A 106,332-nucleotide genomic window follows, 5' to 3' on the forward strand; every position below is an offset into this window, starting at 1 on the left:
ATATTCATTATTACATTAAGACAGCCAGCTTTTAATCACTAAATCTATTAAAGGGGCCTTTTCACAGATTTTGGCATTTTTTTAACTTATTCATTAAATGCTTTATATTGATAAATGTAAACATTGGATCATAAAAGCTCCAGTAAAAAATCAAGAAAAAAATTAAAAAAAGGAAAAGAACATTGCCCGGAGCAGGTTTCGAACCAGTGACCCCTGGAGTCCTGCCAGAGTCCTGAAGTAAAAACGCTTTAGCCTACTGAGCTATTCCGCCGAGTACACATTCTTGACGTATTTTATACCATATATAAGCAATCTTCGTAGTTTCACAAAATTTAACGACAAAAACAGAACTCTCCAAATTATTCAATCGTTTCGCGTTGCAACGCTTTATAATTTTTAGGTTTTAAAATCGACAAAAGATACATATAATGGCTATATTAGAGCATGGTTAATGTTCAGTATTACTGTTTCCTCACAAATATCATAACTAAAACGAAAACTTACGAATCTGAAACAACTTTTTTCAATTTTGTCAATTTACCAAAGCGTGAAAAGATCCCTTTAACACATAGACAATTACAAGTACACATGCATAACTACAGTATTAACAGAAAAAAATCCAAATACCATCTAAACATTAATATAAACATTTATTCAATTTATATTTAATAAATGTTACTTGGTTTTTAATCTCAGAAGCTAGCAGGGTTTCAGTGCAAAAATTTACTAAAAATGTAATAAAACTTATTAAAGTAATATTTACCCTAGTTCCTATAAATATATTCCTATATTATCCAAATATCTGCCCCTTGGGCACCTTTTCCAGAGCGTCCAAACTGCTCGCAATTAACGACGGCACTGAGTTGATTTGAAATTTCTGGGAACATTGGGTGTAAAATAAACGATTCACTGATCTGTTGTTTATCAACTGAGCATGCCTTTGCTATAAAATACCAGAGTTCAAGATTAGTTTGCATCCCAGAGCCCTATCATTTTGATAACCCAGGCCACATCGAGAACAAGCACAGATTAGGTTTGAAGTAGGGGAATTTTACATTGCACATGTTTAAAGCATGAATCTAGAATCTTGACAGTGTTGTTTTTCAAGAGTGGGGCAAGAGATGAAACTTCACTAACCCCGTCTTGGAAACGAACTTAGGGCGTGTCTTAGTAAGCCGTCGGCTTTTCATGCAATCGGACTAAAAGAAATAGGTATATAAGGACAGTATAATTTGACAAGGATTTAGTGGTAAAAAGGGCGTAACAAACCGTTGACCCATTTCGGCGTGGGTATAGGGACTGCAATGACACGGCTGGGGTCTGTTAAGGAGCGTACTGATAGTAAAACTTGTACTTATCGTACAAATAGCATATTAATATACTAGTAAATGGCTTAATAGACTTCGTATGTGTATCTTCTATGCTGTTTTGAATCACATTTACATGAATTACTTATTGTTCTCACAAAAAGTTGCGTAGAAATAAATGCCAGATCACCATTTAAGTTTGAAGAATGAGAAATTTGCAACAATGATCATTTAAACTTTAAATTATTACCGGTATTTTAGAATATATACAAAAGGAGTCAGATCATAACTAATGTGTAACGTTAACTTTCTTATTAAATTCTTACATCCATCTGAAAACAAATGCGACAAATGTAAAGGGTATGTTGTTCGGCGTGTAATTGAAGTCAAAAGCCCTGTCATAAATATATTTCTGGATAATATATTGTAGGGATTTGGTTACAGCAGAAGAGATTTCATTCCCTTCCATTTTTATGCCACATCAGTTGCAAATATGTTACCCCCGTCCCTTCCATTGTTATATGTTCCGCCTTTTTAAAATATGTGGCATTCATTTTGTCCCTTTGAAATTCGCCAATGTTCTCGTAAATACAGACACAACCAACATAATGTTTTGGCTGTTTACTATTTTAAAGAGTAATATACAGTATCAGGTGATATTAACATCAAATGATTTTAACAAGGAACAGACCTCGTGGAATTAAGTTAAATTGAGTATTGAAGATAAGTACTTAGATGGAAATAAAACAACAAGCGTAACTCACAAACAATGAACAGAAGATTTTTTTACGATAGAGGACTTCCAGATATCAGCATATTAACAAAGCATTTATTTATTTAACTGCATCCAAAACTTGCTTAAAAGGTTTGTTTTTTCCAGTCATACTAAATCGCATTGTTATCTGATATATGATCTAACATTCATTCGAAACACAACACTTCAGCATAAAACGACCCCTAAATCTGATCATCAAGTCAAATGTTTATCTCACAATAATAAGTATTAATATTATTATTATCATGATTACCGGTATTATTATCATCATTTTTATTATTATCTACTCATATTATATCTGATATAGTAACGAGCGGCTGATATATGAGCAATTACCAAGTTTAATTGCATGCATTTTTATTTTCAGAGGCTAAAGTCTCCCATCACAGGTTGTTACTGTTCGGCGATGTTTCGTCTCCGCCTGACTCATACACACGTAGCGTGGCGGGAAATCCAAACCAAATTTTTACTTAATGACATTGTCTTATCCCGGATTGCACTAGGCTTTGGAGAAAAAAAAACACCAATCCCTCGGTACAAACAATGCTGATCGTTTATCATGGTTTACATGTTAATGTGATTATACAATGAGTGTACATTGGTCAGATTTATTTGGTTCAGATAAGTGGGTTTTTCCAAAAGCTGCCTCATTCTTGATAACATCAAGTGTCATATGAGAGGATACTTAAATGAACATATTTACAATTTGCCAAAATAAAAATTTACACAATAATAATTGTCATGATTAAAAAAGAATGTATGCATAATATTTCAACATATGTTCTGTCATTCGTTATCATAAATCGAAATAGTAAAAATGTTAAGCGAGTATAACGTTTTTATTTATACATGAACAGAGCCGTGTATTAATTACATAGCTTGAACTACGTAACAGCTTCAAAAGCCTGCTCGATGCAGTGAAATGGAGGAAGCATTTGATTAACAGTTTTGTAAATTAATTTAATGATATTTTTCACAGTTCGTTAATCTGTGAACGAGTTCCTTTAAAAAGATGGCACTATATGGTGGGTAATTACCCGTTTGGGAAATTTGTTGATGTGGTTCAGCATAAGTGTTCGTTGGAAAACGCGTTTTAAGTGACAACATATTGTTACATAAAATAAACAGAACACTGTATAATTATTTCTTTCAAATGTTTGTGAAATAGTTGTACTCTGTCTAATTTTGTAGCACAATATTAGGTCCTTTGTCCCATCTGTACAAGTAATTAAAAAAGAAACTAAACAAAAGTGCATTACAAGTTTATATCTGCCACTGAACATTCCATGTGTATATGTCATTTTCTTTATACTTAAAACATTCAAACACCACCCGCCTCCAAAATTATTGTCATCTACTTTCTAGCGGGATTATTAATAGTCATGATAATTGAACAAGACACGTACAAAAAACAGCTGATTGATGTAATAATTTAACAACAAAACATTTGCAAATATATAACGTTGTTTTAAGTCCCATGAAGTGTCAAGGTAATGTTAAATTGTTGATATACTTCTTTAAAGCTACAGGAATGGGCAACTTGACCACCAGAGTAGATCGCCACTTACAAGAAGCCAAAATCTGCAGTCGACACAACTTTTTTAGTCCGTCCACACACAACGAGCGCTTTGACATTTCGTCCCTGCACATCTTGTACAACTTCCGCTGAATGGCGTTAGAAGGTTTGCCATCAATCTGGTATTTCGATGATCTAGAAATCGACCTCTGTGACATGCTATCCAATACCGTCGCCAGAACCTCAGATACATACTCTGTAGCTGCAACCTCGTCGTGTTTAGAAAGTTTATCAAATTTGTCACAGTTCACTAGTATTTCTTCAACAAATGTATTCAGCGGGAATATACCGTTCGTTTCAACGTTAGGGTCGGAGCCATTCTGAATAAGAAGTCGGAAAGTCGTTATACTGCGTTCATCCAATCCGAGGGAAATGCACATTTTCATAAATGCGTGTAAAGCGTTTTCGTGTAAACGCGTGTCTTCTATGGGACCAATGACATTTGGCTCCGCTCCGTGTCTAAGCAAAGTTTCGGTCGCCTTGGTAACAAAACGTCTAACGGACGTAGTCTCTTCGTCAAAGTGACGTATCAAATTGCGGACATTTCCATACAGACAGTGCAGTGAGGAAGGGAATGCCGATCTACCAAAGGCTGTTTGAATGTTGAATGCTTCGTATTTAGTTTCGTACTCGACTTCGTTAAAGTTGGGATCCACTCGAGCGTTTAGGAGAACGACCATACACGCGGTCATATATGTCGAAGATTGGCCGAAGTTGGAGGCGGGTACATGACTTATAAGACTATAGAGGGGGTATGTTCTGAACGGAATAGTTTACAGCGGGTTTTGGCGATGTTTCAGTAACACGGATGTAACAGTCAGTAGCGACTCGTACCATTATTTCTTAAATGACATGCTATATGAGTAAAGCACGTGATACAGATTCATGCCACTAAACAGAGTGGATAGATTGGGCCGGCAGCTGAGTAGCATGTCCAAACACTCGGCATTGGCTAGTTTCAAGGCCGTACCGACGGCGTCCTTAACTTCATCGGTTGCCGGATTCTGCTTTAGAAGTAGCCTCAGGGCGCTTGGGGGAATTGCACGAACACGCACCTGAAAGGTAATTATTAGCGTCCAATTCAAAGCGTGTTTTCACGGAAGAGAAGTCCAGTATGGTCTTAACGCACCCTACGTGACCACACTCAGCCGCCACATCTAATGACGTCACGCTACTCGTTCCATGGACGCACACAAACGGCACTTCAGTCGGAGGTTTAAGCCATTTGAATTTCATCTTTTTTGTCGAAAAATCGCCGGGTCGTTCTTGCAAAAGCATCGCAGTTATCGACCTGTTCCCCAGATTCGCTGCAACGTGGAGGTAGGAATAAAGCTTTGGTTCGTGCGGGGCTTTGAAAAGACCGAGTGCGAACAACATGCCCTCCGCTTCGACATTGTTTGCGAGAATGGTGTGGTGAAGCATGTCGTATCCATTGTCATCCACCCACGACAACAGAGCGGCGCGTTCACATTTCTCGAGGCATTGTCGCAAAGCCGATACGTCCTCCGTGCTCGTTATCTTTTTGTAGATTGCATCTTTTAACAATTGGATTTTTGAATTCGAAGACATGATTTATTACAAAAAATTTTCACTAGGTTCTACCGCAACATTTATATTTGTAAGGCCCTCAGTGACACGTTGAGGAAATGTTTACATTCCCGTGTAGATCTAAATATTTATTTCCTCTTTACATATTAAATGAGCGTTGTCAATCGAACACGTATCAAAGAAATTGATCTCAGTTCTACTGATCTTTCCAGCTCACAGTTCTGTACGCAACCACAACGCATCAAAGGTACATGTACCGAGATATTAGTGTATGCTGTCCTTCGCGGTCAAAGCGTCGTTAGCAGCAGTCGACCTTTCTTGCATATTTTTTATTAGTTAAATGATTTAAAGTACACCATGTGCGGATTGTTATATTTATCACTCAGTATTATAAGCTAGTAGTATCTTATCCTGCAATATTAACAACGTATCCGCACGATACAGATTATTTAAATCCAAACAAAATGGGTTGTTTACAATATTCAGTTTACAGTCTGTGTTAAACAGGCGATTGGATTTTAAGTATTCCTTAATGAGCGTTCGATATTGAAAAGCTTAGAATAGTGTTGTTTACACCTATGTTTTTAAATGGGTATTTCGTCGGAGATTCCCAAGTATTTGATCGCATATTATTATTACAACCCTAAAAGTGCAAAAATATATTTCGAAATCGTTAAGGAAAATATATAACCTTCAATAACGTGTATTTTCAAACGCATTACTCGTTTTAGTAAATAGTGCGTCTTTCACACAAACAGTTCCCAATCAACTGGTAAAATTAATTTCAATAAAACAATTCCAAACACAAACAAAAAAAACAACCAACGATCTATCAATGATATTTTCATTGATAGATCTTTGCATTAACCAAATAAAACAGAATACAACGGTGGTACTGGTAAGCCCTGGTTTCCCGTACACTGGTCACATACGTAGCTACTCCGTCTTCTGTACGACACGAGTTGATACCACAGCGCCATTCGACGGGCTAAGAAATGGGACCTCATAGAAAACTCTTGGTTGCTCATGTACATATACTGTTGCGAGTCGATGTCAAACTGGGACCAATCTTCCTGAGACGGCATGAAGTTAGCGGCCGATGCCGGCGTGTTTGGATTGCTAAAAAGAAATTACACTCATTATTGTTTTTGTTAATTTTGTAGTAGCAGTGGAAGAAGAAGAAGCAACAGCCGCAGCAACAACCACGGCAGAAGCAGCGGCAGCAATAGTAGAAGAAGCAGCAGCAGCAGTAGTAGTACTAAGTAATAGTAGTAATAGTAGTAGTAGTAGTAGTAGTAGTAGTAGTAGTAGTAGTAGTAGTAGTAGTAGTAGTAGTAGTAGTAGTAGTAGTAGTAGTAGTAGTAGTAATAGTACAAGTAGTGGTGGTAGTAGTGGTAGTAGTGGTAGTAGTGGTAGTAGTAGTAGTAGTAGTAGTAGTAGTAGTAGTAGTAGTAGTAGTAGTAGTAGTAGTAGTAGTTGTAGTAGTAGTAGTAGTAGTAGTAGTAGTAGTAGTAGTAGTAGTAGTAGTAGTAGTAGTAGTAGTAGTAGTAGTAGTAGTAGTAGTAGTAGTAGTAGTAGTAGTAGTAGTAGTAGTAGTAGTAGTAGTAGCAGTAGTAACAGTAGAAGTAGTAGTAGTAGTATAAGTAGAAGCAGTAGCAGTAGTAGTAATAGTAGTAATAGTAGTAGTAATAGTAGTAGTCGTAGTAGTAGTAATATTAGTATTAGGAGTAGTAGTAGTAGAAGTGGTAGTAGTAGTAGTAGTAGTAGTAGTAGTAGTAGTAGTAGTAGTAGAAGTAGTAGTAGAAGTAGTAGTAGTAGTAGTAGTAGTAGTAGTAGTAGTAGTAGTAGTAGTAGTAGTAGTAGTAGTAACAGTAGAAGTAGTAGTAGTAGTGTCTACTTGAATTGAATAAATAAGTATAGCGTTGCGTTTTACGTTTTAATGTCGTCCTTTCTCAATCATAACTATATATAAACTGAAACAACAATAACAAGATGACGTGCATGTATATGACGTTATTCGGCGGCGTCACACAACGGCGCGCCAACGGCGGCGTCACACGACGGCGCGCTAAATTCCCAACATTCTCCGGGCCGCGAAATGTTAATATACACTTACAAAATATGCTTATTTAAATAAAATAATTAAATCTACTGATGTTTTTAAAACTTCAAATGTCCAAAACATCAGAAAAGAGTTCAACACTTGATTGCACACAATTAAAGTCAGTTGTCGTCACAGTGAACTTCTAGCGGGTATAGTTTGACGATAGGTCTGGTGGTGATTCCACCTGATGTACGGAGGCGCGCGGCCCTCGTCAACCCATCATTTCCGGTGAGAAGCTCGTCTACCATAGCCAGGGTCCACTGAAGTCGCGGTTTGAAGTCGTCCTGCACGATAACAACGTCGCCCAAACGTATCATCTGATGGTTGTTGCCGCCTTTCGTCTTATGGTGCTCGCGTAGTGACGTCAAGTATTCACGTTTCCAGCACGCCCAGTATTGGTCGATGACTCGTCTGTGTTGGTCAAGACGCCGTGTTGCGTTCTCTCTGGTATGATTGCGCCAAATGATATCGTCTACGTCGGGAGTGTCGTATGTAGGCAGTGACGTCATCCGCTTGCCGTACAACAGATGAGCGGGTGTTAACGGCTCTGGATTTTCACGTGATGTTGAAACGAATGTGAGCGGTCTGTCATTGATATTTGCCTCTACTTCAGTGACGACGGTCTGCAGTGTATGTAAGTCTACTGAAGCATTACCAAGTACTTTCTTTATGGTCTTCTTCGTGATGCCTATTAGCCGTTCCCACCAACCACCATACCAAGGTGCGCGTTGCGGTATGAACTTCCATTCTGTGCCCCGTGCTGCAAGACACGCCTGAGTATTGTGTGTCATTCGGTGAATGTGACTCGCCGCAGCTCGGAAGGTGGTCGCATTGTCTGACATCATAATCTTCGGTACGGAGCGTCGGCTGACAAACCGTCTAAATGCCAGCATGAAGGTTTCTTCTGATAAGTCGAGAACAACTTCAAGGTGCACGGCTCGGGTACTGGCGCAGGTAAATAGGCAAATGTACACCTTATGTATACCTGTTTTCTCTCTGACGTGAAGGGCGCCCGTAAAGTCTACGCCGGTAACTGTGAACGGTGCCTCGTCAGAAACTCTGTCTTTCGGAAGTGGAGGGGAGGTAGGCGCTCTGTAGGGTCTGCTGTTGATCTTCAAGCACGTAGTACATTTCCTTAAAAAAAACCTGACTCGCTGGCGAATTGAAGGTATCCAGTATTTTTGCCGTATGTGAGTTACTGTCTGCAAAACGCCGGCATGTAACTGGCTGCAATGAGCGTCTCTTATGATCAATGTCGTAAAATGGCTGCGTGTAGGCAGGAGATACGGGAATCTTGTATCTGCAGGTATTCGTGCGTTGTGAATCCTCCCGCCACAGCAAATGCATCCATCATCGTAAATGTAGAGACGTAATTGCTTAATGATCGACTGTCGTATGTTGTTATTTTTAAGCTCTGTCACTACGTCAGTGTAGCTCAGGTTTTGGACACTTCGTATCAATGCTTTCTCAGCAAAGTTCATCTCATTCACAGAAATACAACCGAGTTGTCGAGTTTCAGGTGTTGACCGGCAATTTCTTACGAATCTGTATACGAAAACTGTAGTACGAATTAATTTCCGGTAACTGCTAAATCTTTCGCAATCGACAATGATGTGAGAATCAGTTGCTGACATCAGGTTGGAGGTCTGTACGCAAACGATTTCATCATTATCATCATCTTCTTTTTCTTTTTTCTCTTCTGTTTCTAACAACACTGTCGTGATTGCTGCTGTATTCCACGACGGCCATTTACTTTTGTCATTCAGCCATTGGGGACCTTCTCTCCAAAGAATGCTTTTCTTAAGTTGAGACGCAAAGATGCCGCGTGTCTGGAGATCCGTCGGATTGTCGACTGTCGGACAATACCGCCATTCCGCGTCTGGGATGAGCTTCCGGATCTCTTCTACTCTGTTCTTCTCAAAACGTTTTAATTGTTTTGTAGAATGTATCCAATGCAGCGTGATCTGACTGTCAGACCAGCAGACTACTCTCTTGCATAGAACAGCTTTCATCACGTGCTGGGCGACACGTGCGCCAATGAGCGCCGCCATTAATTCCAACCTCGGTAGATATAATTCATTTACTGGAGCCACTCGGTTCTTGGCAAAGACGAACGCTGAATTCGACGATGTGTTCAGGTATGCGACTGCGCCGTACGCACATGTACTGGCGTCAACAAACACGTGTAACACGTAATCTTCATCGACCATGTTCGGTGGGTTGTCCGGAAAATACTGTCTCGGGAATGATGGCGTCATAGCTTCATTTAAGTCTTCTGCGATGTGTAGCCAGGTGTTTTGTTCACGTTCCGGAATTGGTGTGTTCCACGCATACTTCCGCTTCCATAGGTCCTGAATCAGCAACTTTGCACGAATGGTGACTGGGGCTAACATGCCAAGCGGGTCATAAATCGTCGACGTCTGCTGTAAAATTCGACGCTTAGTAGCCTTTTCCTTGGAATTTATGGAGCGCATGACAAATGACATCTGGTCTATTTCCGGTTCCCATAGCAAACCTAACACCTTTATCACAGCATCCCTGTCTACGACACCTTCAGCTTCAGCCATAGTCCTCAGTTCGCTTGAATTTGACGTCCATGATCTCAGGTTAAAGCCGCCATATGCCATCAACTCACGTGCCTGGCGGAAGTACTTCAGTACATCAGTCTCTGATGTGAAACTTGAAACGACGTTGTCGACGTATAGGTCATTGCTGATTGTGCTCGCAGCTGTGTTGTCTTTGTTCAGGGTCAAGTGCTTCAAAATTGTTGCGCTTAGAATAAATGGGGAACACGTTGCTCCGAATAAAACAGCTCGGAAACGGTATGTCGTCAGTGAACTGCATGGGTCTGTAGGGTCCGAAAGCCAAAGGAATCTTGTGACATCACGATCATCTTCATGTAGCATAACGTTGAGGAATGCCTTCTCTATGTCAGAGACAACACCGTACTGTCCTATTCGAAACTTCATCAGAAGCAGTGTCAGATCATTGAGTTCCGGTGGCGTTGACATTAAACAATCATTGAGACTGGCACTTCCGGTTACTTGTCGACAACTACAATCGTAAACAATTCTCATTGGAGTTGTAGCAGAGTCCTTTTTAACCCCATGATGTGGAATATAGTGAATACGAGCCGATGTGCTATCGTTTTCGACCCGTTCAATAAATCCGCATCTCTCTTGGTCATTTATGATCTTGCTATAACAGGCAAGTGTTGCTGGGTCTTTACTAAGTCTTCTTATGCTAATTTCTGTTCTCTTCCTTGCTATTTCGTAATTTGTAGGTAGAGTAGCGTGTTCCTCTTTCCATGGCAATCTTGCTGTGTATTTACCGTCAGAAAATGTTAAACACGTATCTTGGAAGCTTTTCATAATGTCGACTGCGCATGCCTGTTCTGCGTCTTCCGGTTTGATGCCTAACGTCTCAATATCCCAGAAGCGTGATACATCTGTAGCTACACGTGCAGTGATAACATCCATAACGCTCTTTCCATGATTTGCGCTTTCCGGAAGTGGCCCTGACAGGAAATAGCCGATGCGAGAGCTGACGGCTGTAGGACCATCGCCTCGTACTACCTGGTCTCGCACGATCTGCCAGTAGAAATCTGCACCGACGAGTAGAGAGATTTCAAATGAATCCTCCATCGTCACCGGATGTGCGAGTTGCAGCCCTCGTAGATACTTCAAACTCTTGATAGACTGTCGACAGCGGTTCATTAATGGTTTCGCATATACAGGAACGATAAGTACCCGAATGGGAATCATATATCCATCTGTTGCCACGATATTGATGGTTGCTGTATGAAGACGCCTGACGCTGTGTGCGAGATCTCCAAAAGATGACAAGTTGATGACGTCAGTTCCGTCATGTTGCAACTGCAGCTTGTCGGCTAACTTCTGCGTAATGAATGATCTCTGCGCACCTTCGTCCATGAGTATATTGGCCTCAGCGTACCGTCCGCCGGCGCACACCGGTGAGACTGCTGTCTTCAACAGAACATCTAAGTGGGATGTCAATGACGACGAGTGTAATATGGCTACCCCCTCTCTGTTACTCCATGTATGACCATTGTGACTGCTAGAACGATTCTGTGAAGTTTCAGAGGTTTTATTTGTGACACAATGCGATGATTCCTGTGACGGTTCACATATGAATTAATGGTGTTTGCCTTTACATATGCGGCAGCGAAATCTTGATGGACAGTTTACAGCTTGATGCAATTTGCTCAGGCAATTAAAACAAAGTCCTTTTTTCTTTACGATGGAAATGCGCACTGAAATGTCACTTACTGTTTTGCATTCACCCTGATGGGTTCTTTCACAGAACACGCACATACGTTGCTCGATTTCCTTCCGACATTTCGGTGACTTCCGGTTGTAAATGGTCTTCTTCCGGGACCCAGTGTGAAACGCTGCAGTGGGTAGCAAGTCTGTTTGGTCGTTGTGTGTGTTCCCTGCGTCCATAATGTCGATCTCCCGATAAATGGCGCGTCAAGATCACTCAATTTCCAACTACCGGTCCCGTGATCTCTGGCTAAATTCCGTTTTGTGTCTGGCGGAAGTCTCTGCAGAATGACGGGAACGAGGAGAGTGCCGTAATTCTCTTGCGATTCTCCTAGCGATTCCAGACCCCGAATGTTCGTCTCCATTTGGTCATAACATCCACGTAGACTCTGCACAGTGGCGTTAGGGGACGGAAGCTGTAATAACGCATTCATATATGCCGTTATGATTTTATGTTTTTGTCCATACCTCTCAGTCAAAAGTGAGATTGCCTGGCCGTAGTTAGCGTTGGTAAGAGCAAACCCTTCAATTGTTCTGGACGCCTCGCCCTCCAGCATTGTCTTCAAATAATTAAATTTTTGGACACTGTCAAACTTCCGTTTTTATGTATGGCCGATTCATAACTGTCCCAAAACGATTGCCACGTTAAGATGTCGCCGTTAAATGCTATGAGGTTGAGCTTTGGAAGCTGGTGAAAATACATACTCTGCTGGGCTGGTTGCATTATGTTGGTGTCAGCGATGGCCGTAGCGACGGGGTTGATGAAAGGCCGTTGGCGACGACTGATTAACGTTTTCGGATGATGTCGGTAGGGTAGGTAACTGCAGAGGCGCGTGTGGTTCTTCCTCTACGCTTCGATAGCGTGTATTGGGTGGCTCGGTTGGCTGCAGAACGGACATCGACAGACTACTATCATGGACGGCTGTACTACTTGAAGATGGGTGATCACGCAGATTTTGACGGTATCTCCGAAGCTTCGCTTCCATGTCAAAAATGTACATCTGCGAGTCCAACAGCTCGTCTGGGGTCGATTCCGCGTCTGATAGTGCGATTATTTTCTCATTTAATCCTCGTATTATCTCCAACTGGTTCTCTATTGCAACGATGGTTGGTTCTAACTGCAATTTGTCATTTTCTTCCAATCTTTCGATTAATCGCTCGATTACTTTCTGATGTCCTAGTCTCTGCCCCTTTAACTTATCTGTATTTGTTGACGGCATACTTAGTTTTTTCGTCACGGCACCAACATGTCTACTTGAATTGAATAAATAAGTATAGCGTTGTGTTTTACGTTTTAATGTCGTCCTTTCTAAATCATAACTATATATAAACTGAAACAACAATAACAAGATGACGTGCATGTATATGACGTTATTCGGCGGCGTCAAACAACGGCGCGGCAACGGCGGCGTCACGTGACGGCGCGCTAAATTCTCAACAAGTAGTATAAGTAGAAGCAGTAGCAGTAACAGTAGTAGTAATAGTAGAAGTAATAGTAGTAGTAGTAGTAGTAGTAGTCGTAGTAGTAGTAGTAGTAGTAGTAGTAGTAGTAGTAGTAGTAGTAGTAGTTGCAGTAGTAGTAGTAGTAGTAGTAGTAGTAGTAGTAGTAATAGAAGTAGTAGTAGTAGTAGTAGTAGTAGTAGTAGTAGTAGTAGTAGTAGTAGTAGTAGTAGTAGTAGTAGTAGTAGTAGTAGTAGTAGTAGTAGTAGTAGTAGTAGTTGTTGTTGCTGATGTTGTAGATGATAATGATGACGACGATGATGATGTTGATGATGATTACCATCATCATCAGCAGCAGCATAATGATGTTGGTGGTGTCGTGGATGATGATGATATTGATAATGATGATGATGATGATGATGATGATGATGATGATGATGATGATGATGATGATGATGATGATGATGATGATGATGATGATGATGATGATGATGATGATGATGATGATGATGATGACGACGACGACGACGACGATGATGATGATGATGATGATGATGATGTTGTTTGTGGTGGTGGTTTTCAAGAGTGGTGCAAGAGATGAAACGTCACTAACCCCGTCTTGGCAAAGTTTGTCCACAGGGTCATGATTGCTTTGGAGATCATGACATCGTCGGCTGTAGTGTTATCCAGCCTGTAAGTGTCGTATACCGGAATGCCGAACACGTACCTCAATTCGTCGGCATGGTTCGGCCCTAGAGAAAAAACATAGATATTATGCATATCGATTACTAGATGTCAGTCATTATGACATCCTTATAGACATCATGGTCTCTGTTGATCATGATGACAAGACAGTTGTTGGGAGTGTTCATGGGTTTTACAGTTAAATGAACGCATATGAACGGCAATGCGATGCTCTGTGCCCGCCTAGCGACTAGGACGTCCCGCATTAGATCCCACTGTGGAAGCGTTCTTTAGCAAATACTGGTTCTATTCAGGAATCGAACTTGGGGCGTGTCTAAGCAAGCCGTCGGCTTTTCATGCAATCGGACTAAAAGAAATAGGTATATAAGGACAGTATAATTTGACAAGGATTTAGTGGTAAAAAAGGCGTAACAAACCGTTGACCCATGTCGGCGTGGGTATAGGGACTGCAATGACACGGCTGGGGTCTGTAAAGGAGCGTACTGATATTAAAACTTATACTTATCGTACAAATAGCATATTAATATACTAGTAAATGGCTTAATAGACTTCGTATGTGTATCTTCTATGCTGTTTTGAATCACAACAACATGAATTACTTATTGTTCTCACAAAAAGTTGCGTAGAAATAAATGCCAGATCACCATTTACGTTTGAAGAATGAGAAATTTGCAACAATGATCATTTAAACTTTAAATTATTACCGTTTTTTAGAATACATACAAAAGGATTCAGATCATAAGTAATGTGTAACGTTAACTTTCTAATTAACTTCTTACATCCATCTGAAAACAAATGCGACAAATGTAAAGGGTATGTTGTTCGGCGTGTAATTGAAGTCAAAAGCCCTTCAATTATCGTTTAATTATTTAATTTTAAAATTTGTTATACATAAGGACTACCATTGATCCATGTGGATTTCAGGAAAGAATGGCTGCTGAGAACGACGCCGAACTCGTACATGTACGTTGTTGCGCGCGCAGCTTTTATGTCCATGTGACCAACTTAAGACAAGATGGCCGGGTAGAAGAACGTAAAATCATTGGTAAAATCAATAAGTGCTTTAGTGTTGACTTCTAGATCACCATTATGTTCCGAATCAATATAAGCAAAGCTTAACAACTTCCTTAAAACGTCAACTGTTGCATTATTCTTGATTCCAAATAGGTTTTGCAATGCATAAGTGACAGCGGTCTTTGTAAAAGTCTCCCTTGATAAAGAGAAATTGTTGAAATCTGTGATATCCAAAATATTCGACCACACACCAAAGATGTAGGATGCTGCCTCGTAGCTATTTACTCCAGTCATGTTATCTAGAGACGCGAAGAAGTCACGCGACTCGCTAGATTTTGAGTCGTTCCCAAAGACGATATTGTGGGGAGCATCCGCAAGGAAATCGCCATCAACTACGGGATGTAATATTTTTGTAACGTCATTTGATGTTTTACTGATTTGCAGCTGTTTAGCTGGCAGTGCACGCAAACAGGAGTAGACGTTTATTGCGTTGCCATCACATCCGATCATTGAGATAAATTTTTGTATGTCAGTATCCTGTTCGGTATTAACCGACCAGTATGCTAACGCAGTGCCACTCTCTGCAATAACGCGTTTGAATAGGCCCCTGTTGCCGGGATACAATGCTTGAAGTGAAACCGAGGCTGCTCCGGCAGATTGTCCGAACAACGTCACAAGATGACGGTCTCCACCGAAAGCCTCGATATTGTCGTGAACCCATTTTATAGCCAAATGCTGGTCCCATAGACCAAGGTTTCCGAGAATTCGCCCATCGTGTGTTCGCATAAATCCTAAGGCACCGACACGGTAGTTGATCGTCACAACTATGACTTCACCAAACGTGCTAAGCCCTTCTGCGGGGTATGGAAGGCTACCTCATTCGAGAAAGCCGCATCCGTAGATCCACACCATCACCGGGAGCGATCGCGGTCTTTGACACGCTTGTGGAACATATACATTGAGCATCAGGCAGTCCTCTGAGAACACCAAACCCAGGTTCCTGTTCGCCTCCTCGCTCGCGCGAAGACCTTGAATACACCCAACAGGCGGCTGTGTTGCGTCAAACGTTTCGTTTAAGGGCGCCTTTGGGATGGGCTTCCGAAATCTGTTCGCACCGCCGGTAGATTCCCCGTACGGTATACCTAGAAATTTAGCAACTATAAATGAAGTGTTTTTTATTGTTACCGTCTCTTCTACGCCGGAAAAGTTCCCTACTTTTGTGTGAACCGTTAAACAACGGTCAAGGACACGACACACAATAAAATGTAGTTACACATTAGCATGCTGTGCTGTACGGTATGACACTAAAAACAAAAATGAATGGTGGTTCGAAGGTTATCAATTGTGTTCCATTTAATGAGTACCGGATAAGGCCTATTGGGAATTTTATCAAAATTTATGCGGTTAAAGACATCTGCTTAAATCGGCTTTTGCATAACATGGCTATGTTACTCTACACGTGAGTAGTGCAGCGGTAATACAATTGAACCGTATTCTTTGTTATTTCTGTTTTATTTGATTTGAGATGCAATAAGGTTAATTTGGATTTTTTCTATTTTGCGAATAAATTTAGGCCAAATGTAAGGTTCAATGGGCGCCTTAAACCAGTTTAGACTCTATCATTTACATTGACGGTTTAGAGTCGGTGACCTATATGCGGAGTGTTATTCCTTTTTGTGTATCGTGTTATTTGTCCTTAGTCATATGTAGGCATAATTTGGATCTAGTAGTGGCGATTGTATTTACCTGCTTCTGGTGCGACGGGAGCTTCACTTTATTTATGACAATTATGTATTGCTGACTACGAGACAGATAATGATGACAACAACCGCTATCAAAGATATTATAGCTGTGCCTGCCTTCCAGTCAGACTAATCAAATATTAGAGGAGAGTTGCTAGGATTACGAATTGTATTTTCATTAGCGAATCTCATAATTTAATATGCGTTATTATAACGTGTATGCGCCTTGTCAGACGTACACAGGGAGGGCAAGGCTGTGTTTACAGCCTCTTGTCCAACAAATCGGAAAGTGACCAACACGCTTATCCTATATGTACCATGTATATTTTTTTTAATAAATATGGCATACCGGTAAAAACACACAAAACATAGACACATGCGGATACGCTTCGTGGACCAATGGTATTTTTATTGATAAATATGGTATAACACACTCGTAAAAGAGACCAATGCGGATACACTAAATGGACCAATTATTTAAAAAAGCGAGATTATACGATTTTTATCTGTGTTAAAATTTAATATATTGATAAAAAATATGTTACAACAACACAAAATAGGCAAGTAAAAGTATACATTTAAGATGAATTTCATAAAATGCAGCAAAGACAAATTAGCGCCCCGAGCCTATTGTGACGAAGATATTTCGTACATATTTTCCTACAATAACCGAAGCATTCGTCTTTTTATTAGGATCAGAGTAGGTGTTCGTGTGTCGTATGAATATATATCGTTGCGAAAAAAAACGTTAAACTAAATTTAGATTCACATCGTACATGCATGATATACATGCTGGCGAATTCGACTGTATACAGACGTTTTCGATTTCAGAATTAAATATCTGGCTTATTTCGCATTTTTCGACACATGTTCTTCTTAACTTGTATTTAAATTTATATTGAAATATATGTATAATAAGTTTTTTTACACATTTTATATAAATTCATAAATATTTTACAAAATCGTATAATCTCCTTTAACTTTTTTATTGATAAATATTGTATAGAACGCTCATAACAATGACCAATTCGGATACAATATATATCGACCATTATAATTTTGGATTGATAAATCTGATATAAAACACTCTTATCACCCTTTGACCTGAGTATGTGAATGAAAATTTATTATAATGGCCTCATACATTACTTTTGCTCAAGCTTTGCCCCTGCACGTTAACTACCGGTATACACGAGTAATTTTAGTAAACGATATCATAACATTGGTCATCTTATACATGCATGGTTTATTAATTGCATAAAAAAAATATTTTTAGTGCTGTAATGTGACATTTATGTCAATAAATAAGCATTTATATTCAAACAATAGGACAGAAACACAGTCAACAACAAAAAGCGTCTTATATGCATTAAAAAAAAAGAATTACTTGTGATATTTCACAAAGGTTCTTCTCAAAGCATTTATAAATTGCAGGAAACATGTCGATCCACACTGTGTTTATTTAATAGACACAATAAGCACTATTTGTAATTTCTGCTAACGTGTCATGACTAGAAGATAAAGAAATCACTACTATACATTAAAACAATTAATTAATTTTGAGCGAGCCAAAAGGATCGTAACAAAATTAGAAAATGTAGATAAAAATTAACGTTTTCACAAATTGTTTTTTTATTAAACAAAACCTTTGTCAGCATTCATTAATTAATCCATTTAAAAAATATATTTTTATCAAAAATACACAACTTATTATTTACTCGCAAATAAACTTAGCATTAACTTAGATAGGGAAACAATTAACCAATGCACCTATGTCAAAATAAAACTATAAAATACATTTTTTATATGAAGAGTGTGTTTTTTTCTGAAAATATAACGATAAGTTTTCGAAACACCCACAATCACAGTTTCAATTTTAATTAAATTGACCATAAACAACAAAAAAATTAATGATACATTTATTAGAAAGTCAAATAGGATTAATATTAACATCTTTATTTTATGTGAACTAACAAAATGTAACCACATCACAGAGTCTTGTATGAGTTTTCACACGAGTATGTTTAGACTTTTTCATCTGTCTTTGAAGACTTAGCAAGTCATGCTGACTGACATTTAAGATGTATAATCAATCAAGTACAAACAACCTGTGGCAAAAATATTGTGTGATGTATCTAGCTTTTGCATGGTTTGTGCATATTATACATGTACGTCGACTAAACAGCTGATTTTACCTTCTCTACATTAATCAGCTACGCCACTATATATTTGTTTGTGTTTCATATAGCAAGTCAATTTAAATCTGTATACAAAAGTGTGTATGCAAACCTTAACTGTACCCTATGGCAAAAAATAATGAACAGCATTTCAAAACAGAACTAAGCTATTTAAAATGAATAGTGAATCAGTTATATATATATATATATATATATATATATATATTTATTTATATTTGTGCAAGAAATAAACTTGTTGAACAGTCTCCAATACAAAATTTATACGAAAGGTAACACTTACAATGTCAAACTTCTCTCCATATATATACTATCAATTCAATATGTTGCCACAGTTATCAAGGAATCAGAATCACTGCATACAGTGCACCAACAAGTCTGGAATAATATGGAATGAACAAAATTCATAAAATAATAACAACAAATAACAGTAAACATGATACCCATGAATAAAGCAACACAAATGGCCACCATGGTGTTTCCCTCCCGAACTGTCAGCGTTTTAATACATGTAATAGCTGCTAGCCGAAGACCTCTGCCCCGGACTTTTCAATGAGCGAGCTCCCTGATGAGCGTTGGAGGTCCCGACGGCTCATTACAACAGTCGAGAAGCTGAATTACTTTAGGGCGCGCTACAACTATAGTTGCATGGGCGTAGTCGTTCCACCTTGCCTAAAAGTATACTCAGTCCTTACTTGTGCCCGCTGAGGTAATGGTAGGTAGTTTGACCCTTTCGACTTTGGCTTCAGCACTGAATACATGGATCATTGAATGTGCTGATATAAGTGCTGACACTATGGAGGCCGCAGTGTGTCTTGCAGTATAGTCGCTTCCAGGGATCAGTCAGTGAACTGTGAGTATGGTGGTTGATGCTGTAGAACGGTGTTCATACAGCTACATCCAGTGATCCCTATATGCAGACACTCCTGTTAATGATTCAATCTGGAATCGCATAGTGTTTTGAAATATCGTCGTGTTTTTAGGTTTCATGCAAAGGATAACATCCGTATGCTGCCATTCATACGGTGTTCATGAATAAGAACGCGGTCTTTTTGAACGTGGTTTATTTTACGTCGACAATGAACACCGGTTGAAAATAAAAACGAACTACATTTAATAACCATATATTTTGTGTATATCAGTTCTCAAAATCAGGACCTCCCCCAAGACACTGCTCCATATAATTCCAAATAAACATGGGTCGGGTAACATAATCCTATAACTATCTCTATTAAATAATGTACAATTTAGGTTGGCAATAAAAGCTTTTTAACCCTTAGCCAATATCTGATTGATTAGGGTTTGAAGAAATTTATTTCAGCTTTCTACATTACAAAACTCATAAGTAACCTTATGTTATGACAGTTTGTACATGCAAATGGGGGAACCATGTCAGCAATCTTTTAACATGTACAATTTACCAATTACTGATGTAATTGGATTAGTGAAACACATCTGTCTCATAACTTTAAACATTTCTCGTAATTACCATCGCTGAACAATATGTCATTATTTGCAAGTGATATCTTTATCACTTCATTTGCCCTAAAAAGGTGGAGAATATACTCACACTAAACCTCTTTGAGAACAATTGTCTGTCACAAAAAAAGATAAAACTGTTTTCCATTAAAAAACGTAAAAGGCACGTTCAATCCCAGATGAGCTTACATCTCATGAGATCAATTTGTAATTCAAACACTTGACTTAATGTAACTTCATTTAAGCAATACAAACACAATTTTGATACCACTTTTTGTAAACAATTATAAAGTTTGGCCAATGTTTTCATCTTCCTTATGAAATTATAGAAGCAGTTACATTAACGATAGGGAAAGCTCTAGGATCACAAAAGGTATATGGGGGCTTTAAACAGAAGCTAGGTGGAGAGCTGGCCAAGTCATGTGACCTTCCAATAATTTAATAAATCTAGGGAACAGTGCCACGGCATAGACTTGTCTCCTTTATATTAAATTAATAAAATATTGCATGCAAATAGTATATGACTATCCTCAGTTGCAGTTTAAGAAAATGTTTGCTTGGACTCCAAAATGTCGATTTGAAAGCATATTGATATAAACAAAATGAAATTAAATTGCATTTTGAAAATAAATGCATCTATAGATAATATTAAAATCCTTACCATCAGAGTTGCCAGGCTTGTTTTATTATCGTTTGATGTTCACCAAGATTGCTGAAGAGTCTGTCTGTTAATTTAAGATCCACAGCCTCTTGCTGGTACTCCCTGGCCTGGCATAACATCAAAGAAAAACAATACATATTTGCATGAGCCTTGTATACTATCGCTAATAGTCATAGAAATAAGCAGTTCGACCAAGCCTAACGGAATTCTTATATAATATGAAAATGTAGAAAAAATGTTACAAGCCTGCACAATGAGAATCTGAGCAATCCCTAATACAAATTTACCAGAGCACAGACTGCCAATCTTAATCTCTGCCCTAGAACATATCAACATATTCTCTGATTGTACAATTTGCAACATAACTCATTCTGAGCACACATCTGCCTCAGGTCTTAATTAGACATATTAAAATATCAAGGGGCAACAATTTGTTGGTTTGGTTTCCTTTTTATTTTTCAAAAAAGTGTGATCACACAGTTATCCATACATATAATATGTTCCGCATCGTGCAGGATTGTCCTAGACATGCTCACTAGGGAGTAGTCTGCAAATAGACGTATGTTAGACTTTAAGCTTTCTGGCAGGTCATTGATATGGCAGAGAAACAGCAGGGGAGCTAACGCTGTGCCTTGAGGTACACTGGAGCCTACAGTAACATGGCGGGACTTCTCTCCTTCAACTAGCACACACATTTCTCAGTGGGTAAGGAAGTTTGATATATGTTTTAGTATTGGACCGCGGATGCCTTAGTTATTAAGCTTCAGCAGAAGGAATTGCTGTGGCACTGTGTCGAAGGCCTTACTAAAAGCTAGTATTATAGTGTTAATATTTTGATCTGGTCGTTGTATCCAAGCAAATATTATGGTTGGTTAATACTCTGTGCGTGTTCAAGTGGTTAAGGATATGGCGGCAGATTATATGTTCTGATAGTTCAGAGAGCATGCAGGTGAGTGACACTGGTTTGTAGTTTTCTAGGAAGTGGTGATCTCCATTCTCCATTTTGCAAATACTGGGACATTATTTGCTTCACTCCATTACTTTGGACGCTCGCCTGTGTTTACTGACCGCAGGAAGATGTCACTTATTGCTTGTGTTGTCATCACAGCACAAGCCTGCAGGACTCTGGGTGTCTAGACCAGCTGCTTTTCGGACGTTGATGATATTGAGCAGCATGAGCACGCCATCTTCCCCTCTATGTAGCGGCGGGCTGGTGTTGTTTGCGAGTTGCAAGGCTGGTCGATTTATGTTGTTTTTTGTGAAACCCAACCAGAACTGATTTATAAATAGTTTTGCCTTGCTCTTGCTGTCTGTGATGAGGTGTCCGTGCTCTCTTAATAGAGCAAGTCCAATATTGACTTCGTTCCGGGATTTTACGTACTTCCAAAATTGTTTTGAATGGTTGTTTTGAAGGCCTTTCTCTATAATTTTGTTGATATAGGTCCATTCAGATTTGCTTATCTCTGTCTTGGTTTCCTTCTGGCATTTTGGTAGTTATCCCAATCGTTGGATTTTCTTGCATTTGTAGAGGCTCGCCTTGCGTTTCAGTCGGCGTTTTATGTTTCTGGTGATAGATGAAGAGCAGTTATCGAAGGTCTTCATTTAAGATGGTATGTTTGACTGGACGGATGAGTAAAATTTGGATTTCAATGTGTCCTAGATATGGAGGGCGCTGGCGTTATTTTTGTTGAACTGTACCACCCGTTTGGATATGTATGTGACATCTTACGTGTATTTATACGCATTACAATTTTAAAGTTGATGATTTCGTACACATATATTTTTCATATAAGCTTGTTATACTTCAAAAATAATATTTTTTCACATGTTCATTACAATATGAAAAAAACGTGAGCTTATCCTTATCATAATACCTATCCTAATCGTAGCACCCAAATTTGTTCGAGCAGTTTGTAAAACAAATGGCTTAAACTTCGACAAATTGATCAAAATGGAGCGTCAAAGGTACACGCTCGACAGCTCGCTGTAAAGCACTCTTACATTGCTCTTTGGTTTATTAAATCCCTGAGGCCTAGTTCGACCAGATCTACATGTATTAGACCGATTCCACGTTTGGCCCGATTGGACCCGTGAAATCGCGGGAAGTTCCTGAAAGAAAGTTCTTCTTGAATAGGATTGACAAAGGTAAATAACATTAATATTTGGCAGTATAAATCATTCTTAAAGCTATTATCCCCATTATTATGTAAAAGTTGCGCATATTTGTATTACAAACTTTATGTTCAGGCAATAAAAACGTTCACATCCTGAAGTATTCATTGTTTTGGACAAACATTTTCGGATATCGAAGGGAGAGAAGTAAAACAAAAAGCCAATTTATGTTAGTTCTTTCTGTACAATGATAGGTGAAGCAACCAAAATTAATGCCAGCCACACAGTCTGTTTTAAGTTAGTTCTGGCTTTCATAAGGAAAAGAATAAATGAATAAAGACAAGTCCTTTGCACTACACAATTTAACACAAAAATCAATACACCCATGCTTTCCATGCCGATGATGTGACCTCGTTCCTATGCAGCATAATTTTTGTGGGCTTTTAGTGGTGTCTAAAGGATCAACATGAAATACATGAGCACTTTTTATTTAAATCTAGAATTTGACAGTGCTCCAGCTAGGCCTAAATCGAAGGGCGCCGCGCCCTGCCCTCCCGAACCTCCGCCCTGCCCCCCCGAACCTCCGCCCTGCCCCCCCCCCCCCCCCTCAAAAAAAAATAAAAAATTTTTTTTTATTTTTTATTTTTTTTTTACATATGATAATTCATAAATCTCTTATTACATTGTAATTAGTTTAATCCTCATTGTAGACATTATATTTGAATGGTTTTATAATAATGGGATTAATACAATTATTTATAACATATAAATGAACATGCAATAGAAAGCATTCCAGAAACACCCGCGCGCTCGAACGTGCCCTTTTCACAAAATAATGCGCGTCAAAAGTGCCCTTTTCACAAAATACTGCACGTTGAAAGTGCCCTTTTGACAAAAAAGCCCCCCCTGCCCTTTTCAAATCCTAGCTGGAGCACTGATTTGATAATATCGCATTAACATTAAAATTAAGAAGTTTGTTTCAGATTTCAAATTTAAATGTGCTCATTTCAGAAATCAACAAAATATATACAGTTGTTTAGTAATTAATTCTACGTTTAAAACACTTTGCATGTCTAAATAAATGTTTTGACAATAGTTTGCCTAAAATGCACTATTTCCATGGAGATTACACGATGTTGCAATCATTTGTTGTCTAACTAACGCTTGATTGGTCATTGTCAACTCGGGTACTACTTAAATGTACCCTGTGTACGGTAAATATACTAACACATACCTGGGAATTCTAATGCTAAATTGGTCCTTGTCGGTTAGTTTTTAAAATTATGTTCACATTTATGTCAATATTCTTTAAAATAACCTCTATATCTATATCATCGAAACTCCTGCTCAAAAAGAATGTCAAGAAAGGTTGTTTTTTTCAAAGAGAATTTGGTTTCGTATTCAGTAGCGCATTTTATCGAAATTTGAGCGGGAATAATACTTGGGTACAGTCTAAATTGGCTGGGTATGTGTTAGTATTTTTTCTGTACCCCAGGTACATTTACAGTACAGCCAACGCGGCACAAACATAATCCGCGGCTACGCCACGGCCAGATTATTAGTACGCGGCGGCTGAATCGTGTGTTCATGCAGCGTATCGCCGTGGCGCTCGGGCATCGATCCGCGCAACGACGCCGAGTCTGTATTAACTTCGCGTACTTTCGCGGAGTAAATCCGCCGCATACCTACGGGGCGGATCGAGTGAAAAGATATCCACCTACATGTACATACATGTATGTATAGCGTAGAAACCAAGATTTACGCTGGTTTCATAATTCTTATATTCACGTTTTAATAAGCGATATGACACGTAATGCGCTTTAACAAGTTATCGTTGAATTAATTACGCGCAACTGTTAATGTTTCGTTCGATTATCAAATTATCATTATTAAATTTGTAATCTGAAACACATTTTAAATTTTAATGCTAACGCGACCTTTGACAAATTCTAGCGTCAAAAAAACAGTGCTAAAATATCCTTTGTTTCATAAAAAGCGCGCGTAAACCGCGTGTTCAGTGGAAAAAACCCGCCCCGATTAGAAGTTATTTCATCATCTCTTTAAATAGTAACAAATGCCAAAATGTATTTGATACTTAAGGAAATATGGAGAATGTTTATGTATCGTAAATATTTACCAGCATTTGCTTTAAAACCGGAATATAAGGGATTATCGGGTAATTAGTAGCAATATTAACTGTATAATAAGAAAAAAATAAAACGTGTTTATATACGCATATTCAAACAATAGTTATAATAAGCTGATAATTAACAAAACAACAAATACGTCTTCACCGTCTTGACTATTGATGTTGCTTCAAACTGCTAATTTTCTCAACTTAAATATAATAGCAAAATCAACATGCAATGAATTTATAAATCCACCATATGCTGGAGCCTTGACCACTAGTATGTGCGAAAACATAATTACGTGACCTTGTTTATGTGTGAAATACATACACTACGGGCGGGAAACAAACTTAATTGGCCAGACACATTAACTATGCTTACATGTATATGCTAATGCAATCTGCGCACAATAAATTTATTATGATTTTAATTATTATTATTATTGTTCTTTCAAAATTTGTTAACTACATGTAACTAATAATTTTAAAAAGATTTTTTATTTCATGATGCGCATAGACTCGGCATCATTTCGCTGATTGCGGCATGCCTCGGCGGACAGATGCGAAGCTTCGCGGCAAAATGCGACTTGCCGCCGCATACTGACGCGGCTTCAACGACTGAAGCGGCATCGACTCGTTTTGCCTTGCCGCCGCGGATCGCGAAATACGTTTGTTCCGCGTTGGCTGTACTGTACACTACACAATGCGTGTTTTGCATACATCTCGCATCACCGGGATTGATGCAACGTGACAAAACGCGGTGATTCCCAGCGACAAGAAAATTAAGGTGATGTGTCGGCGATTTCACAGTGACCATCACGCAATGTATCTCGCTTTAAGGCAATCAGCGCTAATAACCGCGAACCGCCGTGATTCACCTTTTTTGCAATTTGCGTTGGAGGTTACACTTACATGTTACATATACACTAACATAATATATTGCAATAATAAAGCTTTTGTTGTTGTTGTATACAATGGGCGTAGGAGCTAAAATACTCCTTCCTTTCACGCATTGTTGTTGACTACCAAAAAGTAGAATTATGCTATAATTATTTATTTTCTGTTTCAGGCTCCAATGGGGATAACTTGTGTTACTCGCGTTACTTTCCGAGCGTTGTACATACATTCACAATACTTGATATGCCGGAATTAAATTACTGTTCTATTTTTATAGTAATCCAGATAATTTATTTACATGCTAACGCAGTGTAACTGTTAACAGATATTCACTTTCATTTTTAACCGTTATCAGAACATGACTGCGTATGATGCAATAAAACATTTTTTGTACATGATTGTATTGCATTCAATCCAAATTTAAATTTGGTTGTCCAATGAAAGCTGTGTTCCATAATCAGGGCCCTTGCTACACTTTGGGGATTTTGGCCGGGTTCTTAGAGGGGGGAATTCCGCGTCGTTTTGGGCGAAAATGGGAATTTTAGAAGATCTTTTTACCAACCATTCAACACCTAAAATTGCTATATTTTAATGTGATTTACATAAATATACATTTAATCAAAGGTTAGTAGCATGATACCAGCTTGCAACATAGGTATAAAAGTAAAAAAAACAATTACAAAGTATACTTTTTCATGGGGGAAGCCGCCAATATTAGGCGGTAAAGTGCAAAACGAGGGCCCTGACAACACATTTTACTCTTTTAACTTCTGAAAAATGGCTTAGGCATATGGTTGTGTTTATGAAATTCTTAAAAATATTTATAGTCATAGATGTGTAAGAATTTTTTTTCGTAAGTGATGTTGTAATTATATTGGATTATGGGATAAATAGTGTTTAATCTACTATTATCTAGAAGGGCAGAGGGGCATGGCGCATTACTTAAAAAAAGGGCATTTCACATGGGGATTCTCTTACAAACGGCACATTTGGTGTTTTCAACTTTTTGAAACTTTTAATCACAGTTTACAACTTGAATTTATACATTTTAAATGTAATTTTCGTAAAAATTCATGTGAACTGTTTTCTGTAAAAACGCAGCTGTTGTGTTGACATGTGCATTTATTATTATAATTTTTGGAAAATATTCAAATCGAATGCAAAAACATTAAAATGTCACTGATCATGGCAGCTCTAAACTGAAAGTAAACTTTCGGGATGTTTATGACAAGCGTGCATCGGATTTGCGCAATGACGTCACATTTATATTGAACGCTCTCATCATTTTCAAATGAAAAGGTTAAATGAACCAGGGACGTACACAAACACACGTGTTTCTATACCTAACTGAATGAACTAAATAACACGTGTTTTGTAATGCCTTTAATAAATGCCACTTTCTAACAATCTTGTCTGTATTCATTAATTATCCCCACGCTTTTTGAAAAGCATGGGGATATTGTGGTTATCTCTGCCGTCCGTCCTGGCCACTATCTCCTCCTACACTATTAGCACTAGAAACTTACACACATCAGTGATTTTTTTTCCCCCAAAATTACCGCCGATATTAGGCTGCTTCCCAATTGCAAAAAATGCTGTTTTTTCCCAAAAATCTGACCAAAATTTCCCAAAAATTACCAAATTTTCCCAATAAAGCCAATAAAATTACAATGTCATTTAGCTTTAATTTCGTACGAGTGCCAATCGAGCTTGTCGAGTCGTCACCAAACGACAACTGACTTACGTATTGTTCACGAATGTAGCCGAATACGATTTTATGTTGCTATCCACACATCTCTATATTGTGGAGGATACCGACGATAGTCTATGTATCCCGATTGTTAACGCCTGTTATTACACACGCTCAAGATCGTGGCAAGCAGACGAGAAATTTGCAATGAGCAGCAAAAATGATAAATAACATTCAAATTAACTACGGATATCATATGGTTATTAGGGAATAATTTCATGCGTGTGTCATTTGATGCAAAATACGATGTTTGAGATAAAAAACAACAAATATTTATTAGAAATCTTAACAGTGAATGTGCGAAAATCAGTGTTGGGAAATTGGAGTTAGTCTACTCACAAAGTTAAAGCATTTAAGATTAGTATCGTTCGAAAAGGAAAAGAGACAAACATGATTTGATTTATATGTTAGTGGATCAATGTATAATCAGATTCATATGCATATTCTGCTTTATTATGTTTTTCAAGCTGTACAGTTTCCTAAAATAGCATGGAACTGAGGATGTCAAGTGCCAGATATTAAAAGGTAAACAAATGAAATATATTGTTTTAACTCTATTTAATACATCATTTACACAGCAAGAACACTAAAGCGTGTTTATTAATATTTGCAAATGTTTTCACCTTTATATATAATATTGAATTTGAAAAAATGCTGAATTAAATTCATACTCTAAAACTTAAATAGGTTATGATTAAATGGTATATTTAAGAATTTATAGATTATTGCAGGTTTAATATGCATGTGGAAGCATATTAACTATCTTGTATTCATTGTAAGAAGACATTAAAGTAACACTTTATTTAAAATATAAAAATGCTGTCGAACATGAACTTACATGTAGCAACTTAAATTCTGTTCTTATAATCATATAATGTTTCCCAATATCATGGTTTATCGTGCTTTTTTCCCAATTTCATGGTTTATCGCGCTAATTTTCCCAATCCAAATGACACAAGCTGTAACAAAAAAAAGCAAAAAAATTACTGCACATGGTAGCTATGAGCATATGTGCGACCCTGCACCATTTAAAATTTTTAGCTGACCCCTGGGTCAAAAGTTATGGGGGTTGGGGTGGGGCCGGGTCAGAGATTTTCACTCATTTCTTTAGGTTATTTTACATTAACTTCTTTATTTCTACACCGATTTACTTCAAATTGATACTGAAATTCTCTTATGACAATACGGTCAATCTCAACTATGCATGGCCCCATTACCAACCCTGGGGCGCCCCGCCCACATAGACCACCCCCACCAAAAATTGCCTTTTACAATAATTCTTAATTTCTACACCAATTCACTTCTAATTGATACTGAACTTCTCTTTTGACAATACAGTCAATCTCAACTATGAATGGCCCCATTAACAACCCTGGGGCGCCCGGCCCACATAGACCACACCCACTCAAAATTGCCTTTTACTCTAACTTCTTCATTTCTCCACCGATTCATTTCTAATTGATACTGAACTTCTCTTATGACAATACGGTCAATCTCAACTATGCATGGCCCCATTACCAACCCTTGGGCACCCCGGGTCAAACATGCGGCGTGGGGTTACGCTTCGGCCTCTGCCGCGCCATTTCTAGTTAATGATACATTGAACAAAGAAAGTTTCAAACAGCGTTAAATATCTGCATGTTCCTTGTGACAATGAGAGTCAAACCAACGGCGGTACATGTTTATGCAGGTTTGCCTCTCATACCATGTAGTCATTAAATAAAAAAAAAAGTTATACATATACATGTAAATAAAAGTTCTTTACAATCGGCGAGGATTTGACTTGTAATAGACAGTTTTCAAAACTCGGCTAATCTTTAAGTAATAACAATCTATACCGTTACGGCCCTTGTGTCTTACAAATAATCTAGTATAAACAAAAAAATTCGGATCATTTGCAGAATTACAATACGTAACGTCGTTGATTATCCCCACGCTATTTGAAAAGCGTGGTGATATTGTGGTTATCTCCGCCGTCTGTCTGTCCGTCCGTCTTGGCCACTATCTCCTCCTACACTATTAGCACTAGAACCTTGAAACTTACACACGTGGTAGCCATGAGCATATGTGCGACCCTGCACTATTTGGAATTTTGATATCTCTGGGTCAAAAGTTATGGGGGGTTGGGTGGAAGGTCAGAGATTTTCACTCATTTTTTATACACCCGTTTTTAAAAACGGGACGTATTATAGTTTCACCTTTGGCGGGCGGGCGGCGGTGTCCTCAGCAGTGTCCGCTTTCTAATTCAAATAGTTTTCATCCAATCTTCACCAAACTTGGTCAGAAGTTGTGTCTAGACAATATCTAGGTCAAATTCGAATATGGGTCATGCCGGGTCAAAAACTAGGTAACAGGGTCACTTAGTGCATTTCAAGGATTTAGCATGGTGTCCGCTCTCTAATTGAAGTAGTTTTCACCCGATCTTCACCAAATGTGGTCAGAAGTTGTGTCTAGATGATATGTAGGTTAAGTTCGAATATGGGTCATGCCGGGTCAAAAACAAGGTCACATAGTGCATTTCAAGCATTTAGCATGGTGTCCGCTCTCTTATTAAAGTAGTTTTCATCTGATCTTCACCAAATTTAGTCATGTGTTACATCTAAATGATATCTAGGTCAAGTTCAAATATGGGTCATGCCGGGTCAATAACTAGGTCTCGAGGTCACTTAGTGCATTTCAAGCATTGAGCATGGTGTCCAAAACCTTCGAACGGGCGTATCTTGTGACAGTGTGGCACTCTTGTTTAGCTTATTTTACATTAACTTCTTCATTTCTACACCGATTGACTTTAAATTGATACTGAACCTCTCTTATTACAATACAGTCAATCTCAACTATGCATGGCCTCATTACCAACCCTGGGGCACCCCGCCCACATAGACCACACCCACCCAAAATTGCCTTTTACTATAATTTCTTCATTTCTACACCGATTCACTTCAAATTGATACTGAACCACTCTTATGACAATACGGTCAATCTCAACTATGCATGGCCCCATTTCCAACCCTGGGGCCCCCTGCCCACATAGACCACACCCACCCAAAATTGCCTTTTACTATAATTTCTTCATTTCTACACCGATTCACTTCAAATTTATACTGAACTTCTCTTATGACAATACAGTCAATCTCAACTATGCATGGCCCCATTACCAACCCTGGGGCGCCCTGGCCACATAGGCCACACCCACCCAAAATTGCCTTTTACTATAATTTCTTCATTTTTACACTGATTCACTTCTAATTGATACTGAACTTCTCTAATGACAATACGGTCAATCTCAATTATGCATCGTTCCATTACCAACCCTGTGGCCCCCTGCCCACATAGACCACACCCACCCAAAATTGTCTAATTGATACTGAACTTCTCTTATGACAATATGGTCAATCTCAACTATACATGGCCCCATTACCAACCCTAGGGTGCCCCTGGGTCAAACATGCGGCGTGGGGATATGCTTCGGCCTCTGCCGCGCCATTTCTAGTTTAGGTAATTTTTATGTCCCCCACCACTAAAGTGAGGGACATATTGTTTTTGCCCAGTCTGTTGGTTTGTGTGTTTGTTTGCCCAAACTTTAACATTTGCAATAACTTTTGCAATATTCAAGATAGCAACTTTATATTTGGCATGCATTTGTATCTCGTGGAGCTGCATATTTTGAGTGGTGAAAGGTCAAGGTCATCCTTCAAGGTCAAAGGTCAAATATATGGGTCAAAATCGCTCATTTAATGAATACTTTTGCAAGATTGAAGATAGCAAATTGATATTTGGCATGCATGTGTATCTCATGGAGCTGCACATTTTGAGTGGTGAAATGTCAAGGTCATCCTTCAAGGTCAAAGGTCAAATATATAGCTTCAAAGCGGCGCAAAAGGGGACATAGTGTTTCTGACAAACACATAGCTTGTTTTAATATGTACCTTATGTAAGTGAGCAAAAAAACCAGTTATATGTGAGGACTGAATAACAACTATTGCTGGTTTATTTCAGATAAATAGTCTGCACCAGAAGTTTAGGTCATCGTTGTTTGTCATTTAGAAACCTGACTATCATTAATTTGTTGACAAATAACGCATGCCGTTTTCTTAAGAACAAACTTCCTTTTCTGATTGGTTTCCATTGAAAATGCTGCTTAGCCAATCAAAATGATGTATGCATCACAAAAATGCCTTAGGCGAAGTTAACGTATTGTATTTGGAGGTTATACCAACTCGCGAAATTAACTGCTATAGGATTATTATTGATTTTTACAGCACTTTTTCGGGTAATAGGCCCTCTTTAATTGCGTCAAATGCAGTCATGCATTAATATGGGCGTCTTGGGGACACCGAGATAACACACGATTGCAAAAGCAGGTAAGACTTGATACATATGGATCTAGATAAAAGGGCATGTGGCGCTACTGGTTTTGAAAGGGGCAACATGGCGCTCCGACAAAAGGGGAATGGCGGGGCGCCGCACTGATTAGGCCTTGATTAAACACTACATTTAAAGGGGTAGTATACAGTTATCTGTACAATTCGGTTTATATGCATGAATTGGCAAATCACCGATATCCACTGGGATCACGGTGAATCACCACAAAATTGCGAGGAATCACCGCAAAGATTACCTTGCACTCCCGCGAGTGAAAGTTCAGTGCTTTTCCACTAAAAAATCAAACTGTCCACAGTGACTCCGCAAATAAGGCAAAAATCGCGGTTCGCGTAGTTTAAGTATACTTAAAGAGTACCCGCGGTACTTTTAAGTAGTTCCCGTGCCGACAATGAGCAATCAATATAAACAAGCCTAACTAATTGGCCACGGTTTTATCTGCGAGGAGTACAACGTATGGACCAATAAGTGTAGAAGGCATAAAAATGCCACAAAATCAGTGACATTATCCATTGATATTGACACAGGGTTATTCAAGCATAACAGATTCACAATTGTTCAGTGCCTTGGAATCACACTTTAAATCTATTTGTTAAGTAGTATATAAACACTTTCCATGAAATAACATCAACAGCCTAACCAATTACCGGCAATAATTATAACTCACACTTTTATTGCACTATTTGACCTTTTCTTAATTGAGGATCATGTATCAAATATTCAGTTTAGACTGCAGTTTCAACCAGCAATTTTTTTCCTTCTTTATAAAGTACCCGTAAAAGGAACTTTCCCAAATGAAGAAAAACTACAAAATTTCCAATTGCAGTCTAAAGAATTCCCAAAAGGAAGAACACTTTCATCAATTTTGTTCCAGTAGTGCATTATCTGCAAGTTAACAATTAAAATGAGCACTGAAACTGAGCACTGAAACTGAACATTTGAAGCCAAAATGAATGTAAATAAATATTTGAGTTTATTTGTGCTTTTGATACCAAGCAATTAAAAAGGCACATATAATTTCCAATTGGGTGATTTCACAACGCGAATTTTCCCAATTTCAGGTTCTTCACGCCAATTTTTCCCCAATTGTTATGGTACAGGTAAAGGTGCTTTTCCCAGTTGGGGAAGGTAAAACGCTGGTTAAAACAGTATTAAGTCTAATGGACTCGCCGTTAACTTCTTTTGCATGAATCACTTTCCACTTTGAAGTTAATATGCAACTTATTATTTGTACATGCTTTATGAAGTTTTCAGCATAATTAATTAATTTCCCAATTTGGATAAAAATTACTTGATTTTTCCCAATGTGTCCGGTAACGGTACCAGCCTCAAAGTGGTGAGGAAAACAAACACTGTGACAATAAATACAGACAATCGTGTGTATATTTGAAGCTAGATTTTTTTTAAAGTCACTTGAACAAAATTAATTGAAAATGTGTTTGGGATTACACTTGTATTATAATTATACATTTGAAATAACTTGTGTCAATTGTTTGTTTGTTAACCATTTTATGTACATGTAATAGTCATTGTTATGCAAATCATGAAATACTAAAAACTGAATCAAAGTTAAATTAAGGTGTACACTGATCTCAATTCCTCCAGCCATATACATAATTTTTGATTATACGGTAATTTTAAATGATGACATTCCTAAATATAGTATACCACAAATGAGTGGAATGGGCCAGCAGAGAGTGATTATCACAAAAAACTATTTTTGGTGTTGATTAACAATGGACTTGAAATGAAGCATTAACGATCCTTTTGTTTTAATTGGAATGGTTTTCATATATCTAAACAAATATGAGGATGGGCGTTTAATAGGCCAGGGGTTTTTCTGCCTATTTTGGGAAAAGGAGTCTGACCAAATTGGGAATTTTGTATCGACAAAATTGGCCATTTTGGGAATCTTTGCTTCGATGAAACGGCTCATTTGGGAAAAAATTGGGAATTTATCATGCTTAAATAACTCAGTGGTTTAACAAATAAATTTGTTTTTATTTGTTATTTTGTCTTCTTTATATAAACAGATGCAATATTGGGCATGTTCAACGTTTAATCTAGTACTGCAGTTTTGTTTTTCAGTTACAGTTACACTCTGAGATAAGAACTGTACAGTCAAAACCTTAAAGCAGATATTTTTTACCAAAAAAAACACTGGTTTGTCACACAAGTTAAAAGACACTTCACTCTTAAAAAAACAAAAAAACTTTTTTTTTTTTTTAGAAATTGGGATTTTTTTTATAATTTCGGTTTGGGATAGGGTCCGTTTGCTTTGGGAGTGCCTCCGTTTTCTGGAGGCGCAGACAGTGCTGAAAAACCCCTGTAGGCCGGGAATGTGCATCAAATGGTACAAATCTGGTATGATTTATTGGGTGCTAAGCATTCAAATTATAGTGATATATTAAATGTTTCAGGTACGGACTTTTGAGAAGATAACTTTGCCATGATCAACATATTTGGAAAACTGTACACATTGTTGAGTAAGTGCAGGACTCTGAATTCAGTGTTCTCAAGAGGCTAGTGTGTATTAAACAAGCCACTAAAATATTGATTTCAAATGATATTTATCAGCCTGATATAATTATTAATATCAGGTGAGGAGGCATTTATATCTGTCAATGTTTGGGGGTAAGACTGACAACTTATTACATGTACGCAGAATAAACTATGAAGTCTTCATTTTTGGAAGAAATGAATGACATTCCACAGGAAAAAGCGTTTGATACCAAGATGTAGTACATTTTATACACCTAAAAGAAACGGAAAACAAATGTTGTAGGGATTATATTTATTTGATGCTTTTCAAAATTGGGGCATAGTCCAAGACAGTGACACCTGTATAAAATAACAGAAAAACAGTTTATTGCCCTATTGTTTTGTACTAAACATGTATCAGGATTGGTACTATTTATTCTAAGCCTCACCTGATATATTACACAATGACAGGGCAGTAACTGGTTATTCTTAATTAAACATGGTATTCACTTAAATGAAACATTTAAATTACTTGTATTTATTTGAGTCAATCAAAGCAGTCATATGCAGATATTTTTTACATGTTTGAAGTTTCCAGTCATAAAGTCATGCATACAAATTGTTTGCATAATCATTCTTTTAAGTGTGTAAAGTATCATCCCAGATTAGCCTGTGCAATTTTCACAGGCTATTAAATCAGGGATAACACTTTCTGTTTTCATGCTCCCCGAAATAAAATTTCGGCGGAGCATATAGTTGCCAGTTTGTCTTTCCTTACTTACTTCCTTTCGTCATACTTTTGCTACAGTTTCTCATAGCGCCTTCAATACTTTACCAATCACTTTCATATTTGGCATGTATGTACCATGCATGGACCTCTACCTTTTGATGAGGTTTGAGGTCACTGGGGTCAAGGTCACCGAGGCTAATAATAGACTTCCTTCTGTCACACTTTTGCTACCGTTTCTCATAGCGCCTTAAATACTTTACCAATCGCTTTCATATTTGGCATGTAGGTACCTTGCATGGACCTCTACCTTTTGATGAGGTTTGAGGTCACTGGGGTCAAGGTCACCGAGGCTAAAAATAGATTTGTTTAGGTGTTTATTAACACATACATTGACAAAGCGCATCATCAGGGAGCATCCATCAGTTTCACTGATATTCTTGTTTATGCTTTTTTTAAAGGCTGTGTCTTCTGAAAAAAATCTTCTAAACAAAAATCTATTCTCGACTTTAAATGTTAAATGCATTCAAGTGTGTATTGTATCATTGCCATGACAACAAATGATGTTGTTGTTGACTAAAGGGCGACCACAGGCGGTTCCTGTGAATGCTACTGCAGCAAAAACACCAACAGAAAATACCCACTTGGACCCAACGAGGCAACACGACACATTGGAAGATGGTCCAGCTGATGGGGCATCTGGCGGGCTTGTCGAGGATTGTGCCCTGACTAAAACTGGCTCCGAGAGCGGTGTGCTTGACCCTACCATCTCTAAGCTAAGGACAGAGTCTACCACTAGTGCAGACTGGGAACACATTCAGCCTTCAGGTTATAACACATTCCAGTGTTTTTTTCCTTAAAATTTGGGTCCAGTATTCTGCCCCATTCCCAATGGGAAAAAGTATATATTTTTCCCAAATGGGACCTTAATATTCCGAACTGAAATTTCCCCAAAAAATAAAATCTCCCATCCAGCCTTATAAGTTCAACCAAAGTAATGCTGAAAACACTTTTATTATCAATTTATTTTTAAGAATTTTTTAGCAAAACAGCAACACCACTAATTTCGCAATTTAAGTCAAATTAGTCATTGGCTGTACTGCTCAAACTTTGATCAAATTGATAGTTAATACTTTGCTAAATGATGACTATAATATCATAATAATAACAAGCACAAAACAAGAGATGTAAATGTCCTTTATATAAACTCATGGATTTTAATACTTTTGAGAAAATATTTGATATTCATCATAATGGTGTAATATTTGTTTAAAGAAGGTTTGACACACATTTATCTCTATGGGAAATTTAATCCAGCACAGAAGTCATTTAATTCACTGTTGATGATTTTTCATCTATAATGTATTATTTATTGTCAGTGTAGCTAAAATAATTCATGTATATGCTCTTTTTATGCCCCCGAAGTGTGGCATATAGTATTTGAACTGTCTGTCAGTCTGTCTGTCTGTCAGTCCTAAAACTTTAACATTGGTCATAACTTTTGCAATATTGAAGATAGCAACTTGATATTTGGGATGCATGTGTATCTCATGCGGCTGCACATTTTGAATGGTGAAAGGTCAAGGTCATCCTTTAAGGTCAAAGGTCAAATATATGGATTCAAAGAGACGCAGAAGGGGGCATTGTGTTTCTGACAAACACATCTCTTGTTGTTTATTTTTATGTCCCCGGTAGGGTGGCATATAGCAGTTGAACTTTCTGTCAGTCTGTGCGTCCGTCCGAAAACTTTAACATTGGTCATAACTTTTGCAATATTGATGATAGCAACTTGATATTTGGCATGCATGTGTATCTCATGGAGCTGCACATTGTGAGTGGTGAAAGGACTAGGTCATCCTTCAAGGTCAAAGGTCAAGTATATGGCTTCAAAGCGGCGCAATAGGGGGCATTGTGTTTCTGACAAACACATCTCTTGTTGTTTTCATTTATGATTCTTTATTTTCCAGATGGCAAGATAAATGTCTCTACCAATATTGATATCAATGTCTCTGCCAATGTTGATGAGGGTTTTGACGTAATAACAGATTCAGATGTCAATCATGGAAAGGATGCTTACAAGACACAAATAGATGAAGACAAACACCAGAAGAAGAATGGAGTTGAGATGAAGTCCTCAGCAATCACAACAGAATCAGATGTTGGTAAGTTTAAAGTCTCGGACCATAATCAAACAAACAAAGATGAGCATGTTAAGCAGAATGAATCAGGGAATAAGAAAAAGGCTATTGATAAGAAGCAGAACAATGAGACCATTGATGAACAGCGAGTAAACAGTACAGATCATGATAAGGAACAGTCAGTCAGTGAGAAACAGATGAAGACAGATGGTGAGCCTGAGAGAAAAGAATCAATGGATCAAGCCACATGTGCACATAAGGAATCGGCATTAGAAGAAGGAAATTCTGAAGAAGTTGATGACAAGTCCTGCCCTGTTGTTGAAGATGATGCCAGTAGCCTGATTGAACAACCCGAGCATGTTGAAAAACACTCACAGAAGAGCGGAAATAAAGGTACCTTGTAACAAATTTTTGCTTGAATAAGTACGGTACAGGTTTCATTGTCAGATAATTTTTCAACCTTGTGTCTTTTTGATCAAAGAAAATTTAGTTTTTTATGCCCCCAGTTGGGTGACGTATGACAGCTGAACTGTCCGTCAGTGTGTCAGTATGTGTGTATGTCAGTCTGTCTGTCCGTCTGTCCGAAAACTTTAATGGCCATAAATTTTTCAATATTGAAGAAAGCAACTTGATATTTGGCATGCATCTGCATCTCACGGAGCTGCACATTTTGAGTGGTGCAAGGTCAAGGTCATCCTTCAAGGTCAAATGTCTAATATATGGCGTCTGTCCGTTTTTAAAAACTTTAACATTGGCCATAACTTTTTCAATATTGAAGATAGCAACTTGATATTTGGCATGCATGTGCATCTCACAGAGCTGCACATTTTGAGTGGTGAAAGGTGAAGGTCAAGGTCATCCTTCAAGGTCAAATGTCTAATATATGGGGTCTGTCCGTCCGTCCAAAAAATTTAACATTGGCCATAACTTTTGCACTATTGAAGATAGCAACTTGATATTTGGCATGCATGTGTATCTCATGGAGCTGACCATTTCGAGTGGTGAAAGGTGAAGGTCATGGTCATCCTTCAAGGTCAAATGTCAAATATATGGTGTCTCTCCGTCTGAAAACTTTAACATTGGCCATGACTTTTTAGCTCACCTGATTGCTCAGGTAAGCTTTTGTGACCGGTCTTTGTTTGTCCGTCCGTCCGTCCGTTAACATTTGCTCGTAAGCACTCTAGAGGCCACATTTCTTGTCCCATCTTCATGAAACTTTGTCAGAAGCTTTGTTCAATTGAAATCTCTGTCGAGTTCACAACTGGGTTGTGCCGGGTCAAAAACTAGGTCACTAGGTCAGAAAAAGAAAAACCTTGTAAACACTGTAGAAGTCACATTTCAGGCCCAATCTTCACGTAACTTAATGAAAATGTTTGTCTTAATGATATCTTGGTTGAGTTCAAAAGTGGTTCCGATCCGTTAAAAAACATGGCTGCCAGTGGGCGGGGCAGTTTTCCTTATTTGGCTATAGAGAAACCTTGTAAACACTCTAGAAGTCACAATTTTTGCCCAATCATCATGAAAGTTTGTCAAAACATTGGTTCAATTGATGTCTCGGATGAGTTCGAAAATTGTCGAGATCGGTGAAAAAACATGGCCGCCAGTGGGCGGGTCATTTTTCTCTATATGTATATAGTGGCAGTTTTCCCTATTTTGCTATAAAGAAACCCTGTAAACACTCTAGAAGGCACAATGTTTGCCCAATCATCATGAAAGTTGGTCAAAACATTGGTTTTATTGATATCTCGGACGAGTTTGAAAATGGTCGGGAACGGTGAACAAACATGGCCGCCAGTGGGCGGGGCATTTTTCTCTATATGTATATAGTGAAAACATGTAAACACAGTTGAAGTCACATTTTTGGCCCAATTTTCATGAAACTTGCTCAAAACATTTTCATGGCTGCTGGGAGGGGGGCAGTTTTCTCATTATGCCCCCCCCCCTTTCGAAGAAGAGGGGGTATATTGTTTTGCTGATGTCGGTCCGAGAGAGCGCATATGCCAAGGATCATGAAACTTCATAGGTACATTGATCATGACTCGCAGATGACTTCTATTGATTTTCAGGTCACTAGGTCAAAGGTCAAGGTCACGATGACCCGAAATAGTAAAATGGTTTCCGGATGATGACTCAAGAACACTTATGCCTAGGATCATGAAACTTCATAGATACATTGATCATGACTCGCAGATGACCCCTATTGATTTTCAGGTCACTAGGTCAAAGGTCAAGGTCACAATGATCCGAAATAGTAAAATGGTTTCCGGATGATAACTCAAGAACGCTTAGGCCTAGGATGATGAAACTTCATAGATGCATTGATCATATTCGCAGATAACCCCTATTGATTTCAGGTCACTAGGTCAAAGGTCAAGGCCTGATGACCCGAAATAGTAAAATGGTTTCCGGATGATAACTCAAGAACGCTTAGGCCTAGGATCATGAAACTTCATAGGTACATTGATCATAACTCGTAGCTGACCCCTATTGGTTTTCAGGTAACTAGGTCAAAGGTCATGGTCACAATGACCCGAAATAGTAAAATGGTTTCCGGATGATAACTCAAGAACGCTTAGGCCTAGGATGATGAAACTTCATAGGTACATTGATCATGACTCGTAGATGACCCCTATTGATTTTCAGGTCACTAGGTCAAAGGTCAAGGTCACGGTGACCCAATATAGTAAAATGGTTTCCAGATGATAACTCAAGAACGCTTATGCCTAGGATCATGAAACTTCATAGGTACATTGATCATGACTCGAAGATGACCCCTATTGATTTTCAGGTCACTAGGTCAAAGGTCAAGGTCACGGTGACCTGAAATAGTAAAATGGTTTCTGGATGATAACTCAAGAACGCTTATGCCTAGGATCATGAAACTTCATAGGTACAATGATCATGACTCGCAGATGACCACTATTGATTTTCAGGTCACTAGGTCAAAGGTCAAGATCACGGTGACCTGAAATAGTAAAATGGTTTCTAGATGATAACTCAAGAACGCTTATGCCTAGGTTCATGAAACTTCTTAGGTATATTGATCATGACTCACAGATGACCCCTATTGATTATCAGGTCACTAGGTCAAAGGTCAAGGTCACAGTACCAAAAAACGTATTCACACAATGGCTGTCAAGGTCACGGTGACTCAACTTAGAAAAATGGTTTCCGGATGATAGCTCAAGAATGCTTACGCCTAGGATCATGAAACTTCATAGGTACATTGATCATGACTCGCAGATAAAATAATTATGAAACTTGACCAGGATGTTTGTCTGGACAATATCTAGGTCAAGTTTGACATTTGGTAAAGATTGAATGAACCGACTCCTCTCAGGTGAGCAAACTAGGGCTATCTTGGCCCTCTTGTTGCTATATTGAAGAAAGCAATTTGATATTTTGCATGCATGTGTATCTTATGAAGCTGCACATTTTGAGTGGTGAAAGGTCAAGGTCATCCTTCAAGGTCAAAGGTAAAAAAATACAATCCAAGGGAAGTAATAAGCTTTAAAAGGGAGATAATTTCAAAACCTGCCAAATGATCTATTGAAATTTTATTTCAAAGTGGCGCAATAGGGGGCATTGTGCTTCTGACAAACACATCTCTTGTTTATTAGATGTAACTTTTCAGGGCTAAATCTCTGATACGTTGCAAGACTTCAACATGAAACTTCATGGTAGTATTGATATTAATGAGAAGTGCCATGCTTAAGAACCATGATAACCCTTTACTTTCTTAAATAAGAGTTATAGCCCTTTTGTTGTTTTTGTATGATGGCACATTTCAGGGCTGTATATCAGATACGATACAACATTTCAACATGAAAAGAGTTATTGCCCTTTATTATTTTGTATGGTGTAACTTTTCAAGGCTTTATCTCATATATGCTTCAAGATTACAACATGAAATGTCATGGGTGTATAGAGATCAATGAGAAGAATTTCAATGCATAAAAATAATAACCCTACACTGAATTATCCCCATGCTTTTTGAAAAGCGTCAGGATATTGTGGTTATCTCCACCGTCCTTCTGTCTGTCTGTCCATCCTGGCCACTATCTCCTCCTACACTATTAGCACTAGAACCTTGAAACTTACACACATGGTAGCTATGAGCATATGTGCGACCCTGCACTATTTGGAATTTTGATCTGACCCCTGGGTCAAAAGTTATGGGGGTTGGGGTGGGGCCAGGTCAGAGATTTTTACTAATTTTTTAAAGGTTATTTTACTATAATTTCTTTATTTCTACACCCATTGTCTTCAAATTGATACGGAACCTCTCTTATGACAATACGGTCAATCTCAACTATGCATGGCCCCATTACCAACCCTGGGGCACCCCGCCCACATAGACCACGCCCACCCAAAATTGCAGTTTTACTATAATTTCTTCATTTCTACACCGATTCACTTCAAATTGATACTGAACCTTTCTTATGACATACAGTCAATCTCAGCTATGCATGGCCCCATTACCAACCCTGGGGCGCCCTGCCCACATAGGTCACGCCCACCCAAAATTGCCTTTTACTATAATTTCTTCATTTCTACACCGATTCACTTCAAATTGATACTGAACCTCTCTTATGACAATACGGTCAATCTCAACTATGCATGGCCCCATAACCAACCTTGGGGCGCCCCGCCTACAAAGGCCACGCCCACCCAAAATGTCCTTTTACTATAATTTCTTCATTTCTACACCGATTCACTTCAAATTTATAATGAACCTCTTTTATGACAATACAGCCAATCTCAACTATGCATGGCCCCATTACCAACCCTGGGGCACCCCGCCCACATAGGCCACGCCCACCAAAAATTGCCTTTTACTATAATTTCTTCATTTCTACACCGATTTACTTCAAATTTATACTGAACCTCTCTTATGACAAATACGGTCAATCTCAACTATGTATGGCCCCATTAACAACCCTGGGGCACCCCGCCCATCCAAAATTGCCTTTTACTATAATTTCTTCATTTCCACACCAATTCCATTCTAATTGATACTGAACTGCTCTTATGACAATACAGTCAATCTCAACTATGCATGGCCCCATTACCAACCCTGGGGCACCCCTGGGTCAAACATGCGGTGTGGGGATACGCGTCGGCCTCTGCCGCGCCATTTCTAGTTATTTTTTATGATTATAGCATATATCAAGGGATTTTCACCCATCCATAAACAAAATTTATTTGGCGAGGGATATCAATTCAATGAATTTGCTTGTTTAGAATGAATGTTTATATTTGAAGGTTTCAACTTCATAATATTTTGCTTTGATTAATTGTAAAAAATATGTAAGCCTTGTTTCGTGGAAAACTGGGCTAAATGCATGTGTTTAAGTGTCATCCCAGATTGGCCTGTGCAGACTGCAAAGGCTAAACAGGGACAACACTTTCCACTTTTATGGAATTTTTCCTTTTAAGTTTAGACTGCAGAGGCTAATCTGAGATGACACTTTGTATATGCCTTAAAACCAGTTTTCTTACAACAAGGCTCATATTATAATTGATGATTACCGCTTTGCCATGGATTTGCAGGTAAACGTGATAGGAAGGTGTGCAAGTACTTCAAGAAAGGGCAGAAGTGCTGGAAAGACAAGAAATGCCCCTTTGCCCATGTCAACTCTGGATACACAGAAATGGGTACCCGTTCTGTGGCGCTTGAAATTTATATGAGCGTCTTTCTGGGAAAATTTGGCTTAATGCATCTGTGTAAAGTGTTGTCCCACATTGGCTTGTGCAGAATCAGGGACATCACTTTCACCTTAATTTGATTTTCATTTATTATAAGAAAATTTCTGTAAACCAAAAATTCCATAAAAGCGAAAATTATTCCCTGATTACCCTGTGAGGACTGCACAAGCTAATCTAGGATTGTTTACGCACATGCATTAAGCCCTGTTTTCCCAGATTGAGGCTCATATATTTGGGACTGAAAATTGTGGTCATTTCATCACAAACATTGTTTTTTATTCTGGGTCTATTAAGTTTTAAAGTAGATGGATGAATTTAAAAAAGTAGGTGGGGAATCTTAGTTTATTGTTATTAAAGCTTGAAAAAGTAGATTATTAAAAAAAAAGGCCTCCAGGGTCTTTATGAATGGCCCCTGATCTTTTTTGTAGGAGAAGATGCTGACAAAGAGAACGTGTCAGAGAAAGAGAAAGAGCAATCACAGAGGGTGAAGATTGTTGAGTCTGATTATGCAACATACTTGGACTATGCCCTCGCCATGACAGAGCATGGCAGACAGATTGCCGCCAAGGACTTGGTGTACAAGCTTGGTTACATGCGCAGCACGGACAGAGAGTCCATCAGCAATGCACTCATTGGTCAGTTTAAAATGGCCAAGAGCAGGGAGGTATGCAGGATTTCAATAAGAATTTGAATACTAGCTGTTTCTTAGTTAAGGGGGATTTACTAGATTCAACATGGACGTTAGTCTTACCGTAGAACAAAAATTCTTTCCTACACTTGTCAGGGTTAAGTTTGAATGTTTTATGATACGAAGTTGTGCATGTGCCATTTTTATCATCCTTTGTACACAATTACAAAAGTTTCCCTTTTTTCAACATTCACATCCAGAAACATCATGCTACTTATTAGGATATGTGTTGTACATTTGATTATCCTCTTATTTTATTAGCTCATCTATTTTTTGAAAAAAAATTATGAGCTATTGTCATCACCTTGGTGTTGGCGTCGGCGTTGGCGTCCGGTTAAGTTTTGCGTTTAGGTCCACTTTTCTCAGAAAGTATCAATGCCATTGCATTCAAACTTGGTACACTTACTTACTATCATGAGAGGACTGGGCAGGGAAAGTTAGATAACTCTGGCGTGCAATTTGACAGAATTATGTGCCCTTTTTATACTTAGAAAATTGAAAATTTTGGTTAAGTTTTGCGTTTAGGTCCACTTTTCTCAGAAAGTATCAATGCTATTGCATTAAAACTTGGTACACTTACTTACTATCATGAGGGGACTAGGCAGGCAAAGTAAGATAACTCTGGTGTGCATTTTGACAGAATTATGTGCCCTTTTTATACTTAGAAAATTGAAAATTTTGGTTAAGTTTTTCGTTTAGGTCCACTTTTCTCAGAAAGTATCAATGCTATTGCATTCAAACTTGGTACACTTACTAACTATCATGAGGGGACTGCGCAGGCAAAGTTAGATAACTCTGGCGTGCATTTTGACAGAATTATGTGCCCTTTTTATACTTAGAAAATTGAAATTTTTTGTTAAGTTTTGTGTTTAGGTCCATTTTATTCCTACAGTATCAAAGCTATTGCTTTCATACTTGCAACACTTATTAACTATCATAAGGGGACTGTGCAGGCAAAGTAATGTAACTCTGACTGGCATTCTGACAGAATTATGTGCCCTTTTTATACTTAGAAAATTGAAAATTTGTTAAAGTTTTGTGTTTAGGTCCACTTTATTCCTACAGTATCAAAGCTATTGCTTTCATACTTGCAACACTTATTAACTATCATAAGGGGACTGTGCAGGCAAAGTTATGTAATTCTGACTGGCATTTGGACGGAATTATGGGCCCTTTATACTTAGAAAATTGAAATATTTGGTTAAGTTTTGTGTTTTGGTCCACTTTACCCCTAAAGTATCATAGATATTGCTTTCATACTTGGAACACTTGCAAACTATCATAAGGGTACAGTAAAAGGACAAGTTGCATAACTCTGGTTGTCATTTTTACGGAATTATGGCCCTTTTTTGACTTAGTAACTTTGAATATATGGTTAAATTTTGTGTTTCGATCCACTTTACTTCTTAAGTATCAAGGCTATTGCTTTCAAACTTCAAATACTTTCATGCTATCATGAGGTTACTGTACCTGGCAAGTTGAATTTTACCTTGACCATACATACATGCCATAATTTTTCAGACCAATTCCGGGACATTGAGTTAAATTGTCCGGGACTTTTGCCGATTTTCCGGGACATGTATTAAATGTAGCGATATTTATAGACATATGCATTTTTGGTACGTTTTTTTTTTGTTTCGCATCGTTAATTGCAAAAGTACGAAAGCCTATCCGAAATACACTTGATCTAATAACATCAAATTAAACATTACTACTTCCGTTACTAGATACAAGCCACGTGTTTTAAGTGTAAGCGTTCTAAACGTAGATGGTGACGTCACTGCATTATTGTTATTAAGACCGGTGTGTAACGCGTAGTTGTTGATACGCCTTTATTCATTCATTCACCGGGGGTTTAGAACAAGACAATAATAAACCTAGTGAGGATGACGTTTTTATATGCTTACTTTTTTACTCAACTTTTTTTGTCGGTTAAACGTGCGAAACATAAACTGCTTTTAATTTTTTACTCAGCGATGTTGGACTTCAGATGTGTGAACAACTATCCTTTGCCCTTACGCAGCGGGAAATAATGACGTAGTAGATTAAAGTCAATTAACAACCACATTAAACAATGCCGCCTTTTCAGTTTGACCGCGAACGTGAGACAATCGATATGATAACAGGACCCCTGTTAATTGATCGATTTTGACACGTAGCGTAGTCTGCCTATTCGGGTAGGCATTGTCATGGAGACGCTGCAGATATACACAGATTCGAGGTGCAGTTAAGCCTAAGATAAGGTACATGTATATATGGATTTTGTAAATTCCGGGACATTTGACAGATTTCCGGGACAGCGGGACAAGTTCTTCATTTCCGGGACTGTCCCGGACAATCCGGGACGTATGGCATGTATGCCTTGACCTTTGAATGACCTTGACTCTCAAGGTCAAATTATTAAATTTTGCTAAAATTGCTATAACTTCTTTATTTATGATTAGATTTGATTGATACTTTGACAAAACTACTCTTACCTGACATACCACAATAGACTCCACCCAAACCATCCCCGTGCCCTCCCCCCCCTTCCCCCTCCCCCCCCCCCCCCCCCACCCCCACCCGAACCCCCCCCCCCCCCCTAATTTTTTTTTTTTTTTTTTAAATCATCTCACAAATGACCACCACACCCTCACACTATACCCCCCCACCCCACCCCCCCCCCCCCAATTATTTTTTTTGAACAGTTAAAAAACACAAATATTTTTTTTTTTATTTTATGTTTGAAATACCGTCCAACCATCGCACCCAATAATCCCCCCCACCCCCCCCCCTCCCCCCACTTGAATCCCCCCCTAATTTTTTTTTTTTAAGATCATCTCACAAATGACCACCACACCCTCACACTATACCCCCCCCCTCCCCCCCCCCCCGAATTTTATAAAAAAAATGGCATTTTTTAGGCATTTTTGGAAAATAATGTAATAAATGTCCACACCCTCACTCCACCCCTCCCTCCTTTGTGATTGAAAATGAGAGTCCCTTCACCTTTAAAAAAAAAAGAAAATAGATGAGCGGTATGCACCCGCAAGGCGGTGCTCTTGTTTGTTTTTACAATGGAAAGCTCTCTTTTGTCTGAAAAATTGTTCATGTCGCATTCAAGCTAGATTTAAATTTACTTATCGATTGGTCACTATAATAAGATAAGAACAGTGCCTCATTTGCGCACACCACCTTACCGATTGACTCCATGTTAAGTAGGAAATCATGGAAAGCTCTCTTGTCTGAAAATTGTTCATGTTGCATTCAAGCTAGATTTAAATTTACTTGTCGATTGGTCACTATAATAAGATAAGAACAGTGCCTCATTTGCGCACACCACCTTTCCGATTGACTCCATGTTCAGTAGGAAATCATATCCCATAGTTTAGTGTTGTATAAATGAATGACAAAATAATAAAGGGTCATGATGAAATGTCAATTGATAATTTTGTGCTGAAAATAATTGGCAACGTATGTTCTTTTGCTATATTTATGAGTTTGGATGTAGTGTCGACCAGGGATCGGGAGGTCATTGGTTCAATCCACACTGTTGTAGCGTTCTTTAGATCTCACCAGAAGACACCAAGTACTGGCTCTATCCAGGAAACACACTAGAGTTTTCAGATGTGTACATTGTGCTGTTCGTTAAGTCAACTATTGATTATTCAAAGATACACATTTAATATCAGTATATTCCTGCTGTTGTTTTGTTGCTGTTTTCTCAATGTAGAACCTGGGCTGGATGAAGGAGGCACGATACTTAGCAGAGATGTTCTACGACAATGGCTGGATAGATGAGTAATGCTATATTTTTGTTCAACATTTTCTTGGTGCAGATATATCTCAGGTTTTTTTTTGGCCCGATTCTCAATCGCAAAAAGTTAGTTTTTTTCCAAAACTTGCTCAAAAATTCCCAATTGGGAAAAAAAATCACAATTTATTTTCCCAATTTCAGTCCTTCCCAAAATTATAATTTATTGCCGGCCATGAGGTCCTATAATCATGCAGCCATTTCCGGCCCAGACTGATTATTTCAGGCCCAAAAAGTAAAAAATGACGACGAAAGACAAAGATGACATTTTTAACAACATTTTAATATTATCAGATTAATGTACAAATCATGCATTTAATCATTCAGAATTGCCAAGATTTCTTTAGCATTTGTCTACTCATCCTGGATATCTGAATCCTCGACTGAAGACACATCCTCTGACTAATCTTCTTTCGTTGGATACCCATCAGGCATAGCCTTGGGTGGGCGCTAATAATTAAGTCGACGAAGACCATCTCCCTGCATCATGAGCATACAATACTTAATCTTTTTGCTAAGCTGTTGTAGGCTAGCATACCTTATAATATTATACTTGTCTTAAAGTCAATCCCAATGCTTTTGAGTGAATTATTTGGATGATTTTTTTTAATTATGGTAGAAAACTTTGTTGGTCCTGTATGTAGGTGTGAGTATGTTACGTAAAAACCTCATTAAATATTTAATTTAACATAAAACCATCGAATTTTAACAGCCATTTGTCTACAGCTGCTGAAGGGTCATAAGCTGTAACATCTGCAGTGCTGAGTTTGATCATCATGAGAGTTTGGTTTGGCTCCTTCACCAAATTTTAATTGAAACATTTTAAGATATTACAAAATAAAATGAAAACAGTTATATATCTGGATACTCTGTTTTCATTCGAACTCCGGTGTAGATATTATCAGATCGCTACGAACTCCTGTGTAGGTGTTGACAGATCGTGGGAAGATCACAATGACCTGTGTTAATGCCCTGCTTGCTTACAAATTAATCGGATATAACGAGAACCAAAAGTATATGGTATCGATTCTCTCCCTTTGCGAATCTACTCATATAGTGATGACGTAGTGTGTAATTTGCATTGACGACGCAGCAAAAATCTTCGAATACTGTATATGCACATACGTCATTCAAGAAATGCAACCAATGAAAACATGTTTTACATGATTGAAGTATTCATAAATAACTCGGTAAATTCCCACTTTTGCCTTGAAACTTTTCTGGAAATAGCTTATGAAATTCCAAATTTCGCCATAATTTTATTACCGGACACGAGGTCCGGCAATATTAGAATCATTTCCGGATTTTCCAAATTATTATCGGAAAAATCCGAGGACCGACGATATTTCGGAAAGACTGCAATTTCTTGAAAATGCTGCTAAAATTTCCAATTTCAAAGCCATTGGCTATCTTCCCAAACAGCTGAAAAATAGCCCTGTATCTTTTGATTGATAGTTGATGCATAAACATCTTGTCATTGATTGTTGCTGCAAATACATCTATTGGTTTATTGTTGATGCAGATATATCTTTCATTGATTTTTAGCGAGGGTGTTTTCAGAGAAAACCCGAGCTATTGTCATAGCCAGCTCGTCCGCCGTCCACGTAGGCGTCGTGCTAAAACCTTAACATTGGCTCTAAAATCAAAGTGCTTCCACCTACAACTTTGTAACTTCATATGTAGATGCACCTTGATGAGTTCTACACGCCACATCCATTTTTGGGTCACTAGGTCAAAGGTCAAGGTCACTGTGACCTCTAATATCAAACTTTAACATAGGCTCTAAAATCAAAGTGCTTCCACCTACAACTTTGAAACTTCATGTGTAGATGCACCTTGATGAGTTCTACAGGCCACACCCATTTTGGGTCACTAGGTCAAAGGTCAAGGTCACTGTGACCTCTAAAAAAAACAAAAAAAAACATTCTGACAAGCTTTCCCAGCCGAGCATGGCACCCGTTATGCGGTGCTCTTGTTTATGCAGATATATTGATTCATTGATTGTTGGTGCAGATAATCTTTTAATTGATTGTTGATGCAGATACATCTTGTCATTGATTATTGATGCAGATATATCTTGTCAATGATTGTTGGTGTGATGCATCTATTCATTGATTGTTGGTGCAGATATATATTGTCATTGATTGTTGGTGCAGACATACCTTGACATTGATTGTTTGTCAGGATATATCTTGTCATTGGTCTTAAACTTTTCCTGCTTATACATGTAAGCAAAGTGATAATGGCATTATGAAAGGGGCATAAAACCTGAACAGCCTGCCAGTAACACTATTTAATCTCTGTTTGTTTTAAATTCCTATGCTCTGATACTGTGAATTGACATTATTTTTAGCAAGGCTGTTTTCGGAGAAAACCCGAGGTATTGTCATAGCCTGCTCGTCGTCCCCTGTCCGGGGTCGTGCTAAAACCTTTACATTGGCTCTAAAATCAAAGTGCTTCAAGCTACAACTTTGAAACTTCATATGTAGATGCACCTTGATGAGTTTTACACGCCACACCCATTTTGGGTCACTAGGTCAAAGGTCAAGGTCACTGTGACCTCTAAAAAAAAAATAAAATCTGAAAAGCTTTCGCAGCCGAGTGTGGCACCCGTTATGTGGTGCTCTTGTTGGTAATTAACAATGAAAATTCACCACTGACAATAACTTTTTATAAAGTAAAATGTATCCATTATTTTGTAAAAAATAAACTTGCTAACAGCTATGATGTGAGATTACATTCATGAGTTGTCTACTTTTATTAGTCCACGCCATTAGGAAACGATGTTGCTACTGATATTATTGAATATTTTGCTGTCAACCTGTTTCATCTATAATTCAGGAACATGCCTCTGAAAGAACCAAAGCATCGTGGCAAGAAGCAACCAAAATCCAAGAAAAGCAAGAATGATGCGTAAGAGAAAATAAAATAAAATATTTCAGTAATATATTTATTGCTCTGACACGCATGATAATACATAGATTCATAGATCATAAATGTACTGGTAATGAATATGGTGTCTGCTTAGCGATAGGGAAGTCACAGGTTCGATCTCTATTGTGGGTGCGTTCTTTAGAGTTCCCCCATAGACACCAAGTATTGGTTCTAGTCCCAGGAAACAGACTTAAACAGACAGCATTTCAAATAAGCCTTAGGCATTCTATGCCATCAAACTAAAATAAATAGAGGATATTTGTTGGTTTCGTTGAAATATAGATTTTAATTCAAGAGTGATTATAGAAAATAATATTTTTGCCATGAGTGAAAATACATGTTTTCTATGATCACGAGTGAATTAAAATCGATGTTCCATCGAAGCCAACAAATTTTCTTTTTATTGTTTGCTTTTCTCACTGTTTATTTACATTGTTAGATAGTTTAAATAGAGAATTTCGCTGGAATATTGATGTCATTTCACAGTAAAACAGTGAAAACTATCAATATTTTTCACTGTTATTTTTCACTGCTTGAAACAGTGAATTATCAGTTTTATTTCACTGATATTTCTATATAAAACCACTGGAAAGCAGAAAATATATAGGTATAAACTAAATGTACTGGTTGTGACTATACTGTTCTGGGGTGAATTCATACAAATTGTCTTTTTGAAGCATCGGAGGCTTGGCTAGGTTGAAATTATAAGTAAGCTTGTTTTTCAGGATTATCTTTTTAAAGGATTTTGTCAAACTTTAGTCTCTCTAAGGCCATTCTTTTTTGTTGTTTGGTAGATGAGAATTTTGGTTGGAGGCTGCAGTAGGAGGTAACAATAATGAAATGTTTAACTCCTCATTCATGCTTTCATCCAAGTTCAAACATACATGTATATATCAACATTGGATTTGTTGCCCTGAAAAAAAAAACCAGATGAATACTGAATTAATATGATGTGGAAATACATCCTATCTGATTGGTGACTGTTAAATTGTAAGAAATACTAATAGTTTATTGTGAAAATCACTTATTGATTTTGTATGACTGAGATTGCTTTTGTATGACATAAAATAAGAAACATTTCAGGACTTTCATAATTTGTAATCTTATTATAAAAGTATATGATCAATATCAATTCATATGTGAAAATAATAACTTTATCCCAACTTAAAAGCTTCTCTACAGTACTAGAAAAGCAATGTTGCAGCAATTGTGAAAATAGAGTCTTAAAAACAAATGTGGAGTACAATATAGATTGCACTTGTAATAGATAATTTTATTTTTGTAGGTATGATCCAAACCCTGGTGGTATTTGTAGAGATTTCCGCCTGAAATCAGATCCAAGCCTCCCTGTTATAGTAACCAATGCTGCTGGGGACGCCGTCACCAGTGGGGGTGGTGATATGGAACCCTTGTGTATGGGGGACAATGTCACCAGTGGAGGTGGGGATACGGAACCCCAGTGTACAGTGAAAGGGACTGGGGACGTAGCAGGGCCACAGAACACCTCATCTGATGGCCAACTGGTGGATGACTACACTGAGCAGGTAGTCTGGTTATCTTCTTGTGCTGTGTTTTGAATAGGCTTTTTCAACTTACCAGTATATTGTAATTTAATGTAAGAAGAATTTCTTTCAATGTTACAATTATTATTTTCGGCTAAGCCAATATTAGTGCTGCAACAATACGCCAAAAACCGTATTGCAATATATTGTCAGTTCAAAAACCCGTATTGCAATATATCGCAATATATTGCTAACTTGTACCAAAATTATAACTTGCCAATTACACAATAATCCCATAAATTCCAATTTTAAAGCAAATTCTGGTAAATATTTACTATAAATGTGCTCAAGAATAATAAGAAACACAAACATTTGCAAATTTTCTTAAGTATCAAATACATTTTTGCAATTGTTACTATTTAAAGATGTGATGAAATAACGTCCAACCGGGGCGTTTTTCCCACTGAACACGCGTAATTCAGCTGACGTGATGTTCCCGTTTTTATACAACACAAAATACACCCATACTTTCCATGCGACGTTCTACATGTCTGTATAATTTTCGCGCGCTTTTTATTGAGACAAAGGATAAAGCACTTTTTATTTGACGCTATAATTTTTTATTGTCGCGTTAGCATTCAAATTTGGAAGCGTATTTCCGAAATTCGGATTACAAATAATGCTCAAATCAGAATCGAACGAAACATTTACAGCTGTGCGCAATTAATTCAACGATAATCTGTTCAAAAGCATCGAATGAATGCTCCCATGTAACAACGCTACTCCGTATAATACACTTTTTAGAATGCTTTTTTTACGTAAAAAATAATTTACACTGCTTTGTTTTGTTTACCTTTTTATCATTATTTCGGATGGCTTTTCTGGACGAAATGTGAATGAATTTTTGTAAAATTTTCGTACCGGTATGATGAAAATCATATCGCAATACAATATGCGGATTGCGTATTGCGATATATACCGATATACCGGTATATTGTTGCAGCCCTAGCCAATATATTGTCCAATGTTAAATACTATAATACGACATTATTACAATTTAATTGCATGCAAACGGGGCTTAATGCATGTGCATAAAGTGTCGTCCAAGATTAGCCTGTGCAGTGTGCGCAGGCTAATCCTGGACAACACTTTTAGCCTAAACAGGTTGTTTTTTTTTAAAGAAAAATACTTTCTGTATGGAAATAAACCATAGAAGGGGACTGCACAGACTAATCTGGGACGACATGTTACGCAAATACATTAAGACTGGTTTTCCTAAAGTGAGGTTCATTTATTTATTTTCATAATTCTATAACCCTTTATATTAGTCATGTCCTGGGTTTTAGGCATAAACTTCAAATAACTGCCTATTCCTGTATTGCATTTTAGGTGATTCAGAAGGCTATGACCATGGCTATTAATGATGGTTTGTCCCAGTCCGCCATCATGGAAGTGATAGAAGACGTCACATCTATCACCAAGGTAACACCAAGGAAGCAGACACAGCCCACCACGGTTGACCTTACCCAGACACCACGGTCCCGGTTCAACCAGCTGGCCATCGGTTTTAACTACCACAGTGAGGTGGTTGCTAAGGAGTCCCGGAAGACGCCATTTGGAGAAATATACCAGCCTGTGCAGGCTTCGAAATCTCCAGAGGATCATCTGGCAGTGGGGTTCAGTTTCCACGCTAACCAGCTCTTGAAAGACGCTCGAAGGACGGAATGCGGTGAAGTCATAATACCTGGCGTTATTGTCACCCCAGGAAAACGCACACGTGATCAGTTGGCTGTTGGGTTCAGTTACCATGCCAACGAACTAGCCAAGGACATTTCAGTTGATGCTGGTAAAAATGAGGCGGAAGAAAATGAAAAATCCAGCAAAGAGGATGTTCCCCTTATTGAAACTTTGGAGAAGGATCTCCATGTTGATATTGAAGATATAAAGAAAGGCAGGAAATTGTTTCAGGACACGTATGCTATTGGGTTCAGCTACCACTCTGATCTTGCAATAAATAAACAGCTAGTGGAAATCAACGGTAACATGGACAGTGAATTTGCTTCAAGTTTGGTCCAGGATGCAGCGTTTGACGAGGATCGTAACCTGGCAGAGATTGAGTCAGAATTACCTCCCTTGGGTCGTCTGCCTGCAGGAAGTGTCTGGTAGAATAAATAAGATATAGCGTGTTTTCGAAAACTGTTCAAAATAGAATTCCTCAAAATGTTGCCAAGCAAAGTTGTGTGCTCGGTTATTAGTATGTACTAAAAATGTTTCTTAAAGTCCTCAGGAAAATAACAAAGATATTTGAATAACTAAAAAATTTCGTGTATGTGTGGCAAATTGATAAATTCCGATGTCTTTGTTACTTGTTACAATGTAATGTAGTGTACAGTGCAATTTTACTTGTCTCATTTGACTTGTTTGTATTTGATGTTGTTAATGTTAATCAGTATTAACGAAGTGGGTTTGATTTCTTTGTTTGTTTGATATTGTATACCTGTACAGTATTGTTTGTTAATAAAAAAAAATTCATAATGTGTTATTACCTTTTGTTTAAATCTGTCTTGTCTACCAATGCTTATTTGGACTGTAAATCTACATTGAAAAACTTCACAAGAAGTTAACTCAGATGATTATTCAGAAACTGGCATCTTAAGATAATGATGAGTGTTCACCAATTGTTAATCGTTTTACTGTGTACTGCTATTGCTGTTTATCTTCATGTTAATTATTAAAATATGTTGGTTACTGAAGTCATTGCATTTATCATTATGTAAATGATACTTCAATGTTGTTTATGTGTACAGCTCTCAACTATTTAAGCTGCTATATGGACTTTTATGGCCCTGGTAGAGTGGCATATAGCAATCGGACTGTCCCTCTGTCAGTCCAGCATTCCATTTCCGGATATTTTTTCCTAAACTCTTATTTAGATATTTATGTGAATTTTGGTGTGTTGCCTGCATGACTTTCCGATCAAGGCTGTTTTTAATGCAGTTATGAGACAGAAAGTGGAATGAGGGGGCATCATGATCTTGCCATTGGTATGTGCCATATCTGACAAAATTTGTTCAGATTGCTTTGATTAAAAATGTTCTGACAGAATATGTGAACATTCATGTGCATATTCCTACAGAAAGTTGAAGTAAGGCCAAAATATACTAACCCATGAAATTAAAATATATAGCACATTAGTGACTTTATTATCTAACAATATAGATAACTATAACGTTTGTGCAGTCTTTCATGTTTTTTTTCCGTTTTGACTGCTTGCATTCAGGACTTGTGTCTCAAATAGTATTGATTTTATAAATGCAGATGTTTGTTGCAGTTAACTCATGTCTTATGTTTACTAGGAATTTTCAGCAAGAGTATGTCTGAAGTGTCATGTAAATGCATGAAAAGGTTTGTATTTCTGTGTAATACTAATGGTATTAGAGAGTTATTGCCCTTATGTCAATTTTCTTGTGGAGCATTATGCCCTTAGCTATCACCGCCAAAGGCGGAGGGATATCATTTTGGCGATGTCTGTCACAAACTTTGTAGTTATTGTGGGGGATATCAATTCAACAACTTTGCTTGTTTTAAAGGTATTTAGATAAAAATTGGTACATTGATGGGGAACATGGAGAGGATGTAAAGAGTACACACAACCCTCCTAATGTTTCATTGCCTTTTAGCCCCTGAAGGAGGGCATATAGTGATAGCACAGTCCGTCTGTCTGTCACACTTTGCGTTTAGGTTTCGAAAAATGCTCATAACTTTTGTCGCTTCAGATGTGACATTCATATTTGGTATGCATGTGTATACGGACCAGGCCTTTCCATACGCTCACAAATTTTGACCCCTTTTACCTTGAACTTTGGGTCTGCGTTTAGGTTTTGAAAAATGCGTTTAGGTTTCGAAAAATGCTAATTATTTCTATCAAAGCGTTTATCAGGGGCATATGTCATCCTATGGAAACAGCACTTGTTTTTATATATTCCTGAAATGGGCTATAAAGTATTGAAGTGAATCAAATGACATTTCATAAACTTATAGAGGGATACAAGATTAACACAGAAATCGCAGTAAAGTCATTGTGCAGCAGATCTTAACTCCTTTTTTGAAGGTATTTAAATAAAGTGGAGTACATTGACAGAAGACATTGAGAAGTGGCGAGTTAAAGAACCAAAACTCTTATCAGTATTTTAGGAGTTATTGTCTTTGGGTAATTATCCCGGCTGGAAATTTTTTCAGAGGGGATAAAGTAATATTCTTCATCCGTCTGTCCGTCCGTCCGAAACATTGTCCAGAGCGTAACTCCAAATCTATTCAATGGATTTACTTTAAACTTAGAATATAAACAGGTGGCAACTAGGAGAAGTGCAGTGACCAAGAACCATAACTCTATCTACCTTAGTTTTTAGCTCACCTGTCACAAAGTGACATGGTGAGCTTATGTGATCATGTGATGTGCGTACGGGCGTGCGTCCGTCAACAATTTGTTTGTGTAGACAGTAGAGGTCACAGTTTTCATCCAATCTTTATGAAATTTCTTCAGAATGTTAATCTTGATATAATCTGGGTTGGGATTGTATTTGGGTCATCTGGGGTCAAAAAATAGGTCACTAGGTCAAATTATAGATAAACCTTGTCTAGACAATAGATGTCACAGTTTTCATCCAATCTTTATAAAATATGATCAGAATGTTTATCTTGATAAAATCTGGGTCAGGATTGTATTTGGGTCATCTGGGGTAAAAGCTAGGTCAAATAATAGAAAAACCTATAGACAATGTAGGTAACAGTTTTCATCCAATCTTAATGAAATTTGGTCAGAATGTTTATCTTGATGAAATCTAGGTTGGGATTGTATATGGGTCATCTAAGGTCAAAACAAGGTCACTAGGCATGCTGTGTGTTAGTTTTGGTATGCTGTGTGTTTGTTTTGGTATGCTGTGTGTTTGTTTTGGTGTGTTGTGTGTTAGTTTTGGTATGCTGTGTGTTAGTTTTTGTATGCTGTGTGTTAGTTTTGGTATGCTGTGTGTTTGTTTTGGAATGCTGTGTGTTAGTTATGGTGTGCTGTGTTTGTTTTGGTATGATGTGTGTTAGTTTTGGTATGCTGTGTGTTTGTTTTGGTATGCTGTGTGTTAGTTTTGGTATGCTGTGTTTGTTTTGGTATACTGTGTGTTTGTTATGGTATGCTGTGTGTTAGTTTTGATATGCTGTGCGTTAGTTTTGGTTTGATTTGTGTTTGTGATGATATGCAGTGTGTTTGCAATAGTCTGCTGTGTGTTTGTCATGGTGTGTTTGTAGTACTATCCTGTGGGTTTATCTAACATGATGTCATTAACCAGGTTTTCCGAAGGAAAAAACTGGTTATTAGATTGGCGAATGCGGGCGGGCTGGCTGGCTGGCGGGCTGGCTGGCTGGCGGGCTGGCTGGCGGGCTGGCGGGCTGGCGGAATAAGCTTGTCCGGGCCATAACTATGTCGTTCATTGTCAGATTTTAAAATCATTTGGCACATTTGTTCACCATCATTGGACGGTGTGTCGCGCGAAATAATTACGTCGATATCTCCAAGGTCAAGGTCACACTTTGAGTTCAAAGGTCAAAAATGGCCATAAATGAGCTTGTCCGAGCCATAACTATGTCGTTCATCGTCAGATTTTAAAATCATTTGGCACATTTGTTCACCATCATTGGACGGTGTGTCGCGCGAAATAATTACGTCGATATCTCCAAGGTCAAGGTCACACTTTGAGTTCAAAGGTCAAAAATGGCCATAAATGAGCTTGTCCTGGCCATAACTATGTCATTCATTGTGAGATTTTAAAATCATTTGGCACATTTGTTCACCATCATGGGACGGTGTGTCCCACGAAAGAATCACGTCAATATCTCCAATGTCAAGGTCGCCACGACTAAAAATAGATTTAAAAAAAAAAAAAAAACTTACAAAGGGGGTTAATTTTTTTTGGTCATTTCAAAAGTTCAGTTTGAGTTTTCTCCCTTTATCAGATTTTTTTTTCACAATGAAAACCTGGTTTTGTGACAATTTTGTCCCTTGTTTTATTTTCATTTGCCATATTAGTTGGCGTGATCAAATGGTTAAGTCACACAAAGAATGCAAGCTTAAAGTGTTAATTAATTGTGGCCCTGACATTTAATGTGGAACATGGGAGTTGTATGCAACACAGTATGGACAAATATGAGGCTGCACTACTTTGGGAAAGTCCTCAAAATAGACTAGGACTTCTTAGGAATGTGAGTGGGTAATTGTCAATTTGGCCTTTCATGCCAAAATTTCAATCAGATATTTAATGTAAGGGTATTATTATCTTTAATGATTTTAATTTAAAAAAATCAACAGTATTTTAGTCAAAGCACTGCTGTCAGATTACCAACTCACACTTTACCTGGGATAGCTGGATTACCAGTTCCAAGTGCACAGTAACCGAAAACTGCTCTACTCAGAATATGGGAAGAATTGACCTTAAAAGCATTTCATAAACAATGCCCACTCAAGTTATATAGTTTGGTCATAGATATACCCCCTGATCCTCGTATCCTCACATCTCCAAGGCATTTAAGTTAAAGAATGCACACACAGACATGCATCATAAAATAACTCCAGTTTTGTGTTTTAGTCATTTCTTTAATGACTTATTATTAACAAGATTGACCAGTTCATCCACTGAATAAGTTAAATTGCAAACAGCTCTAATAAGCTGGATTTAATGATAATTGAACAAACAACCTTTGAAGAGCATAACAAATCAATTAACAACTTATTTTGATGCACAAATGTTATTAGGAATATAATATATGCATATAATAAAATCACTTATAAACTGACTTGCCAATGCCTTGGATTCAAATGGTGTACACCCAGATGTTTTATCCAGATTGTTGGCTATTATTGTTTAGGGTACAGTTTTGCTTCATCAAATAGCCCTCAAAATCATGAGAAAAGCCCACATTAAAGCTTGTGATTTCTGCCATGTACTTTGCATTCCCATGTCTGCATTTAGATCACCATGGCCTAGTATCGTAAACATTATCAAATGTGAAGCTCAACTCAGATGAGTTTTGAGTGTCCATTCTGTTGAGCACAGAGAATCTCGGTCAGCTCACGAAATATCTCAAGTCTCATTTTTGTTTTAGAATTACATATTCTTGCTCACACTTAGAGCCTAGTCCAAAAAATAATATGTGCCATCACCAAGTCGAGCATGATGTTTAAAGGGACCTTTTCACATTTTGGTAAAATGACAAGTTTGAAAAAAAAAATCAGATTTGTTTCATCTTTTGATAATTTAAAAACCTAAAACAATTGAATAATTTGGTTAGTTCTGTTGTTATTGTTATATTTTGTGACATCAATGCTTATACAAAGCATGAAGTACTTGGCCATCATATGAGCACCAATGGCCGAGTGGTTTAAGTGCTTCACTTTTACTATAAGGGTCAGTGTTTCGAGCCCTATTGAGGATTTCTTGTTTTTCTTTAATTTTATTCTCGTTTTTACTGGAGCTATTTAGTTCTTATGTTTACATTTAACAATTTAAATAAGTTCATGACAAGCTTCAATACATGCCAAAATCTGTAAAAAGGTCCCTTTAAACTCGTTTTACAAAATTTGTAAAAACTCAAAATTGAGTTATAATATTGACTTAAGTATGTTCCTCTTATTTTGCAAATGAACAACATAAATAATGACCACATTTTGTCTTTTACTCCTCACAGGTTTCACAATACTTCCTTGTATCATTTTAACAAAACATCATCACACATGAACTATCAACTACTAACACCCCATGTGCTATACTTCATTGTAACGTTTCAATGAAAGGCGAGGCACAATGTTCATAGACAGAAGTTCCTGGAACAATAGTTTACATGCATAGGGCATCTTCAGTGTAGACACGTGCTTGGAGGACTTGCAGTACTGGCACCTGTAACACAGCACATGAAATAGGAATGAGCAGTGCTTTGGGGAAAAAAGGGTTTAATGCATGTGGGGAAAAGTGTCATCATAGATTAGCCTGTGCAGTTTACACAGGCTAATCGGGACCACCATTTTTGGGCACAAAATTATGTCCATGATAATCTGACACTATATGAAAATGCATTCAGCCTCATTTTCCAAGTTCAGAGCAATATAATCCACAATTGTGTATCTATTAAGACAATAATGAAAACTATTGTGTTTAAATTTGTGACATACATCATCTGTGATTATCATATAATCTTGACCATATGAACTGAAGTCCTAAGTTCATTAATTATTATGAAATATTTGCGGGACTTAATTATGATTTTCAAATTTAACATTTAACACTGCATTAAGCTTAAATTTATAGGATTGCTGTTCGTTGTGAGATGGATTTTGGCTGTAGCCCTAGTTGCAGATAAAGGGCAGTACATAACAAACAAGACTATCGCCAAGCAATATAAGTCCCCTACCGGTGAAAATCCACCATTTTCAGATTTTTAATTTTTATGTCCCCCACTATAATAGTGGGGGACATATTGTTTTTGCCCTGTCTGTCTGTCTGTTGGTCTGTTTGCGCCAACTTTAACATTTTGCAATAACTTTTGCTATATTGAAGATAGCAACTTCATATTTGGCATGCATGTGTATCTCATGAAGCTGCACATTTTGAGTGGTGAAAGGTCAAGGTCATCCTTCAAGGTCAGAGGTCAAATATATATGGCCAAAATCGCTCATTTTATGAATACTTTTGCAATATTGAAGATAGGAACTTGATATTTGGCATGCATGTGTATCTCATGGAGCTGCACATTTTGAGTGGTGAAAGGTCAAGGTCAAGGTCATCCTTCAAGGTCAGAGGTCAAATATATGTGGCCCAAAATCGCTTATTTTATAAATACTTTTGCAATATTGAAGATAGCAATTTGATATTTGGCATGCATGTGCATCTCATGGAGCTGCACATTTTGAGTGGTGAAAGGTCAAGGTCAAGGTCATCCTTCAAGGTCAGAGGTCAAATATATGTGGCCCAAATCGCTAATTTTATGAATACTTTTGCAATATTGAATATAGCAACTTGATATTTGGCATGCATGTGTATCTCATGGAGCTGCACATTTTGAGTGGTGAAAGGTCAAGGTCAAGGTCATCCTTCACAAGGTCAAGGTCATCCTTCAAAGTCAAACGTCATATAGGGGGATATTGTGTTTCACAAACGCATCTTGTTGTTTAATAAATATATTCGTTGCCATAGCAACCAGAGTAGGAACAAAATGCAATGACGTGCATATTGCCATCTATCCATGTTTCAAGTTTCATGAAAAAATATGAAGAACTTTTAAAGTTATTGCAGGATCCAGAAAAGTGTGACGGACTGACAGTCAGACTGACAAACAGAGCGCAAACCGTAAGTCCCCTCCGGTTTCACCAGTAGGGGACAAAAAGCCACACTCATGGAAAACCTGACTATATACTTGTGCGTTAAGGATCATCCAGGGGTGCACAGGCTAATCTGGATCTATGCTTTAAAACAAGACTGGGTTTTCCTTTAGAAGAGTCCTCCTTTACAACAAAAATCCATAAAAGCGGAAAGTGTTGTCCCTGATTAGCCTGTGCAGACTGTACAGGCTAATCTGGGGCAATAGTTGCTCAAATGTTGTTCAAGCCCCCAACATACCATCCAAGGTATCCCAGCAGGCCACACTGCTCACAGACGTCAACCTCGAAGGCATCACTGGAGATCATCAGACGCTCCAATAACAGCATGCTGTAGACAGAAAACATTCATCACAGTCATGTCTTGTACCAGTGATCTTCAGAGAATAGCTTTAATTAACCCTTAACCACTTAGATACATATTTTCAAGCATGTGTAGTTCATTAGAAAGTTATATTTAATTTAAGACCATTCTTACTAGATTTAAGTTTTTAAGGCTTCATCTCCAAACCTTTGATACTGATTAGCAGCAAACAGCATAAAACCTGAACAGTTTGCGAGTTACTCGCAGGCTGTTGTGGTTTTAAGCTGTTTGCACATAGCCTTTATTCACTTCGCTTCTACGTTGGAAAGGGTTAATTAAAATGGAATCTTGTAGTTGGTGGGTGTTACCAGGAAAAAGGAAAAGATTGTAATGATGTGAAAGATAAGCATTTCTGCGTCTTTGAAATTTTTTATCCTAATTGTAACATAATTATTTCATAATTAAAATATGCCCTACCATTATTTATAGGATGATATGTTGGATAACCTTTCAATCATGCATCATATTACTTTAAAATAATTTTTTGTAGGATGTTCTTTTTTGTTGATTTGGGGGTAAACCAATCCAAGTATTTAAACCTTTCCCCCAAAAGAAGCAAAGTGAAAATGGCTTTTGCAACCAGCAAAAAACCAGAACAGCCTGCGAGTAACTCGCAGTCTGTTCAGGTTTTATGCTGTTTGCTGCTCATCAGTATCTAAGGGTTGGAAATTAAGCCTTTAAAACTTGTATCTAGTAAAAGAAAAGTCTTAAATAAATTTAACTTTCTAAGTGACTACAAATGCGTCAAAATAGGTATCTAAGAGGTAAAGGGTTAAATAAGAATCTTAGTGGTAAAGGGTTAACTACGTATCTTAGTGGTAAAGGGTTAAATATGTATCTAAGTGGTAAATGGTTAAATACGTTTCTAAGTGGTAAAGGGTTAAATACGTATATAAGTGGTCAAGGGTTAAATACGTATCTAAGTGGTAAAGGGTTAAATACATATATAAGTGGTAAAGGGTTAACACAAACACATCATAAAATGACTGACAAAAATTCTAGTGTTTTTTCCAAAATCTGAAATCCACAAATCTACATTTCAATGGAAAGTCATAGTTTGAAAAACAATGAAATTTAATTCTGATGAATATTAATGATTTTACAGGAGAAGTCAGGTTAAACCTATTCATTTCAAACTTGTATAGTACAGGTAAGTGAAATAGAGTCAGAAACTGTTTTCCTGTCAGAGAGGTAATTTTTGTTTCAAACAAACTGAATATGGGAATTGCTAGGTTAGCTGCAATAAGTGTTGCATTGACTGTACCATATGCATGTACTGCCTGAAGCAATGAAGACCAGAAACTTCTTTACGGTATTAAAACATGGAAATTAAAACCTCGTTGAACAAGAGCTGTCAGAGGACAGCACGCTCTAATATTCGAGTGCTTGACAGTATAACGTAAGCCATCATGGAGAGGGGGGGGGGGGGGGGGGGGGGGTATAATGCGTGTGTGTGATCATTTAATAGATGATCTTTCAAAAATAAGAGAAAAAAAATATTTAATTTTTTTTTTGGGGGGGGGGGGGGGGGGGGAGAGGGGGTATAATGTGGGTGTGTGATCATTTAATAGATGATCTTTCATAAACAAGAAAAAAAAATTGGGGGGAGGGGGGGGGGGGGGGTTCTGGGGGATGGGGCATGGGGGATGGTTTGGGTGGAGTGCATTGTGGTATGTCAGGTAAGTGTTGTTTTGTCAAACTTTAACATAGATTTATCAATAATATGCATATTCTACGTATAAAAGGGGCCATAATTTTGTCAAAATGCTTGATACAGTTGTCTGCTCTTGTTTATAGGATAGCGTCATGTTGGTAAACAAGTATGCAAAATATGAAAGCAATATGTCAAGGGACACAGGAAATATTTGGGGTAGTACGCAAACTTTAACATAGATTTATCAATAATATGCATATTCCAAGTATAAAAGGGGCAATAATTCTGTCAAAATGCTTGATACAGTTGTCTGCTCTTGTTTATAGGTTGGGGTCATGATTGTTAACAAGTATGCAAAATATGAAAGCAATGTGTCAAAGGACATTGAAAATATTTGGGGTAGTACGCAAACTTTAACATTTGCACGCAAACGGACACGGCAAAGCCGACGCCGGGGTGAGTAGGATAGCTCCACTATATATATTCCATATAAATAGTCAAGCTAAAAACAGAAACAGGTATGATATGTATGATGTACATTACTAGTGTGGTGCTATCAAATTATTGGCGAACCCACAATCCTCCTTACACAAATAAAGATCATGGTCTTCACAAATGTCATCCAAATCATCATCACATCAATATAATAAAAAAATCTTTTATCAAGTCAAATTGCCTTAATCACATTACAATTGTTTAACAGATCATTCAACTTCATTCCTGTACAGAACACCAACCTGGCCCCGTATCCAATAAGACAGTCACGCTCCATTTCCCCAAGCCTGAGGCCTCCGTCACGAGATCTGCCCTCCGTTGGTTGCCGTGTCAATACAGCCCGGGGACCCTTGGCTCTGGCATGCATCTTGTCCAACACCATGTGCTTCAGCTTCTGGTAGTAGATTGGGCCATAGTACACATACACAGAGAGTGGCTCCCTAAAACAGAGGGGCAGTAGTATACATGCACAGAAAGGCTTAAAATAAAATAGAGGGAGGCATGACAATTGCCCTGACTTAGAGGATATCGTGTTTACTAAGTGACCAGGTCTCGGGTTTGATCCCCACTGTTAAAGCATTCTTAAGATCTTCTCAAGACACCAAGTACTGGTTCTACCCAAGAAACAGACTCAACAGTGTTCCAATAAGCCTTAAGCTTCCTCTGCAAAAAATATTAAACTAATTGGTTTCTACTAAGATAGCGGGGCAGTAATGGATTTAGGCGGAGAGTGGCTTCATAGCCTACACGCTTACATAAGTATATTACTATCAGACACCATAGACATGAACATGAAATGTTGGAAAGTAGGAAACATGAGATGTGTTTGTCAGAAACACCATGTACCCCTATTGCGCGACTTTGAAATAAAATTTAAATATATCATTTGGCAGGCTTAGAAATTATCTCCCTTTTAAAACTTATTACTTCCCTTGGATTGTATTGTTTTGACTTTTGACCTTGAAGGATGACCTTGACCTTTCACCACTCAAAATGTGCAGCTTCATGAGATACACATGCATGCCAAATATCAAGTTGCTATATTCAATATTGCAAAGGTTATGGCCAATGTTAAAGTTTTCGGACGGACACTTAGACAGACAGACAGACAAACGGACTGACAGTTCAACTGCTATATGCCATCCTACCAGGGGCATAAAAATGTAAACTTGGTTATGAAACAATGAGAACATGAGGCCCTGGCTAAAGGAGAGGACTTACAGAATATAGTTGTTTTTATTAATTGCAAAATGGTTACAAATGTGGAAAAACTAAAATGTACATTTATCCAATAAAATTGACTTGCACTATTACATACCTGAAAAACTCAATTGATACAAACTTTGTTTATAACATTTTCCAATCTTACCCAGTGATACCAGATGTGACATAATCCTTGCCTAGGTAGTTGAAACCATGACGAATCAGGTCTTCTGATAGATCCAATACCTTGTCACCACCAAACGCTGGAACACAACAAATGATATATCCAATACCTTGTTTCCACCAAACGCTGGAACACAACAAATGATATATCCAATACCTTGTCTCCACCAAACGCTGCAACACAACAAATGATATATCCATTACCTAGTCTCCACCAAACGCTGCCACACAACAAATATTTGTTATTCGGAACTCTCCAGTCTGGGTTTTTCCAATATTTGAGCACGCGCGGTAGGTACAAACAAAAGCTGACTAGCATATATTTAAAAGAGTATGAATCAATAATTTCTCTTATCGCTGAATAGTAAACACCACTTTTTCTTTCGTTATAGTTGATAAAAATACCATGATTTAATCATTTTTCTTTACATGAACTAATCTTGATCATGTTTAATTTGTAAGAAAACTATGTAACACAATATAATGCAAACAGCTTCGGTCACACAACTATGTAATTTCATTTACTGTGTGTAGGCTTGGGCATACAGTTTTAATGGAAGTTTGTCAACGAAACTACGAAGACCTTGACTCCATCGTATATATATATTATACTATTCAAATATATTTAAAATCATATAGACAAGTACCAAACAACAAAAACCTTACTATCCTCAGTCCATTTGTAGTACTAGAACTAATATATTGTTCCATATCAGTTGGACATTTATATGTCTATTGATACAGCTGATTCTTTTCTTTAATCTAATCTGAAAAGTAAGGACAATTATCCGCTAAAAACTAAGACCTTAAGATTAGAAGGCACGTCACTAACGAGCTTTACCATACATTACTTTTATTTGCTATATCTATAAAGCATGCCAAAAAAACAAGAACATGAATAATGTTTTGCAGAAGAAATATTGCATATATGCTATCAAGCTGTTTGCATAGGTTCCTTCATTACCATACAGCTGACAAAGTCTGTTTTTCATGTCTTTTAAGGATGTTAGCTACTGAACCCGGCTGTTCATCTGAACAGTGTATTTATACTTTAATCCCGTATTAAACGTCTGACATACATGTATATCAGTGTTAGATTTGTTATGTGTAATTATTAATATAGTTATAACAAAGAAAGACTTGAATTTTGACATTTCCTAAATAAACACTACTGTCTTTTAAATACATATTATTCACTACTGAATGGGAAGCAAATCAGATATCGACGTTACTGGTCATTACTGTATTAATTAATGACAATGTTTGTACCTCCCGCGCGCGCTCAGAAATCGAAAAAAAAAACAGCGCCGGAGTTCCGTATTAAATCTATTATAGATCCAATACCTTGTCACCACCAAACGCTGGAACAGAACAAATGCTTTCAAACAGCAAAAGGCACAGGAATCCATAATCAAGCAGTAGTGCATGATGCTGAGATAACACTGACAGGATATTACAGAAAATATATGTAGCATTCTATTTCATATAACTTCTTTTAGTTCTTATAAAAAACACATTTACTGTTATATCAACATAAAATACATAATTATGTCATATATACGCCATATACAATTATGTTATTATGGTTTCAACACCTTATTTTATTTTATGGATTCTTTAATGTTTTGTTTAAAAAAGAGAGAGAGAACTAAATAAAACAAGACTATTGCCATGCAATAAAAGTCCCCTACCGGTCAAACTCCACCATTTTCATCAATATTTCTAGTCTATTTGTTGCCATTACAGTTAGAATTATTAATGTATGAACAAAATGAAATGGCTTGCATAATTTCCATATTGCCATCTATATATGGTTCAAGTTTCATGAACAAATATGGAGAAATTTTAAAAGTTATCGCAGTATCCAGAATAGTGTGACAGACTGACAGAGCGCAAACCATAAGTCCCCTCTGGTAATAGAATTTTCCTACCTGTTCCATAATGGAATTTCCCGTCCAGTACCCCAGCCTTACTTCCTAGCAGCTCCATCAGTTTCCCAACAGTCATTCGTGAGGGGTAGCCATGAGGGTTCATGATCTGTCACAGACATACAGGCAGCGCTCTTATGAATCTGCACAGGCTAATCAGGGACAACACTTAACACTCGTGCATTAAGCACCATTTTCCCAGAGCAGGCTCATATTGCAATATGTAACCAATGTGTCATGTATTGTGTCACAATGACATTGATCAAATTTGGCTGTCATAGGATGTTACCTGAGGAAGTCTTTCGGCCCATAAAGTTGTGATCCCTAAAAAAGTTTGACTTCTTAATTAAATATTACTTTTATGTACTTAAACAGAATTTATATTAAGTATTTAGTAAGTTCTAATTCAAGTTCCTTTAATCAAGTGTTGATTCTTCAAACACAAAGACTTCAATTTTCCAGTGGGAACTTCATCTGCCTGAATTTTTTTTTTTTATTTAATGCCTATTTCATTCAAATGCCACAGTCCATGTAATTAAAGTAACAACTTAACAACAGCTGTTCCAAGACAGCGCGCTTTGGTTTCTTCCACTGTGATAGAGTAAAGTACATTTTCTGGCAGTACTCCAACTGTCACTGTCCTGTCAAAAATACCTCCACATACAACTTTGTCAGAGATCATTGCTTTAGTCTAAATACAGACTGACAGATTCCATGGTGATTCCAGTATACCCCCTTTACTTTCTATATGAGGAGGGGGGGTGTATTCACTGTAAAGACATATTTGATCATGAATAGCTGTAATAGTACATAGTTAGCTTTATGCAAAATGAAACCAGGAATTTGTATTACTAGAACAGACATGGCCATGAATATATTAAATAGATTTTCATCAATTTTAACCAATTGATTTGCGCCGTGCTCTGTGAAAAGGGGGTTTAATGCATGTACATAAAGTGTTGTCCCAGCTTAGCATTCCACACAGGCTAATCAGGGACGAAACTTTCTGCCTAAACTGGATTTTTGCTAAGAAGAGACTTTCTTTAAAAGTAAAATATCATAAATGTGGAAAGAGTGGTCCCTGATTAGCCTGTGCAGACTGCAAAGGCTAATCTGGGAAGGCATTTTAAGCACATGCATTATTATGGTGCATCAAAGGGATCGAAACTTTAACTTCTGCTGCAGCAGAAAAATCCTGCTAGACCAGCATTTATTTTAAGAATAAGCCCTTAACCCGTCAGCCAATCAAAGTTGAGCTTACAAACGGACGCAATAAGCTACACTTTGTACCTCTATGGAAACGAAATAGACCTGACAATAACTTAAGAAAAACTGCAACAAACTCATAATCTGTGTTAAATCAATTATTATTAAATTCTCATCCTTTTTTCGTAGTTGTTCATAAAATAATAATTTAGCTTTAAAATCTATAAGTCATGTAGGAACATGCAAATTTGGTTGATCAATTGCTTCAATGTTACATGATTTATGCCTATGTCTAATCTGATTCTGATTGGCTGATGCCATTATCTAACAAGAGCATCACCTTGGGGGTGCAGACCGCTCATCTATTTTTCTTTTTAAAGGTGTAGGGACCTATCTCAATTTCAATCACAAAGGAGGGAGGGTTGGAGTGGAGATGGGTGTATAGTGTGGGGGTGTGGGGGGATTCTTGGGTGGGATGGTTGGACGGTATTTCAAAAATAAATAATAAAAATAAATATTTGTGTTTTTTAACCATGTTTAAAAAAAAAGGGGATGTGTTTGTCAGAAACACAATGCCCCCTATCGCGCCGGTTTGAAATTATTTTTATTTTTTTTTACCTTTGACCTTGAAGGATGACCTTGACCTTGAACTTCCACCACTCAAAATGTGCAGCTTTATGAGAAGGTAGCTTTGAAATATTATTTGTTTACCTTTGACCTTGAAGGATGACCTTGACCTTGAAGGATGACCTTGACCTTGAACTTCCACCACTCAAAACGTGCAGCTTCATGATAATGCCGCTTTGAAATTATTTATTTTTTTACCTTTGACCTTGAAGGATGACCTTGACCTTGAAGAATGACCTTGACCTTAAACTTTCACCACTCAAAATGTGCAGCTTCATGAGAACGCTGCTTTGAATTTTATTATTATTTTTTTGACCATGACCTTGCAGGATGACCTTGACCTTGAATTTCCACCACTCAAAATGTGCAGCTTCATAAGAACGCCGCTTTGAATGTTTTTTATTTATTTTTTTACCTTGAAGGATGACCTTGATTTTCCACCACTCAATATGTGCAGCTTCCTGATAACGCCGCTTTGATTTTTTAAATTTTTTTTACCTTTGACCTTGAAGGATGACCTTGACCTTGAAGGATGACCTTGAACTTGAACCTACACCACTCAAAATGAGCAGCTTTATGATAACCCCGCTTAGAAATATTTTTGTTGACCTTTTACCTTGAAGGATGACCTTGACCTTGAAGAATGACCTTGAACTTCCACCACTCAAAATGTGCAGCTTCATGATAACGCCGCTTTGAAATTTTTTATTTGTTTTTTGACCTTTGACCTTGAAGGATGACCTTGACCTTGAAGGATGACCTTGAACTTCCACCGCTCAAAATGTGCAGCTTCATGAGAAAGCCGCTTTGAATTAAAAAAAAAAAAATTTACCTTGAAGAATGAGCTTGATCTTGAACTTCCACCACTCAAAATGTGCTGTGCAGCTTCATGAGATACACATGCATATCAAATATCAAGTTGCTATCTTCAATATTGAAAAAGTTATGGCCAATGTTAAAGTTTTCCGACGGACAGACACAATAAATTTGACATTTGACCTTGACGGATGACCTTGACCTTTCACCACTCAAAATGTGCAGCTCCATGAGATACACATGCATGCCAAATATCAAGTTGCTATCTTAAAAATGAAAAAGCCAATGATAACGTTTTTTCGCACGGACAGACAGACTGACTGACATACTGACGGACAGTACAACTGCTATATGCCACCCTACTGGTGGCATAAAAATTATTTTTTTGGGGTGGGGGGTGGGGGGGGGGTATAGTGTGAGGGTGTGGTGGTCATTTATTAGATGATCGGGGGTATTCGGGGTGGGGGGGGATTCGGGGGGGGGGGGTGGTTTGGACGGAGTATCAATCGAATCTAATCATAAATAAAGAAGTTATGGCAATTTTAGCAAAATTCAATAATTTGACCTTGAGAGTCAATGTCATTCAAAGGTCAAGGTAAAATTCAACTTGCCAGGTACAGTACCCTCACGATAGCATGAAAGTATTTAAAGTTATTTCGTAAAAATGACAACTAGAGTTATGCAACTTGTCCTTTACTGTCCCCTTATGATAGTTTGTGAGTGTTCCAAGTATGAAAGCAATACCTATGATACTTTAGGGGTAAAGTGGACCAAAACACAAAACATAACCAAATTTTCAAGTATAAAGGGCCCATAATTCTGTCAAAATGCCAGTCAGAGTTACATAACTTTGCCTGCAAAGTCCCCTTACGATAGTTAGTAAGTGTTGCAAGTATGAAAGCAATAGCTTTGATACCTTAGGAAAAAAGTGGACCTAAACACAAAACTTAACCAAATTTTCAATTTTCTAAGTATAAAAAGGGCACATAATTCCATCAAAATGCCAGTCTGAGTTACATAACTTTGCCTGCACAGTCCCCTTATGATAGTTAGTAAGTGTTGCAAGTATGAAAGCAATAGCTTTGATACTTAAGGAATAAAATGGACCTAAACACAAAACTTAACCAAAATTTTCAATTTTCTAAGTATAAAAAGGGCACATAATTCTGTCAAAATGCAAGCCTTTGGTGCACCATACATTATGCCCATTTTGGGCAGAGCATGGCCCATTTATTCTCAATTAAAAAAACTGCAAAGGCAAGCAAGGTCTGCATTATCCTACTGAGAGTCAGCTACTGATTATATATGTCAGCTACTGATTATATATGTCAGCTACTGATTATATATGTCAGTCACTGATTATATATGTCAGCTACTGATTATAAATGTCAGCTACTGATTATATATGTCAGCTACTGATTATATATGTCAGCTACTGATTATATATGTCAGCTCCTGATTATATATGTCAGCTACTGATTATATATGTCAGCTACTGATTATATATGTCAGCTACTGATTATATATGTCAGTTACTGATTATATATGTCAGCTACTGATTATATATGTCAGCTACTGATTATATATGTCAGCTACTGATTATATATGTCAGCTACTGATTATATATGTCAGCTACTGATTATACATGTCAGCTACTGATTATATATGTCAGTCACTGATTATATATGTCAGTCACTGATTATATATGTCAGTCACTGATTATATATGTCAGCTACTGATTATATATGTCAGCTACTGATTATATATGTCAGCTACTGATAATATATGTCAGCTACTGATTATATATGTCAGTCACTGATTATATATGTCAGTCACTGATTATATATGTCAGCTACTGATTATAAATGTCAGCTACTGATTATACATGTCAGCTACTGATTATATATGTCAGTCACTGATTATATATGTCAGTCACTGATTATATATGTCAGCTACTGATTATATATGTCAGCTACTGATTATATATGTCAGTCACTGATTATATATGTCAGTCACTGATTATATATGTCAGCTACTGATTATAAATGTCAGCTACTGATTATACATGTCAGCTACTGATTATATATGTCAGCTACTGATTATATATGTCAGTCACTGATTATATATGTCAGCTACTGATTATATATGTCAGCTACTGATTATATATGTCAGCTACTGATTATATATGTCAGCTACTGATTATATATGTCAGCTACTGATTATATATGTCAGTCACTGATTATATATGTCAGCTACTGATTATATATGTCAGTCACTGATTATATATGTCAGCTACTGATCATATATGTCAGCTACTGATTATATATGTAATTTACTGATTATATATGTCAGCTACTGATTATATATGTCAGTCACTGATTATATATGTCAGTCACTGAATATATATGTCAGCTACTGATTATATATGTCAGCTACTGATTATATATGTCAGCTACTGATTATATATGTCAGTCACTGATTATATATGTCAGCTACTGATTATAAATGTCAGCTACTGAGTATAAATGTCAGTCACTGATTATATATGTCAGTCACTGATTATATATGTCAGCTACTGATTATATATGTCAGCTACTGATTATATATGTCAGCTACTGATTATATATGTCAGTCACTGATTACATATATCAGCTACTGATTATATATGTCAGTCACTGATTATATATGTCAGTCACTGATTATATATGTCAGCTACTGATTATATATGTCAGCTACTGATTATATATGTCAGCTACTGATTACATATATCAGCTACTGATTATATATGTTAGCAACTGAGTATATATGTCAGATACTGATTATATATGTCAGTAAATGATTATATATGTCAGTTACCAATTATATATGTTAGTTACTGATTATATATGTCAGTTATTGATTATATATGTCAGTTACTGATTATACATGTCAGCTACTGATTATATATGTCAGTAACTGATTATATATGTCAGTTACTGATTATACATGTAAGCTACTGATTATATATGTCAGCTACTGATTATATATGTCAGTAACTGATTATATATGTTAGTTACTGATAATATATGTAAGTTACTTAATAAATATGTCTGTTACTGATTATATATGTCAGTTGTTGAATATATGTCAGTTACTGATTATATATATCAGTTACAGATTATTACGACATTTAAGTGAAGTTTTATTTCAATATCTGTAGTAGATATAAATATATAGATTATTTTGCATGCAAACATTAACCAGCATTTTCTAATTACAACAAGAGTGCCAAACTGTCACAAGATACGCCCGTTCGAAGGTTTTGGACACCATGCTCAATGCTTAAAATGCACTAAGTGACCTCGAGACCTAGTTATTGACCCAGTATGACCCATATTTGAACTTGACCTAGATATCATTTAGATGTAACTTCTGACCAAATTAGGTGAAGATCAGATGAAAACTACTTCAATTTGAGAGCGGACACCATTTCAAATGCTTGAAATGCACTAAGTAACCTCATGACCTAGTTTTTGACCCGGCATGGCCCATATTTGAACTTGACCTACATATCATCTAGACACAACTTCTGACCAAATTTGGTGAAGATCGGGTGAAAACTACTTCAATTAGAGAGCGGACAGCATGCTTAATCCTTGAAATGCACTAAGTGACCCCGTGACCTAGTTTTTAACCCGGCATGACCCATATTCGAACTTGACCTAGATATTGTCTAGACACAACTTCTGACCAAGTTTGGTGAAGATTGGATGAAAACTATTTGAATTAGAGAGCGGACACTGCTGTGGACGCCGCCCGCCCGCCGCCCACCAAGGGTGAAACTATAATACGTCCCGTTTTTAAAATAGGGCGTATAAAAAGGAAAAAAAAGTTCATTTTTATTTTGAGGGGGGGGGGGTTGAGAGGGGGTATAATGTGGGTTGTGGTCATTTATTAGACAATCTTTCAAAAATAAAACTAGATGCAACTGCTGACCAAGTTTGGTGAAGATCGGATGAATACAATTTGAATTAGAGTCCGGACAAAGTGATGCCTTCCGCCCGCCGCCCGCCGCCCGCCCGCCGCCCGCCCGCCCGCCCGCCAAGGGGTTTCACATAATACGTCCCGTATTTTATACGGGCGTATAAAAAGTGGGATAATTCCACTTAATTGCACATCAGGGTTATGGAACTTGATAAGTGACCTCACGCAAAGACCTAGAACACATATGTTAAGTTTCATTTGAATACCTGTAGTAAAATCAAAGGTATGGAGATTTTGCACATTCACCTTAACCAGAGCATTCGATAGATGCCATAGCCAACAAATGGATCTGTAGTATAACATGATAAATAGTCAAACTAAAAACTGAATATATGACCTGCCTACTGGACAAACTGGTCTTAATGCATAAGGCTTAATTGTCATCTCATATTAGCCACTGAAGTCCACACAGGCTAATCAGATTAGCCTGTGCAGTCAGCACAATCAGGGATGACACTTTATGCTGTTAATGGTATATTTCGTTTGAAGGAAGTATCTTTTTAGCAAAAATCCAGTTAAGGTGGAAAGTGTTGTCCCAGATTAGCCTAAGCAGACTGCGCAGGCTTATATGGGACAACACTTTACATATATATGAATTAAGAATAGTTTTCTGAAAGCAAGGGTCTAATGAAAAAATAAACTTACCACATCTGGACAGATTCCCTACAACACAAAAAGATTGAATTAGATAAACAATAGTTCCCAACTTACATTGTTCAAAGTGTAAACACAATATTTACAGCATGTATTTATGAACACTTTCTCAACTTTGTGATTTAGAAGCTTTAGCAAAGACAATATTATCTAAACAACAAGATGTGTTTGTGAATCGCTATGTCCCTCTCCCCATATATTTGACCTTTTACCTTGAAGGATAATCTTGACCTTTAACCACTCAAAATGTGCAGCTTCATGAGATACACATTCATGCCAAATATCAAGTTGCTATCTTCAATACAATTTATTGCAAAAGTTATGGCCAATGTTAAAGTTTGACACAAACAAACCAACAAGCAAACAGACAGGGCAAAAACAATATGTACCCCAGTATAGACTGGGGGACATAAAAACCAATGGGCTGATATGAGCATGGTTAAGTTTTAACCTTTTGCCATCCAGAAGCAAAGTGAAAATGGCTATGTGCAAACAGCATAAAACCAGAACAGCCTGCGAGTAACTTGCAGTTTGTTCAGGTTTTATGCTATTTGCTGCTCATCAGTATTGTAGGGTTGGAAATGAAGCCTTCAAAACTTGAATCTATTAAGAAAGGTCTATAACTAAATGTAACTTTCTAAGTGAATACAAATGCTACAAAATACATATCTGAGTGGTACGGGTTAAGTGTCTCACCAAATCTGAAAATGGCATGTCAGCTTGTGGAACTATCAGGCCTGTAACCCTGTAAAAAAGTAAAATACAGGTCAAATATAATGAAATTAATGTACCAGGATGGATATCTTTGGCTTGTTGAGCGCTGCCATTACTAAAGTAAAACAAAAATTGTAAACACAAATCTTTCGTAGATTTTGTTGGATTCACTCAATCACTATATCAAATGTCCAATAAAAATGCAGTCCAAAGTGTTACATCAGACATTATAAAAAATCAAGCAATTTATGATCCATCAAATATGTACAATTTACAAATCTACAAAATTTCATTGTATTTCAACAAAATTAAGTAAATTACTGAATCAGCAAAGATTGACAAACTGAACAACAAGAGCTGGCTCAATTTTTTTTACAGTTTCATAGTATAATTTTAATATCTTCTGTCAGAGACCTAATGTAATTAACACAAAGATATATTTAAAGTTGGATATCTGTAGAAGTTACATAGTACATATAAACTAAATCCTGGAGTGCAAAATAGATTTTCAACTTGTTACCAATTAAAAGAGGATCTAATTGGCTAATGACTTTACTAAATAATACATAATTTTGTGCACAATAAGCAAACACTTCTTGTTTTTGGCACATACTAAATTGTCTGATATGGACTTTTCATGTAGTAATGCTTATGTGTTTTCTCAGATCAGCACATGCTAATCAGGGAAAATACTTTTCGCCTTTTCAATTAGAAGAAACTTCCTTTAAACAAATATTTCAGTAACAGCATAAAGTGTTGTCCCATATTAGCCTGTGCCGACTGCGCAGGCTAATCTTGGACAACACTTTATGCATATGCAGTAAGCCCCGTTTTTCCAGAGCGCTGCTCGTATGTTGTTATGGATATCAAGTGTTCACCCCTTCTGGCCATGTCTGCTGCTGAACTTGTCACCAATCTCTGGTCGTCGCGTCTGCCGCAGGAGGATCTTCACGAGGAACGGTTCCTCCGAGTTGGAGGTGATCATCACCTTCTCAACATACGAGGGGACAGAACCCTTGTACCTGGCACAGGCATGCGATAGTCATGTGACATTGAAAAGAAGTTTGAACAAAAAGAGTTGGATTTTTGTTAAATAAATTTGAGATCAAGGTCATCGTTGAAACTATGCATAGTTCCAATAAACTTGACCCTTAACCACTCACATTGACTTGTTTGAAGTCCCTTAAAAAATACAATTATATTAAAGACTTTTCTTACTACATTGCAGTTGTAAAGTTCAAGTTGTAAACACATCATTTCTAGCCCTACGGTACTAATGAGCAGCAAACAGGACAAAATCTGAACAGACTGCTGTTCTGATTTTATGCTAGTTGCATATAGCCAGTTTTGCTTTGCTTTTTAACAGGAAAGGGTTAAAAGAAGTTGGATTAAAAAGGGGCAGAATAAATTATACACATTCAGGATCAAGGTAGGTGGTAAACATATGCACAGTCACAATTAACGTTACCTGACACTTAAGCTAAGATCCACTAAATCTCAAAATTTAAATCTTCTAAATTAAATGTGTTCAACCTTTTCAAACCTAGTTCTCACATTTGTATTTTATTTTACAACAAGTGATCTACATATTTTTGAAACAAATGTTCTGATATGTTCAAGAATAATTATGTAAAAAAATACTTTAAGAGTGATGACCCAGTTAGAAGCTTGCATGAAAAATCAGTCAATTTATATCATGACCAAGCAATAAATGAGCTGTCATCTTTGATTTCTATTAAGAGACATGCTATCAACTAGAATGAATAATATTACAAAATCAACTTTACAAGATGAACATAAAAGTCCCTTATGAACAGACAAAGCCAAGCACTTGTCTGCATGAATCGATTGTTAAATTGCAGATTGTTAAGGCAATGGTAGTGTTGTCTGTTACAAATCATTACATGTATGATATAAATATGAGTCATGTTCTGAGAAAACTGGGCATAATGCATGTGCGTAAAGTGTCGTCCCAGATTAGCCTGTGCAGTCCGCACAGGTTAATCAGGGACGACACTTTCCGCCTAAATTGGATTTTTGCTAAGAAGAAACTTCATTTAAACAAAAAATGTCATAAAAGCGGAAAGTACCGTCCCTGATTAGCCTGTGCACAGGCTAATCAGGGATGACACTTTACGCACAAGCATTATGCCCAGTTTTCTCAGAATGCGACTCATATATAAAAACGGCATGTCTTTTATACATATCAATATCATTAACATGTAGCAACAAAATGATTTTGTGTCGCACCACACTCAAATATTGATAATATAAAATGATGTTTTGTACTGCTGAGGTAAGATTCCATTTCACAGCAAATGTGATTATATGAATAATCACTTCGGTCAGATTAATATTTATACGAACGCGATTCAACTTTGTTTATGAGGCAAAAAATTATATATTTAGTGTGTGCAAAAGCTATTTCTCTAGTCGTAAAACAGAACTGTCCAATAAAGGCACCCATGTTTTCCAACATGCAAGGATTTTTTTATTTTATGAGACTTCTGGGAAAATGCAGTGTCATAACGCTTCTTTCTGTCTAGACTGGATATTCGTTTTAAAGAGACCTTTAAATGAACAAGAGATGTGTTTGTCAAAAACACTATGCCCTCTACAGCTCCGCTTTGAAGCCATATATGTGACCTTTGACCTTGAAGGATGACGTTGACCTTGCACCACTCAAAATGTGCAGTTCCATGCAATACACATGCATGCCAAATATCAAGTTGCTATCTTCAATATTGCAAAAGTTATCGCAAAACTTTAAAAAGGTTAAAGTTTTGGGACAGACTGACAGACAGACACAAAGACAGGCTTAACACAATATACCCCCGATCATTCAATCTGGGGGCATAAAAATTCCATTAAAGCAGAAAGTTTTGTCCCTGATAAGCCCATGTGCACTGCATGTGCACTGCACACGCCAATCTGGGACAACACTTTAAGCATATGCATTAAACCCAGTTTTCCCAGGACAATGCTGAAACGTGTGCGTACGTTATTGGTACTTCCCGATAGTCAGTCTGCTTCTCTGCATCAGCGGAAGACTGCAGGGGACTGTTGGTCATCGTAGGCATCCACTTGTTGATAAACACCTGCTTGTTCTCAATCATCTCACCTGAAAAAGATTAACACATAATTGTTCTCAATCATCTCACCTAAAAGTGATTAACACCTGCTTGTTCTCAACCATCTCACCTGTAAGTGATAAACACTTGCTTGTTCTCAATCATCTCACCTGCAAGAGATAAACACCTGCTTGTTTTCAATCATCTCACCTGTAAGTTATAAACACCTGCTTGTTTTCAATCATCTCACCTGTAAGTTATAAACACCTGCTTGTTTTCAATAATCTCACATGTAAATGATATAATTTTATGCTAATAAACATTTACTGAAAGTTATAGGATACAAATAAAAAAGGTTGAGCAAGAGAGTGGAAATCATAGCAAGTACAAGGGCAATAACCCTCAAGTATCCGTTGGGATTTTGCTGGTTCTTGTACTGGTAATTGGCCTTTATTTTATGCTTACAACCATTTTCAGAAAGCTTGGTGAAAATCAGAAGAAATCTATTTCAGTTCAAGAGCAAAAATCATCGAAAAGCAATAATTTGAGGAATCCAAGTACATCGTTCCAAACTGCCCAGTGAGCTTTGACTGCTTGTTTTATACTGTAAATAAACATTAACAGAAAGTTTGGTGAAGATAAGATGAAAACATGTTGAGTTTGAGAGTGGAAACCCAAAAGAACTAAGAGATTGAAGTGGCATAAAAAAAAGCCTGGCTCTGTGAAAATGGAGTTAAATGCATGTGGGTAAAGTTTAGTCCCAGATAAGTTTACGAAGTCTGCACTGGCAAAGTAGCGACGACACTTTCCTCATTAACTTGATTTTTGCTTAGGAAAGACTTCCTTTTAACCGACTGCACAGGCTGCTCAGGGACAACACTTGACCCACATGCATTAAGCCCCATTTTCCCAGACCAAGGCTCAAATAATGTCCTTAGTACCAGGAGCACAGATCCCATCCGAGTCTAGTGCAGAATGTCTCCAGACGGGTTTGCGTGTAGCTGCGTCCACCATTGGTCCCATCACCTTGTCGAAGGTCTGGTTGGCATAGCGACGCAGCGTGGCCTGCTGCTTCTTGTACACCAGACAACGGCCAAAACCTGCAGGAAAATAGAGACTTTCTCATGTCACATTTTGTGTAGATTTAAACTGCAGGGAACTAAACTACATAATGAGTTATTTTAGCCAATATTATTATGTTCAAAATGTTATATCATGCTATAACTAGAGCTTTGTCACAGACGTGACAAATACCCCCACATGCCGCATTGACACAGAATATTTTGCATGTTGTCTATAACAAAAATCAGCGGACACCATGCTCAATGTTTAAAACGCACTAAGTGACCCTGTGACCTGGTTTTTGACCCTGCATGGCCCATGTTCGAACTTGACCTACACATCATCTAGATACAACTTGGCTAAAGCTTGCCCTATTTTCTTTTTCTAAGCCTCACCAGATCAACTTTTTCCATCTCCGCACCAACCATGTATTATCTATTTATGCTGTTTGTACATAGCCATTTCAAGCTTCTGAGTGGGAAAGGGTTAAGTATAATACCTCTGTCTAATGATGCCTTATTGATGACCAATGCATCCTCTATATCATATCCACTGTATGACATCACGGCCACTGTGGCATTCTGGCCTGCAGGGAGCTTGTCAAAGTTGATCAACTCTATTGTCTGCAAACACAAATGTTTTTTATCCCATCATCAGACGTGCGTTGTCGAAATAACTGTGGTATATATTTTCCTTTATTTCGGCAATGCTGAAATATAGCTGTCACTCTCGGCGGACCCTTATGTCAGTCATGGTCATATTACTCGGAATCAACTAAAAAGTAATCATTTTTAGTAAAATCGAATCAGATTCAACAAAACAAACAATTTGATACCAAGATGTAATATTTTAAACACAAAATGCAACACAAATAGCAAAAACACTTTTTTTTACAAATATTAAGTGCGCGTACTCATGACGTCATTATTAATACGTCAAACGACCAGTCATATTCTTTCCCGCTAAAGCTGCATTATTTTAGTATATTTTTCATTATTTCTTTAAAATCGGGGACGTAGAGTTATGATAAACAGAAAAACAGGTTAGTGCCTGATCTTCTTGTAATGTAATAGACTCGAACAAATAAAATAAACGATGTTTGCTTTAAATAACTTTGGGATTTTTCGTGTAGTTCAATTTTCATATTCTATTTTTAAAGAAATCTTTGACGACTAAGAACATTGATGGTATAAATAGAATACTAGGTCGTGCCGAATAAAGCAAAGTTTATTTTGCTCGGCCCAAAAATCTGAACCACTGGCCAAGGCTCGTGGTTCGGATTTTCTAAGCCTCGCAAAATAAACTTCGCTTTATTCGTCACCGACCTAGTCTCCTCTATATATACTGGATAAGAGTGATGTCTTCTTATAACCAAATAACAGGTTTGATACTTACTCAGTTTGTTTATTCAAACCACTTATTTCAGTTATTTTTGGTCAGATATTCTGTATGGACCCTTTTAAGTCATGAGAAGAACACCTGCCTTTGTCTTGACTAGGGGTGCCTGGGGGTAGCACAGAAGGTACATCAAGGTGTCGATACGGTTCCTCTGGTTGTAGGCAATAGTGCCTGCAAATACAAGAGTGTCGAAGTACAGGGTCGTTGCATTGGTTCCGTGAGTATAACACAGTGTGACAGTACATAAGCAAGGCAATTAACAAATAGAAGCATGAAAAGCCATGTGATAAACATGTCACTGATAATTAAGCAACTTGACTTAACACAATAAAGATTATTTTATTGTTCATTATAAAAAAAATATATCATAACTAATCTAAGTTTTTGGACACTTAAATGTCCAAATATTTAGATTCAAACATTTTTTTTTAAATACAGGTGTCCGAATATTTAGAAAAAACAAGATATGTGTTTGTCAGGAACAATATGTCCCCTTTTGCGCCGCTTTGAAGCTATATATTTGACCTTTGACCTTGAAGGATGAACTTGACCTTTCACCACTCAAAATGTGTAGCTCCATGAGATACATATGCATGCCAAATATCAAGTTGCTATCTTCAATATTGCAAAAGTATTCATTAAATGAGCGATTTAGATCCATATATTTGACCTTTGACCTTGAAGGATGACCTTGACCTTTCACCACTCAAAATGTGCAGCTCTATGACATACACATGCATGCCAAATATCAAGTTGCTATCTTGAATATTGCAAAAGTTATTGCAAATGTTAAAGTTGGGGCAAACAAACAAACACACAAACCAACAGACAGGGCAAAAACAATATGTCCCCCACTATAGTGGTGGGGAACATAAAAACTACAGGTATTCCAAAGACACTAAAATAATATTGGATTGATGATCCGATACAGGTATGCAATCTGTAAAGTGTCAATTGTTTCCATGAAGAATAGCATGTGCTTGTAAAATACCACAGCGTATAGTATAAATTACTTTTAGATATGCTTTCCTTTAGCTGTTGGGTGAAACCATTTTATTCAATCAGTATACATCATTATTCACCCGATAACACAAATAAAATGGTCAATTGCTTAAAGGCATTTGTGTGCCAGGTTTTATGACCTTAATTTGGTTGTAAAAACGCATGATCAAAGTGTCAACAGATAAGAGCAACAGGGCTAAATTGTTGTAAATAGTGTTGTGAAATAAAATGTCAGAAAATTTACAGTCAAATATTGCAGGTCAGAAATGTGGAACTTCAAAGGTGACTTCACACCATGATACCAAACACGTGTGTGAAGTTTCAGTTGAATACCTGTAGTAAATACGGTGATTTTGAAATGTTGCATGTTTACATAAACCAATTTTCTTAGTACAAAAAGGGGCATAAATTTAATACTGCTTAATTGTAGGTCAGAGTTATGGAACTTGGACAATGACCTCACACAATGAAGAAGAACACATGCGTGAAGTTTTAATTGAATAACTGTGGTAGAAACACTGATAAGGAGATGTTGCATGTTTTGCCTTTACCAATTCTCTAAGTGTAAGAAGTAACATAATTCTGCTAAATTGCAGGTCAGAGTTATGGAACATGGTTTGTGATATAACACAATGATCCTGGGCACATATTTGAGGTTTTAATTTATTAACAGTAGTAGAAACAGTGATTTGCAGATGTTACATGTTTACATAAACCAATGTTCTCATTACAAAAAGGGGATATTTCTGCCAAACTGCAGTTCAGAGTTATGGAGGTGACCTCACACAATGACCCAGAAAACAAGTGTGAAACGTCAGTTGAATACCTGTAGCAGGAAAACATGTGTAGTGATTCGGAGATTTTATCCTAACCAAAACATTAAGCTCAAGCTATCATTAGTATGAGTAATATAGGTTGGACTCTTAAGTGAATAGTTGGGTTATTGTGCTATGAGAAATTAATTGGGCAATTTGCTCTGCAAAATAACCGTAAAGACTGCACACTCACCCATGGCTTGTTTGCCCATAGCACACTGGTATGTGTTGCGTGGGGACTGGTTGTGGTGGGGGTAGGGGATCAGGCCTGCACACACGCCCAGGATGGTGAATGGCTCAATCTCCAGGTGAGTTGTGGACCTGTGACAGGCAGTAGAGAGGGAAAATGAGAATTGTTCTGGGAAAGCTGGGCTCAATGCATGTGTGTAAAGTGTTGTCCCAGATTATTCTGTGCAATCGGCAAAGGCTAATCAGGGACAACAATTTCTGCATGCATGGAATCTTTTAAAGGAAGTCTATTATAAATATAAATCAAGTTTGAGCACAAACTTTCCTCACAGATGTTTGCAAAGGCATATCTGGGACAACACTTTATGCACATGGATAAAGCACAGTTTTCCTACAACGAGGCTAAAAATCTCAATGGGCCATAACTCTGCAAAGATCAAGGTAAAAATTTCGCTCTTTACAGTCACCTACACAACAAGGAAGCAAACCTGTTAAAGTTTGTAAAATACCTGGTAATATGTTAAATAGTTAACTCAACATTTTGAAGTATACATAATAGAAAAAATATAAAAGGGCAATTATTCTACACAAATTGGTTACTGCCTTAATTTCTGTCAATAAGTATGGCCTTAATTCTTTCCTTTTAAATAAACTACATGTTAAATTTGTTCAATGGTATATATTTAAGCAATACCTACTCAGACATTTAAAAAAAGTTGAGACCATAAAATCAAATAATATATATAAAATAGTACAAAAAGATATATAATTTTGTATTTAAATATAAAAATAGTTGAAAATATAAACAAGAGCACCATATAACGGGTGCCAACGCTCGGCTACGGGTGCAGTTTTGAAAAAATAAAACCTTGTTAGAATTTTTTAATTTTGTTTAGAGGTCACAGTTACCTTGACCTTTGACCTAGTGACCCACAAATGGATGTGGCATGTAGAACTCATCAAGGTGCATCTATATATGAAGTTTTAAAGTTGTAGGTGGAAAAAAACTTTGATTTTAGAGCCAATGTTAAGGTTTGCTTCGAAACAGCCAAGCTGAAAATCCAAAAGTCCACCCAGTTTCAGGACACATATGCATGCCACATGATCTCATTCTCATAGAAAGCTATGAGTCAGTCATTTTCGCATTTACCTTTAGATACTCCACCAGACCCTATAATTTTATATAAGCCGCTCTCTGGGAAAACCAGGCTTAATGCAGTTGTCTCCCATGTCTTCCCAGATTAGCCAGTGAAGTCCCCACAAACTAATCAGGGAGGACACTTTCTGCCTTAAGTAGATTTTCATTTAGAAGAGACTTCTTTTAAAAGAAAAATACCATAAAGCAGAAAGTGTCATCCCTGATTAGCCTGTGAAGACTGCACAGGCTAGTCTGGGAAACACTTTATCCTCATTCCACTCACGGTGTGATCTCCTTCTCATAGAGAGCAATGAGGCAGTCGTTCTCCTCATTGACGTCGAGATACTCCACGAGGCCCTCCTTGAGGAAATCTTCAAAGCAGCGGAAGCCCTGGTTGAGCTCCTGAATGTGCTGGTTGGTCACCAGGGGCTTGCACTTCGTCACAATGATGTATGGCCTGAAATGAACAGGAGTAACAAGAATATGAGTCTGACCATGTTTCCAATGAACCCATCTTCAGAAAATGCAAATTATTGGAAAGCATAGATCAGTTTTAATGATATGAGCATCATTCTGGGATAATGGGGTTTAATGCATGTCTGTAACGGAGATCCAGATTAGCCTGTGCAGTCTGCAAAAACTGGATAGCTGGACTTTTGCTAAGAAGGGACTTCATTAAAAGAAAAATACCATAACAGCAGAAAGTGTAGTCCCTGATAAGCTTGTGACATTTGCACAGGCAAAGTTGGGACAACACTTTTCACAAATGCATTAAGCCCCATTTTCCCACGGCGAGGCTCATATAAGTAAAAGTGATCTATGTATCCAACTTACCGGTATGTGCGATGTCTATAGATGAATTTATTGTAAACAGGGGAAAAAAACATGTGAATAAAACAATTACTAATAAAATAACAATTATACTGTGAGAGATCAATGGACAAGGACTACCTGACAATATGCACATGACTCTTTGATAAAAGAAGCTGCATCAAACATTTCATGTTAATTGGGGTACCCGTATAAGTTTCAAAGATCTACCCGGTATATTGACAATGGGAATGTTAAATCTGTAACAAAGAGACATAACTGCATAATTATAATCTGGGCCTGAGTACTTGAGTATTTATGCATGAATAATTCCAAAATACCCTATACAAAATTTATATTCTTGCACTTGGAGTATGCATGTATTTGGGATGTATGTTGTTTGCAGCTTTTTATTAAAAGGGAAATTGCGTAAGTATTGTCTCTTGATTGTCATGTTTAATTTGCATACTGTTTCCTAGTCTAATGTAACTCGCAGTCTGTTTAGGTTTTATCCTGTTTGCTGTTCATCAGTATCTTAGGGATAGAAATGAACCTTTATTGAGAAAGGTGTTCAATTTAATTTGATGTTCAAGGAATTACAAACATGGGACAGTGTGTATCTGAGTGTCAAAGTGGTTAATCCAACGCCGGTATATACATACCTACAGACTCTGCCAGCATCTGAGGATATGTACACACATCTGTGGGACATGTTTGGGCAGATGGAGACAAACTCATTGATGTAACCTGCACGTCTCATCAGTCTAAAGGTCCTCACCAGGCGCTTGTAGTTACGGATGACACCAAGAATATTACCTGCAAACAGTTTCTTTCAATTTCCCTGCGTGTTCAATAAGTTTTGAAAATCTGTTTGATACCCATATACCTTACTTAGGCAAATCCTTGTTCAGCTCAATAATGTTGTATCACATGGTATATACAATATTCTTTACACCACTCTGATTATACATTCATTTTGAATTTTTAAACAAACTACTTTCCAGTTAAACAACATTTCAGCAAGCATTTTTTTAAACAATTTCATGAAAACAGGACCCATTCTGAAAGTTGTGAAATAAAACCACTGCTTGATAATGAAAATACTCACCATTAAGGAACACAGTGAAGACGTATTTGCTGGTGATTTCAGCGCCACTCAGTAGCTGGATGTCTTCCACGCCGAGGTTGAACGCCAGGCGGATGATCGGACCCTCGTCATGGTCTGTGGTAATGTGGGTCATCAAGGCAAGGTTCTTTACAAGCCCACAAGCCTGAAACAAGGACTCGTGTGAGCCTCGTTATGGAAATCTGAGCCTTATGCACAAGTGTAAAGTGTCATCCCAGGGTAGCCTGCGCTCTCTGCACATGCTAATCAGGGAAAATGCTTTCCACCTTAACTGGATTTTTGTTTAAATGGGACTTCCTTTAAAATAAAAATTCCATAAAGGCAGAGCATGTTGTCCCTGATTAGCCTGTGCAGACTGCACAGGCTATACTGAGATGACACTTTAGACACATGCAAACATTGGGCTTGGCTCTATTTTAACTTTTGAACATAGATATTACTTTTAAAGTTTGTAGAGAACCACGATACAACCTTGTGGTTTCAGAGCAAAATATTCTACAAAAGTTTTGTTGCTTGATAATTCTATATAATAATTTGTTCCCAAATGTGTCTGCATTTATGACCAAAGGATAATTATTTGATGAAACTATGTAGTTGGCCAGTATATAATGTTACATACCAAATATAACACATTTGGATGTTCCAGTTTCTAAGATGTGAGTCAATAGCAGCAATAAGGTTTTGGAAATACTTAGCTGTAAAGGGGCATAACTTTTGTAATTTCTAATGCAGTGCGATACATAAATATCAAAATTCTTATCATAAGAAACAATCTCTTAAAGTTTTCAAGTTTAAATTTTGTACGTTGAAAAGTGCAGAAGAACTTCTGCTGACAAGTTTGTGTAAATTCTAGGTTGAAAAAACGGGGTATAACTTTTGTCATTTCTAATGAAAGAGGATAAAAATCACACATGCACAACCTTATATGCTAGAAAGTTTACCTATTCTGTAACTGGTAACATAAGCAGGTTTGTAAAACTAGACCAACTAGGTTGTGTGTATGTTACCTCCCCTTCTGGTGTGTCAGACGGGCACAGCATACCCCACTGTGAGGGCTGTAGGGACCTGGGTCCACTCACTTTACGCGTCTTTTCAAACTGTAACACATAACAATTCATTAATAACAATGTTGAAACATCTTCCAATAACTGGAAAAATAAAAGAAATCCGGGCACAAATCACTATATGCATTTTATGTAACATTATCACACAGCATTTACTACGACTGAATTCACTCAATGTATAAATACAAATCTTTACAATGACAAACATACTTTGGAGGCAGTATAATTTAACTTTCACTTATATGTACAAGTGTTTGTCATCAAAATATGCAGTTTCCTTCAATGACATTTACACAAATAAAGTTGCAAATTTTCTTTTTTTACCTCTGGAGTGTCTTTAATCACAAAACCAAGACAATAGTACTTGAAGAGATAATACACTTAACTCGCATTTTTTACATACCAGTTGCACAAAAATAACACCCTCTATGAAAATGGAGCTTAATGCGTGTGCAAAATGTGTTGTCCCATATTAGCCTGTGCATTTTGCACAGGCTAATCAGGCGTGACACTTTCCGATTTCATTGTATTTTCCCTTTAAATGAAGTATCTTCTTAGCAAAAATTCAGTTTAGGCGGAAAGTGTCGATCCTGATTAGCCTGTGTGGACTTCCAGGGTTTTCAAAGCGCGGCTGAATTTGTTGTTGCCGACATATTACCTGTGACGAGATCCTGGTCATCATGCCAAGTGCTGAGATGTAGGAGAGGCGTGTGAGGACCTGAGTGACACCTGCACGGTCCATCTTGAATCGCTTGATCGTCCAGTTACCCTGGGGAGAAGAATTAGCTATAGTGACCCACGCTCTGGGTAAACAGGGCTTAATGCATGTGCGTAGTGTTGTGCCAGAGTAGCCTGCGCAGTCCACAGTGCAGACTGCACATGCTAATTCTGGACGACACTTTACGCACATGCATTAAGGCCCATTTCCTAGAGCCTGGTTCATATGGTTTCATATTTTATTTTATACATTATCTCTTCTATATCACTTTAATGTGTGAAAAAGTGTATTTTGCATGGAAGGTACATACAATGTGTAGAGTCCATTTAGAAATTTTCAGAAAAATGTGCTATTTTATGTATTAAATTATCAAATATGGTATGGGAAACAACACTTGAGCATTTTTTCTGTAATGGTAAGTGGGAAAAAAATCTTTTTTGACAGTCTGCATCAAGAAAACATGTGTCCACAGAGAACAGATGTGGATACATTTCTTATTCTCAAACTTCCATATCACAAACAGACTGTTTATGACCCAATTTGACCTTTGTTGTCTAAGTATGACCTTGACCATTAAGGCAATCAGACATGCCATACTCTCTCGACTCATGTAGTCATTTGTGGTAAGTTATTTTTAAATTTCATGATGGATCACAAAGTTAAAGACCAGACAAGCTGTTTTATGACCAATTTGACAATTGACCTCTAGGAGCGACCTTGACCTTTGAGGTAGGGAGAAAAGTTTTACATGAGTCCTGTCTCCTTCTGATGGATTGCATTTTAGCCCATTTATTTTAAAGTCCATACACATATTGCAAAGTTATGGCTGAGACAGGAAACTTAGAACAGTCTTAAAGATGAGCTCCTGGACAGTGCAAATGCTGTTTGCTGTGAAGCTAATGTGCATAAATTAACAAACGTTTATTTGATAACATTTATTTTATGAATGCAAACATGATGAAATCAAGAATTAAAGCTCACTATTGCTCTCAGTTCTCAAGTCAAATATTAAGCCAGAAGGAAAAAGAAATCAAGAAGAAAATAGAGATATATTTCTCCTTTCTCACATACTGTAGATATTGCCTGTACAAGGCCGTTGGTAATCTGGTCCTGACGCATATGCTTCACGATGTCAAACTGGGCCGCTCTGGGTTTGGGAATCGTTACATCTGCTATCTTCTTCAGCTGTAAACACCATTTATAATATGAGCCCCTCACAAGGAAAACTGCACAGGTTTATAAGGGACGCCACTTTTGGCTCTTATGGAAATTGTTGTGAAATAAAGGAAGTCTCCTCTTATAAAAAATCCAGTTAAAGCAAAAGTTTTTTCAATGATAAGCCGGGACAACACTTAACACGCATGCATTTAGCCCAGTTTTCTATGGCCCATATAAAAACAACATAAATGTAAATGATAAACCATATAACCATTTCATTAATATTAACATATAACAGTAAACAGATTTGAAAACATCAAGAAAGGAAAATAAGAATTGTTATTACAGACACATAAATTTTATTACATATTATTTTCATTTGTTCCCAAAAAGATTGTTGATATTTGGGATGGCATACTGTACCAGAGTGTGATAATTTGTCAAGTATTAAACAGAGAATTCTGTGTAGGACGATCTCAATTATCCTAAAGTAACTTATAACTTACTAAATATTTTACTTGATGATTATCAAACACAATTCAACATATTTCTTTTGGATACAATTATACATTAAGGGAACTTAAAAAAAAGGTCAATACTTTACAAAGACAGGAAAAGAAAATCTAAATCTTTTTAGGTCATTTTTTTTTAATGTGTTAAATTTCTTAAACAAACATACACATATGTTAACAAATCTTGATATTTTACACAGACCATACAGACACGTAAATGACAACAAAACTATTTAAAACATTTTATTATGCAACTGTCATGACAACGACCCAATAACAACTGTCTGATACTTTGTGTGTTATGTAAGCATCTGATAACACAATTACAGACTCGCCCACATATGAAGTTAACATGCAGTGTTGACTGGTTCTTAAGTCAATCCCACTTGAAACTATTTTTTGTAAGAATTTAATTCAAAAGTACACAAAACAAGGATTAGGATCAGAGGTGTAAAAAGCGTTGATTAAAGAGGGACATGATGATTTCTGACAAAAAAATAAGCCAATAGTTCAAACAATTCACATCTTAAAAAAGTACCTGAATAAATTAAAAAATGTTTTGTTCAACAATTACAATCTGAACAATTTACTGTAAAAGATAGATCATGTGCATGTTTAAATGCATAATTTAAGTCTTACATTAAAATCCACACTCCACAATAATCCACTGTGATAATGTTTCAATCATTTTTAAACCATTATTTTCTCTGTGTTTGCGACAGTGTAACACATCTTTTGTACTACACATTTGAGTTTTTTATGTTGCTTGAAGCCATTAATTTCTCACAACTTTGAGTTTCGCAATATATCTACGTCATGAAACTGATGGGTATCTTAATTACTGCACAATACTATTTCTGGTTTTAAATGATCATTTATTTAATTTCTTGCATGTCCCCATAATTTAAATGCATACATACATCACAAACGTGGCAATTTTTTTTGACCTTTGACCTTGAAGGATGACCTTGACCTTAAAGGATGACCTTGACCTTGAACTTCCACCACTCAAAATGTGCAGCTCCATGATAACACCGCTTTGAAATATAAAAAAAAGACCTTTGACCTTGAAGGATGACCTTGACCTTGAAGGATGACCTTGACCTTCCACCACTCAAAATGTGCAGCTTCATGAGAACGCCGCTTTGAAATTTTTATTATTATTTTTTTGACCTTGAAGGATAACCTTGACCTTGAACTTCCACCACTCAAAATGTGCAGCTTCATGATAACGCCGCTTTCAATTATAAAATAAAAAAATTGACCTTTGACCTTGAAGGATGATCTTGACCTTGAACGATGACCTTGACCTTGAACTTCCACCACTCAAAATGTGCAGCTTCATGATAACGCCGCTTTGAAATTATTTATTTTTTACCTTTGACCTTGAAGGATGACCCTGACCTTGAAGAATGACCTTGAACTTCCACCACTCAGATGTGCAGCTTCATGAGAACGCCGCTTTGAAATTTTCAAAAAAAAATATTGACCTTTGACCTTGAAGGAAGACCTTGACCTTGAACTTCCACCACTCAAAATGTGCAGCTTCATGAGAACACCGCTTTGAATTTTTTTATTTTTTTTTTACCTTGAAGGATGACCTTGACCTTGAACTTCCACCACTCAAAATGTGCAGCTTCATGAGATACACATGCATGCCAAATATCAAGTTGCTATCTTCAATATTAAAAAAGTTATGGCCAATGTTAAAGTTTTCGGTTGGACAGACGCCATATATTTGACATTTGACCTTAAAGGATGACCTTGACCTTCACCTTTCACCACTCAAAATGTTCAGCTCCATGAGATACACATGCATGCCAAATATCAAGTTGCTATCTTCAATATTGAAAAAGTTATGGCCAATGTTTAAGTTTTCAGACGGACAGACACCCTAAATTTGACATTTGACCTTGAAGGATGACCTTGACCTTTCACCACTCAAAATGTGCAGCTCCGTGAGATACACATGCATGCCAAATATCAAGTTGCTATCTTCAAAAGTGAAAAGTTATGGCCAATGTTAAAGTTCTTTTCGGACGGACTAACAGACTGACTGACATACTGACGGACAGTTCAACTGCTATATGCCACCCTACCGGGGGCATAAAAATTATTTTTTGGGGGTAGGGGGTGGGGGGGTATAGTGTGAGGGTGTGGTGGTCATTTATTACATGATCTTTAATTAAAAAAAATTACATAATGGGGGGGGATTGAGGGGGGATTCGGGGGGAGGGGGGGCGTGGGGGATGGTTTGGGTGGAGTCTATTGTGGTATGTCAGGTAAGAGTTGTTTTGTCAAAGTATCAATCGAATCTAATCATAAATAAAGAAGTTATGGCCATTTTAGCAATATTTAACAATTTGACCTTGAGAGTCAAGGGCATTCAAAGTTCAAGGTAAAATTCAACTTGCCAGGTACAGTACCCTCATGATAGCATGAAAGTATATGAAGTTTAAAAGCTATAGCCTTGATACTTTAGAAGTAAAGTGGATCTAAACACAAAATGTAACCATATATTCAAAGTTACTAAGTAAAAAAAGGGCCATAATTCCGTCAAAATGACAACCAGAGTTATGCAACTTGTCCTTTACTGTCCCCTTATGATAGTTTGCGAGTGTTCCAAGTATGAAAGCAATATCTATGATACTTTAGGGGTAATGTGGACCAAAACACAAAACTTAACCAAATTTTCAAGTATAAGGGCCCATAATTCTGTCAAAATGCCAGTCAGAGTTACATAACTTTGCCTGCACAGTCCCCTTACGATAGTTAGTAAGTGTTGCAAGTATGAAAGCAATAGCTTTGATACTTTAGGAATAAAGTGGACCTAAACACAAAACTTAACCAAATTTTCAATTTTCTAAGTATAAAAAGGGCACATAATTCTGTCAAAATGCCAGTCAGAGTTACATAACTTTGCCTGCACAGTCCCCTTATGATAGTTAGTAAGTGTTGCAAGTATGAAAGCAATAGCTTTGATACTTAAGGAATAAAATGGACGTAAATACAAAACTTAACGAAAATTTTCAATTTTCTAAGTATAAAAAGGGCACATAATTCTGTCAAAATGCAAGCCAGAGTTATCTAACTTTGCCTGCCCAGTCCCCTCATGATAGTAAGTAAGTGTACCAAGTTTGAATGCAATAGCATTGATACTTTATGAGAAAAGTGGACCTAAACGCAAAACTTAATCGGACGCCGACGCCAAGGTGATGACAATAGCTCATAATTTAAAAAAAAAAAATAGATGAGCTAAAAATGCACTAATCATTTCCCCAAAAAGTTAAATCATCTGTATAAACATTCTAAATGTAAGGGCATTGCACGGGAATGAAAGACTCACTTGTGAAGTACTCAACTGGTTCTAATTTAAAATCTATATGATTCGATATTTTGTGCTTTTGTTTTGTGTTTACATTTAGAACATTTGAACCCAACTGAGCCCCGTTCTGAGAAAACTGGTCATAATGCATGTGCGTAAAGTGTTGTCCCAGATTAGCCTGAGCAGTCCGCACAGGCTAATCAGGGACGACCCATTCCATCTAAATTGGATTTTTGCTAAGAAGAGACTTCATTTAAACGAAAAATGTCATAAATGCAGAAAGTGTCGTCCCTGATTAGCCTGTGCGGACAACACAGGCTAATCGGGGACGACACTTTACGAATATGCATTATGCCCAGTTTTCTCAGAACAAGACTCAACTGTTCATGAAGACTGCAGACGTCTGTTTGTATGTGTTAACAGATAAAATGAAGTAACATTATTTTAATTATGCTTAATCTCACTTCAAGAACCACTTTCTAGCTGTAATTATTTTTTGTTTATTAATTAACTATGTGCTAAAATGTTATCATTAATGACTTAATCTAGAACTTTTTTGAATGTGTAATATATCAATACACATTGATCCACGTACACGTCATCAGGCGGTCTCATTTGCATATTGTGTAATACTGAAAAGTTTTCTAACAACAAAAATAATACATGGTTGCTGTCTTTAATAAAATATTGAAATCTGACTCAGATAATCTGGGCTGGAAAGCTTTGGCAAGCCTGTCCTTCCCTATGCCAATATCATCCTCATCAGGGATCAATCTGTTATGATAAAACAGTAACCATGACTTCTCTATTAATCTTCTCTGTGTTAAACTTCTCGGACTCGAGAGCCTATCAATAGGCCTGAGGCTTTCGATGCAATTAAGCTAAAATAAATAGGTTTAAAACTAAACTTCATGGTAATATGAGCCATGTTCTGGGAAAAAGAGCTTAAGACGAGTGCGTATAGTTTTGTCCCAGATTAGCCTGTGCAATCCACACTGACATCAAACCAGACTCCCTCACCTCAGTATTAAACTTCTTGAAGAGGTCTTCAAACAGCAGTGATATCAGTGACCCGGCTAGCTCAAGTCTCTTGTTGCCATAGTAATCCCTGTCGTCTCCCTTGACGAGGCCCTGCTGGGCCTGTATGACACGACGCACCATCAGGCCCAGATACACTGCCTTCATCTTGAAGTTCCACTCCACCACCTACAGCCGAAAATGACGTCATTTTTATTGTTGCAATGTTGGTAATTTTACTGCAGTATGTTCATGAATTTAAATGTTTAAGTAACCGGGCATTAACTATCTTTTATACCAAGCAAAATATACATAGGTAACCTAACCATATAAATAACTGCGGTAATCTAATTTATACAATTAGCTGCTTCAGTCACAAACAAGGCTGCAGTTTAATACAAGGCTGCAACTTTGCCACTTTAAAAAAGTTCGTTTAAATGGTATAAGTTAAGGCTATTAGCATAGAGCAAGAACAAGGTAGCCACTGTTTTGAAGTAAAATTCACAGATTTTCCACTTCATTTATTGTCAAGTGCACAGAGAAATCAAGCTTTTGGACGAGATACAAAATCCTGCAATACAATACAATAAATTTTGTCATAGACTGAAATTCACTTATGCTATGTGGTTCTTATTTTATCAGAGATTGAACTGTTGATACCATAAGTTGACCATTGGTAAAGATTTATGTTTTCTGTGAATGACAAATTTGAGCCTGGCTCTAGTAAATGAGGCTTCATGCATGTGAATAAGGTGTCGTCCCAGATTTGCTTCTACAGTCTGCACAGGCTTATCAGGGTAAAAACTTTTCCCCTTTAAGGAGTTTTTTGTTCAAAGGAAGAGTTGCCTTAACGTAAAAACGGTCTAAGGGGAAAGTGTCATCCGTGATTAGTGCAAACTGTACAAGCTTATCTGGGAAGACACTTTCCACATATGCATTAAGCCCAGTTTTCCAAAAGCGAGCCTTAATTACAATTAATGACCAATTCTCATACTGGCACATGAGATAGAAGGACCCCATGTAGCACGTCTCTCGCCTCGTCCACTTTTGTCTTCTTTGGACCGCCCCACATACGACGTTGACGGATACGGTTGCCAATGTACTTCAACGCCTGACAGAAACAAGTGCACAAACACATTGTGTTAAGATTTTCAAGGTATTTGAATACCTGTCAGATAACAATTATGACACATAAATTGCGAAGGTTTCCATCTCAATGTACTTGAATTCTTTCTGGAAATAATGATAACATATCTTTTTTAAGAGAGCATTTTTTACACAAAAATCATTTCCTGAACTTCCTTGTCATTATTGATTTTACAATTGGTTTAAAACCTTTTATTTTAGCTCTATTGAATAGAAAGCCTCAGACATGGGTTCGTATCCTGGGCCTCGGTGTCCTTGGGAGAGATCTTAAGAATGCTTCCTCAGTGGGATCGAACCCATGACCACCCGGTCGCAAGGCGGACACCATATCCACTACACCACAGTGACCTTTACAATTTGATTTTACAATTAGTATTACATGTGCTGTTGGTTTCATCAGATGGTTCATAGCTCTGAAAGTATTCAGACATAGCATAATTTTTTTTAATACACTAGCTAAATTTTTAATCATTTGAATTGCTCATTTAAATATCATATTACATGTACAGAATGATACTATCAGTGATCAATTCCAAGGCAGGCATTATAAAAAAAATAATGGTTAATATAAACAAGAATACCATAGAGTGTGTGTGTATGGATTATTACTTTAGAAAATAACAAGAGATGTGTTTGTCAGAAACACAATGCCCCCTACTGCGCCGCTTTGAAGCCATATATTTGACCTTTGACCTTGAAGGATGACCTTGATCTTTCACAACTTAAAATGTGCAGCTCCATGAGATTCACATGCATTCCAAATATCAAGTTGCTATCTTCAATATTGCAAAAGTTACCCGCAATGTTAAAGTTTTTGGATGGACGGACATACTGACGGCTTTGAAGCCATATGTTTGACCTTTGACCTTGAAGGATGACCTTGACCTTTCACCACTCAAAATGTGCAGCTCCATGAGATACACATGCATGCCAAATATCCAACGGCACTTAACGCACATGCATAAAGCGCCATTGATCACATACCTGTAGCTGAGTGAAAACGCCCGCCTTATGGCATTCCTCTAGACACGGGGCCACTGCCCCTAGCACCGACTCTTCACTGCCTATCATCTGAACAAACTCCTGCTCACACTCGAACCCCATACCTTTGAAGATAATCGCTATGGGAATGTCCTGTAAATTTAATTTGATTGGAATACATATTACATATAAATCAGTTTCTAACAAGACTATTGCCAAGCAATATAGTCCCCTACCGGCTCCACCATTGTCAGAATTTCCACCATTGTCAGATTATTATTTATTTTTTTTTTGCCATAGCAACCAGAATTTTTTACGTAGGAACAAAATGAAATGATGTGCATAATGTCCATATTGCCATCTATCCATGTTTCAAGTTTCATGAAAAAATATTAAGAACTTTTAAAGATATCTCAGGATCCAGAAAACCATCATTTTCAGCAGTATTTCTAGCCTATTTGTTGCCATAGCAACCAGAATTTTTGACGTAGGAACAAAATGAAATGACATGCATAATGTCCATATTGCCATCGATCCATATTTAAGTTTCATGTAAAAATATTAAGAACTTTTAAAGTTATCGCTGGATCCAGAAAAGTGTGACTGACTGACAGACTGACAGACAGACAGAGCACAAACCATAAGTCCCCTCCAGTGAAACCGGTAGGGGACAATAACCGTCTAATTAAGAACAACAAACTTTTGATCACTGATGTCTTGAGGAGGTTATTGCAATTAAGGATTATGGTATGGTTGCCATGTTCATTTAGATAAAATGTGTGGGGACAAATAATAAATAATCAGCGGAAACGTAAAATTTACAAAAAGTAAGAAAATTTCCTGATCTTCTATGCCTTACGTACACCCTGATATAAAAATGACAATACAATAATTTGCCATTAAAATAGTTGGTATATCCAAATTAACAAAGTTAAGATTTAAGCATCAATTTATAATGAATAAAATATCATAGAAATCAAAGCGATTTGAAGCAAATGTTTGTATCATAAGAATTGGGCATGCAAACATTTTCCATAAAGTAGTTAACTTATATTAATAAAGTACCTCTGAAAACGAGTTCTGCTTCATGTAGTACTTGTCATGCTTGACTATTACATCAGTCTTAGTCTTTCTCTCATGAGTTGAGCTGTAATTAAACACAAAGGCATCAATATGACTGCCAGCTGTATGACCCCCATAATAGAAGCACAGTGGCTTTAAATATGAGCCTTGCTATGGGAAAACAGGGCTTAATGCAGTTTGCACAGGCTAAGCTGGGGCGACACTTTCTGCATAAACTAAATTTTCCTGAGTGTTATAATAAGCATTTTTTAAGCAATAATACTGATATTTTTCCTTATGTTTTCTTTGTAAATTAAGATAGAAGGTACTGTGTTTGTCACATCTCAGCTACAGTAGCTATTAACGACCCAATTAAAATACATAATTGTCTATAATCTACCAAGTGGGAAACATTTAAATAAAAAAAGACATCTAGTAGATGATTAAAAATTCATATGTGCTAGGCACACAAATACTTATCATAAATTGCAGGTTGTTTTTTTGCGCTTGTTTTTGTTTATGGTACTTTTCAAATGTGGGGTTGACTTAAAAATAATTTCACTGATACCTCATCACAAATGAGATACAATATTTTTAACACAATTGTAATTTCGAAATGTTTCCATTGAATATGTACAATGTACAATGATATGAGTGTCTCTCTAGGAATACAGGATTTTAAACATGTATAAGAGTATCGTCCAACTTACCGCCTAAACTGGATTTTTGCTTAGAAGAGACCCCCATTAAACGAAAGCTACCATATAAGCCTAAAGTGTTGTCCCTGATTAGCATGTTCAGACAGCACATGCTAATCTTGGACAACACTTTACATTCATGCATTAAGCCCCATTTTCCCACTGCGTGGCTCACATTGATTTCCTACCTACCTAGTCACAGAGCACACGACACTCCCTTTCCTGCCGACGTCAGTGTCCACGATCATCCTGTTCTTAGAGAGCTGTTCCTGAATGAGTACCACCTTCTCTGTCCCCCTGACGATGAAGTAGCCCCCTGGGTCCATGGGGCACTCGTTGAGCTTGGCCATCTCTGCAGGACTCTTGGCATGCAGCACGCAGTTGGAACTCCTCAGCATGATGGGCATTCTGTGGGGAAAAGTTATTAACCCTTTACCCCATAAGAACCAAAGTGAACATGGCTATGTTCAAACAGCATAAAAACAGAACAGCCTGTGAGTAACTCGCCGTCTGTTCAGGTTTTATGCTGTTTGCTGCTCAGCAGTATCTAAGGGTTGGAAATAAAGCCTTTAAAACTTGAATTAAGTAATGAAGGTATTTAATTAAATATAACTTTCTATGGGACTACAAATGCGTCAAAATAAACATCTAAGTGGTAAAGGGTTAATGTTGCTATTTTATGCCATTTGTAAGCATGATCTTATGTTTTAACCCTTTACCACTCAGAAACGCACTTTGACGAGTTTGTAATCAGTTAGAAAATCAAATTAAATTAAAGACCTTTCCTACAAGATTCAAGTTCTCAAGGCTTCATTTCCAATCCTTAAGTAATGATAAGCAGCAAACAGAATAAAATCGGAACATAATTTAAGTTACTGTACTTGCTATACTGTTCTGGTTTTATACTGATAGCATATATAGCTATTTTCATTTTGATTCTGAGTGGAAAATGGTTAAGTCAAATGCTAAAGTAGGTCTTTTTTGCACAAAAGTACTTAAACCCAAGTACTTATTAGCTGTAATTGGCATTTTGTACATAAAACAGACCCAAATGAATCTAAAAAGTTGCAATTTTCTTTCAACACTTTCCCACTCAGCAAGTAAGTGTAAATGGCTATGTGCAAACAGCATAAAACCAGAACAGCCTGCGAGTAACTCACGCCATTCAGGTTCTATACTGTTTGCTGCTCATCAGTATCTAAGGTTTGGAAATGAAGCCTTTAAAACTTGAATCTAGTAAGAAAGGTCTTAAATTAAATTTAATTTCCTAAGGAACTACAAATGCGTAAAAATACGTATTTAAGTGTTAATAACATCCAAGGTACTCTAAACATCTTCCATATATCTTACCAATATTTTATGACCCATTTAATGTTCAATTTTCTTTACTGATGGCAGAGACAATGTTGTCCTAATCTATATTTATACAAAAAACTCCATATCCTTATACAGTGTCCCTACCTCCCTATGAGCAGGTTGTTACGCACAATTCGCTGATTGCCTCGCGTGTACTCGATATCCACTGTGATGGGTGCTGAGTAGGTCATGTCTCGTAGACGACACTAGCATTTTCAAAACAAATTAAAACAACATGACTATAATTATGAATTATTGAAAATAAGGACAAAGTTTTTCAACAGACTACATTACAGAATAGTTCTATAAAACACAAATGCAATATAAAGAGGAAAAAACTTTAAGAACATCAATTATTATTTATGATAATGAACGTCAATGATTAATTATTTATGATAAAGAACATCAATGATGAATGAATTATGATTATTTGTATCACTGCAACAGACAAACTACAAATTAAAATCATTACAGTTCCGATACAACAAAGGTCACGGGATTCACTGATTGACATTCATCTGGATCAAGATATAACTTATAATATGTATGTGTTAGCATAGCTTGGCAATCTCAAAACACGTTATTTACCTACCTTTTTTTGCATTTATATGTGTTATATCCATGTGTCATATATTGGTAAATCAAATAACATTATTCCATGTTCGTATTTTCAAATGGGTATAAATACATGTGTAATCCTATAAGCATTTTATATTCGTGCAAAGTTAACAAATTCTAGCCGCAAATAACCAGTTCTGATGTATTTCATGTAAATCCTTTGTCGTCATTAAAAGCATGCGAAAATCAGACTTCATTTATAACATGACTTCATATATCCTTGGGGAAAGTGTAGACTTTAATATTTGATTGATGAATAAAAACTTTGTAGTGCAGAAAACGTTGAAATCTTAAAAAAAAAATAGAGCTTTTTTAAAAAGTGGAAACCTGTCTTCGTTATTAAAAAAAGGCATTTACAGCTCTAAGGTCATTGAGATAGGTCAGTATTAATCTGATGAACAGTTGTTGTAGACATCTCTATTAGGGCAGAACGTATTCAGCTGCCTGAGCACTGATTGGCTTAAAAGACTACCGATATGAATTTGATTGACACCTTGTATCATGTCAGTTATAAGGTGACTGTGATGTACAATGAAGGCAAGAAATTTTCGACAAGACTACATTTAGTTATAAAAGTTAGATTGTGCAGGAAATTAAAGTGCGTGAAAAAAGGGGGTTCAGGCAACTCACGATATATTGGACATGGTGAAAAAACTGATTGTGATACAGTAGATCTGCAGTGTAAAAGATAAAAAGAAATATAATAATGAAACAGTGAATACAAAAATATGAAAATTACAGTAAAATGAAATCGTTCTTCTTGATTCCATACTTAATGTACACTGAATACCTCATGTGGAGAAATTGGTTTGGTGATGTTGAACCCCTCTTCTACATCTGGCATTCCAACATAAATGTTCAGATACCTACAGAAACAATCTCATATACAATTTCTTACAAAACAAATACAAGTACCTGTATGATTTGTAATGTCATTTATTTATTTATTTGAATCAGCATTGAATTAAGCAAATTATAATTATATTTTAAATTTGAGAGATACTTGTAAGACTTCACAACTTTAAGAATGATTCCATATGTAAGTCATTATTTTAACTTATATGACATAACATATAATTAGCTATTGTTTAACACATCATATGATGTTGTTTGGAAGAAAAAGTAAAATCAGGCTGAACTTTTTTAAGCCAAGTCCATATCACTTCTACTGAATTTTTAAAAGTTTATTTCATTCAATACTATGTCTTTTCATTAACAAGAGATGTGTTCGTCAGAAACACAATGCCCCCTATTGCACCTCTTTGAAATAAAACAAATTATTTAAAAAAATGTACCTTTGACCTTGAAGGATGACCTTGACCTTGAACTTACACCACTCAAAATGTGCAGCTTCATGAGAAAGCCGCTTTGAATTTAAAAAAAAAATTTTTACCTTTGACCTTGAAGGATGACCTTGACCTTGAACTTCCACCACTCAAATTGTGCAGCTTCATGAGAACGCCGCTTTGAATTATTATTTTTTTACCTTTGACCTTAAAGGATGACCTTGACCTTAAACTTCCACCACTCAAATGTGCAGCTTCATGAGATACAAATGCATGCCAAATATCAAGTTTCTATCTTCAATAATGCAAAAGTTATGGCCAACGTTAAAGTTTTTTTCGGACGGACAGACAGACTGACATACATGTACACACATACACACATACTGACTGACGGACAGTTCAACTGCTATATGCCACCCTACCAGGGGCATGAAAATGTGTTCAATAATGAATAATTTTTCAAAAACACTAGGTAACAAGAGTTGTGTTCGTCAGAAACACAATGCCCCCTATTGCGCCGCTTTGAAATTAATTATAAAAAAATTTGACCTTGAAGGATGACTTTTACCTTGAACTTCCACCACTCAAAATGTGCAGCTTCATGAGAACGCCGCTTTGAATTTTTTATTTTTTTTGACCTTTGACCTTGAAGGATGACCTTGACCTTGAACTTCCACCACTCAAAATGTGCAGCTTCATGAGAACGCCGCTTTGAAATTTTTATTATTTTTTTTTACCTTTGACCTTGAAAGATTACCTTGACCTTGAACTTCCACCACTCACAATGTGCAGCTTCATGAGAACGCCGCTTTGAAATTATTTTTTTATTATTTTTTTTACCTTTGACCTTGAAGGATGACCTTGACCTTGAACTTCCACCACTCAAAATGTGCAGCTTCATGAGATACACATGCATGCCAAATATCAAGTTGCTATCTTAAATATTGAAAAAGTTATGGCTAATGTTAAAGTTTTCGGACGGACAGACGCCATTTATTTGACATTTGACCCTGAAGGATGACCTTGACCTTTACCTTTCACCACTTAAAATGTTCAGCTCCATGAGATACAAATGCATGCCAAATATCAAGTTGCTATCTTCGATAGTGAAAAGCTATGGCCAATGTTAAAGTTTTTGGACAGACGGACATACGCCATATATTAGACATTTGACCTTGAAGGATGACCTTGACATTCACCTATCACCACTCAAAATGTACAGCTCCGTGAGATGCACATGCATGCCAAATATCAAGTTGCTATCTTCAATATTGAAAAAGTTATGGCCAATGTTAAAGTTTTCGGACGGACAGACAGACCGACATACACGCATACATACATACTGACATACTGACTGACGGACAGTTCAACTGCTATATGCCACCCTACCGGGGGCATAAAAACACAGAATACACACTACCAAACAATCAACTAGAAGAAAACAATGTAATTCTACCTCATATAGAAGTTAGGATAGGCATCAAATATTGAGGAAACAATAAACTAGAAGAAACGATGTAAACCTACTTCATATAGAAGTTAGGATCAGCGTCACTGGTGATCTTGTCATTGGCCTTCATTATCTCCTTGATCTGTAGAAAATTCATAACTAACATTATAAAAGATGGGGGTGGCAAAATCAAATTGTCCATGGCCCCAGTATCATCAACATTCTCATTTTTTTAGCTCAACTAAGAAGAAGCTATATGAGTTTTTCACCTGTTGGTCAGTGCATGTACAATCTCATATATTAGCTATTAGACATGAACATATTCCTCCTGAAACTCCTGGTTGAGTCAGATTCAAAACTCCAAAAAACTTCAGTGAACATCAACTCGAGAAGGATGATCAAAATCATTTTAAACAATTAAGTTATCAATTTATATAGAATTCAGAGTTAGTGATTAAGCTGTACACAACCAATTCTTTGACATCAAGTTAAGAAGAATAACAATGATTGCAGTATGGTATCAAAGTGCTTCAATTGTCATTAATACATAATAAGTAAGAAAGGAGTAGTGAAAGTTAATACAAAGTGAGATTCAAAATTAAAGCACTCTTTTAGACAGCACAAATTCTAGAATAGCATTGGTCTTAAGTCTAAGATATTCATCAACCAATTCTAAGACTTATATCTAAAAATAAAGAATATTCTTTAAACTGTCATGAACTAAAACTCATTGAAAATCAAGTAAAGCATGGCAGTTAACACCTTTATTTGTATAATTCTTCTTTAACAACAGTATGTTAATGAAAAAGTGCCATTTTTGGCATGTATATGTGCAAACTCTGAGGAATATTTATGGAGTCTAAGTCTATTCCTACAGCTAAGTATGGGTTCTTGAATATGGCTGTACTTACATCTACGTTGATGAAGTAGTTGAATGAGTCTATATGTTGCTTGACAAGCCCCTTCACCTTCAGAAATGATGGTAGCAGTTTCCATTTCTCCTGCAATGGTGATATGAAAATTTGAATTAAAAATGTTTTTTCTAAGATTTGACCTTTTGCATAGTCGTTAGACGCAGGTGACCTAAATTCAAACTGAGCCTATATATTGTCAAGATAAACATTCTGGCCAAATTTCATCAATATTTAGTAATAAATCTGGCCTCTAAAGTGGTAACAAGGTTTTATAAGATTTGACCTGGTGATCTGGTTTTTGAACACACATGACCCAGATTCAAAATCAGCCTAGATATATTGTCATTATAAATATTCTGACCAAGTTACATGATTAGATAAGAATGTGCCTACTGAACGATTACAAGATTTGTTCCTACTAAAATTTGACTGAGTAATGTTTTTTAGGTTGCATGCAAATAACGTCAGTACTACGGCTGCCATTCAGGTAAATTAAATGTGTTTTTGAAGTTTATTCATTCCTTACCTTAATTGGTAATAAACAACGTCTGTTTAGTGATGTGCATGAATCACTTCTCAGAACTGTGATTGTGTTTATGAAGGGGTGCATATGGAGTACGTTTATATGGAGTAACCATTGAAATTGCTTGTGTGTTAAGTTTAAGTTTAAGACTTATTTTTAGGGGCTGCCAGATGTTTCAGTCATTCAACAGCGCATAATTATGTATACAACAGCTGCACAACTGTATGCGAAAAGATAAATCAGTATATTATGTCGACAACTAACTTGCGTAGCATAGTTCGAAATATGCAACATCATTATGTAAAATTCAAGATATAATGACAACTAAACTGTTTTACTGTAAGAAAAAACAGAAAAACATTTTGATTAAGCATTGACCAAGATTCAAACTTGGTCTTCACACTATTACGTTCAGAAACCTGACAACTAATGCAATTGGTTATTCGTAAATCGATTCCCCAATGATAGTGGACATCATAAAAAAAGGCAGAATGGGTGAAATTGCACAAAAATTACAACCTCCTTAGACATTACTGGTTGGAAAAGACTGAACAGGACTTGCTTCTTTCAAATTCATGACATCCTGTACACAAACATTTACAGAAACTTTGAGTGTGTGTGATAGGTCAGAGTTTATTCACAGGTCATCACTGAGTCTTTAAGAAGTACCTTAATGTGCTGACCTTTTTCAAGGAATTTTGAGAACAAGACACATAGGTTAAAAGAAACTGCCAATGTTTGTCTCTCATGCCCATAGGCACTTGGTTGTTCAACAACTAAAACATCAATACTATAAAGATAGAAGGTAGGCTAACCTTCCCATATTCTAACCACAGTTATACCAGCTTGAAGGCAGTGGCTGTGTATTCTTTTGGTTATAAAATTGTGGTTCCTGTATTTACAACAATATCAGTAGACAGTCCAGGTAAATTAATGACAGATGAAACCAGTAACTCACTAGTATACAACAACATACTAGTTAGTTTTACAAAATATAAAGTTGAACAAGAGCTGTCACCATAGGATGACTTATGCCCCCTATAAATGCTTGATAGAAGTTATGAGCTTTTTTAGGAAATCTAAACGCAACCGGATTTTGAAACCTAAACTCGGACCCTAGTTCAAGGTCAAGGTCACAGGGGTCTAATTTGTGTGTGCATGGAAAGGCCTTGTTTATATACACACGCATGCCAAATATGAAATTGCTATCTGAAGCGACATAGAAGTTATGAGCATTTTTCGAAACCTAAACGCAAAGTGTGATGGACAGACGGACGGACAGTCCGAACTCTATATGCCCTCCTTCGGGGGGCATAAACACTAACTAATTTTGGGATTGGGCCAGTTCTGACCAAATGACACTCTGTTTTCAGGACCATATACTGCGTTGCAAGTCACTTAATTAGTCAATTTTAGAGTCTGGCTCTAGAAACAAATCCGCGAAAATACGTCAACTATCATGTATTTATGTTTGGATGAGCAAAATATTGTCAAGATTTGCTTACCTCTATTTCTTTGACAGGTGCTGAGAGGTTTTCAGTGTCTATATTCTTCAAGTCACCCATGCTTCTCCACTATAATCACTGATGTGACCGTCTGAAGATTACAGCCGCATGGGCGCCGCCATTTAATTGCGACTTTTACAAACGATATTGATCACGTAAATTGACAATATATTGGACAGGTTGTTTTCTGAGTTCATAGTTTCTGTGAATAAAATGGGTAGAAAAGTAACATTGGCAACTTGCACTTGAACCAATGGGCAATGGACTTCAAAGGAAATTTATCGCGGATTTTGCAAAGTATGACAATTTATATTTTACTTTCATTTTGAATTTAATGTTGACTTGAGACTGACACAGGTGACAGGGTCACAGTGACAGAGCTCAAACTTATATTGAATTATTTCTGAAATTGCTGACCTGTCAAGTCTCTAACACTGAATGCATGTTTTGAGTTTTGAATCATGCTCCTGTTCGCGTAACTTCTGTGCTTCAAGAATTTCGGAAGTTTTGGGATACATTTCGGTCAATTTTACATTATTAAGGCTGTTTTGGGGTTGTTGTTTTTTTTTTACCGTTTTTAATTTAATTTCTGTGTAGTAGTGATAATGCAATGTACATGGATTTTTAAAAATTTTAAAAGCAAGGTGTCAAAAGACCCTGATCTGAAATATTGAGAAATCAAACTTTAAATACTACAGAGGTCATTTTTTAGCTCAACTACATTTATTATTTTATTAAATTTTTTTTTTTTTGGTTAAAATTGTAATAAATACATTGTTTGTAAAGTTTTCAGCTATATTAATGAATTTTTTTTACAAAACAATTAAATAACATTGATTAATTATGACAAAATATAATATATTAATAATTGAGATGCATCGGAACTTCAGCAACATGTTAACACTATGTGGCCATTAACAAATTCTCTCACTTGAACTCTGTGGAGCTATTGGTGTTGTGAAAATTTATTAGGTTACATTTTTAAACAGTTTTATTTTTTTTTAAATTAAGTCGCTTATTTTTATTAATAAAAGTTTT

At 37.1% G+C, this 106,332-nt stretch overlaps 3 protein-coding genes across 6 annotated transcripts; 1 reads left to right on the forward strand and 2 right to left on the reverse strand.

Moving 5' to 3' along the window:
* Positions 1 to 3,329: 3,329 nt before the first annotated feature.
* Positions 3,330 to 21,524, reverse strand: LOC127852440 (bile salt-activated lipase-like). The gene is made up of 8 exons (XM_052386395.1): positions 21,483 to 21,524; positions 20,873 to 20,936; positions 15,745 to 15,894; positions 14,751 to 15,627; positions 14,268 to 14,308; positions 14,155 to 14,205; positions 13,647 to 13,785; positions 3,330 to 6,325 (listed from the first exon to the last, which is right to left on the reverse strand). Exons 1-8 carry the CDS (start codon positions 21,522 to 21,524, stop codon positions 6,070 to 6,072), a joined length of 1,620 nt encoding a protein of 539 aa, XP_052242355.1. The 3' UTR covers positions 3,330 to 6,069.
* Positions 21,525 to 22,872: 1,348 nt separating this feature from the next.
* LOC127854247 (uncharacterized) lies at positions 22,873 to 54,603 on the forward strand. 4 transcript variants are annotated; one of them, XM_052389266.1, is made up of 10 exons: positions 22,873 to 22,974; positions 34,517 to 34,582; positions 35,887 to 36,132; positions 37,272 to 37,835; positions 42,996 to 43,100; positions 43,580 to 43,815; positions 47,552 to 47,619; positions 50,474 to 50,545; positions 51,852 to 52,110; positions 53,458 to 54,603. In XM_052389266.1, exons 2-10 carry the CDS (start codon positions 34,546 to 34,548, stop codon positions 54,232 to 54,234), a joined length of 2,364 nt encoding a protein of 787 aa, XP_052245226.1. In that variant the 5' UTR covers positions 22,873 to 22,974; positions 34,517 to 34,545; the 3' UTR covers positions 54,235 to 54,603. The 4 variants fall into 4 exon arrangements, with proteins under 4 accessions (XP_052245226.1, XP_052245228.1, XP_052245229.1 ...); XM_052389268.1 differs by having other exon boundaries at positions 43,583 to 43,815; XM_052389267.1 differs by lacking the exon at positions 22,873 to 22,974 and adding an exon at positions 23,148 to 23,170.
* A 5,170-nt stretch (positions 54,604 to 59,773) lies between these two features.
* Positions 59,774 to 105,418, reverse strand: LOC127854245 (DNA-directed RNA polymerase III subunit RPC2-like). Its single transcript, XM_052389264.1, has 29 exons — positions 105,295 to 105,418; positions 103,264 to 103,353; positions 102,430 to 102,494; positions 100,407 to 100,482; positions 99,104 to 99,204; positions 97,835 to 98,050; positions 96,948 to 97,029; positions 95,886 to 96,035; positions 94,750 to 94,866; positions 93,759 to 93,944; positions 88,815 to 88,928; positions 87,684 to 87,794; positions 86,969 to 87,058; positions 85,944 to 86,106; positions 85,498 to 85,651; positions 84,309 to 84,482; positions 82,892 to 83,019; positions 80,967 to 81,052; positions 79,983 to 80,106; positions 79,363 to 79,521; positions 78,351 to 78,471; positions 76,229 to 76,372; positions 75,333 to 75,381; positions 74,628 to 74,645; positions 67,314 to 67,419; positions 65,366 to 65,462; positions 64,239 to 64,436; positions 61,725 to 61,814; positions 59,774 to 60,008 (listed from the first exon to the last, which is right to left on the reverse strand). The coding sequence occupies exons 1-29, from the start codon at positions 105,352 to 105,354 to the stop codon at positions 59,876 to 59,878; spliced, it is 3,402 nt and encodes a 1,133-aa protein (XP_052245224.1). The 5' UTR covers positions 105,355 to 105,418; the 3' UTR covers positions 59,774 to 59,875.
* Positions 105,419 to 106,332: the final 914 nt, after the last annotated feature.

This window comes from Dreissena polymorpha, chromosome 12 (assembly GCF_020536995.1).
Source record: "Dreissena polymorpha isolate Duluth1 chromosome 12, UMN_Dpol_1.0, whole genome shotgun sequence".
Lineage (NCBI taxonomy): Eukaryota > Metazoa > Mollusca > Bivalvia > Myida > Dreissenidae > Dreissena > Dreissena polymorpha.

Excerpts from the sequence above, each read along its gene's own strand:
- LOC127852440 (XM_052386395.1), bottom strand. The coding sequence starts at position 21,524 with ATGTGTGTGCTAGTTGAAGGAGAGAAGTCCCGCCATGTTACT. Across the intron at positions 15,895-20,872 it reads CAGACTCTTCAGCAATCTTG|GTATACCGTACGGGGAATCT; the intron begins GTGAACATCAAA and ends CTAAATTTCTAG. Across the intron at positions 13,786-14,154 it reads CACGCCGACATGGGTCAACG|GGCCGAACCATGCCGACGAA; the intron begins GTTTGTTACGCC and ends TTTTTTCTCTAG.
- LOC127854247 (XM_052389266.1), top strand. The coding sequence starts at position 34,546 with ATGATCAACATATTTGGAAAACTGTACACATTGTTGA. Across the intron at positions 47,620-50,473 it reads GACAATGGCTGGATAGATGA|GAACATGCCTCTGAAAGAAC; the intron begins GTAATGCTATAT and ends TCTATAATTCAG. Across the intron at positions 50,546-51,851 it reads AAGAAAAGCAAGAATGATGC|GTATGATCCAAACCCTGGTG; the intron begins GTAAGAGAAAAT and ends TTATTTTTGTAG.
- LOC127854245 (XM_052389264.1), bottom strand. The coding sequence starts at position 105,354 with ATGGGTGACTTGAAGAATATAGACACTGAAAACCTCTCAGCACCTGTC. Across the intron at positions 99,205-100,406 it reads AACCAATTTCTCCACATGAG|TGTCGTCTACGAGACATGAC; the intron begins GTATTCAGTGTA and ends TGAAAATGCTAG. Across the intron at positions 93,945-94,749 it reads TCCTTCTATCTCATGTGCCA|GTGGTGGAGTGGAACTTCAA; the intron begins GTATGAGAATTG and ends TTTCGGCTGTAG.